This window comes from Lottia gigantea (assembly GCF_000327385.1).
Source record: "Lottia gigantea unplaced genomic scaffold LOTGIsca_16, whole genome shotgun sequence".
Taxonomy (NCBI): domain Eukaryota; kingdom Metazoa; phylum Mollusca; class Gastropoda; family Lottiidae; genus Lottia; species Lottia gigantea.
Window position 1 is genome coordinate 171,493 of NW_008707965.1, and position 116,336 is coordinate 287,828.

At 33.0% G+C, this 116,336-nt stretch overlaps 10 protein-coding genes across 10 annotated transcripts; 6 read left to right on the top strand and 4 right to left on the bottom strand.

Moving 5' to 3' along the window:
• Positions 1–4,293: 4,293 nt before the first annotated feature.
• LOTGIDRAFT_213061 (hypothetical protein) lies at positions 4,294–12,843 on the bottom strand. The gene is made up of 14 exons (XM_009051083.1): positions 12,664–12,843; positions 11,569–11,681; positions 11,270–11,379; positions 9,720–9,800; positions 9,224–9,344; positions 8,645–8,757; positions 8,213–8,287; positions 7,670–7,833; positions 7,249–7,368; positions 6,983–7,112; positions 6,433–6,528; positions 5,704–5,787; positions 5,216–5,273; positions 4,294–4,746 (listed from the first exon to the last, which is right to left on the bottom strand). Exons 1-14 carry the CDS (start codon positions 12,762–12,764, stop codon positions 4,709–4,711), a joined length of 1,404 nt encoding a protein of 467 aa, XP_009049331.1. The 5' UTR covers positions 12,765–12,843; the 3' UTR covers positions 4,294–4,708.
• Positions 12,844–15,686: 2,843 nt separating this feature from the next.
• LOTGIDRAFT_112714 (hypothetical protein) lies at positions 15,687–34,945 on the top strand (the record flags this gene model as incomplete). Its single annotated transcript, XM_009051084.1, has 3 exons — positions 15,687–15,798; positions 16,920–17,114; positions 34,833–34,945. 3 exons carry the CDS (start codon positions 15,687–15,689, stop codon positions 34,943–34,945), a joined length of 420 nt encoding a protein of 139 aa, XP_009049332.1.
• Positions 34,946–38,069: 3,124 nt separating this feature from the next.
• On the bottom strand, positions 38,070–40,481 carry LOTGIDRAFT_230848 (hypothetical protein). Its single transcript, XM_009051085.1, has 3 exons — positions 40,358–40,481; positions 38,975–39,144; positions 38,070–38,266 (listed from the first exon to the last, which is right to left on the bottom strand). Exons 1-3 carry the CDS (start codon positions 40,434–40,436, stop codon positions 38,120–38,122), a joined length of 396 nt encoding a protein of 131 aa, XP_009049333.1. The 5' UTR covers positions 40,437–40,481; the 3' UTR covers positions 38,070–38,119.
• A 1,121-nt stretch (positions 40,482–41,602) lies between these two features.
• Positions 41,603–43,427, top strand: LOTGIDRAFT_158051 (hypothetical protein; the record flags this gene model as incomplete). The annotated part of the gene is made up of 1 exon (XM_009051086.1): positions 41,603–43,427. A coding segment is annotated over one exon (1,825 nt), but the record flags the coding sequence as incomplete, so codon positions are not given.
• A 158-nt stretch (positions 43,428–43,585) lies between these two features.
• Positions 43,586–58,463, top strand: LOTGIDRAFT_158052 (hypothetical protein; the record flags this gene model as incomplete). The annotated part of the gene is made up of 6 exons (XM_009051087.1): positions 43,586–44,425; positions 51,827–52,215; positions 55,229–55,455; positions 55,621–55,730; positions 56,607–56,635; positions 58,313–58,463. The coding sequence occupies 6 exons, from the start codon at positions 43,586–43,588 to the stop codon at positions 58,461–58,463; spliced, it is 1,746 nt and encodes a 581-aa protein (XP_009049335.1).
• A 2,492-nt stretch (positions 58,464–60,955) lies between these two features.
• Positions 60,956–61,627, top strand: LOTGIDRAFT_113175 (hypothetical protein; the record flags this gene model as incomplete). The annotated part of the gene is made up of 1 exon (XM_009051088.1): positions 60,956–61,627. One exon carries the CDS (start codon positions 60,956–60,958, stop codon positions 61,625–61,627), a length of 672 nt encoding a protein of 223 aa, XP_009049336.1.
• Positions 61,628–63,306: 1,679 nt separating this feature from the next.
• LOTGIDRAFT_213065 (hypothetical protein) lies at positions 63,307–67,206 on the bottom strand. The gene is made up of 2 exons (XM_009051089.1): positions 66,431–67,206; positions 63,307–64,064 (listed from the first exon to the last, which is right to left on the bottom strand). The coding sequence occupies exons 1-2, from the start codon at positions 67,138–67,140 to the stop codon at positions 63,359–63,361; spliced, it is 1,416 nt and encodes a 471-aa protein (XP_009049337.1). The 5' UTR covers positions 67,141–67,206; the 3' UTR covers positions 63,307–63,358.
• A 2,396-nt stretch (positions 67,207–69,602) lies between these two features.
• Positions 69,603–70,655, bottom strand: LOTGIDRAFT_186438 (hypothetical protein). The gene has a single exon (XM_009051090.1). The coding sequence runs from the start codon at positions 70,641–70,643 to the stop codon at positions 70,098–70,100; it is 546 nt and encodes a 181-aa protein (XP_009049338.1). The 5' UTR covers positions 70,644–70,655; the 3' UTR covers positions 69,603–70,097.
• A 374-nt stretch (positions 70,656–71,029) lies between these two features.
• On the top strand, positions 71,030–71,233 carry LOTGIDRAFT_77452 (hypothetical protein; the record flags this gene model as incomplete). Its single annotated transcript, XM_009051067.1, has 1 exon — positions 71,030–71,233. A coding segment is annotated over one exon (204 nt), but the record flags the coding sequence as incomplete, so codon positions are not given.
• Positions 71,234–76,272: 5,039 nt separating this feature from the next.
• Positions 76,273–77,091, top strand: LOTGIDRAFT_113001 (hypothetical protein; the record flags this gene model as incomplete). Its single annotated transcript, XM_009051091.1, has 1 exon — positions 76,273–77,091. A coding segment is annotated over one exon (819 nt), but the record flags the coding sequence as incomplete, so codon positions are not given.
• Between the last annotated feature and the right edge of the window lie 39,245 nt (positions 77,092–116,336).

Genomic DNA, 116,336 nt, shown 5'->3' on the forward strand with positions numbered 1-116,336 from the left:
TACAAAGATCTCGTATCAACATTCAAATTAACAAATTAACCAAAAGAGCTATAATGTCTTCACAACAATACCAATATACAAAGGGTTTGACGGCATCTTAGTACATTATAAAGGAAAAGGGACGTCCTGGTTCTTTATTCATATTCAACCTACGTCATATATTTTATATTATAACGTTGATATTGGAGAGTAAAGGACAAGGAAGTTCAAACAAGAAAGGATAATTTTAGCAATGAGCAATATATTTCAATGTAGGCATTAATATTGTATATGGGTCATATTCATGACTCACATTGCACGTTAAAGGCTCGTGCTGCAATTGAATAGAATCGTTTCATATTCACAACATACAATAACATTTGAAATCTTGCCAAGATTTAATTTCCCGTCGCTATGCTCCAAATTTTGAAATTATTTATACATGTGATGACTTTCATTTCATGGAAATTATTGATTGTGTAATTCCTAGAAAGAAAGTCATTATTGAACTGGTTTAGTCAAATCGGCTTAATGTTACAATATAATTAATAATAAGAGACGGTGAATGTGATATGCCAAAATTCCAAATTCGTTTGAATTTTACAACCACGACACGAAAAACGCCCAAATATCAGAACCATGTGTCCACGAAATGTTTCCCTAGATTACATGTCATTTCATATGAACACAGAGGCGAAAATTCAGACATTTGCTAAATGGTTAAGGGGTAAATTTGACACGATATAAAAAAAAATAAGGTTCCCATTGCAGCATCAAGGTAAACAATTCTGAATACAACGGACTCGAACATGGAAAATTAAGTTACATCTAGAATCCAATAGTATCATGCCAGCTCAGTCGCCATTGTAATGGGCGTTTAAAAGCACTCAATTTCTCACAGTATCATTTACTTAAACATGGTCAATTAACAGACCCAATTTTTCAGGAACATACAAGTTACCATAAAGAGGAATTAAAGGAATTGTAGAAAGGTTTGTTTCACTTATCGCGAAGAGTCATATTTTGCAAACACTAATTTTTGTGGAATTGCAGGAACCACGTGACTTAATATTGGTGTGGTACAAATTGATGATCAGTGTACCCGATACACATAAAACATTTCGTAAAACCTTTTAACAATTCCTTTAATTTCCATCATACAAGGTAATATTATGATTTTATATCTTTTGAATCAATAGTATCTTCTTGCACTTCCTCATTGCTTTAATAATGCATAAAAAATAATACTCTCGGTGGAAATAATTATGTACGGGATGAATTGAAATTTCATTTAAATCTGACTTCAAAATATTAGGATTTCCTCAATGCATAATTGGAAGTCAACAGTATATTTGGTGAAAAAAAACTTGTGTGATTAGGAAGTTGTCAACCGGTTTTACCTATTATATACATATGCACATAGCGTATAGACCTGATAGATGAAATAAAAGAGGCCAGGACTAGAAAATAACAACTCGGTTGCTTATAGAAATATAAAAAATTTTCACATGATATAGATTAACAAAATAATTCAATTTCATAACAGGATAAGATTATAAGGATATTTAAGTTCAGAAACTGTGTTCATTGACATTCAAAATTATTCCCTCCATCTGGATCCGCCCACTCTCTATTAATATCTGGAAACACGTCAATGCGTTTGAATTATTCATACTTGTACAATTATCATGATAGTATAAATATAATACGTATAGTAATAAGTTCGAAAAAAGCTATCATATTATTTTTTAATCTGAAAATGAACGAAAAGATTTAAGGGGAAAGAAAGGTACTTTCCCTAAATTTTCCACTGTGAAAAGAGATAGAGGGTTAAGTGAAGTCGAAAAATATGCAATCAGGAGGTATTGAGTACAAAGATAAAAATTCTTTGAGATTACATATTGCAGGGTTTGTTTGGTTTTTTTTTTGGTTTTTTTTTTTTGAATAGATTGGGAAGAGGGAATACGCTTCTCAGCTTACAGAATCAAACGTCCTTTTACAAATACAAGAGACGATAAGCTTCAACATTTAGATTTGTGTCCTGTCTATTGTAAAGAAGCATGTTTGCTGGTGGTACAGAGGGTATAATTTCCTTGCCAAACGAGGACAGATGGCGTATCCATAAACTCTCTAGGAGTTGCTGCAAGTTATTATATGCAACAGTTTTTATTCAATTCAATAATCATATGCGCGTTGACTCAGTGATAAAGATCAATAATAAGCCTAGTCATCACCCAAAATTGTAAATTTTATTATGTTCGCAAAATGATGTGACCACTAATCTTACAAAGGCATACAATGATTGTATAATAAATAATAATGCCAAAAAAATAGACGTCTTGTCTTTCAGCCAGGTGCAATTTCGATGAATTTTCCTGGTCTATAGCCCACTGAAGAAAAATATGCAATCTCATTTAAATTCATATATTCAAACGGAAGAGATCCTGTATTTCAATTTACGGATTGAAAGAATGGTTGTCAAATATAACTTAAGACAAGAATCATGACCAAATGGAATTTCCTAGTGCAGTTCGATAATAAATAAATCATTTATGGTTTCTAGGCGTTCTCAGCTTACGTCATACTTAACAACCATTGCACATACATGAAAGTAAAGTTGTGTGTTGTATGACATTAATCCTTTTGTAAAAGCAGTCATGGGAAACCAAGCTGGTGGTAAACCTGCATATCATATTCAATTTAATACTATAGGGGCTATTTAAATAGTATTTAATACTATTCATTAAATCTGTTTTGCATACATGTACAATATAAAGTTTCTTAAGATAACAAAAGTGTAATCTGCCTATCAATTGTCTGAAGGTTATTTGACAAGGAAGGTCAAAGCTATATTATCTCCTATTAATGCTTGACATGCTTTTAGTTCTATGTATTCAATATTCAATTTATAGTGCACAAGATCAAGGTGACATGATAATCAATGTAGGCCATGCTAAACTGAATTAGGTCGTGGGACGTTACAGCTGAATGCGATAAGGACATCGTTTACATAATGAACACTTAGTTTGATGCAATTGTCATGCCAATTGACATTCTTTAATGAAAATTGGTCGCAGCTTCTTCGTTTATTCCATGTATGCCTATGCATCATGCAAAATAAAGATTCTTTCGGAAAATCAATTACGTGACAGTTGGTGGGTTATTAACTTCATAAACATTGCAGCTTGGTTACGTGGGTCAAATTACAAAATAACAAAATCAATTTCATGATATGGTGCAACAAAGAATTCTCACCCCACAATACTTCGAGAATTTTATAAGGTCATGTGTGCAAGTTTAAAAAAATGTTATTTTTTAAGGGGCTAATAATGGATTAAAATATGAATAGAAACTTGAATGTTTTTCTTAGTCAATAGAAATTACATAGCAAACATATTTGATAACACCCTTATCGCCTGGTTACATAAACACAAAACTTTTCATTGGAAACCGGTTTTCAATAAGGCCCACATGGCGGATAAGATTGCAGAGATATTGTATTTGAAAAAGGAAGTAGACAAGGGCCTACGATTGGCTTATAGACATCTAATTATGGATTGGCTAATATGATATTGCCTGATCTATGAATCTATTTATAAATTTTTCAAATTTCCTATTTTCGGGTTTACGTCATATGTGTGTTCGCGATGATGAGTTGTGGTGTTGGTTACGGGGCAAGCTTTTGTTCTCGTAACCACGCGACAGACTCATCCTGTGATCCTCGACAACTAAAAAAAAAATCTAATAATTCTACATAATAATACTATTTAAAAAGTCCAACTCGCTATTAAATGCTAACCATATTGAATGCAATGCCTTGAACATTGTTCTAAATGTTCTAAACTTTACTGTTTCTTAGTAGGCCTATATAATATTGGTCTAACCCTCAGAATAGGCACAATTAAGAAGCTTAAGATACCTATTAAAGAGGCGAGTTGAGTCTCAAATTTTAATGAGTAATTTTAAGTAATCTTCTCACCTTATAATTTCTGGAAATGTATATTGTATAATATATCCACATCATTTTATGTGTTGTTCTTCACCTCATGGAGCTATTGACCCCTGGGGCCAGGAGCAGTGTACATTTAATGAAACTCTTGGAAGAGAGCAGGGGACACTTTTAATATTCCAGGGATCTGTTTCATACAGGGTCTTAATCTTCTTTTCATGTCGGCACCTCTTTATTCTTCATTATTGGCAAGAAGAAATTAGGCTATAATCAAAGGAGCTTTCAGAAATGAACTAAAGGTTAGAAAGTAAATTTTTGCTCCAAATGAGCCATAATATATAGGAGGAAAAGAAAAAACTGTAAATGATTTTCTAATCTTCATTTATTTCAGTAACAACCATTCTGTTTTAAATCATATTTACAAAATCTTATTTCTGGTGAGATTATTGATTTACAGTGAAAACCAAAATAAATACGTAGCACTTTCTAGATTCAGACCCTTATTACTGTATCTAAAGTTCCTAAAATCATCTTTTAACAAGACATGTCATGTTCAAGATTAGAACTTAAGGTCATAACTAAAGGTGTTTGATCCCTTTTATATAAAGAGCAAAAAAAAGCTACTTATTTCAGCTCGAAAATTCTTTTGAAGAACTTTGGCTCTCAAGTTTTTTAACATTAGGATTTTCAAGCCAATGCAACTTCTTTTACATTCAAGAATAAATATATCAGTAACATAACAATTCAAGATGTTGATTCAATTTAAAATTCTGAGGGTATTTAACGGTCAACTTCTCCAAACACAATATCTAAGGTACCTAAAATAAATATGCAAATAAACAGTTAATTACGCAGTTAATATATTTTTGATATACGAGAATCAAGCTACAGTAGGTTTTGGTGATTAAGTACTAGTAGTTAGCTTCTACTGTCATGGCTGATATATTTCAATGTCCATAAACGCTAAAAGGATATAAGAGTTGACCAACCAAGAAATGAATGAAGTGTTCGAAAGCTTGCTCCAGATATTATTGGATCCAGATACAAAATAAGGTCTTTGACTAAGACAGATCAAACAACAAAATATTTTCAATTAGCGGAAAGTTCCAAATGATAACTATTATTGATATTTTTGACTAGAAATTGATATTAAGGAGATGCTATTTCCCCCCTACACAACAGAAAATATTAAAGTACCATTGTTTATCTCCACAAAAATATAAGAATGTCAGGCGATAAAATCAATAGCTCCACATAGCATATGAGGAGAAAGATGAAAGAACCTACCTATAATGGCTACTACATCAGCTAAAAAGTGTTGTTTAGCTATCTTGTCTAATGCAGCCTGAAAATACAATACATTTGAAAATATAAAAATCCATTGAAAAGATAACTTAAAAATTTACTTGGTGAAAAAATGAAATAGCTAAAAATGAAAATAGTTCAACTCTGTGCATCAAATGATACTACAAATACCAGGTGAAAGACTATTGTGATGATTTGTACCCATGTCAGATTGTCAGTTCAAGCATTCGTGTCATTTGCTTCGTTACATCAAAGAAATTACGTTGATCTTGAATAAATCATATTTCCTTATCATTTAATTAAAACAACATACAAACAGGTATGGAAGATGAATGCCAAGGGATTCGGTAAGGGACCAGGTGATAGACTGGATCCTACTAAGTTATTATCCTTGTAAAATATGGTTGTTTATTTCTTTCTTTTCTTTCTTATAACACAACCATCTATTAAAGGACATATCCGAAACTTACCAGATGAGCGAAACCAGGAGCCTTTATTTTACATCTGTAAGGTCTGTTGGTACCATCTGATACTAAATACACACCAAATTCACCCTGAAATATCAGACATCTGGCATTGAGTGCAATACAGTGTACAGGTAGTTTTTAGGATCTTTCATTTTAGGCCAACAACTCATAACTCAATTCAAGTGGTTGTCAACTGGGACATGAAACCCATGTAACAAAAAATCATAAGATAGCTTGCCAGGCTTGATTTTGAATAAAAATATTTGGCAGTACGATAACAATCACCACTATGAAATATTCAACTTTCAGTTATACACTTTTATCCAATTTTTTGGTGTGATACTGAACAATGTGACCAAAATTTGTCAGTCTGACAAGAATCAAGGCTTTTATTGTTTACAAACTATAGATTTAAAGCGTTTTCAAGAACAAGATCAATAACTCATATTAATTATTTTCAATAAGGTTCTTCCATGGGTGATAATTAACAATTTTACTAAGTTTCATCAAAGTCTGTCAATAATTGTGCCTTCTAGAGTGTTTACAAGTGAAAAATTGAACACGTTTTGTAAGAATAAGGGCAATAACTCATATGGTGATTGATGGCAGTCTTAATTTTCCACATTTTTTTATTCTATTATCAAATCACTTCATCATAGACATTCATGAACAAGAACCATTCACACATGTAAAACAATCATATATTTTCTCTCAGAGGGACAAAATTCTTACCTTTGGAGCTTCAACAGCTGCATATGTAGAACCAGGAGGAACATTGTAGCCTTCAGAGTAGAGTTTAAAATGGTGAATCAAAGCTTCCATAGATTCCTGGAAAAAGATCATATTAGTTAAGCTCTCAACTTCAAATCTTGAACTTTAGTCTGAGAACTACATTCATAAAGCGGGGTTATTTTGCTGCTACCTTTTCATTATGAAAGAACATTCATTTTATAAAAGTCCACAGACATCAAGTCATTCTATTATAATGATACAGGATTTGATGAAGTGTAATGGTATATAAGGTAGCTGCTTTGAGTTTTGTTAAAGAGGGAGATATGTGTCAAAACTCTGTATTCCATGTTAAATTCAATGACTTCAACAACAAAAGGCGAATTTACCTCATTTATGCATTCCTCCAACCTGCTCTTCAAAATATCTCATCAGTTCTACCGTAGCTGGTAAATGCCATAAACTGATTGAAAAGATTTTGAGTTGACGCTATCTCAAAATGAAAACTACAAATAATCATAATATATATAAATCTACACGAGTAGATAAATACCTTCATTTCAGCTCGTTTAGGAGGAACAACTTTATGATCATCAACTTTGATTTCTCCTTCTGGCATATCATTTAAACATTGATGAATAATTCTTAAACTCTGTCTCATTTCTTCCATTCGAATCAGATACCTAGATAAATAAACTTACAGCATTAGATTTATGTACATATTGAAGCCCAAAGAATAAGTTGGGTGGGATCTTTAATATACATTTATGGCATTCAAAGGTTGTACGATATTCAAACATGTAATTCCCCTATTCCTACCTGTCATAACAGTCTCCATTGGTACCAATTGGTATATCAAAATCTACACGATCATACGCATCATATGGTTGAGTTTTTCTTAAATCCCATTTTATACCAGAACCTCTCAACATAACACCACTAAAATCCCAAAATATGAATAGGGTAAAATAAAACTAATTTGAATTCAACAAAGAATATTTTTATCCAACCTTTATTTCCCATAAAACACTTGGCTATAAACTGATAATGCATTTGTTTTTATCTAAAACCTGTGGTAACAGCAAAATATGAGCTGAACCCAAATAGATACAGTAAAAAGATCCATATCTGAATCAAATTAATGATAATATGTATACCACATCTATTAGCCAAGAAAGTCAGATAGGTAGAGCATCTACTATGTCAGGGCTTTGAAATGATCAATTGCTAAATTCAATACCTGAAACCTAAATTCATAGCATCCTCTGCTGTGACGATTCCAACATCAATGGTTCTCATTCTCCAGATATCATTATTAGTCAATAGGGCATCAGTTTCATCAATTCTCTGACCAAACTTGGAGATAAATTCATAGATATCTTCCATTAATCCTAATGGTAAATCCTACAATTAAATATTATTCAAGTGCCAAACATTATTTAGTTAAATTTAAACATGGATGTTGAAATAACATATTGTATTACAATATGATAAATGACTTGGAGAGATGAGTTAAAAGAGGAAATGTGGTTAGGGCAAGTAAAGGATGGCAACTCTTTGAACAACTGATACTAGGGGCTGGTATGCACAGGCATTCCTATGAATCCTTTGGTGAAGGCTGAAGGGGTCATAGAATTTTCAAGGAGGGCTCACAGCACCAGAACTAAATTAAAACCAGAGGGCCACAGCCAGGCCAGCCTCAATTCTGGGGCTACTAAATTTAAACTATTGATATAGAATTTCTTGAAAACTGCCATTCAGTCATGAGAAATCAATTTCCTACCTGATAAACACCACCTGGTCTGACGTAAGCTGCATGCATACGAGCTCCAGATACTCTCTCATAGAATTCCATCATCTAAATACACAAAACAGAATATTAAACCTCTTTCAATCTTAATCATATGCTCTATAGATTGGACTTTGCAAGTGAAGCAAAAACACATCATTTCTTAACACAAATATTTTGTCAATTAATGCTCATATAAAAATTATTATACACAGAGGCATCTTTAAATATGATTCACTTCAGTTGCTGCTGCATTTGTTGTAAGTTTGTGGCTCACTAAGTACAGGAGCTGGATTTTGATTACAAGTCAAGTGTTAAATGTTGGTAGGAAAACAAATTCCTCAGAAATTAATTTTGGGTGTAGCTCAACATGCTATTCAATTACTATTTTCATGAAATAAGTTACAATAATTGTAAAGGACTGACCTTTTCTCTCTCCTCAAACAACCAGAAAAATGGAGTCAGAGCACCAACATCTAGAGCATGTGTACCAACAGACATAATATGATTTAAAATTCTAGTTATTTCGCCAAACATTGCTGAAAAAATACACACATCAATAATGGGTAATCATCAAATGATCAGTTTAAGGACGTCTCAATCTAATTTGGAAAAGGCAAATGACGGCCTCAAGCAATTTGGAGAATAAAATTCAAACCTTTTTATTTAAAGGGATTGTGCGTGAACAGGTTTTACTTAAAAATTGATTTGAAAAAGGGACACTGATAGCATCAATTTTTCACCATTCAAATCTTTAATCGCATGTCTGTGATTCTTGTAATTCCTATTAAAACCTATTTTGTGACATCAATATTGAAAAGGTTCTTCAATAGCAGCTTTTGCAATAGTGACTTCATAAAACCATTCCTTTTAGTGGAATTGCAAGAGCCAGAAACTTCGGTCTGAAACTTGGTGATATCAGTGTCTCCTATACACAAAAATATCAGAAAACCTCTTTACAATCCCTTTCAGAAACATGACTTTGGCAAAAATAACTCAACTTACTTCTAATATATTTAGCTCTAAGTGGTATTTCAATATTCAATAATTTTTCTACAGCCAGAGAATAGGCTTGTTCATTACACATCATAGACACATAATCTAATCTGTCAAAATAGGGTAATGCCTGAAAAGAAAAGGAAATACGAAAATATTACATAAGAAACATCTTAGAACCTAAAAGCTGAATGAAAAGAAATCTTCTATTTTACAAAGATACCAAAAAATTAAGATAAAAAGTTTTGTTTACACATTATCAATTATTTTCTCTGATATTCCAAAATTGTCACAAAAAGTAACCCATATACTTGTCCGTAAAATCATCTAACATGGATAAAAGGTCAATTTTATTTACATGTTTTTCTCCACGCATTCGTTCAGTTTTTGGATGCTTAATTTATAGTTTACATTGAGATTTTAATGCCAGAACTTAAAAAACAGCAGTATATGAACTGTTCTTCAAGGGAAATTGAAGCTTAAAAGAATAAACAGTTCAGAATACCTGTGTATATGTTTTATATTCTATGAGTTTCTCTGTGGCTCGATGTAATAATCCAATATGTGGATCACTTCTTACTACAACCTGAAAATTAAAGATAGCTTGCGTTGCAAGGTAGCATACGCCCACTGGCAGCTGTCAGAAATAATAAAACAGTCTTTATTGACTAAAGTACGAATTTTCTCATATTGAAGAAATTATTTATGCTGAATAATTCCACAAAACAAACAAACAATTAAATCACACAGCTCTAAACAAGGGCAAAAAACAACTTTTGACACGTGTTTACAAAGTCAAGGGCAATAACTAAAAAAATAACCATCAAAAATGCATCAATTTAGAACTTGTCCGAATGATCACATCAAGTTTCATCAGAATCGTTTGAAAACTGTAGCGTCAATCCTGCTCACAAACTATTTTAAACAAATTTCATCACGTTTTAACAAAGTCAAGGGCAATAACTCAAAAACCGTTCATCGAAAATGCGTCAAGTTAAAACTTGTCCGAGATCTTATCAATTTCAATGATCACACCAAGTTTCATCAGAATCGGTTGAAAACTGTAGCTTCAATCCTGCTCACGGACTATTTTTAAAAAATATTGACGCGTATTTACAAAGTCAAGGGCAATAACTCAAAAACCGTTCATCGAAAATGCATCAAATTAGAACTTGTCCGAGATCTTATCAATTCCAATGATCACACCAAGTTTCATCAGAATCGGTTGAAAACTGTAGCGTCAATCCTGCTCAAACTATTTTTAACAAATTTCAACACGTTTTAACAAAGTCAAGGGCAATAACTCAAAAACCGTTCATCAAAATTTAGAGTTAGAACTTATCAATCTAAAGCATCACACCAAGTTTTATCAAAATCAGATAAAAACTGTAGTCTCTATAGTGCTCACAAGAAATGTTGACCGACGGACCGGGGCGACGACAATATACGACCACATATTCATGTGGGCGTATAAAAAGCCAACATTATTTATTAATTAGCAGCCACAAGAACTTTGTTTACTCCGTATGCTAGCCGCCCTTTTAAAGTAAAAGTAATATTTAAAGTAATATTGTAGTGACCCTGTTCCCAACTTGGAGTGTTTTCACCCCCTGGGGGTGTGGGACTAGGGTGTCAGCAGTGTGGCCAACTGGTGTAGGAGAAAAATTCATTTTGAATTGAGAGAGCACCTCAAATCATCACATGCTGGAAATGTGGATGAAACAAATTTTTCGCGGGGTTAAAGGTCCAGGTGATTGCTCCAGTGGTGTGAAAGCTGAAAAAGGTTGGCAACCACTGTTGAAGTGGATGAGATCTTTCACTATTTCATAATACACCATACACAACAGCTGGTTTTTTTTAGGAACTACTAAACTGTTAACATGTAATGAAATGGGTTTTTGTAACGACCAGCTTTTCAGCAGAAGACTGGGGGTATAAAGATGTGAAAAAGAAGGATCTGTTATATAAATGCACAGCTTACATTTTTTTGACGTGACAAATATGGAAATATGTTTTTTTATGCTAGCCTATAAACCTTAATTCTAAAATACGAACCTCTCCATTAAGTGTGAGGACAAGACGTAATACTCCGTGAGCAGCTGGATGTTGAGGTCCGAAGTTCAAAACAACATTCTGAACCGTTTTCTCAGGTACAACTGAACCCACTGAAAGTAATTAATATAGAAATTATATCATCATTAAATAAAATCTTGTGAAGGGATTTTTAAAGTTGAATATGATATTTGAACTTACATATAACTTCACAAAACCTTTCTTTCACTGGATGGTAACTAATTTCAAAAATATATTTTTAAACATTAAAGCCTTAAATCCATAATTTGCAGGATACTTACAATTGACAGGAAAACCCACAAAATCATCCTCCAGAACTTCTTTGGAATACAGGACAGGCTGTTTATACTCCTTGATATAATCCTCATCTGGCAGCCACTGGGAAGCTTTGCGACTAAAATGTTATTTTAAAGTATAATAAACAAAATAATTTTTCATTTGGCATTAACCTCATTGAAAGATGTCAGGTTAAAGTCAACTTAGCACTTAAGTATAATAACCCAAAAATATTATTTTATGTTTAACAAAATGATTTTGAAGCAACAAAATGGTCAACTGTTGATATGTTACAAAGCAGATTAAACAGATTTTTCATAAGGATAGGCAACATGAATACAAGCCATATTTACAGTAAGCTATCTCTTATATTTATATGATAAATATGTCTAAATTAAGTTATGAACTTATTCGAAATATGGGTAGGCTACACACTTTCCCCCAAATTGTACATACTATTGAACTATATTTTTTGACAAAAATGTGCCTTGATCGAAAAATTCACGTTTTCGTTTAGATGGAACAAACACCAATGACTCTTGTGCTACAGCCATTTTGAATTTGTGGAACATGACGTGACAAAAGACAAGAGTCAACAATATCCATGACCATAATTAGGTCTCAGACCTAATAACGGCACTTAGCTGTAGTGAAAATAGCCTTGGGCTAAACTATTAAAAGGACAGTTTCACCATTTTTAGATGGGGTTGATTTGGGTCTATGAAAATATATATTTCAGAAATATTATTTCAAAACTCCCTAAAGTAGGTACTTTCTCTCTAGGGTACCATTGGTCAAGCAGATAGCGAATCTATCCATTTTGAAAAAAGATTTGTATTGTGTTGTATTGTAAAATGGTAGAGTACAAGTTTGTAGTAACTCTCGATTACTATTGCCTTTTAAATTATAGACCTGGCAATCTTTGATAAACACCACGAAAATAAAGGGGGAAAAAATCAGTTCAGAAAGTCAATGTCAAAGGCAAAGACAAAAACTGAAGTAAAAATTTAGTTACGTAAAGATTCAGACTTGCGTTGCTGGCACAAATAGATTAAATATGGACACGAAAAATGTGAAAAAAAGCGTTTCAGTAGGCCTACCTAGCAACGGTAATTGGACTGACATTGATTAGGGCTGCATTCTTCAAAATTGAAGCAGCAGGAGACCCTACTATCCTGAGTAACGTCCCCAGGCCGGCCATATTTGTTTTCTAATAAGAAACGGAAGTTGGATATTCCTTGCAGTTTTACAATCGATGGGGAATAACTTCATTTATCAACGTCAAAAGTATTAGTTACCTCCCATGATAATTCGAAACTTTAAGAGACTGGAAAACCGAGATTTTACTACAAACATAATTAGAGTTGTTGCCCTTTGATCGTATATTGATGGTTATTTGATGAAAACACAACATTAACGTATTTTGAAAGATTTTCACTGGAATTTCAAAGCTTTGACTGGTGAGTATTTAACGAGTTGACGGAACACCTTTATTATTTATTGATTAAGCATCATTAGAGTACAATATAACGATCTTTACAGTTTTGTACGGTTTTTAAGTGGAATGACTCTTGTTTTTTTTTTTTATTTAACCACTGCCACTCATGACTGAGCACTGCTCTCATTATTTTATGACTACTAGATATTACTATCCTCTACTGAGCTTATATGATTGTTCTGATCTAATAGTCTTATTCATTTGACATTTGTTCAACAACATTGTTATCAAGTTACCAATCATAATAAGTCATTACCATCAACTCCAAAATATTATTAATAGTATACTAGACTAGGCTACTCTAATGGGACCGAGAGTCTTGATTGAAGATAATGAATTTGATGATGAATTGCGACACAATGTAACGTAAAGTAAAGGAATCTTAAAGCCTCTATAGGCAAATATGTAGTAGTAGCAAACCTAAAATCTACTTTCAGAGGTATCTCTTTAACATCTACTCTCTGTAGTTCACGCATAGATTTAGAACAACTAATTCACACTAACACCATTAGTGTAACACCTAGTTATGTTTATTTATCACTTAAGATCGATCAACGAGTAGTCCTAGTAGTAGAAAATCGTTTTTCAAAAGCAATGATCGCTATCAGAGATTTGGTTGGTTGTCACAAGAGGTCATTGGCCATCAGCGATTTGATTGGCTGTCACAGGACTTATGAATTAAAAAAGGGCTGGACTAGTTATGCTCGCCCTTAATACTTCACTTGCATCAAAAAAACAGGTCATGCATTTAGGGACACAACTATTTGCGTTATTGGACTGCAATAGAAACTTGCTAGATTACAATGGAAAACAATTGAAATTATGATCAAGATTGCCATACTTTAAATAGAATTATCAATTTAGATTTCAGAAACAAACAGACAAAAAAGGTACCTGACCGGTCTTAAAAATGGCTGCTCTAAGTGAAGAAAGATTAAAGGAGATGGAGGAGGAGATGAACAGGTGAATATTTAAATGTTCATTTTGAATAAGACTCAAATCATTTCAGATAACATCTAGATTTTTCATATTATTCTCTATATTGTCCACATGGGTGGAATGTTAGACAGGACCACGTGACTTCGGTGTATTGGATTTAATTCTGACCCACGTAGAAGAGAGGTTATTATTTTTATTATTATTATTAGTTTTTTTAATTCTGTGAGGTAAGATAAATTGTGCATTCTGTCATGAAATTTGGTGATCAATTATGTATATTTTTTTAGGTCATTTTGTGTCTCTTCTAGTGGTGACTGTAGGTTTTGAACATATTCATGATAAAAGTTTTGAATACAAAATTGAATTTTCTTGTTGTTTAGATGTTGTGAAAATTAAAATGACTCTTCATAATTTTATCCTTGAATACGCTAATCAAACTTAAATCTTTCCCTTAATAGCTTTTACCTTCATTACAACTTTAATATATATTTCAAACTTTAATGTATATTTCAAACTTTAATATATATTTCAAAATATTACTCCTAAACTAGCATGTACTGCAACTTCAGAGAATTGTTTCTTTTTCTAATTGTAGATTTGAAGCGGAAATCGAAGGACCAGAGCCTGTAGATTCAAGGTTTATTTTGGGGTCTAGGACATTTCATGATGTTCAGGTACAGCTGAAAACAATACGAGCTGGAGTAGAGGCAGATGAAGCTGATCAACCTGCTACTTTATCACTATCTGGTAGGTATAGATAATAGTCTGTTGACATCTGAAAGGGTTATTCATTGGTCGTTTTCATATTCAGTAGATATGAATTTCAAATGACTGTCCTTGTTCACAGTTAAAATCCGATATGCATTTATCAAATACCGCATTATTAGGAGAAACAATAACTCGAAGAAAGAGAAAATAAAAATTTCCTTCTGGAAAACTGATTTCATTAGCTTATTTCGTTAACAAAGTTATAGCAGCTGTTTATCTTTAGCCTCTGAGAACCTGACAAGTTCACATTTGTATTTTTTCATTTTTTCAGCATTAATAGCGCCACCACCTCCTCCTCCTTTGCTTCAAGGAAATATGGCCCAATCTCCAAATGGTCACCCTCCCATGCATCCACCTCCTCCACCACCCAGACCCTCATTTGTTCCCCCTCAATTGGGTCGTCATAGACCACCACCCCCTAACAGACCCCCTATGCCTCTTCCTTCTCGTCCACCCATGCAACATCCAGGTTTCCAAGGTCCAGGTCCAGGTCATGGTCCTCAGGGTGGCCAAATGTCATTTCAGGGCCCTATGGGTCAAGGTCCTGGAGGTCCACATCATATGATGGGTGGTCCTAGAGGACCTATGCCTCCTATGGGAGGACCTGGAATGGGTCCACCAATGATGAGACAACCAGGTCCTTACATGAATCCAAACCAGCACGGTTGGTCTCCTATGCCACACGAAATGCCACCCCAGGAAATTGAAAAACCTAAGGTGGTGTATTCAGCAGAACCTGTTAGGTTGGTTCCAAAGAAAGAAAAGAAAAAGAAACAAAAAGCAGCAGAAACTACTGAAGCTCCAATAGGACCTGATATGCCTGCAATCCCCATGGCTGCAGAAACACAGTCAGATGTAAATCAACAAGATATAGATGGGGAGGCCATGCCAGGTTTTTCCATGGGAACAGATCAAGACATGGATTCAGAAACGTTAAGTCGGAAAGATAAAAAAGATAAAAAGAAAAAATTTGTGCGGACTGCAGCTGGAACGACATGGGAAGATCAGACATTATCAGAATGGGATAATGGTGAGTCTTTCTTATTTTCATTTTGCTTCTAACAATTTAGATAAATGATTCAAATACTAACGATCCAAACCACAAAACGAAACCTGAAATCCAAGACAACATTTTGGCAAAACATTGGTAGCTGCTGATGAACTTTTCACATGAAACCAACACTTGTTAGTGCTTTCACCTCTAAACCTTTTCAACAATAGTGGGTGCTTTCTACTGTAATCTAATGATATCCAATTACATGATATCCAAGCTTTTAGCTATGACCTCACTGCTCACTTAACATTAACGTCATATTTCTTGAGGTTCAGGGTATGTGATGCCTTATTTTTCACACTTATGGTGTTGCAATTGTTTTTATATATGCTTTATCAGATATATAAGCTCCATATTGCTGGTGATGTCTTGAAGTAGATTTCTACTCAGTCTAAGTGTTTTGGACAACTTAAAACAAGCTTGAAATTTAGATTTATTTATTCATCGTGACTCTGCCCTTGATAGTGATACTATTGTGGGCTCATAGCTTAGTTTAAAGAAACAGGTTATTTCCCTTTAATCAGTCACTGATATTTAGATACACCCAGGATATTCAAAAGAATAGTTTAATATATTTGTGGATGTAGTGTGCTTCCATATGTTTATGAATATCTTTTCTGGGGTGACATGCAAGCTGCCCATACTACAAGATAAATCTATCTGATCATTTACTACCATAGTTGAATTTGATCACAGTTGAACCTGATTCATGCTATTCTTACAATGTCAAGCTATTACAAACTGCATCTAATACCTTGTCTTTACTAGGCTCTTTTCTGGTATAATGGAATTTTGTCAATGCAGTGATTTGATTTGATTGAACACTACAGAATTGTTAGAATTTGCTACTGTACAATCCAATCAAATCACTTCATTCTATAACACAAGGAAATTGCCTATTGCAAAGGACAGTCAAAGTATTAGACAGTTCATAAAGCTTGACATTATGAAAATGAATTCATGCCATGGAAGGGATTTCAGTTCATGTGCCCCCAAATTTCCATTAATTCATTCTCCCATACTTTTGTCTGGACAATCCCTGGATGTGCCTGAGCTATTTTAAAAGAAAAGTAAAAACTTATAATTTTGTATTTCAGATGATTTTAGAATGTTTTGTGGTGACCTGGGAAATGAAGTTAGTGATGAACACTTAGCCCGGGCTTTCTCTAAATATCCTTCATTTTTAAAAGCTAAAATTGTGAGAGACAGGCGTTCTAATAAATCTAAAGGATATGGTTTTGTGAGTTTTAAGGATCCAGGAGATTTCACAAGAGCTATGAGAGATATGAATGGTAAGTTTTGCTTAGGAATTATGACTACTAATTATTCTGTTTCTAGGTTAATTTTCCAAATATGAAACTTTGAAATTATTTACTCTGTACTTTTATTTTTATTTATTCACAGATATTCAGCATATTTGTGAGGAATTAATTTTCACATTTTTTTTATTTTAAGTGTCGTCCTTGTATGGGACGTAATTTTAGGCTCTAAGGATTTATATTGATTTTATTTGTTATGTGAGGTTTTCCATAGGGAACTGAATCCATTCTGTTTCAAGATTTGTAGCTTCAGCAACACATGTGTAATGTGCAGTTAATATACCACAAATGATATTGCTTAATATAATTGTGATGCACAGAACCAGGTTATTTTTCTGCCCTTAGTTGCCTTTTTTTATTTATTATTAGACCCATGCTGACCACCAATTTCATCTCAATAATTAGGTAGTAAACCTAAATTCTAGATTCCATTAAGATGGAAAACAATCTTGCTGAAAGGTTTCTTGATAGAATTTTCAAGCTACCTTGTTTGCCTTCACAACACATAGTTGATAATTTAGACAGAGCCTGAAATCACATTTTGTATGCAACTTTTAGATATATTACTACAATACCAGTAAGAGTAGATAGAAGTGACAAATAGTTACATTTGATCTTCGTCTTTGAGATAGATATGCTTCCAGAAAGTCTTTTTTTATAGAAGAGTCCAAAGAAGAATCACATCAGAGCAAAATCAATAGTATTCAAGTCTTTAAAAGAGTGTGTGTTTGTCAAGCAGCTATCTTTCTCTGCAGTCATATTTTTGTTGTTTTTTTTTTTAAATCCCCTATCTAAACATTCATGGGCCAATGTTAGTTATTTTATTTATGACAGTATTTTCACACCCCCACAAACAAGGATGTACCAATTTGAAAGGCTAATTAATTTGTGAATTTTATTTAAATCTGAGACATTTACAAGATATACTAGTATCTTAACAGATTTATTATCCATTGTAGAAAACATATTGATTTTAAGAGATCATTACAAATTTGAAACATTAAACTATTTATGTAGTTAAAACTGGCTGTATTGATCATATTTATGGTATTTAAACTTGAAAGCCTATAGAAGATATTTGACTGATAATATCTTATCTTTGCTTTAAACAAAAATAAAGAAATTCAGACTAAGACCAAAGACTTGATTTTTGTGGGTTTTTGGGGAAAAATAATTTTGAGCTCCAAAATAGATAGATTTTGAAAAAATCTCACTTAGTCTTGATGTAAAAGAAAATCACTAACAGGATATTGAAAGAAAAAAATTAAAAGAAAAGTGACATCAAGGTAATATTATCAGTCAGTGAAAAGTTATCACAATATAATACTGAAAAAATAAGGTTAATATCAAAGAAAATTTGTGGTGTTGAAACCACATCCCAGGTTGTCTATGGATTGTAAATTGATTCAGATGTAGAAATTCCACTTTAACTTTAAAGTCCACCTTCTTTCCGTTTGGTTTAGCCCTTGATCATTAATTTTCTTAGTAGTTTTTCTGAAAATGGAAAAAACAATGTATTTCAAGCCACTATTAAATAGAATCCTTTAGATTTTTCAATCATTATGTTTCTATGCATCATTATTCCTTTCAATTAAAATTTTCTGTTTACCAGTCAATTTCACTAAGAAGATTAGGGACGCTAAGTCTGCTTTTAGATCAGATCCTTTGTTCATTTTATAAAAGTTTTTGAAAGCCATATGATGTTTTTGCTTTTAAAGCAAGGTTTTGTTTTGTGACAATAGCCCAATTGCATGATGTAAGAGATTAGGCTCTAAAAGAAGAGAAATTGAATTAAATCAGACATTGTAAAGTGTAAAAATGGAAAGGAAAGATTGGGTAGAAGCTTTCTTGTCAAGGATATTAGTTAAGCCCTATCAAGTTTTTGGCATGCATATTAAGAATGTTTTTGATATTAATTCAGTACAGGCCAGTATTATTGCCAACATCTTCAGCATTATTTGCTATTACACGAAGTACATAGTGTCCTTATATCTTTCAATGTAAAGATGAATTAAGGCATTCAGACCTTGAGCTGTATAATATAAAAAAAATTGAGATCCATTCCCTTGATTTCAGTGCACTGAGACTGTAGCTGTTGTCCGGTGATAGTAAGAAATTTGAAAAAATATTCAGATAATTACCATAAAAGTTGGCTGAAAATCTTGGAACAGGTGACATAATCTCCCTGGTTACAGGCCAACCAAATCTTTTCCCTATAACACTCCATGATCCACCTGGAAAATAAAACAGGGAGTCCATTTACCATAATTTCTTTCCAGTATATTATGATCATATGACTTCTTTTAAATTTACATGCCTTTAAAAGTCAATATAGCTGATGAAGTACCAAAATAAGGTTTGCATCTTAAATAACTCTCCAAAATTGATGACAAATTGACAAACCAGTCACAATGTGGCATCCTGGGAGATGAGAAAATTTGATGTTCAAAAATTTGAATCCTTGGGACCAAGCCTAATCAGCATCATTTCTGGGTCTCCAGGTAGTATATTTCTAAGCATTTAATATTGTGAAATTTTTACACATACAACCCACCTAGTTCAATCAAATTTGAATAAAGGCAGGGACCTGAAGCAATGTTAAGAATCACAATATACTTTCCTATAATTAGGAGGGTTTCAGGTGATTAGTTCAACTTGATTTAATTTTCTGATTAAGAGAGCTCCAACGAACTAATTACTTTGGTATGTCATTACTTATTTTGGTACATAGTGGAATAATCTGTTGGAAAGCCTAGACATTAAATCAAACACAAGAAAAGAACAAAAGATATTTCTTAATAACTATCATTTTCTGTGGGAAAACCATTCGGTTTTTTCAAGACTGAGGAAGTTAAAAGAGGGAAATTGAAGAAGTAAATCTGATCTAGATAATCTGTCCCATAGATCAGTTCAAGTTCTTATATTTATTTTATAAAGGTTAGCAACATCGGCCTTGTCACTTAGCTGAGGATGAACTAATTCACTACCTTGACTTTGTCTTTGGTTTTATTAGACAGTCTTATTGAAATAAAAATAGTCTGTGTGACCCAAAATGTGCATCACTTTGAGAAGACTGGTAATTTGGTTTATTTTTTAGTAAAAGGCATTTGATGTGATAGAGTTTTATTGCTTTGATTTAAACCTAAAGTTATAATTCTTTCAATCAAGGCCATTACTAAGATTTAATAAAATCAGACATGTTACGGCACATTTAGAAGTCTTCTTCCTCTGAATATCCTGTTTACACTCTAGCTGACCCTTGTGATAGATTGAAGTGAAGGATGCTATATCTGATGAAATGGAGTGGTTATTATGTACCCTCCAGTACTTGTATGATTCATCTAATTAGAGCTGAAGATGGCCTGATTGAGATATCAGCTGGTCAATTCAATGATGATATTATTCATGATGCGAAGTATATATTGCTCAGTATTCTTCTAAAGCTACTCGTGAAATTTTATTGTCATTTAACAATAGCACCAATTTGCACCATTCCCATTTTTGATGAGACATCTGTGGTTCCTGTGATTCCACAAAAATTAAGTCACTAATCACAAAATTTGCTTTATCACATTTGGCTCTTCGCGATTAGTGACATCATCAAACAAATAGTTTTAGTAGAATTGCAAAAACCAAAGACATCTTGATTGAAAATTTGAATGGTGCAAATTGATGCTGTCAGTGTCCTGATACACTTAAAAATTATAGAAAACCTCTTTACAATCCCTTTAAGACAACTGTCATCTTATTGAACACAGTGTCTCATAATCTTTATCTATTTTCTCTATCCAATAAATTTAAATTTTGTTTGAGTGGAATTCAAATTAGCCTGAAGTAAATGTCTCTTCAAAACATATGAAGGGACATTGGTTTATTACTCATACATGTATATAGGACGGCTCATCTGATTTGCTTGGAATGTGTTATTTTGTCTAACAATAAACATTCGCTTTCTCAGCAAGTTTAACAGTACAGCCTGGCATGTTACCTTAGAGAACTGTCTTTCTATAAGTGGGTAGAGTTATCTAAACATGTCAGCTCATTACTCCTGGTAAAATTGTGCCAAAGGCTGAAATAATTCTAAACTCCGGAAGGTTCCTAGTCTTTCATTCAAATCCTATCATAAGTTTTCATATTAATTAAGGTCTTTAACAATAATAGTATTGTGACTAGACTAATATCTTGCTTCTGGCAGTGTAAACGAATCATTGTTTAAAGAGTGAAGGTGTTCTGAAAGACGTTTTGATGAGATATTGACTCCTATTGTTGATTAGTGTAATAGAGCTAATGATCTGAAGAGATCTTTCTTTCATGTTTGGAGTTTAAAAGGACAAAATGTAATTGACCAAGTTCTTGCAAAATATTAGATCTAACTTTAGTGGCACTGACTTAGTGCTTTGGTAATTCGTTAGGTGATTTTGAAATAACAGTTTTGAGTAAGCTTACATATTTTGTAAGATGACAATGCAAGTTGTATAAAGTATGTAAGAGTAGTATGCTATTTGAAGTCACTGTAATTTGTGAAACTTTGTAACTCTTTTGAGTAGTACCATAAAATTGTTTAACACTGATAGCATTGAAAATGGCAGATTGTTTGCTTAGAGTGAAATTCTGTTCAGGAGTTCTATGCATATATATTTATATTCTGTATAGTAAATTGTGATAGGATATTTAATGACTAGTTAATGCTGATTTGTTGATTTTGTTCAGCTATTCTTATGTAATTATCATCTTGGTTGAAGTCAGCAGATTGTAAATTTTAGAATCAGATTTCAAACTTAATCAATTCGTGTAATGTACTGAATATCACAAGTCATAAAACAGACAGAGCATTTGTTATCCAGACATAGTAAATCTTTAAATAGAAAATCCAAAGACTTTCATCAAGATTTATAGAAGCTAGTCTTAATCGTGTGTTATATGTAATGATAGGCTTTGAATTGACTGTTTAGACAGCAGACACAAAATTTATCTGTCATCTTGTCCAGATACTTAAAACGAAATTCAGATTTAATTCTGTCATATTTATTACCTTAAGTGGTTATGTGGAAGAAATGAAATTGAATTAGTACTGCAAAACTAATGTTATCTACATTTAAGCTTATACGCTGCTGACTATATATCTAATTCTATAGACCTATTGCTTTGAAACGCCCTATGATTTATGAGATATGAGAAAGTTAAAATCAAGCTTAAGTAGATATTTGGAATCCCACATATACAGCCTCTGTAGATGTCAGTTTGACAAGGTTGATATCCTCTTAACATTTTGGAGCTTAGATAATCCCTACAACTCAAACAGCACGGAAGTTAAAGAATCCAACCAAATACCATCATTAAAATGGCTCAGTCTAACCTTTTGTTTAATGTGGGTGTACTTCATTTGGACATGATTAATACCTTGGGCTGTATTTGATTGCCAAATCTGTCATTTGTTTTGTAATATAATTCTCACCCAAATTGTTGAAATTCAAACATCAGTTGAGTTATATCAATTTATCTTTCATTATCGGAAATCGTTTAGCAGGATTCAATTTTGATTGATTTCTCTGATTAAAATGGTTTCTGATATTTTTAGAAAAAAGTCAAATGGGATAATAGCTTGGCAATTGATTTGTTGAAAATGATTGGAAGAAAGGTGATTTTAACCCAGATCAAATACTATAATTCTAAGTATTATAATCGAATCAAATTGGTTTTTCAGTGACAAAATGAAATTTTTGAGTGTACACTCAGCTTGAAGATACGTACTTTCGCGAAATTGAAGGAGCAAGATAAAGGGATTGGATTTTACAGTATTTTTTCATGTTCTTAAGTTAGCAACAACAACATGTTCATGATGGTTAAAGATAAAATGCTAAGACAAAAACCCTTATCCAATTTAAATTAAAATCCAGAAAAATTACCTGATGTGAGAAAATATTTTGATTTTCGTCTGGCTGTCCAAGCATTGGAAGCAGAGGTTGGATCTCTATAGCCACCATTTGTTCGTATTGGTTTCTGAGAGGCATAAGAATTCATACAGCCAGCTGCCCAGCCATTACATTCTATGAAACTCAGCCGGCGCTGTCGGGGTGTAAAGGCATGAATTGTGACTAGATTAATTACCACTAAAATTACTGTACTTTTTAAGGTAATTTCACTTATTGACTTCGGCATTCTGAAAAGATAAAAATTAAGAGTTTATTACTGTAGCAAATAATGATGCCACAAGTGTATACATAATTCTATATCCGTGTAATGTACAAAAACGAAAAAAATGCATATATAGATACAAATTCAAATTAGCTGATAACTTTGATCTTGTAATTCTTTTCTGATCTTTGATCTTGTACAACTTTTCTGATAAATGCTCAGGATATGATTTATCGCAAGCCTTAAGGCATAGTTTTTATTTGAATTTGTTGTATGATTACAAAACTGTAAAAAAAAAATTGTTAACATTTAGTTTATTAAGCCAAACGGTTGAAATATTTTGATTTTAAAATAATTACAGCTCTAGTTATCTGATATTTGTGGTTTATATGGAGATTTTAGAAGCAAATGTTTTTCATAAAAATTTTAATAACCAGTGCTCTATAAAGTAAAAGAAATAAAGAAATATTTGATATTGTAATCAAAGCTTATAGTATCTAATAAGAAGCGTGACATAACAAGATATTATTAAGTAGGAAATCAGTTCCATATACATTTGATTATTATCTCTAATCTTTATTTTATTAGCACTTGTTATAAAGAGAGGGTAAAACGAAAGTAGGATGTTTTTTCAGAAGACCAGTTTAAATCAAGATACTGAGAAGTTGTCATAGGTTTCCAATGAATCCCTCTTAAATCAAAAACTGTTCTTTAGGTGTTTTCCACTTTTTAAGTAGTAAAGCAAATTTGTTTGTGAATTGCAAGATAAACTTTACAGATTCCAGAAAGGGATGGTCAGGCTGATAAAAAGCACTTAACCTTTGTTAAACAATTACATTGAAGAAAGTGGCATTTAAGACATTTTCTAGAATAATTAGGTGGAGCTAAGTACCATTTCAATATTTCACCACCAGAATTCTTTTAACAAACAGAAACATTTTATCATTTTATCACCAATTCCTATTGGTCCATTCTAAGCAAGACGAAAACTTCCGCTCACTTTAATGAATTTAGGGAATTTGATGGCAATGTCTGCCCTTGTTAATCCATTAGAACCAAAGCAATTATTACAAAATTCCATTGTGTATTGAATAGATTGCTTGCATGAATTGATTCTGATTTTTCTGACGGTGTTCATGTATTCCCCATGGGAAATGTTGAGTGTTAAATGAAAATCAGAAGAGATTATTCAGATATGGACTATGTCTAAATAAGACAATGCAGGTGACATTAATGTCAGTAGGGTGCTGGCTCATTAATCCCATGGTCCTGGGTTGATCGTGGCTCTCAATAGTATCTTGAGATAAATTGAATATTTTTAATAGAGAGCCTCTTGCCATATTGATAATGAAGAATAATTGAAGCCCAGTGATCTGACTCTGTATCAAAAAAATAGTGTCAAGGTAATGGGGAGATTATATTAAATATTAAGGTTAAATTAAGTAAAGTTTAAGCCAGTATTACATCGATGAGTCTTACTGAGATTTTTACAAAGGACAAGATCAAAGGATCTTGCAGTCCATGGACTGTGACAGATAAGTGTAAAAAAGTGGTATATTCTGATCCACAGTATTATGAATACACAAGCTAACCAACTAGAAAGGAACTGAAATCATACATGAAATTTGATTCCGTTATTTTTTTCTTACATCCAATCAGCAATCATCCTAAGTAATTTTATTTATATTATCATTTCATGTATGCCTTTAGCAAAATAAAATAGATTGCAAGAACACATTAAATAGAATTTTTATATTCTTTTCACTTCCTTTGATCTAATTTATACCACTGCCTGCTGAAAAGTGACCCAATTTTGTTATTTGTTAATTGTGTTATTAAGGATGTTTCATGTAGAGTGTGTGTTCCGGTTGTCTGCTGTTTCAATACTGCAAAATTATGAAATAACTAAGTTATTGTGACTTAAGACTTGTAAGAAATCATTAAATGTGAAGCACTCAGGGTTGATTCTATAGAAAGAAATATAAATTCAAAACTTGCAAAGGTTGAATGTTGAAGGTCCTTCAAATATGAATACTGGTACAGGCAAATAAAAAAACTACAAAGGTATCATAACCATTCTAAATTGTTTATTTAAAATGGACTATGTGTATGATGTATTTCCAAAAAATGGTTCAAGGTAAAAGAAATTTTTCTTTATCAAGTGAAAATGCTCAAGTTAAGCTCAACTAGGTACCATTGATGTCAAAATATTGTAGGGTAATAATTGTATGTGGGAAATAAATACGATTCTGAAAGCGACAGTCAACTGTTATAAGCTCATGCCTCCATTGTATGGTTTTGTTTTAATGTAAGATAAGCAGACTTTGTAATTCATCATTACAAATTGCTGAGAGCTGGTAAGGCCCCTTTAAGACTAAGACCAGTATTGAGTAATTAACTTTCAACTGAAGAACTAAATTTTTACTTTTACAACAGCTCTTGAGATTACCTTGCTTTTTTTGTGACAACTACACAAACTAGGCGAGAAAGAAATCGTAGGAATTGCAACATTTAAATGTGATTTGTTTTATGGAATTTTATTTTAGATGTAATCATCTTGAATTTCGTGTTCAGACATTTTTATGAGGAAATTTCTTCTATATCTGTAGGGGTTTTCCTTGTTAAAGAATATAATTCTAAATTGATTGCCTGGAACTCTTTGATGTAACAATTTTTAAGGTTACACATTCAGGTTAACTTTTTGTTTCTTTCAATCTTTAAGCAAGCAAGAAAAGATGTGATGCTATGAGCATAAGAAAATACCTTTTGGCATAATTTAAATTGTTGACTGATTTCATTATGATTTTTTCTGATTTCCTGGTTGCATACATAAGCACCAAGATATTTCAGGATGGTTGTATTTGTGTTGATTATGTTGACGACGGTTTGGTATCAGTTGTTACAAAAGAGGGATCTTTCCCTTCTTGGCAATGATACCAGTAATAAAAATATAATGTTTTTGGACTTAAGTTTAATAAATGAAAGCTAATTGATTGAAAAATGAATTAATATCAAGTGTTTAATACCAGAGCCGTCAGGGCTCCCCAGAAAGAGAAAGTAGACATTATGTCTGATAGATTCAGTCTGTGTGATATCTATTAATAACAAATGTTCTATTACTAAATTACTAATGACTAGTCAACGCCCCATGGGGTCTAATCAGTACTGCTCTCTTTCCTAATAAAGTGTAGGTATAGTCTATTTGAGTGTTAATTGTCTTTTTTTCATTATCTAATTAGTCTAAAGTGTTTTATCATCCCATAACTATTCACAATCTATTCTACTGATCACACTAATCAGTTTCATCAAATCAGGAATGCTAAAAGTTCAAAATTGCATTTAAAATCATAGGGAAGACTGATCATGACATGGCAATCTGATTGTTGATAGGGAACTTTTGATTCTTCATGATCAATTTTAGGTCAGATTGGTTTGAAACTATGCTAATTATTAAAAAATTCAGATTATGAACTTTTGATTTGAAACTTTCATGAGTATGGCGGTTTTGTTTTCCAAAGCTATAACAAAGATACAAAAAAGCTTTGAGTCTTTTGTCAAATTGTGCATTTGATGAGCTACACATGTGTTCATATTTGATGGGTGTGTCCTTTTTCTTCTGTTTTCCTCATAAGCCTATGATGTCACTGAATTGTTAATTACTTTTGTTGATTACGTTTATGAGTTTGATATTAATATTAGTAAATCCTGTGTCATTGTCTTGAAATTATTAATACTGGTAAAAATATTATTATAATTATCATGATTAGTTTTTAAGATGAACATTTATTCTTGACAAACAAATCATACTCATCATATAAAATGAGTCTGTCCGTTCATCCACAATTGCTCGTAAAAACTCAAGAAGGCACAATTCTTGTCTGATTTTGACGAAACTTGATGTGATTGTTTGTAATCACCCAAGAATGAACCGTATAGAAAATCAGAAAAATTGAAAAATATTTAGTATGAATTATTGCCCTTGTTCTTAAGATGCTCGTAAACACTCTGGAAGGTGCACTTTTTGACAGATTTTTATAAAACTTGGTGTGAGTGTTTGTTATCAACCAAGGATGAACCCTATTGAAAATCAGAAAATTCATGAAATATTTAGTATGAATTAGTATTGCAGTCGTTCAAACACTCTAGAAGGCGCAATTCTTGACAGATATTGACCAAACTTTGTAATATTACACAGTATTCTCTTAAAAAGTTCATAAGAACTGTAAGACTAAAGGTTGAATATTTCATACTGTTGTTACTGTACTGCCAGATATTTTTATTCAAAGTCAAAGCTGCTAGTGGGCATATATTACCTTGCCTGGCAAGCTATCTTATATATCATTTATTGAAAGTATCTAAATACTTAAATTGTCATCAGCTAAAGTATATGTTAAAGGTTTTTAAAATTTTTTATGTGCATCTAGAACACTGATAGCATCAATTTGCACCATTGACGTCATCAAACACTTATTTTTTGTGGAATAGACCAACTGGTAGGAGTGATCTTGATTGTTTTCCCTATAAAAAAAATTGGTTGTATCTTTCTTTCATTACAACTGTCTGAAAACATTGATGATTGGGTACAAGAGCAAAGAAATTTCAACTAGGAATTCAGTCAAGCTCTAAGTCCTAAACATATAATTATTTAAGAAAGTTGTGACAAGTTGAAATCACTGTTAAACCTTTTATTACCACCAGTAAGCCTTTGATTGTTCTACCAGGCCAATGGAATGAAATAATGAATCTCTTAATCATAGTGTAGCCTCCTAGAGCTGTCAAAAACCCAGTCAGCTTCTTTCTACTGTAAATCTAGTTTCTTGTAGCTGATAGAAAGATCAGAAACAATTATAGAGTCAATTCCAATGTGCAGTGTTCAGGGTATTATCTCTTTAACCATGCTTGTTATCAATTACTAGATAGAACCATGGTTCACTTAATGCAAATAGCTTTGTTAAGGCAATGAATTAAACCCATCAATTTACCACAAGAGGCGTTGCCTGTATTTATTATTTATGAATTGCATGTTCAGATTTACAAAACAAAAGCTTATTGATTGGTCCATTTGAAAACCATGTCACATCATGATAATGTCTTACCGAGGTCCCTATAATGAAGTTTACTTACTAAAGTGAAACGCACCAAAAAATTAAATTTCTGTTGCAAGGATATAAATATACTCATAGAATCAATGGAGTTCTGTTAGCTGATTGAAAGAACTATATCTCTAACAGTTTAAGCCTATCTGATATGTTTTCATTTGTGCTGTGATGCATGCCTAAATTGTTTTTCTGATTTTCACAGTCCTTGGGCTGTTAATGCATTGAAATGTAATAACAGGAATTGAAATAACTGGAATTCAAAGAAAAAGTAAGGAATTAAGGTAAGAGAATTGTATTGGCAGGAAATTGTTCATGGCCCTGGGAATTGGTAGATACTTAATAACTGTTATCATGTTGTTTTTCTGCTGATTTAACTCAAAGAATTAAAAGTTATTACGTTTGTTTCAAGGTGAATTTTTATAATGTTCGACACAGTTTTATTGAGAAAAGCTTGTTCCATAAAAGCGAAATGTCATTGTAACATTTGAAGGTAGAAAACTACTAACAATTAGCTTGGATTATTCTTCTTGTCATGAAAGGTAATGGATCTCAATTCCAAAGCAAAATTATTTAAATTCAACCTGTTTCTATGCAGAAAATTCCTTATTTGAATGGAAATGTATTGGCTCTTATTGGAAATGATTTGAATTTTGTCTTTTAGAAAAAAGGTTTGATTGATACAATTGATAAATAGAATTATTTTTTTTGGATCACCTCCCAAAATACCAGTTGCAAACTCATTTTGACTATGGTAGGTCATTTTTGGCCAGCTAAGATCTGGAAAAATCTGTTTTTCATAAAGAAAGTTTTATAGAAAAAAAGATTATTGGTAAAAATTTCATATTACTCTAAATTCAGTTAGTTATATTTGATCTTTCAAAGTTTATTAGAAAATAAAATAAAATGGAAAGATAAGAAATAACAATATTGAAATTGATGAAAATTAAATTTAAATGTTCAAGGATGAAGGAGTTAAAATTTTGTGCATTCCAATTACATCCAGTTTCACAGACCTTACCTTACATAGTGGATCTTTTAGAATATGCTGTGATCAAACTTTTTCTTTCGCAGAGCTAAATCATTTGAAATATTTGTGAATGATTCTTTTTGGAATTCCGTCATTACTGATCAAAATGAATTTTAAAAAAAAAAGACATTTGATTTTTTATTTCATAAGAATTTTTTCTTTAGCAAAAAAAGTGCAGCTTAGAAAATAAGAATTGAAGTTAAACTTAAGTTTAATTTATCTTGAAGATATAAAATAGTGATGGACTAAGCTTAACAAAATTAAATATTTTATGCTTACCTTTATTTTACAGCAATAAATTTGGTATAAAAACTATCCTAATTATTTTGATGATATACCCAGTTTGTGACAGTTGAAAGATTAATAGTTTCGTATCATCAAGATTTTTATTTATCTCAAGTAAAATGTAATGATCACAACAATCGGAAAACTTTCTAATAAATAAATGAGATAAAGCTTGTATTGTGGTTGGTCTGGCTTTATAGTCACTGATTTGTGTAGGTGGTAACACTTACTTTAGAGTTATAATTCATTGATCAGGACAACCAATTTATGGCTTGAGTTCTAATTATTATTAGTTAATACCATCAATCCTTTTGTTGACTCTTTAACTCATTATTATTTAGTCATTTTGTGTAGGTGATTCGGGGGCACTATGATTTTTTGTACATCAAAATTTACAGAAATGTGTCCCTTTAATTTTACTTATTTGAAATTTTTAAATTAAAAATTCTTGTGGTTAATTTTTTTTAACTCAAAACAATTTAAAAGATTGAAGAAAACTTTCTAAGTTTGTTATGTTTTTTGGTACGTATTAGAAAAGAAATAGAATTAAATAATATATTTTAGATGTATTTTCAGTTATAATTTAAGATGTTTTTGATACTGAAATTTTTGCATACTGCTCCTTAAAGTAAATATTCATTTTGCGAGTCAATTTTTAAGAAAACTGAATAATTAGCATTTAGTCATAAATATTAGTTGCTGTGTACATTTTTAAATACTAATCATTCATTTTCACTCCCTATCTTGAGACTGTTGCGAAAATTAAGATATTTTGCCAGGCAAGGTAACATATGCCCAGTGGCAGCTTTGTTTGAATGAAACATTTGGTAAAACATCAACAATCATCAGCATGGACAAATTTAGCTTTATTGTAAAAAACCATTAATAATGATAGTTTGAAATTAAAACAGGTTACTAGTAATGTAATAATTATATACATATATATTGTTGAAACATTAAAAATATACACATAAAAATACACATATACATAGACAGGTAAGTTTTGTTCACATGATATATTTTACTAGTGTTTTTGGAGTTCAGTGGTATTAACAAGAAAGGGAAAATATAGATTTTGTAATCTCGGTTAAGGGTTTATAATGATAAACAATATCACCAAATTTGTTTAAAATTCATCAAGAATTGTGCTCTTCGACAAATTTGGATGGACAGACAGATGGACGGACACAGGTGACAACAATAAACACTTCACATTTCATGTGGACACATAAACTTTATTTTCAAAAAGAGAAAGGGAAAAAGGATTTGATCAATTCCTGTTTTTATGTTCAATCTCACACAATCTCCAGCTTATGTATAAAATGACAGAACTTGGTGTCAGGTTTTAACATGACATGAACCAACAATCCAAGACAGTTTTTATGTATTCTCGATTTTTATATATAAATAAGTAATATGTAATTACTGTAGATATCTATTTCTAAAGGTGAAAAATATATTTTTGTCTTTTCACATATTATTTAATTATACATAGAAAGAATTTGTTCATGTTATGTTAAAATATGACCCTAATTTTCTCACTTTTTAAAATCTTTTTTCGGTATGTGTAATGTTGCTAAATTTGATATGTGTATACATTAACTTAAAAAAGATCAAATTATAAACCATGATATAAAACCCTATTTTCTGTCTGAACTCTATCTGATTAGATTAAGTATACAGGTATGTTATTTTTTACACTTATGTTTTCTCTTGTGATCTCAAATGATAAAAATGCTTATAGCTCCATTATCGCAAGATATAGTATTCTTATCTCACAAATTGCTATTCAAAGTGGACAAATTTGGAGGGGATGAACTATGTTTTTTGTGTGAATTAGATCATCAAACAATGTCCTTGATTGCTTAGTTAGGTGATGTACAGTAGGAGAAAATAGTTAGATCAATTGTTGTAGTTTTAAAGGGATTGTAAAAAGGTTTTCTAAATTTTGTATGTGTATAGGGGACACTGATGGCGTGAATTTGCATCATTCCAATTTTCAATCAGATGTCTATGGTTTCTGCAATCCCATTAAAACTAAGTGTTTGATATTGACATCATTAATCACTAATAAATTTATGCAAATTTTGCACTTACTGACGTCATCAAACACTCATTTTTTCTGGAATTGCAGGAACCACAGATGTCGTACTGTAATGGTGAATATGATGCTATCAGTGTCATGTATACACAAAAGATTTAAGAAGACCTCTTTACAATCCTTTTAGCAATTTTTTTATCTGACTATGATGCATTGATTTATCTCTTCCCATACCGTTATGCTGGATTTACTGCTTGGTTCAGTTGATAGATAGAGGCACAGTATGATTTTAATGTAACCATACTAGTTAGTGATATCCAACAGGATTTCCTGCTAGTGGTCAACGCTATCAAGTAGTCTGCTTTCCTCATCCAAGCAATTTCTGGCTTATTTACTACGGAAATTAAATAAATTACCAAATGTAAGTAGCATCAAGAGTCCCTTCAAGAAAGACTGTCTTCCTTTCATGATTACTAGCAGAATGTAATGTAATATCTCAATACATAATATTTCTTCATCATAAAAAGGTGCATACCTTTTGCCAGGATTTAGCACTATTAAGCAAGTTTTGTAGTAATAACTGATGCCTAAATGTAGGACTGTATTGAATACGTCATTATAATCTATCAAAACTGGCTTTGACTAGTTTATTCAAATTATTCAGCAGTATATACCATTCTATTAATTTGGATGAAAATCTGAAATAAAGGATCCCACTAAATTATGAAATATTTTTTTTACACACACAGATCCTGGATCATCTACTGCATTCTTTTACTAGTGTTTATTATATCTCATAGTTCTTTTGAATTTTATATTTCTTTCTTCTATTTTCCAGACCTAATTTTGATTTTCCCCAAAATATTAGAAAATCAAGTTTCTTGTAATTAAAGCCCAGGGCATTTAAAAATAAATTTCAGGCCCTTCAATAGACTGAGTTTTGATATGGGATTGGTGAGGTCTCAATATCAATATGTTTAAGGGATGCTTGAGGTTCCAATATAAGTTGAATAAATTTGATTCTTTTGCTACAGAAAACTGTACCAGCTTAAAACCTTAGCATTCCATTTAACACTCAGAATCAATCTTTAAATTTGATGCTGTTCTTGGATATTTCCTGTTCAATGAAGTGATAATTGACTAAGTTTTCCTGTGATAATGTAGATCTGCCACTTTATTTTTGAATTACAAGCTGTAAAGGAGAATGTTTAGTCTTATTCTATATTTAAACTGCAGGTTGTTTTTGGTTCAGAATTTAACATTTAATTTTTTCTCTGACTAGAAACATATTATATAGTAGAATTGTCTACAATCATATTACCCACCCACTTACTTTCTTTCTATCAAGTCAACTAATTTAATCTAAACAAATAGACCCATCACATCTAGATACCAACTTAAAATATGTCTGACTTGATTGCTATCATAATTTGGAGAAATATGACTAAATTGGTGCAAAAACTTGGTATTAAAGATTCAAATTTGGTCATAATTAAGCTGCAGTGTATAAATGAATTCAATAAGCTACTGTCTTGTTACTTTTATTGGTAAAATGTAAAGTGCAAAATTATCCTCAGTATAGTAATGATAATCTAAATTGTCTTTGTGTTGATAAAATGCCAACTTAGACTCATATTATTACATTGAAATTTGTCTAAGTTAAGGCTGGTAGTGTTTTTTGATGTTGAAATTCAAAATCACTTAAATATATTGGTAAAAATATATTTTCAGGTTAAAGTAAAAAGATAATAATTTTTATTCTATATGTCTGATCTCTTTAAAAAAGAAATAAAAATCAAAGTAAAATCCAGAAACTAATAAATTAGACATTTCCGATTGGATAAAAAACTTTACTTGAAATTATTTTTTTGTGTTTTTGTTTTGTAGCAGTCAGTAAGAGCATTAAAATACTGACATCATTTGCATAACTACAATTTAAAATTGTGGGCTGTAATCTTGGTCAGTGTATGAATCTGCATTATTTCAGTGTTATACCTTAAGAGAAACAGTTAATTGTAGAAAGATCAATGCCAAGAGGTTTGGCTAAAGACCAGCTGGTAGACATGATTCTCAAGAACACAAGTAGCATTCCTTAAAAAAATGGTTACTTCCTTCATTTTGTACTAAATAAATTGGAACATTCTTTTGTGGAATTTTGGGTGGAAGAAAATGTGTTCAAATCAAACTTGAATGAATTCCTGAAACTAGTTCAGAGTTTTTTGATTCCATTAATCTCTGTAATTACATGACGATTCTTAGAGCATTAATGGCCTCTCCTTGGTGATGATAGAAGATGTTGTCATTTTTGTAAGACATTACAGTAAATCAACTGACTTTCTTTATATTTCTAGCTTTTTTCCTCAAATACTGATATGTTTCTATAACAATGGGATGAAAAGATATTGATATTAAGACAGTGTCATTTAGATTTTGTATGAATGACTCATATTTTTAATTTTTCCAAACTGACCCAAATTTTATATTTGAATAAAAATAATAATAATTCCTAAATCTCTCGAAAGGGATGAAGAATAATTGCTTACAATAATAGTGGCATGAGATATTCTAGAAGGGAGCATGTGATGCTGCCTTAGCAGCATAAAATGCAGTAATTGGCTCATGGAATTGCGGATGTAATACTTTACAGTTCTTTTTATGGACCCTTGGCACAAAACAGCAATATGAAACAGATACAAATTTATATTGTTATAATGTTCCATATCACCAAGATTAAAATCTGCAGTAACATGATAGTGGCTTCAGTAAATGACATCATATTTTGTTCTGAAAGTTGAGGTATCAAAATTTATAGGACCTTTTTAAATCAGATGGTTTGATCAATAAATCAAATGGTAACTGGAATGAATGTTGAAATTAGGAAAGGACCAGTATGTTGTATGTGAGCACCATTTTGATTTGAGAGGGGGGAGAACTCATTGAACATAATAGACATATTTGTTGGTAAATTCACATTTGTTATGAGTTTGAGTTGACAATCAAATATGTTTTGATAGAGGTTTTGCAGTTTTATAAATGTCATTTATTTAGTGCTGATTAGGCCATGTTATTTTATTTCTCATTTACTCATAATTTCTCTTTTTCAGGAAAATATGTAGGTAATCGACCAATCAAATTAAGGAAGAGCACATGGCGAGACAGAAATATTGATATTGTTCGCAAGAAAGAAAAAGAGAAGAAGCGGCTTGGATTAAGATGAAGGAATAAACACCATGGTTTTTTTTGGTTTGAGGTTCAAGTTCTCTGATGGATGCAGGATTTTTAACAAAAGTATAAGGTTACCAAAGTCAGACAATATTTTTGTTCAGTGGCTTTGATAATAGTGAAAAATTCAAAGTATGGTTAAACATGAAATTTCTTGTGTTGTTTACAGCAGATATAATCAGTGCATTTAGGATGATGTTTCTGGTGTTTATTAGCGTGAAAAGTAAATTGATTCCTAAACTTTTTAACTCTTGGCATGTGATAACTATAATTGAAACTTCAAATTGATAAGTGTTAGTTTTGACTTCTGCATTTTTCAACAACTGTGTTGTTAATTATCTATAACAGGCTAGGTATTGGTCAGCCTTTTGTTTCTCAAAATATATTAAAAATGTGATAATGAAACATCAGATCAAAAAAAAAAATACTGTTAAAATTTTTTTTTGTATCATTTCAATTTTAGCACATCTGCCCTGTTTTTAGTTTAAATCTGGCTGTGTTGCTAAAAGACTGAACCAAAGTCAACAATTTTAAGTCTCAATATATAACATAGGATCAATTTTCTTAAAAAATTCAACAAGATGTCTGATTGAGTGCTGATATCCTTGTGATTGACAGGAAAGAATTCCTTGGAAATTTTGGTATATTAAATGAAATCAGGTGCTGACTCAAAAAAATTATCAAAAATAAAGCAAAAATTACAATACTCAAAGGCTTGTGGAAGTTGAATATGTTTTCTAAGTATTGAAATACATGGGAAACAAACATCATTATTATGACTGAATTTTGTCACCATTGTGATGCCATTAGGTCTATTGTTCAAGGATGTTTCCATTAAGACAAGTCTCATTATAACTTTCATATCAGGACTTGTTAATAAAAAATCTTCAAGATCAGAAATAGATGTAAACAATTACCTTCATTTGATGTTAAAAGAACAACAACTGTGGTTTGTATATATTTTAAAAAAAGAAAAAAAGGTTTCTGTTCATTAACCTTTCAAAAAGCCACAAAAGGAAATCCTCTGTTATTCTTTGGTTTGCGTCTGTAGGGTAGGGGAATTGTATCAACATCTGTCAGATATAAAGCCCTTTTTAATCACAAACATTTTACAATCAGAACTGTAAAAATTAAGATTTCAACCCAAAATTGAACATGTTTAGAAGAGTTAGTTTTGAAGAAGAAGTGCTTGAACCCCTATAATATTTTTCAATTATTTTCAATAGAGTAATAATAAACACATTTCAAAGAACAAGGGCAATAACTCATGTAAAATATTTTTTTGTCTTACCATTTTTGATAGGATGATGATGAAATATCTCACCAAGATTCATCTAAATGCATCAAAAATTGTCACTTCTGGAGGTTTATGAGCAATTTCTTTAACTAGAATGGAATCATGATGAATAAAACTCTATTCATCTTGTTTGTACTTAAATTATATTAAAGGGATTGTAAAGTGTTTTTTTTTAATTGTTGTCTATTGGTACATGTATAGTTCCTGCAATTCCACAAAAAATAAGTGTTTGATTATATAACTATTAGCTAGTTATATGCTTTATCACTTAAGGCCCTTCATGATTAGTGATGTCATCAAACACTTAGTTTTAGTGGAATTGCAGGAACATCTTTACAACCTCTTTAAATATCTTGGTTCTGTACCGTGGAAGGAATTCTGCCCTACCCTTAACTCTAAATAGAAAATCATTAATTGATAAATGATTGGCAATTAGAGAAAGAAACCAAGCATGAAGTCTGGTTTTTTGTGTTCAATATCTTAAATAGTTATAGAAACATGGAAAGGAGGGGGAAGATCAAACAAACTGTAATATATAGTCAATAAACCAAATAATTGCAGAAATGTAAAACATAAATTAGAAAAGTAAATGTTTCAGACATGGCAGTTGGTTAAGAAATTGAGTTATTCATTGATTTCTAATAAAAACAAACACATAAAGTCCCAAAAATGTAATTCTGAAAAGATAATGGAATAAATGAATGACAAAATACAGTATTCACTGTCCCTTACAGCTATCACAAATAAAAACAATATCATGTTTTTGAGTTGTTTCTGTATGTGTACAATTTTTTTTGCTTGACTATATTGTTCTATACGTTTCAGGCAAAGTAACAAACACACAATGGAATGTCATATCTAGGGGGGGTTATTCACTTAAGCCACGCTAATTATAGCATTTGGTATGATTTGACACTGAATAGCAACCACCCATATACCGGTAATACTGAAAATTTATCAGACATGGGCTTATTTTGCAAGGCAACCACTAAATCTGTGTCAACATATACATCTAAGGGGTTTATTCTGTCCCAGCATATTCTATATTGGCCAACATCTTCCTCAGCAGCAAGCACCAAGGTCATTTTTATTTAGTTATTAGTGTGCGCCTGGCCTTTGTGGGAGCTATTTGAAACAAGCTAAATATATCGATTGGTGTGCTTAATTGTGCACTCTTGACAGTGGCCTTTGTGAAAGCGGTCTGAACAGCCTGCGTTGGCTCGCAGTTTTAGCGATTAACCCCCCAGGTGAAACTCATTGTTTAATCTTGCTTACAAGCTGAAATTGACAAAGGCTGCAGACGCATTATGTTTTTGTTGCCAAAGTGAAAAAAGTTACCCAAAACTGTTGGTGTTCCCGCTTCCTAAAACACTAGTGATAAGTTGTAAATTTAGATCTCAATTGACATCAAATCAAGTATGAATTCATGTATATCAAATTCGAGGAAACTATCCTGCTTACAAGAAATTATAAAGCAAGGACGATGGAGGATCAGTCTGACTATTGGACATGGATGTCTGAAATATATGCAAGGCAAAATAAGTACATGGAAGGTGTCCTCACATCATAGCAATTACCAGTTGAGTGTGGTTGCAAATAATGCAAGTGGCCATGCCATAAATTCAAAATGTAAATCTCAACTTAATTGCACAAGAGTTGCGTTTGAAACTTGTAACAACTATTTTTATACGTTAACTTGTAATTGCAAATGTGTAATTATCACAATATTAAAATCAAATCCACTATTGGCAACTATAGGGCCTACTGTCTTTAGTTATAATTGGAAATGGATTTGATTGAATAATAAAATATAACACAAATGTAAGAATTTAGTCACATTTTAATCTATATAAATACAATGAAAGAAATTAACTATCCAGAAATGAGTTCTTTTGTACCAACAGCTCTGGTGTACCTTGGTGGAAGCTTGTATCCAACCAAACTTCGTTTACCAATAATTTCTCCCAAGAAGAAACAGAGAATTAAATCAATAACTATAATTAGGTTAATGGTCATTTCCTGAAAAAATAAATAAAAGATTTTGATATTAATGACAGTGAGCACAATTTGCAGGATTTAATTGTAAATATTTATCTCAGTTATATTGAATATTATACACTGTAAGGGACATAACTACAAAATTGGTAATGTCACAAAATGATCTGAGTAGGGCTTTTTATTTGGATCATTAAACAATCCAAATGAAGTCATAACAAAGTTAAACTGTGATTAGATATATTTCTTACAATCCTTTTTTTGTGAAAACAAAAAAATAATCAATAACTTAACACAATTATAATCATGGTTATTTGGTTGATAAAGATACATAAAGTCTATTTAGGAATTAGATACCAATTCACTTATTTAAAGTATGTCCATGCAGTCCCTGATTCAGCAATGAAGATTAAAACAGATACAAATCATTGGCAACTTAAGATGTATATAATGACTAATCTTAAAATCTTTATTGATTTCAGTTACCTATTCACGCAAAGAGATAGGTCCTTTCGGCCATATTTTGTACAATATTATGCTGGTAATAAAGCATTACTTTGTGTGTCTGGGCAAGTTTCTTGATGTCAATTTGTAAAGTTTAGGTAAAATTATTTCGATTCACATTAAATGAATAAGTTTAACAATATGACACCTCTTGTTAAAACTAATTGGATAAAAAATATTGTAAAAAATACATCAGGGAGAACAGTTCAAGAATAACATAATACTTACTCTGAAAGTTAAGTTTATGAATTTATAAGTGAATGCAGATTTCAGTAATTTTTGGGCTGTTGCTGCCATTTCTGGCATGTCAGCTAGAGTTGGTGGTGCCATTTCTACTTTTAACACGTTCCATGATCGACGAATTCTAATATATGTATATTTGCCAAATTTTTCACTCCCTGAAATATATCGTTAAAAAAAAAGTTACTGTCTGGTCACAGTAATTTCACAAAAAATCATTAGTTAAGAAATGATTTAAGCCCATATTTTACATTTGAAATAAACACACATTGCTCTCAGAAATTACACATGAGAATGATATATATTTCAGATGGAGAAAATGTCCAAATAACACGTAAATAGAAAAAAAAACACAATTTACTGTAATAAGATTATAATCTAGTAATTAATGTGAACAATGCCCAAGTTGACATTCATTTTAAAAGGTGTCAACTTCATATAGGTTGTAATTGATAATTATTCAAAATAACCAAAATCCTGGATAACTATAATGTAACGTAGCCCTTTGTTCACCGAATAATGGTGAAAGATTTGACAGTAGTATTGTCCCAGTGTAAGGCTTGCACAACACCTCTACCGTCGACTGCGGAGAGTAAATGGCACTTTTCAGAGTCACCAAACTCTCCTATAAGAGTGATTAAGTCTTTCAACTACAGTATTTATTTTCAAATAAAGTGCAACATATTTATCAAATGCTTTTTATTTGTAATTTGTTTACAAAATATGAGTCTTAAAAAATGTAGTCCGAGATGGCTCAGTCATCGGTCAAAGTCTCAAAAAAGTGATTCTCATCCTAATCTCAAAAATATGGTCCAAGTCAGTCTACTACTAAAAAAGACAGTATGAAATTGGGATTACTAAATCATATTGACCGAGTTTTGGGCCATTAATATCCTAGTTTAGGTACAAAGTTGATTAGTTTATAACCCCTAATTTGGCCTCTTACTCTCGTACCACAATGATTTCTGAATTGAATTTTGCCAATTCCGTATGAATGAAAGTATAAACTACAAAATACTTCTGAGAGTCTTACATTGTCTTTGGGTTGATGAAAATGTCGACCACTGGCACTGGAAAAATTTGTAAACATGAATTTACAGAGGGGAATTTTCAGTCCGAAAAATAGGTCATTTTCAACTTATTTCATGTTAATTTTCTGGGAGGGAAGTGTGTTTATTTAATATATAAATTCACAAAACCTAATATTTCTATGGATCCGACGATATTCCCAGACAAATGGCACACAGTTGAAAATTCAGAGCTCAATGTAGTAACATTACAACGAAACGGTGCAGTGAGCTAAAATAAACATAGCAACCGAACGATGGCATACACCAATTATCTATTAGCAAGAATGAATTGATTACGTACATCGTACTATGAAGCTTCCATATTTAATTGCACGGGGTCTTAACGCGCTTACAATACGATTTGGAACAGCCGCACTCATATTTTCAACGCCGAAATCCTTGCATGAAGGTGAAATGGAAGTTAGCTGACACGTTGTTGCCAGATTTGACAATAATGTGTCACTTCCGGGATGGTATGTATGGTTTTCACAATTTCGGGGTTCAAAACAGTTTATTCGTTTCCTAGCTGCATGTTTCTAGTTTTGGATTAAGCATAAGATTTATTGGGATCCAAATCGTTAAACTTCAGTTACGAAATAATCTATATTCTGAAGTTTCGAATCGATTCACTAAGAAAGAAATTGAAGTTTAATCTGGCATTACAGCTTCACTTCCGTTTTGAAAACAACAGTTTTCCCCCCTTGACCGTAATATTTTGCCGGAAGTTTATGCCATGGTCTAGTTGTTTTCAGTCTGCTGATAATCAGATCCACAAAAATTACTTTTTAAGCAATTAATCCTACAGATAATATAAATTGAAGGTACGCTTATAGCACATTTAAGATAATTGCTTTGTAAAATCCTTTTGTTTAGAAAGGCAGGGTTAAATTGCATGCCTGACTCGCCTTTTGCTGGACCCATGATAATGATTGGCATGATAACTGAGTAAATATCCCTGGCTACTAGTCTACTACTAATATTTCTTAGTAAGATACAGCTCTTACTACTTACTCTACTGTACTCCAGTTCAGCACAGACCGACTGTAAAACCTAATGTATTGCATCCATTGGTTATATAATAGATATTACCCAACAGGCCGGGGTCTGAAGCATTGCCATTGAAGTGGAATTAGATAGAGTTTCCAATCAAATAAATTTTGATAATAGGGCAGTGGCTTGTGTTGTTTCAAATATTATAATATATTAACTTGAATTCCAATGACTTTTGAATTTGATATCACAACATTTCTTTGTATTACCGGTACGTTTGTTCATTTGGAATTGAAATGGGAAACGAATGAGTTAGATCTAAATATTTAAAAAAGTCTTTTGGGTGATAAATGATTATGGAACTCTTTACCTTGCTCCTTAAAGAAAATCAATGCTTTGACAAAATTTAAAAAAGATAATTGTATACAGGCTAATTTACATCATAATAAAGACTTTATTATTATTATATTTATTTAGATTGGATTTATATCTTTCAGTGCTATCAAGTTATAAATATGGCATTGGATATTTTTTAGTCTGGAGATAGAATTTGAAAATGGATAAAAGTAACCCCAACCTTTTTCCTGATCCTAACCAGATTATACAAACACAACTTGCTGCTTATGGATTTCATGATTCAGGCGGAACAAACCTGTCCACTCAATACCCTCAATCCCTGCCACCTATACCTCCATCCATTAATCATCCACAGTCAGTTTATCATTTAAACCAGTCAGCTCATTCCTACCACAATCCATCCCTGCATCCAATAGCAATACCTCCCTTGTACAACCCTAACCTTTACAGATCGAGACATGGTGGTCCAGACCCACTTTCTCCAGAAACGCATTCTACTGATTATAACAAGGTCAATAACTCTAACAGTATCGATGATTATAAAGGAGAGGACTTGAGTAAGGGAAGTATTAGCAATCAAAGCAAGAGAAAAACGGAAGTGTGTAAGGAGACAACCGTAGATCCTCAAGTAAAAAATCCAAATCAAAATACTTCAAAAGGAGAACATGATCTGAAACCAGTTCGGGAACAAAAGGATTTAAAACTGGACCCTAATAAGAAACTGTACTTGGATGAAGCTACTGGTCAATACTGTGAAATGGCTGAAACTCAAACTGACAACACTGCAACAGAAGAAGAGCTATCAGAAAAAGTTGTAATGAATTTTTCTGATTTGGATGATGAATCTGATAAAGAAGAAAAAAACTCCAGACAAACTAGCAAAGCTTCTAAGGAAGTGAAGGGAAAAGCTTATACCGGAGAAGATGACCCTGTTGTTGCCACCATTATAGAAAATTTAGTCTCCCAGTCAAAACAGCAGCTGGTACCAGTGGTGGAAGATATCTTGGAAAAGTCAGACAAAAGAAAATCCAAACCACAGAAGATAATTAAAGAAGAACCAGGAACCAAACCTTTTGGCTATAACCAAATTCTTGAAATGTGTGATATGAATTTTCCCAGCAATATTCAACTGATTCAAGATATTATCAATTTGAGTCATGACCTTACAACTGAAAATGGTGAAAGTATTGAGAATATTTGTAACAAACTGATGAGTGAGCTTCTTCACTTAAATCATTCAATTTCACAAGTTTGTAAAACTTCACTTGACTCAGATAAACTCAAATCAGATTCTAATTTCTCAACTCCCTTTGGAACTTTGTTAAATGCTTGGAAATCAAATATGTTAAAAAAGAAAAAGGCAGGAACTCTGAGCAAAGAAGATGAGGAAATGCTTGAAATGGAATCACTGAATTCTAACTCTGATTGGAATGACTCCTTGCCCACCTCAGGTGTTGACTTCAATTTTACTCCTAATGCAGCTTTTGGGACAAGTGTCAAATCTCTTAAAAAAAGACCTAAAACAAAGCCAAAAATAGTCAATGAACCAAAAGATGATGACTATATGCCATCAGCTGAGAAGAGAAACAAAAGCCGCAAAAATTCTTTGACTACTGAAGATAAAAGTGACACCAAAAGATCCTTACGAAACCGATCATCATCATTCACTAAAGTATATCAAGATGAACCAGACTCTGATGACCAACTGAACTCTGTTCATGAGGAATCTGACTTTGAGGATGGCAAACCCGAGATCATTCAGATTGCTGTTAACACACAGGAACAGTCAACAGATTCAGCAGCAAAGCAGCACGAGTGTCCTATTTGTAATCTGCCATTTAAAAGTGTGAGATCTGTTGCTCTCCATAAACGTCAAAAACATGTGACTCTCACTATTGTCAAAAATCCATGTAATCTTTGTAATCAGTCATTTGACACTCTTGCTGAATTGGAAAAACATGTTTCAAACCATGATACAAAAGAAAAAGTTCATTCAACGATTACTTCTCTAACCACCTATGAATGTAAATTGTGTGGCGCTACTTTTCATGGACAACTGAAATATGATCTCCATATGCGTTATCATGCCAACAGAAGATCCCACAAATGCTCTGCTTGTTCAAAAATGTTTGCAACCAAATTCTTATTGATACGACACAAGAATATTGCTCACAAGGAATCCATGGCTTTCCAATGTTCAGAGTGTGACAAATGCTTTAAGACAGAAACACCTTTAAAATATCACTTGATGAGACATAAGGGACAGTTACCTTTTCCATGTCGTTATTGTGAAAATCAGTATCCTAATGTTTCTTCCAGGAACAATCATGAACTGACTCACTCAGAAGAAAGACGGTTTTCTTGTGACATGTGTGAAAAGAAATTTAAAACTCAACATAGTCTAAAGAAACATAAACTTCTACATAGTGGAGAGAAATCATTTCAATGTGATTTTTGTGGTCAGCAATTTCGCCAAAAGAGCACTCTCACCAGTCATCGTAGAACGCACACTGGAGAAAAACCATATATTTGTGATGTCTGTGGAAAGGCGTTTACCCAATCAAGCATACTCAATATGCATAAGCGTGTACATACTGGTTATAAGCCTCATCAATGTACATATTGTGAGAGTGCATTTTCTTGTGGAGCATCTTTACGTAAACATTTGACAATTCATACTGGAGAGAAAAACTTTATGTGTAAAGTTTGTGGCCGAAGATTTGCACGTGCTCAAGGTTTGAAACATCATGAGCGTTCACATACAGGTGTTAAACCATATGAATGTAAAGAATGCGGGAAGCGTTTTACTTGTCCTAAACATGTCAAACGCCATAAATTAATGCATACGGGAGAATTTCCCTTCACCTGCAATGTGTGTGGGAAATTGTTCCGTCAAGAATACAACATGAAGGTTCACATGAGGGTGCACACTGGAGACAAACCATTTCAATGTTTGAACTGCGGCAGATGTTTCGCATATAACCAAAGTCTGCAGATGCATTCATCTCATTGTGTCAAGCAAGTTGGTTTCTTGGGTTATGATATTCAACTTCATCCAGTTCAGGAAATCCAGTAGGCCATTTCAAATAATCAAAACAATACCTAATGCCAAATTGATTTGATATCATAAAAGATTATTGCATTTTATAACAACTACAGGAATACCATTCTCTATATAAAATTTATAGCTTTAACAAAACTTAATTAGCTACCTTTAGCATTTTTCAGAATAGGAATACTGCATCAGGTACTTCACAATTAAACTAAGATGTCGAATTATATATCCCATTACTGTTCAGACTTTCCTGAAATACAAAGTTGGCATTATACACAGTATTTTGAAAGACGACCAAAGTATTCATGCTGGAAATATGTTGATGAATTTGAATATCATCATCTTTATGTAAGTAATTTCCGTAAATGCATGTTAAAATTATTTATCATATATTTATTGTTTTTAACTTAAATGTTGTAGTTAGGTTAGTATTATTAAGCAGAGATAAAAATTATATTGTGTCCCTTACTATTTAAAAAAAAAAGGAAAAAGCTTGTGTTTATATATAAAGTCGTCTTTGAATGTGCGCAAGTTTCTGCTTGACTATAACTGTGTTTTAAGTCTAATATAAAATGTGCTCTTTTAGCAACCACCTTGAAAGTCTTATGATATTTGCTTTGTTTGACTTCAGAATGTTCAGAATAACACAAATATTGATAATGAGAAGTTTTAATTCATAATTTGTGAACAAAAATCTTATCAAATGTCGCTAAAGTCGGGCTGGTTTGATTTCTTGATGCTTTAAACCCAGTGATAATGGTATGGTTTACTAACTTAAATTAGTCATAACAGTCATTAATCATGCGTGTAAATTATTTTTGTTTGATCATATAATGATATTATTTTATATTATTCAACCAGATGCTGATATTTTTTTTGTCAGAATTGTTGTTTTATGATTGTTGTTAATATATTGATTTTAGTGCTAGTTTTGATTAATAGATAAATTTATCGGTAATTTAAGAAGGTTGAGCTTATTTTCAGCTTTCCAGTTCAATCAGAAGAGAATGATATTTAAGTTACATTATTTTGGGGCTTTTTGGAATTAATTTCATATTTATTTTGCACAAAAATAACTTTTGCAATCTATGAGAAGCTGTAAACTGTCAAGGACCTTAATATTGTTAGTAGCCATAGAAACCTTGTTTCATTACTATATAAGTGAAGCCCTCTATAGTCAAATATAACCTAAAAAACTTAATTTGATTCTGTAATGGGATACTGTTGTTTAGTAACGACATTAGGCAAGTCCACTGATGAAAATGTATACTCTTTGATGAATATATACTGTTATGGGCCAGTGATGATTATTATTTATTTTAAGAGGTATTAATTCTTTACAGGAATATTTTTATCTTCTTTACCTGTTGATAGGGCTCAATTTCAAAACTTATCAGAATATAAAATCTTGTATAAAAAACCTGCCTCTGAGGCATAGTTGTCTGTCACAATTAATTAACATCTTCAAGTTCAGATATCAAATTTTCTCAAAATTTCATTCAATGTCTTAACTTTTGTCATAGTGAATGAAATGTCATATAGTGTAAAAATGATGATAAAGTTTTCCTATTCAGTTTGCGCTGATAGAACTTAATATAACATATTTCAGTAATTCGATATGGTCGTTAAGACAAAAAGGTAGCAAATGAGCTCTGAAAGGGTAGAAGGCCTTTTCTTTTACATTTTATGAAGGGATGATTATTAATATGCTTTTGTTGTTTGTTATAGATAAATGTATGCAATTGATTCTCTTTTCCTTTCTGCCATCCAGGGTATCTATAGGCACTGCATTAGTCTGCCTCATTCACACCCCACAAAAAGATATTTTAAAAATGGAAAGATTGTTAAAGGAATCTTTTGTGTTCGCATGTATTAATCAAAACCAGTTCAAGTGAAAAGAATTTCTCTTTTTTGGGTGGGGGGGGGGTTAAAGTGAAATGACAAATCATATCACTATGTCTGGCATTGAAAGCATGGTGTCTTGCTATATTGCCATTTCACCCCTAAATTATTCCTGTTCTGTCCCTTCTGTTTATTGCTTCTTGCTATTTTGAACCTTGCTCCCCTCCCCGATGTGCCCTTCCCATTTCTTCTGTTGCGTTGCTTTTTGTAGAGAGGCAGTTTGAATTTGATAAAAGAGAAATCCAAAATGTTCCTTCAACAAAATACTCATAAAACAGAAAATTAAGACTTGTACCGGGTATTCAATTAGCTGAAATTATATGTAAATGTTCAGCAGTGATGTCAATTGCATTTCTTTTCCTGTATTCAACTTTCTTTAATACTGACCATTCCTTTGACAATGCAATGAAACAAGAAAGGAGCAAACTGGGAAAGAGGCGAAGTGGGAAAGAGGGACGAAATGGGAATAGATTGGAGGAGAGTTGGGAAGGGACAACCTGGGAATAGTCCTGAAAGCAGAGGTGTGGATATCAGAAATAAAATGACCTCAGGTATCTTGGTTATTGTGTGAAGCTTACAGTAAACAATAATTTGTACAGCACATGTTCTTTACAATGAGTTTCTTGAATCCCTCAAATCAGGCTTTGCAAACCCAAACTCCCCATGTCATGTCAAAAGAGCTGAAGTAGAAGGAATGAAATATTTGCCTGGTGGGTGAATATGCACCATAGACGAAAATCCAGATAAATAGCAGGTGATTTATCCTTGCTGCCTGTGCAATGTTTGAATGTCAAGTATAAGAAATCTGCTGCTGCTCCACAGACATCAACTATCAGCTACGCTGCAATCAGATGCTGCACAACACACGTCAAATATATTAAAGTTAACTAGTTTTTTGTTGATCTTCAAATAACGTGACAACATACTTAGAGATTTCAGCTAAACCACTAAAAGTAGAATTTTTTCTGAATTTTACTTGAGTAAAATACATATTACAACAATAACAAATCATTTCACTAACAGTTCCAATACACGATGGTTGCCATTAATAATAATAATAATAATATTTATTTGTACATTGAAATATAGCTTGCCAGGCAAGGTAATATATGACCACTGGCAGCTTTGATTTTGAATAAAAATATTTGGCAGTACAGTAACAATCATCCGTATGAAATATTCAAACTTGGGGCAATACTGAATAATATTATATATTGTCATAATCCGACAAAAATCGTTGAGCTCAAAATTGAAAGCTTTTTCAAGAACAAGATCAATTATTCGTACAAAATATTTTTCGATTTTTCTGATTTTCAAGAGAGTTCATCCTTAGGTGATAACAAACACTGACACCAAGATTCATCAAAAATCTGTCAAGAATTGTGCCCTCTAGAGTGTTTACGAGTAATTGTGGACAGACAGACATGGTTGACGCTAATATACCGCCCCCATTTCATGTGGGCATATATAAAAAAAGTACAATTCACACAAAACAAATGATGTTTACATTTAAACAAGACTTTTGACAGTGTGCTTAATATATGTCTATGAGGAATTTGTCATAGAATTAATTTAATCTACGCATTAAGAATGTAAAATTGACTAGTCAGCTTTAACTTTGGTACATTGGCTTACATTGCTTATACTCTTTAAATTTTTAAAAATAAACCCCCATATCCAAATACCTCCATTCAACTTGATAAAAGACCCATGCAATTGCTAATAGTAATGAACAATTCTAGAAAAGGAATCTTTTCCCACCAGCATTGTTATAATAACAAATTTTATGTTTTTTTTAGCATTATTTGAGGATACTCAATTCTTATTTATGCGGTTTTATTCTTTCCAAAGGTAATTGTTGGTTTGGTAACACAAAAGGTTTCACACACCTTTACCATTTCTTAAAATAGTTATATATACACATAAGACTGGCTACAATATATACGGCAAAATCAGCCCTTTATAGTTTTGTTCCTGGGTTATACGTTATAGGAATTTCAGGAATTTCAAAAGTGGCCTCAGTTTTCATGCAAACAAGTTTATGATCTCTCAGAGGTTGATTGTGAGAGAAACTTTCTCCACATTTGTCACAGATGTATGGTTTCATGTTGTGATGAGTTCTCATGTGGACAATTATATTATACCTCTGCTTCGATTGCTTTCCACAAATATTGCATGAAAACTTCATTTCACTGTTATGGATTGCCTTATGACGAATTAAACCATTGGGATATTTAAATTTTTGAGGACAGTGTGGACATTGGAAAGGCTGCTCATCGGTGTGCATACGGCGATGGGTTCGTAGATAACTTCCATGACGAAACCTTTTTCCACAAAAATCACACTGATATTTCTTTTCATCTGAATGAATTTTCATGTGCAATGCCAAGGATTTTCTCGTTCGACACTTATGACCACAATGCTCGCAAGTCTCTTTTTTATAGTCTAAGTGCAATGTTTGATGACCTCTAAGGGTACCTAAAACAGCATACGAATTACCACATATCTCGCATACATAGGGACGTTCTCCACTGTGTGTACGTAAATGGTTACGAAATTCACTTGCATACATTTGTATATAGCCGCATGTATCACATTTAAAGCCTTCCTTATCTCCAACTTTACACCCATATTGATGTTTGAGTTCATGACCTTCCAAGGCTATTTTACTGTAGGTGGTTTTTGGGCACTGGGAACATTTGTACAGCACTAGTGGTTTTTTGGGTTTTCCAGAATGTGTTTTATTACTTTCTTTCCTGGCAGACTTTGACTTTGGAGTCCTGGATTTTGGTGAAGACTTTGTATTTTTTGAAGTAATTTTAGTCTTTCCGGAGCTACCAGGTGTCCAACATTTATCTGTAGTATCATTTTCCCCATCAGAAATGCTCTCATCTTCATCATCATCTATTTCTGGAGTAACACTCATGACTGAGGATGGGTTCATTTCAGGTAATTCATCAAACGGTGCAACTTCTGTTTCTTCTACTTTCACTGTGGGTTTTTTTAATTCCATTTTTGGGGTTGTTATTGCAGTATTATGACTAACAGTTTGAGTTCCAATGTCTAGCTTTTCAGGCCCAACTTTACCATCAAAATCCATACTAGACAACCCCTTACACAAAGTGATGATTGAGTTACCCATCTGAAAAGTTTCGGACAGAATTTGATTGGAAAGGTTTATAACTTGATTGCTAGAGTTATCAATGAGTGATTGAGAAGTTATATGAATTATATTATGAATCATTGAGGATTGTTGGTAAATATGCTTTTCACAAATATCAATTATTTTGCTCATGCCCGTCTCCAATGGATTCATTGAGCTTACAAGTGAATATGATTGGGGAGAACTTTCCTGATCCATATTGAACCTGACTGTATTTTCCTAAGATCTCTGCTAAATGTATAGGCTTGCAGTTCATACACTGACTATTCTATTACAAAAGTCTTTCCTTGAGCCATCACATCAAGACCTGTTGAAATAAAATGAAGATTTAGAATATATATCACACTTGTCTTTTAAATGCAGTATTGTGCAGCTAATTTTACATTTAATTCATTTAAGATTCATTTAATGGATATTATTCCTGATTATTGAAATATTGTTGGGGCAATTCCTTGACAAAAAGACATGGATAAGTTTGGAAAACATTTGAACTATCAATAATCAGACTGACCAATATCACCTAGTTTAGTCGGATAATGCAACTGCCTGCGCTTCTAAATTTTACAATCTATTTGTGGTCTTAGTCCAATTGCTGTGTAACTATCTGTGCAGAATTGTATATTCGTTTTCCACAATTATGACTTCATATAACAAATATCATGTCTTGATATGACTTTTGTCACCAGACAAAAGACCATATTATTCACACAATTATAAAAAGAAAACATAAATACCTCTACTAAAGCTAAGAAAAATGATGATGCGGTTCACAAATAGCAATTGCCTTTGTTACTCTTGTTGAATTATTTCCCCTTTATGTAGATTTGCACTACCAGCTTCGAGTGTTTTAATTTTCTCAGTCTAGATCGATTGTCTGCGAGTCTGTGGCACCTTCCGACATGGTATTCACTTTTTTTTACGGAGAAGAGGTCGTCAGATGTAACCATGGTCAAAAATACATATCTTGGACATACAAATATGTGTGTCCGATTTGACGTATGTGTATCCCAAATGTTTGTCTTGGTAATCGAGACTATGGTGCAAAGCGACTAGCTCTGAAATCGTCTATTTTTTCGTTGATTTCACTAGTGTATTTTTAATAATCTGACTTAATAATGGTTTCCGATCTGTGTACAGAATATAAAGCTTATGGTTGATTGGACATTTGTTGACAGAAAAATGCAAAGTGTGAATTTCAGCTTCTAAAGATTAAAGTGACTATGTATGTTAATTATGGTCAAGTTGGCCTTAAGTCAAATCGAGCACGTTCCTTCGGCTAATTATGACCTAAGCGGTGTGCGTGGCGATTGGGTGCCGTGGGTTCGAATCCTTCTCAAATTAAGAAAAGGATTGATGCCAGAATGGGACTTGAGAGTGGTTGTAACAACATGTAGGGTTTAAGGGTAGAGCTTTTACCACATGGTAGCAATTTATTTCAAGTTCAAATAAAAATACTATTTTTATTTCTTGACAGCCAATACTTGAATTAATCGAAATGATATTACTGGCAAAAGTAAATTCCACTAATATCTAATTCATAGCCGGCTGTTTCAATTTGTTTTAAAGCTGCAATTATTCATGCATACCTGATTGTCATAAATAATAGTCTAATTATCTATCTTTTGCAGAGCATCATGGATGTGATCGACAGTGTACCATTACCACCACTACCCAGGTGGAAAAATAACTGGAAGGGAACGGCTGTTACTCCAAACCAGTCACTACACAAGCTTGAAGACTTCAATACCCTGATAACTAATATCATTCATCTGTGTGAAAAACATGTATTTGGACAAACTGCATCTGTACAGGGAATTTTAAATGTATGCTCTCAGATTTCCGGTTGTGCAGGTTACGATCAATTTTGCAGACAAATCATCGGTCATTGTAATGAAATTTTATCACAAACATACGAAAATAGTCACAGCGTAATCAATCTGTGTACAAAAATTTCAGCCTTTGATGTTAATTCGGATTTGATTTGTCCTGAACAGGAGGTTAATCAGCAGCAAGACTCACCAGCGAAAGAACCAGAAGTCACACCTACACCCAATGTTAAGATGGAACCTGATGATGATGTTTTGACCGAACCAGATATAAGTTGGCAGGATGAGGACTTACTGGATCAAACAGACTCTGACTCTGAAGAGCATGTGAATGAAGACGATGACCCAGACTGGTCAATCACACGGACAAGCGCTGAAAAATCTACAGGGAACGGTAAATTTAATTCCAAAATGGACAGTGGACATCCAAAACCTTCAACCAAAAAGTATACAAAAAATATTCCTAAATCCTCCAAGATCTCCCCCAAACAAGATGGAAAGATTTACAAGTGCTCAGTTTGTTCTAAAAAGTTTTCAACATCCGCTGGACTAAAGCAACACGAAGAATCTCATAAGAGTAATGGATCATTGCAATGTGATATCTGTAATCGCACATTTGGAACAATTGATAGTTTAAAGCGGCATGGTCGTGTCCATACTGGAGAAAGACCCTATATCTGTGAGATATGTGGGAATTCTTACCCATTGCTCAGTACCCTTAACGGACACATGCTTGTTCATACTGATGATACACCCTTTCATTGTCAGTTGTGTGAAAGTAAATTTAAGAGTGCTAAAAGATTGAGAAAACATCAACAGGTTCACACGGGAGAGAAGAAGTACCAATGTGATACCTGTGGTGATCGGTTCGCATGGAGCTGCTCTTTGAAAAAGCATGTCATGACTGTTCATTCCAATGAAAGTCCATTTCAGTGTGACGTTTGCCATAAAAAATTTAAAATTCTAAGATATCTCAAAAAACACGAATTGGTGCACAAGGATGAATACAAGTATCAATGTAAAGTGTGTGGAAAACAAACACGCCAGAAAAGCAATTTAGACACGCACATGCGAACACATAATGGAGAAAAACCTTACGTATGTGATAAATGCGGGAAAAGATTCGCCCATAATGTTACCAGAAAACAGCACATGGAGTCATGTTTTACACAGAGGAACGACTTTCAGTTTAAGGTCTCAAATCCTCTTGCTACGAATTATTTGGGTGGCTTAGCAGCAGCTGGCGCAATGGATTCAAGATTTTAGAATTTGTTTAATATCTTTAAAATTATAAAATCTATAATCAGGATATAAATTGTTTTCTACCATTAGATCTGATTTATACACTTCGTTTACTTGGAAAAGTCAGAGTATTCCAAGTGTGGTTAAAATTTAATCAAACTTATTTTAACAACAGAAAACAGGCTTTATTTACCAGTTTTGTGGTTATGTAGTAAAGTACACCCGAATTCAGAATTCTGCAGAAGTGAGGTTCCCCTTTTCAGAGATCCCAAACTTTCTGGAGGGATATTTTTTAAATATGACTTTGGGCTATATTGGGCCAGGTTGGAAATTAGGATAAGAGTTTTCTGTTGGCCTACTATCAATTAAGGTTTAAGAGATAATGTTGGTTGAAAGGCAACAAGTTATTATTCAACAGAAGGCACAGGCACTGTGTTAATTATAACTATTTTTAATTTAATTTAATTTTTGATTTAACTATCAAACCGATATCCTTTGGTATATAATGGAACATGCTGCCGTCCAATTTAGTTAATTCAAAAACGATAAATTAGTTTAAATCTGGCCTAAACTCAATTTATTGAAATAAATTCGCCCCATTGTTAATAATGCATACAAGTACTAGATTCTACTTTGAGAGGAGTATAGAAACTAAGCTTTGAAACCCAATGTTCCGGGTAAATTCTAGGTCCAGGTACGGAAAATAACCAATTAAAATTTGCTGAAACTGACGATATTTTTTATGATTTCCTCAGCTCTAATAAGTTGAAGAAGGTGAGTGAAAAAGAATTTCATCCTTTTGAAAAACATTGGCTAGTCAACACACTGTTTGATGACGTCACTAATCGATAAGGCCTGTGAAAAAGCATATTTTCGATTAGTGACGTCATCAATTAGTTGGTTTTAGTGGAATTGAAGGAAACACAAACGTCTGATTAAAAGTTGGAATGGTGCAAATTGATGATATCAGTATTCCCGATACACATAAAAAAAATTTAAAAACCCTTTTACAATCCCTTTTAGAATTTTAAAATCGTCAGGTTCGCAAAAGGTTGCCCAAATTGTCTTCAGTTTGCATTTGTTACTGTTGATGAATAATTTGCCTTAAGGCTAGATTTGCTCTACATATATGGCTGTCAGTTTTATAGAGAAGAGGTTGTCAAACTTAACCATGGTCAAAAATACATATTATATCTTGGATAATATACAAAATAGTGTGTGTCCTTTCGACGTATTTGTGTACACAAGTTTTTGTCTTGGTAATCGAGACTATCGAGCTAAGCGATTAGCCCAATAGAGTTATAGCCCGGAAATCGTCCTTTTTTTTCGCTGATTTCAGTAGTGTATTTTTAATAACCTGACTTTATTATGGTTTCCGATCTGTGTATAGAATATCAAGCTAATGGTGGATTAGACATTTGTTGACAGGAAATTGCTTTGTGGGAATTACAGCTTCTTAAGTATTAATGTGGCTAGGTATGTTACTTATAGTCAAGTTGGCCTAAGTCAAATCGGGCACGTACCGTAAGCTTTTATGACAGAAATGGTCGGTGCCGATTTATAACCTGTTTTTGAATAATTAGGATTAAATGGGACTTCATGACATTTTGTTTTCACACAATAACAATTTTCTTCATTTTTTGAACCAAACTACAATTGATACGAGCTGATGTATCTTGCGAAATTAAATTCTCCTACTACATAATTCTTAGCCGACTTTAAATTTTATTTCAAAGCTGCAAAGTTGATTGTCATTATCTTCTTTGTTAAATCAATTGTCTATCTTTTGCAGAGCATCATGGACGTGATTGACAGTGTACCATTACCACCACTACCAAAGTTGGAAAATAACTGTAAGGAACCGGCTGTTACTCCAAACCAGTCACTACACAAGCTTGAAGACTTCAATACCCTGATAACTAATATCATTAATCTGTGTGAAAAACATGTATTTGGACAAACTGCATCTGTACAGGGAATTTTAAATGTATGCTCTCGAATTTCCGGATGTGCAGGTTATGATCAATTTTGCAGACAAATCATCGGTCATTGTAATGAAATTTTATCACAAACATACGAAAATAGTCACAACGTAATCAATCTTTGTACAAAAATTTCAGCCTTTGATGTTAATTTTGATTTAATTAGCCCTGAACAGGAGGTTAATCAGCAGCAAGACTCACCAGCCAAAGAACCAGAGGTCACACCTACACCCAATGTTAAGATTGAACCTGATGATGATGATGTTTTGACCGAACCAGATATAAGTTGGCAGGATCAGGAATTGATTGGTCAAACAGACTCTGACTCTGAAGAGCATGTGAATGAAGACGATGACCCAGACTGGTCAATCACAAGGAAAAAATCAAGGAAAAGCGCTGAAAAGTCTGCTGGGAGCGATAAATCGAATTCCAAAATAGACAGTGGTCTTCCAAAACCTTCAACTAAAGAATATACAGTAAATATTCCCAAATCCACAAAGATCTCCCTTAAACAAGATCAAAAAATATACTCGTGCTCAGTTTGTTCAAAAAAGTTTTCAACATCTGCTGGACATAAGCAACACGAAGATGCTCATAAGAGTAATGGATCATTGCAATGTGATATCTGTAATCGCACATTTGGATCGTTTAACAGTTTGAAGCGTCATGGTCGTGTCCACACTGGAGAAAGACCCTATATCTGTGAGATATGTGGAAACTCTTACCCAGTGCTCAGTACCCTTAGGAGGCATATGCTTGTTCATACTGATGATACACCCTTTCATTGTCAGTTGTGTGAAATTAAATTTAAGAGTGCTAAAAGATTGAGAAAACATCAACAGGTTCACACGGGAGAGAAGAAGTACCAATGTGATACCTGTGGTGATCGGTTCGCATGGAGCTGCTCTTTGAAAAAGCATGTCATGACTGCTCATTCCAATGAAAGTCCATTTCAGTGTGACATTTGCCATAAGAAATTTAAAATGTTACGATATCTCAAAAAGCACGCATTGGTGCACAAGGATGAATATAAGTTTCAATGTAAAGTGTGTGGAAAGCAAACGCATCAGAAAAGCAATTTAGACACGCACATGCGAACACATAATGGAGAAAAACCTTACGTATGTGATAAATGTGGGAAAAGATTCACCCATAATGTTACCAGAAAACAGCACATGGAGTCATGTTTTACACAGAGAAATGACTTTGAAGCCTCAGTATCATCTCTTACATCAAATTCTCTTGCTATGAATGCCAATTTTTTGAGTGGCTTACCAACATCTGGCACAATGACAAAGAATTTGCTCCATTAATATCATAATTATAAAATCTGTTATCAACATGTAAAACTGTTTCCACCTATAGGACTGATTTATACACTTTGAAATCTTCATTAGCAATTTTAATTGATTTGTATTAAATTACAAGAATACAAGACAACATTCTCTTTCATCAAGGAACACAAATTAGTCATCACAGAGTACTCCCAGGGCAGTTGCGGCACCATAAGTATGGGGGGAGCGGGCTAGAACAATACGGTCATTAGTCTTAGGTTGTTGTCTGCTTTGGAAGGGGTCAGGAAGAAAAGGACCCCTTACCTTGAAAACAAATTTTTTTTTCAGGGATTTCAACCCTTTGCTGAATGGAAATGTTAAAGTTAATGACCAGGTTACAGTGGCCAAAAATCACCAATTCAGGCACATTCCATGTTTGATTTTCTTAAGCCTATCAGACAGAATGGGTATCGGGGATGGAGAGTCCAAAAAGATTTCACCCTTTAAGAAAAAAAATTGGCTGACCAAAACAAACCATAGACAGTTTGGCACAATATTTACAAAAAACAATAAATTTGTATGAATTAAAATTAACTTTCAAGTAGTACTGGCACTGAGATTGGCTTTGGGCTGATGAAAGTGCCAATTATGATTTTACAGTCACAAATGTTCAGTAGGAATTGCTCTGTTTCACAGGAAATTTTCAGGAGGGAAGTATAATTATTTTAAATGTAAAATGTCCAAACCTCATATTTCTAGAGACCCGAAGACAAATGGTCCGATTTGACGTGTGTCCAAAATCGTTCGACAACCGGAAATTCGTACGGCAATCTGAAGTTACTGAAAATAAAAATACTTTGTAAATAAGTTGCTTGAAAAGTGTTGCAAACAAAATGCCAACAATAATGAAAGAATGTTATAGTTTTACATATTTTCAGTGATTGGTCTTGAGTTGATAGACTTGGGCTTAATTCTTTTATTTGTTATGTTTCAGTTTTTTGTAGTCTGAAACTGGTACCAGTTTGTTACTGCCATAATAGGCCTACTGGATGGCTCCTCGTCTTATCAAAGATGGAAATGGTTGAAGAAGCTTCCATTTCATCACAACATAAAGTATCAGTATCGTATTCTGACAGTGACAGTGATCTTGGCACCTTTACTTTACAAGACGAGTCAATATCACAGGTTGAAACTGAAAGAATAGCCGCTTCATATAGATTACCTCCCTTGCTTTGGAAAACTTCAGAAAGGAATGCCAGTGACAAATATCATGACATAATCCAAATTTGTGATAAACATATTTACGAACAATCAAAAACTGTTCAAAATATTTTGAAAATTTGTTCCAAATTGACAGAGTGGCCAGGATGTGATAATTACTGTAGCAGAATCGTAACTTTGTGTGAGCAACTTTTGTCAGAAACATACACCAGTTCGAATTTGATTATAACCATTTGTTATGGGATAACAAATTTGAATGTTACACCATCAAAAATTCGGAAGAACACACAGACTCAGTCTGAATCCTTACGCACAAGTACTGAAATTCCATTTTCAACTGGCCCAGCTGTTTCTATCAAGGTAGAATCAGATGATATTGAAAATGAAATAGCTGAAGATAATGATTTTAATTCTGGAAATTCAGTTGATGTTACTCATACTGATTCTGACTCAGATATGGACGTCATGGGAACAGAATTTGAATCTAAACCAATCAATGTGAAAAATGGCCTATACATAAATAGTACAACATGTACTGGTAATCAGAATAACAGGAGCTTGAAAACAAGTGATTTTGTCAGCTTTGATGATTTGAATGTTGATGGTCTAAGTGATGAAGTAAAAGAACCAAAATGCCAGTCAGATTCTGATTGTGATTGGGAACCAGGATCAGAGACAACTAAAAAGCCAATAAAGAGCACAGTAATAGCCCCAAATAATTCTAAAAAAATTAAGAAAGAGAAAAAGAATGCAGAGGACGATGAACAAGTAGAATTTGCCTGCAAATTGTGTCACAGAAAATGTAAATCTGAGAAAAGTATCAAAAAACATTATGAAACTATCCATACGCCAAGTTACAAAGAAAGAAAGAAAATTTCATGTGATATTTGTAATTTAAGTTATGCAAGTAAGACAGGACTTTCAGCACACAAGGCCAGTGTCCACTCGACCATGCGTCCACATAAATGTAATGTATGTTCTTACACTGCTGTAAGTTTGTACAGGTTGAGAAAACACCAAGTGATTCATTCATCAATTCGTAAATTTCAATGTGAGATATGTGGTGCATCTTTTAAACTCCATGATGCATTATTTCGTCATAGAGGCACACATAAAGAAGTCTGTGACTATTTCTGTCAGTTTTGTCCGAAAGGATTTAATGCCAAACACAAGCTGCAAAAACATGAAAAAACTCATTCTGAAGTATATGAATATCAATGTAAAATTTGTGGGAAGGAAATGAGGCAGTTAGGAAATTTAAAAACTCACATGAGAACTCATACAGGAGATAAACCATATACATGTGAACGCTGTGGACAATGCTTTGCACACAATGTGACAAAGAAAAAACATATGATAACTTGTTTTGTGACAAAACCGGAGACTAATACATGATTCTTTTATTTACACAATTTTTAATTTTACTAGGGTACTGATATAGTGATAGTTGATGAGCAAATTGACCAAAAGAAAAGACACTATCTTTTTCCCACTGGAGATTGAAAAATTGTGTGTGATATATGTGGCTCCAAATTTACAACCAAATACCAATTAAAATATCATAAAATCAATGTACATCAGGTGAAAAAAACCATCTCCTTGTGGTAATTGCACTTATAGGCTAATGCTAAAAGGACAGAATTATTGAGAAAGCATGAAAATCTCATGTCAAAAATTATCTGTGCACTGATCAGGCCCGTAACCGGCCCAATGTGTCAAGGGGGTGGTGGCATTTGGATGGGGTGCAATTGCTGATAGAGGCTGATTTCAGCTGCAGTTAAGAATTTGTTTGAATTTTACAGGGGGGGTGCGAGGAAGAATAAGCACACCCTGCCTAACCCCACAATACTTTTTGTAGCTGGTATTTTATATTACATCCATATAGAATTGACTAGTAAGATAAGGTATACTGACGAAATTGCAGTACATGTAGCAATAATATTTTTCTTGTTTATTATTTATATTTTATTAGTTAGGCAATATATCTGCAGGCATCAGATAAAATTCCCCCCTCACATTCTTTCATATCACTTGTGCTTTAAGAGATACAACAGGTCGAAAGAAAGTCAAAACTTACTAATATTTTACAACTATTACCAATGGCAATGGTCGATCTTGTATGAATGATAGCTTTTATGTTTGGACCGTCTGACATGCGGTCGATTTGACGCATAACATTCTTACCGGAAGAGATTAAACTCACAAAATGCAACAAAACCAAAACTAAAGGCAGGAGAGGTAAGATTTCTTAAATACTAATTCTAACCAAAAGCATACTTTCGAGATACTCTGAAGTCGGTAGCTAAGACAATGATGTGGCTTTTTGCAGGAAATTTAGCAGATGTAAACATATGACGTAGCAATTATCGTTTGTACCGATCGATGCTTGCTATATTAACTATGTACAAATACAAATGAGGCAGTAATGCCAGTGTAAAATCGGCTAAACAGTCTAAGGCTAATGTTCGAGAAAGTCAACTGGTAGGATACACAATGAAGAGAAACAGTCAATTTGGCCCAAACATTAGGCCTAATGGCCCCAAATTTAGTCGAAAGTCTCCAAAACGACCCCAGAAATGTCTAAATGGCACCATTATTGGTGATTTTCCAGCTGATAGATTTCAATTTCTCATTAATGCAATTAATTAGAGAGGCATGTACCCTGGAAATGGGTAAACTCTTACACATATGATTGATTCCATCACAAAGAGAAAATTGTGTTGAACTAGAAAATGTCTTAATTGATATAAAAAAAAAAAACCCACTTCACTGCTGTTTGGTATTAAAATCACAGAGAGAAACTTTTTAAAATCATATATTTAACAAACTTTTTTTTTACCCTTGAATTGTTTTGGGAAATGTGTAATAATTGCTTATTGTACCTTTTCAGGCGAGTTCCTTATTCTACATTGTTATTAATATCAAGCTATGAATTGAATTTGGTAACAGAAGATATGGAAGAAAGTATACCAACTGCATCATTTAGAACCGTCATACAAACTTCCACAGATCTGACCATAGATTCACCTGCAAAGACATCAGGTTTCTATACAACTAGTGTTAATTTAAACTCTGAATCATCATTTGCTGAATTACCTCCCTTACTACCCGTTAAGGAACATGTACCAACATCTAGAAATCTTTCAGATATCATTAAGATTTGTGAGAAAAATGTTTTTGATCAACAAAATACTGTACAGAGTATATTGAATGTTTGCTCTGAAATTACTGGTTTTGCTGGCTGTGCCAAATATTGTAATCAGATTATTACATTTTGTAATAGAATCATATCAGAGACGTGCAAAAATAGTCACTCAATTATTGATATTTGTCATGGTTTGTCTGAAGTGAAACTGACAACCTCAAAATCTCATTTTGAGGAAAATTCAGGGTCAGATCCGAATGTTGCAAAAATTGGAGGTCAAGATTCCTCCCGTTTATCAGATGTACTGAAAGAAGGGAAGTGTGTTAATGAAGATACTGTTGATTGTTTGGATTCCATTGATTCTGATGGTAAATTAAACCAAGAGGAGGATCCAGACTGGACAGCCCACTGGGCAAAGAAAGTCAAAATAACTTTGAAGAGAAAGGGGACAAAAGTTTCAAAGGTATCAGATGAATTTGAAGATGATGAAGCTAGTTTTGATGAACCTCAGTTTTCAGATTGGGAACCATGTTATGACTCTGAGCCTGAGGTGAAGAAAAAGTCAAAGAAAAAGAAAACAAAAGGAAAGTCCTCAAGACGGAAGAAGGAATCCAAATCAAAAGTGAAAGACGATTCTGAACAAGGAGAGTTTCCCTGCACTCTTTGCAAAAAAATATGCAAAACTAAAGATGCGCATTCAAAACATGAAGCTTTACATAAATGTGATGTCTGTGGACTGATAATGTTGTCACCTGGAACAATCTATGATCACAAACGTAGCTATCACAGTGGAGAAAAACCATTTGTATGTGACATTTGTGGATCTTCTTTTTCCACAAACCCAATTCTTAAAAAACATAAAATTAACATTCACACAGAAGGGCGTCCTTTTCCCTGTGATCAATGTCAATATGGTGCAAAAAGTTTGGAGTTGCTGAGACGACATAAGCTTGTTCACTCAGGAGAAAAGAAATTCCAGTGTGATGACTGTGGTGCCTGTTTTCCAAGAGCAGCTACTTTAAAGGAGCATGTCCTCATTCATAAAGATATCTGGCCTCACCATTGTCAGTTCTGTCCAAAAAGATTCAAGAACATCAGACAATTGCGACGGCATGAAGAGGTTCATTTGGATCAATACAAATATCAGTGTAAGGTTTGTGGGAAGCGAATGCGTCAAGTTGGGAATCTAAACACACACATGCGGACACATAATGGAGAGAAACCTTATGCCTGTGATAAATGTGGTAAAAGATTTGCCCATAATGTGACAAGAAAACAGCACATGGAGTCATGTTTTGGAAATATGGATATGTTACCTTCAACTCAGAACTTGTTACCTCTGCCTTTACCAATTGGACTCCAATTTCCTAGTAGTGCAATAGATTGCACTGGTCCTCCTCAGCACAGATTTTGAAGTTGATTTAGAAATTTTTTCGGGCAAAAGAGGTACTAATGATATATAAATTTTCATCGCCAGATGATAGTATTTTTATTCATATTTTAAATATCTGGCTATAAACTGAAAATAATCACTGCAATAAGATTAGCGTTACAGAGATTTTATATTAATGATAATCTCAAAAGTGACATGTTTCTGAAGATGATGCAGCTTATGAAAGCATTGCTACTTAGTACTTAGGGCAGACAATAATTAGAAAGTTGCAGTTATTATCTCAATATCTGGGTTGTTTTCAATGCAAATAAGATCTGTTATGTCACTTAATAATGGTACTATATGTTTCTGTAATCAAATCATTGGGAGCAAGGTTTGGACACGATGTAATCAAATTTGTGTTGATTTCGATATTAGATGGATTTTTTTGTTTATGTTAGTTGGTGATATTATTTATTGTTACATAGTTTTATATTTATTTCCACATGTTTTATATTATTTTCTATAAAGGTGGGTGAAGTGGAGGGAAATTATTTTGAAGGAAAAAATCAAATCAAATCATCATGCAGCTTGCTAAATATTCATTCAACTAGGTGATAGTAATTATAAAAGCCTGTTGTTCAGACAAAAAAAAAGAGATTTGTGTGTTATTCAATTTAGCTTCATTTTCTATGTAATAGTTAATCCATGTATTTGATATTAAGCAAAATTTCCATGGCCTTGACGACGTGGGCAGAAGGGGCAAAGCTCTTACTTACTGAGAGTCAAACGCTAGCTGTCAGTCAAATATCACGTGATTGAGAAATTGTTAATGAAATAAATTTAGCCAATGCTTTATGTTCTAAATGAATTTAATTGGATTTTATTTAATTTTTAAAGATTTTGTTAGTTTAATATCTGTTAATACACATTTCGAAATTCCATAGTGCTATCTTGTTCAGAATACAGTACAAATATAGTATTAACCTGTGTTGAAATCCCAATGTTGCTGACTTTGTTCCTCCTCATAATGTTCATTTAAATCAAGACAGATCACTGTTATTTGGTCTGTTCTTTTAAAAGCATTTTGTTTGTTAGTTGTAATAAATATTTATCTGTAACTTATTAAATAAGGTGTATCCTTTATCGCTATTCTAAATAACCCAGTAAATAATGCTTTGGATGATCCAGGCCAGGATTACTTACCACTCCAAAGTTCTACTGAAGCCCCAGTGGTATGAATAAAGGGAAGTATTAAAGAAAGAAAATATCCAATAGTCTCATTGTCTAAAGCTGTTATAATTATTGCTCCTTTGATGATTTGAATGCAACAAAGAACTAGGTGTCATAATAAACTGGAATTGGTCTTGCTATGGATACAATGGGATACAATTTAGTAAGTAAGAGAACAGATTTGAAAACTGGCAAATACTAAACATCATTTGATTACAAACTGTTAATTTTTATATATTTTAACAAAATATGCATTTCTTTTACTTCCAGTCCTGGTGGCTATGGACATTCCTTTAAGAGGTGTTGACCAATAACTCGTACCAATAATATCTGCAGATGAAAATGGTACTAGCAGCCAAAAAGACATGACATCAGTATCAGTAAACAAAATCAACTTTGGACTTGCAGGCTGTAATTGACATAGTTATTTATGTGTATAAAACACATTTGTATTTCTGTAGATACAAAGATAAAAACAAGGTTTGAATAAGTTGATATTTAATTTTAAATCTGTCACTTATTTTACATCAAAGATTCCTGTTAATGCACCATGACATTGATTCGTCCATTGCAATGACTTTGGTGTTGCTTACGAGTAACATTATGGGCAAATGCCATACCACATATTTCACATATGTAAGGCTTTTCCCCATTGTGAGTTCGCATATGAGTTCTGAGATTTCCTGATTGTCTCATGCGTTTGCCACAAACAGGACACTGAAATTTGTATTCATCAGTATGAGTTTCTTCGTGTCTCTTCAAATGCACCTTGTTCTTGAATTTTTTGGGACAAAGGTCACATGGAAAGGGCCATTCATCAGTATGAATTATAAGATGCTTTTTCAAACATCCACTTCTTGAAAATCGTGCTCCACAATTGTCACACTGGTATTTCTTTTCATTGGTATGGCAGATCATGTGTCTCTTTAGAATCTTCACAGTTCTACATTTATATTCACAAAATTCACAGTGTATAGGGCGCTCATCAGAGTGTGATAGCAAGTGACTGTTCAACGAACTGATCTGAGCATATGCATTACCACACACATCGCATACAAAAGGTTTTTCTCCAGTGTGAGTTCGCATATGATTTTTAAAATGACTTGGGGTGGGACACAAAACACCACAAATCTCACAAGTCGTTTTAAAACCATTTTTATGATGTTCCTGATGTTTTTGAAATCCTTTATAATTTACAAATATCCTTGGACATTCTGGACATTGGTATTCACCCTTTCCTATTTTACTGATTGATTTTCTGTTGCATTTTACTCTTATCTTTAGAGTAGGGACATCCTTTTTTGAACTCTTAACAGATTTCTTTCCGTTATCAGATGTTTTTACATCCAGTTCCCTCAAATCACCACTCTCATCTATTGACCAATCTGGGTCACTGTCCTTCTTAAAGCCTTCTTCACAATCTGAATGCTCAAGATATTCAGAATCAGATTTCTCAAAATCTTCGAAATCATCTTCATGATCCTCTGTTATATCTTCAACCTTCTCTGTTTCTTTTTCTGAATTTTTCTGATTATTTCGAGGATTTAGATCAAGATTGGAGATATTTTTACAAATATCAATAATCTCATGGCTATTTTGGTAAGTATCTGACAGAATTTGTTGACATACGCTTATTATTTGTTTGCAAAAGGGTTCGAAACCTGGAAAGCTTGTTATTTGTGAACAAATATTCAAAATAATTTGTATATAAGAACTTTGATCAAAAACCTGCTTTTCACAAATGTTGATTATGCTTTTGACTTTACTATCAGATGGTGTGTCTTTTGGCTCTTCTTTAATGAATGGTAACAACTGTCTCCGTTGCATCGGGTATGGAGTTGAAACTTTACCGATGGGAAGAGGAGGAAGATCTCTTGGACTCATTTGGGTTACAGAAGAAGAAATATCCATCTGACTCACAGTGGATTTCTGAAAACTGCCAGCAGTTGAGCTTACTGATGATGAAGAGGGTGATTTATCATTGAAATTGCTTTGATTTTGTACTTCATTTGACATGCCAACTTCACATTTCAGCACAGAGTTGCTCTTCGGACTAAGTGGTTGCAATCTGAGGGGTGATTGAAAGTCATTTTGACTGCATGATGACTGAATTGATGAAGATGGATTAACTGATGTTGGTAGATAAGGATAATCCATTCTGATATGTAAATATTGCTGTTTTAGGTTGTTAACCAATATTTACCTCCATCAATGGTTGAACCTGAAATAGTATAAACAAAATTCTGATAACATGATTAAGCATGAAAAATACCCCATTAAAAAAAGATGGGTCTGCCTATTATTAGTCTATGAAATGGTCTCATAATTGAAATAATAAATATGTAGATCATAACATACCATACACAATTAATATTGTATTCTATTCTAGTGTATAAATTACAGTACACATGGATGTCAATGTTATTTAAGATTATAAACATATAGTAGGACAATTATGGATTAAAAGACACACCCTGATCAGATATTCGGACTAATAACACCCAACGCGAATTTACACTTTCGAATGCAATGCTAAACAGTGTAGATTTATCAGTGTGAAATCCAATACTAACCTTTCTACATGAATTGCAGTTTAACTGATTATTTAAGTAAACAACAAATAGTAACATAGAAATGTCTTAAAAGAAGACATTCCTTAATACAGTTTACTAGTATTGAATTTTTCAGCCAGACGAGGTCAATATAGAAGGACTAATCCGTAACCAGTTGAAATGTATCATGTTAGTCCGAATTATTCTGATCTTGCATCATCTGTACATTTTTATTCAAATGTCTGTTAGAGAAGTTAGTTATTTGCAAATAGCCTGGAATATTGAATAACAACAGTCTAGAATGGGTAGCATGCATAAGGTACCTTAGTAGGTCATACAAGTCTCGACTGAATAATGTAGGCCTTCATTCATTTAGACAGTAGCTTGAAATAAAGGGAAATAATTTTTACTTTCTTTACATTTATTACATGTACATAGATAACAAACACATCAAGATATAAAGGTACAAAGAAAGATATTGCCAATAAGTTTGAATACATTGATATCATGAGTTGCAGTGAGAGTAATCCTTGCTGCCCAGTATAGAGAGCCCTCAATAATATTCAAAAAAAACCTAGCAAAACCAATTTTTCTGGCAAATTTTTTCCCATTGTGCAATAATCAGAAAATGTTTTAAATTCTCTTTTTGCAATTCACAATGTGATATTTGAAAACAAGAGCAATTTTTCTAAAACATCTTCTACATATTATACCTTTATATTATCTTCCCTTCACATTCCCATCATTCACATGGTAATGGAGTGGCTCAGAAGCTAGTGAAATGGAATGTTCTGCTTAACAAAACCAAGCCATGGGTTCAAGGCAAAAAACAAAACAAAAAAACAAATTTCTGCTGACATGGCCAGTACTTTTTCTCCTTATTCCCTTACCATATTGATATGTTATAAGTAATAAATATTCGTACAAGCCAGACAATTCCATTAATAAAAATCTCGTTCAAAGTATGGCAGAATTTAGAATGATAGTTTTACATCAACTAATATGTTACAAGATCACACCCTATGGTATAAGTACTTCCACACCATGTACCCTACGACACTGCTCTTGATGCTGTTTTTTAGTAACATTGTGTGCAAAACCTTGACCACATTTTTCACACTTATAGGGTTTTTCTCCATTGTGGGTTCTCATATGAGTCTTTAGATTTCCAGACTGTCTCATACGTTTGCCACAAAATGGACACTGAAATTTGTATTGATCTGTATGAGTCTCTTCATGTCGTTTCAAATGCATTTTGTCTTTGAATCTTTTAGGGCAATTTCCACAAGCAAATGGATATGTGTCCTTATGAACTATTAGATGTTTCTTTAAATCACTATTGCGTAAAAATCGAGCTCCACAATTATCACATTGAAACCTACGCTCTGTGGTATGTCTTACCATATGCATGCGTAACCTTTTAACTGTTTTACAGCGATAGTCACAAAGCTCACACTGAATCTTCTTGACATCAGTATGTACATGCTGGTGATCCTTCATAGAACTAACATCAGCAAATCCACTTCCACAGACATCACAAATAAAAGGTTTTTCTCCTGTATGTACCATCATGTGTCTCTTCAGATGAGGTTTAGTGCAAACCAAATTACATAATTCACAAGTTACCTTCTTATGGCATTCAAGGTGATTCTGAAATCCTTTCAGAGTTGGGAAAATTCGTGGACATTGATAACATTTAAATTCTCCTCTAATTGGCGGTGGCCTTTTCCTAACAGGTTTTTCATCCTTTTTACTAGATTTTGATTGCATCTCTTGATCAAGTTCTGTAAGCCAGTCTGTATCATCTTCAGATATCTTCCTTTTCTTTCGCAGTCCTCGGTCACCTTCAGATAAGCTTACATCAGCATTAACCTGTGATATAGCAGAACTGTTCTTCTTTTCCCAATAAGCTGTCCACTCTGGATCATCAACTTGATTCAATTCAACCTCTGAATCAGATAAAAGAGGAGATTCAACCAAATGCACATCTTCTACTTCTTTCTTTATTTTTACTTGAACTAAAGGTTTACTTTTACCCATGATTTTCTTTTTCTTTCGTGTTTTCTTTTTTGGTACTTTCACTTTACTTGTTGTTTCTTGGTTCATCTCAATTTTTGCTTGCCATTTAGAGAGTCTTTTACAAAGTTCAATAATATTTTGACTATTTCTATATGCATCTGACAATATTTGACTACAAACATCCATGATGTCATTTCCATGCTTTTCACACCCCTCTATAGGCATTATTTGAGAGCAAATATTCAAAATAATCTGTATGGATGATGTTTGTCCAGAAACATGTCTGTCACAAGAAGCAATAATTTCTGAAATTATTTTTTCAGAGTTTAAAATTGGTTTAGGTATCTTCACTTCAGAGGAAATTTTATTTTTCTGTGTCCTAGAAATCTTTTTTGATTTATAAGTTGCTTTTGAGTTAGTGGGTTTAGTCGTCATCTCTTCCTCAGACATCAAATCAGTATCAATGCAGTACTCATTAGTAGCTGGTTTGACATTTTTATTGGCAGTTAATGCTTCTACTAAAGAACTATAAAAGACTTTGTGAGGACCATTGGAAATGTCTTTTGTTCTACAACCATTGAGAGAAATGTTGGTTTCAGCTAATGGTAGACTGCTAGAAACTATTGATGGACTGCTAGAAACTAATGGTGTACAGTCAGAAACTGATGGTGTGCTGTCAGAAACTAATGGTGGATTGCTAGAAACTGATGGTGGACTTCTAGAAACTAATGGATTACTTTCAGAAACTAAACATGTTCTGCTAGAAACTAATGATGGACTGTCAAAAACAAATGATGTGCTGTCAGAAACTATTAGTGGACTGCTAGAAACTAATGGTTGACTTTCAGGAACTAATGGTTGACTTTCAGAAACTAATGGTGGACTTATAGAAACTGATGGTGGATTGTCAGAAACTGACCATGTTCTGCTTAAAACTAATGGTGGACTGCTAGAAACTGATTGTGTGCTGTCTTGAGGTGGATTGGTTGAAACTAAAGGTGGTTGACTGCAACTGTTTTTTTCCAGGCTGACCATTGAGGTCTGGCTTGTTAGGTTTTTTCCAATCAAATCATCAGACATTTTGGCAGGTTGTTCCTTTGGTTGAAGTCCAACAATTTGTTGAATGTCGCTTTCAGAGCCATTCATTTCCAGGCTGACTTTTTAATCTACAAAATACAACAATTATATTAGATTGCATGTGATTTGAGTTTTAATCATACAGTAAGTTTAATCGTGGACATACCCAGTAGAATTAATAGTATTGATAAGTATTAGTTGTTGAAAGCCAACTCTTGGCCGATTCTCATAATCAACGGTAGGCCTACTGGCATCGGAATTTTTATCACCTAGTGGTTTTGAACCTACTGCACCTAATCACCTTCGGCTTCGCAGACAACTACAATGGCAATCAACCTCACTACCATAGCCGCTTGTATTGATAGAATTGCCCATTAGTATTCACTTTCATTTCAAATGTAAAATCCTCTTTTCTATGGTCGCAAAATAGGCAAATAAAGATAATAATCACTTCATATGGTCAACAAAAAGAAATTGGGTAATACAGTTGAAATGAAATGAATAGAATATTCGGATTACGGGATTTTGACTCCAATGCTGTCAACAGCAAACAGGACCGTTACATCGAACAAAATATATCATAAACATATTATTCAGTCAGATTTCATGGTCAGATCACCATTATTCTGACCAAAATACTACAAAGTGGAAAAAATTGATATTTATTTGTGTGCAAAAGTACCTTTCAAGACATTTTGTCAGACGGAATTTATATCTCTAATCTACATGTCCAGTACGTAACCAATGAAAGTGGTTAGACTTATACGCGCAAGTTATCCCATAATTACGAAATAAATATGTATATGGTCAGATCATATTTATAAATAAGCTAAATAGCACCTATTTAAGAAAAAGGTGAATAAATTGATTATGTACAGGATATGTTGCAACATTTCATCCCTTTTATTTTGATGGTTGATAACCTACCATAATTCATTGAAATTATATGATAAAAAACATTCATGATGGAATTTGCTCAAGGCATACTAGAGCTTGTCGCAATATTAAGCATTAATATATCAGGATATTAAGCATTAATATATCACAATAAGGGAATGGGAATATATCTCAATATGGGTATATATCACGATAGTATTTTTTTTTTAATTGTGTTCGAAACAAACAGTTTTTTTTTTCAATCTAAAATTTTTAATGTAAAAAACAATATCAAAAAGGGAATTTTCAAATATTAAGTAAAATCAATTACTGGTATATTAAATAATGTAGATTCTCCTATCTAAATAAAAATTGATTGTAATACCAGTATATCACCCAGCCACAATTCAATTCTAAAATCAATTCCCCGAAAATAGTTCCTAATGGTACTTAAGGGAATCATGATGCATAGTTAGGCGAAGTATCCCACTTCTCCAGAATACCTGGTGATTATCTCCAAGTGGTTTTGTCAACTTGATATTGTTTATAAATTTATTATCAGCAAAGGCACTATTCAATAAACATAATACTTATAAGAGTAATAATAGTAATTTGTAAACTAAAAAAGTTCAAATACAAAGATATCATAACTTAGGACAGAAATCTTGGACAGGTAAGTAACATGTCCCAGACGTATCCTAGTTTCAAACAAAATGGACACTTATCTAATGATAAATGGATAAATGATTAAGGTTTCATTTTTCTGTAACATTTTGGACAAAGCAAGTTTTTCGGTGAAGTTTTTTTGTGACATTATGTGCAAATCCTTTGTAACACCTGTCACATTTATAAGGTTTTTCACCAGTATGAGTTCTCATGTGAGTTTTCAAATTAATGGCCTGAATGAATTTTTTTTTACAAACATTACAAGTGTATGCATATTCTTCTTTATGGATTTTTTCATGTCTGGCTAATGTAACTTTCCTTTTATATTTGTTGGGACAATATTGACACGAATAAAGTAACTGTTTTGAATGAACTATTAAATGCTTTTTAACAGCTTCCAGTCGACAAAACTGTTCCCCACACATTTCACACTGAAAATTTCTTTCTGAACTGTGGATATTCATATGATTTCTTAAACTTTTTGTACATTTTGCCCGAAAATCACAATGCGGACACTTTTCGGGACGGTCAATCTTATGGGTTAGCATATGATCCTTCAAACATTTCATGTTTTTTCCACAAATTTGGCATAATCCACCTCTCTTCTTTGGCTTCTTACATTCCTTTGCCTCCATTGGCCTCTTAGCAGTTCCGCTGGATTCAAAGTGTTCATCAGGCTCCCAATCAGGATCTTTAGTAGACAAGTTTTCATCGATAGCTTCAGATTCACTTTCCTCTAATTCTGATGTATCATTTTCATTATCTGATAACCTTTGTAAATTATCAAAATATCCCCCTGTATCTTTCTGTAGTTCATCATCAACATACCTTTTTATATAGTTTTCTACAGCAAAATATTCATTGAAATTTAATGCATTTATCTGTTTAGTACCATTATCTATAAGCACACTTTCAATTTGATTTTCCTCTTCCATTTCATTCCCCATTTGGTCAGCATCTCTATAAATATTTTCTCTCTCTATTTGGCCAGCATCTTCATTTTCACTCTTAAATTGCCAAGCATCATCATTTCCACTCTCTATTTGGTCAGCATCTTCATTTTCCCACTTTATTTGGTCAGCTTCATCTTTTACACTCTTTATTTGACCCACATCATCATCTACTCCCTCCATTTGGCCAGCATCTTCATTTTCACTCTCTATTTGGTCAGCATATTCATCTTTATTTTTTATTTGGCCATCACCTTCATTTACACTCCCTATTTCCTCCTCTTCATTTGCACTCCCTATTTCCTCCTCTTCTTCTTCAATTACACTCCCTATTTCCTCCTCTTCCTCTTCATTTACACTCCCTATTTCCTCCTCTTCCTCTTCATTTACACTCCCTATTTCCTCCTCTTCCTCTTCATTTACACTCCCTATTTCCTCCTCTTCTTCTTCATTTACACTCCCTATTTCCTCCTCTTCCTCTTCATTTACACTCCCTATTTCCTCCTCTTCCTCTTCATTTACACTCCCTATTCCCTCCTCTTCATTGTCCTCTTTTATTTTTTTATCAAAGATAGAAAGTTCTACCTGGTTCTTCTCCTTCACATTTTCATCAGCCATTGGAATATCTACTTCATTTTCTAAATCTTCAGGTTCTATCTTTATATTTCCAGACTTTGAAATGCTGTTTTCAGTGTCACTATTTGTCTGTACAGTTTGTAATTTTGCACATTGATCAACTATTGCATTCATGTCATTGAAACTTTGAGACAAAACATGTTTACATTTTGATCTTATTTTGCTAGCAAATTTTTCACATTCAGGTATTTCAGTAATTTCACAAACAATGTTCATTAGGATTTGCACGTGTACACTTTGATCAAAAACATGTTTTTCACAAATATTCACAAGGTTGAACAAAATTGTAACCATTGAAGTTTTTGCAAAATTTGCCTTTTTAGTAGATGCAAGCAAGTTGTTCCGAAAAGTTTCATTTTCTGGTGACAATGTATAGTGTTTCTTGAACTCAGCAAACTCATTAGGATCATCAGGATTCATTACAAGCATTTTCCTATGTAGGCCTTTTAAATTTGACTCTGGTAATCCATGTCCTTTCAATAAACTTATGCTGTAATCTGAAGGTTTGATGTTACCCTGAATAGGTCTATCATTCATAATTGGATAACCAACAGGATAAGGTTTAGTGATGTTATATGTGTTTGATAGATTGACCCAGCTGTCATTCTCATTTAAGCTGCTTTGATTATTCACAGGATTAAAATTTGGTGCTGTAGATATGCTTTTCAAATGATTGTTAGCAACAGATTTAGAACTGGATAATATCATAATTTCCTGATTTTCAATTGAGCTGGTAGCTGTCATTTTGTTGGTATCATTTACAGAAGAGTAAGCTTTCATCATCATTGAAGCTTTTTCTATGGTCATGTCTACATTTGTCTGGTTGCTTGAAGGGTTCAAAAATATATATTTTACAGGTTTTGGTAAAACAGGTTTGCTTTCAGCAGGATTCATATTATATACAGCTTCTGTTCTGGAATTCATTGCAAAGTCAACTGGAGGACTGTTAACTTCTGGAAGCTGATCACTGTGTATCTTTGCACTTATCATTTACTAGTTGGATTATTGTCTGTTGGTGAATCTGTGAATCTTTTACAGAATGGGTGATGTAAGAAGACCATGACTTGACTCTTCATACCACTTTGAGTAAGTCATAAGCAATGCTGGTATACCTCATTTATCTAAATATGGTGTCTTTTCCAGGTGTAAACATTTACTGTAAACATAACCTGAGTGTGTAACCTGAAAAATTAATACATATATTACAAAATATATGTACATAGTGGAAGATTGTAAACCTATATCATTATAGTGTAATAATGTTTTATATTTTTTAATGTTATGTTTGGGATTAAGTGTAAAAAAAGGCCAAATTGTAAGCCTTATGAAGAATTCATTATTATTCCAAACACATATACAATATATATGAGCAATGAAAATAAATGAAATTGAGTTTCTTGGTGGATTCGGAGGCAGTGACTGTCACCTGAATTTCATGTGGTATTGAAGTTGTAAAACTAATGAACTCTTGAATCAAGTTTAACACATAGGCTACATGAGGAGGATATCAAATGGGGCAAATAGGCCTATTTTAAGTGCCATTCGAATAAAAAGGAACACGAAATTACTTTAGATAAATTCAACGATATAGTGTCCTACTAGTACAACAATTGAAATTTATGACATAAAAAAGATTTATTTCAGTGCAGGTAATAATTTTATGTAACGGTGAAACAAGACAGTTTGGACCAAAGATAATTCGGGCTAAGGCCACTCTGACCATATTTGAAACAATTCGGACCAATATTGAAAGTCAAGTAGGACTCGGATATACCGGTGGATTTTTTTAAAAAGCTCCGCATCAGCTATCCACGAAACACCTAAACTTTCCAAATCTGGATACAGTCTACAGTTTTACGAAAACGTACAGGCGCATATTTGGTACAAATATTAGTTTCCTCAACCTCATCGATAATACCAGCTTGTGATAACATTAAAAGTTTAAAAAGAACTTACTCATTGTGTTCTCTATTAAATATGCATTCTCCGTTTGGCACCGTTTTATCAAGAAGGGACTTGACTAAAGGGAAGAAAATAGGAGGTGTTTCTATAACATAGGTTGGGTGGTTACGCTTTATCGTTGAATACATTTCAAACTCAATAATCCCGTCTACTTAAATGGGTCATTCGTTATTTTGTACATTATATCTTTCGAACACGCGCTTTTCATAAATTTTGACACGCTTCGAATTCTTGAGTTTACATTTATAAAATTTCACACTGAAGTGCAAGATTGATCTCAATATCTTTTGCAAATGGACCCTCTATTCCTTAAATTGCATATACTGGACATACGAGACTATTGGCCATAGCTCCGATAATTTTACTAAATTATAATGAAAATTACTGCAAGTCTTGCTAATTCACCAAAATAACTGCGTACCCTGCTTTAATTGATGATATTTCATAATGTTTTTAAAAAGGTAGGCTAATTGTCTTTGTGGTTAAAGCTTGCATCAGGACTGATCGGGTATATTTACAATATTAAAGGCTGTGTCCCAGTTTTTAATCCTACGGAGCTGGGGAAAGAAATATGGCGACTGAACAACAATGGCTACCACGGAAGCTAATTATTGGATCTCCTTGGCCTATATCAGTTCGAATAAAATTAGGTTCTTCATAAGTATCAAAACTGGTTTTGTAGATCGACCTTGGAAATCGATAAGAGTATGACGCTCTCCCGGCATTTTCTTCATTTAGTTATGGCGTTACCATGCCTCATTAACTTATTTATGTATAGAAAATATATCGTAAATTAATTTATAATTTCAGCTAATGGTACATTATTAAGAGCTCACAACGATTATTTAAAGAATAAGTACGTATGGAATATTCAGAGTTACCTGCACTTCCTTCAGCCCAAAGCAGCCAAGAGACGACTCCACAATGGCATGTTCCTTCATCTGAGTGTATGCAGCAGCAACACCCAATTCCTGATTATGGAATGCCGCCCTCTAGACCAACATTTCCACCCATTGACCTTCAAAGTTTTAGTCACCAGTCCGGATTTGTGGTTCCGACATTTTCTCGGGATCCAATCAGCCACTCACCATTGTTGTCTCTTCAGATTCCCACTCAATCGTCTGCAAGTGAACTTATTTCTCATGACGATGCTGCCAATCCCAAAGTACGCCAGTCAGATAATAGACATTTATCACTTTTAAAAAATGACCCACAATCCAAACCATTTTCAGACGACCAATCTGCGTCTTTAAATAGAGATGTGAAGGTTACTGTTACTTGCAGTAAGGAGCATGAACATCCAGAGGTATCTATATTAAGTAATTCATCTCCTAGCGCACTAACGGAATCTGATATTCGTCAAAACCCACGAAAAGCCACAACATCCAAGAAAATATTAGTTGGTTTTAACATTAATGACGGAAATCGATCACTTTCACCAAATAGCGTCTGTGGATCAAAGAGTAACCCATCTGACAAACCCGCAACAACCACAAAAGAAATATGTAATTATGATAAGTTGAACTGTAGCAGTAAGTCAATTGTAGGAGAGAATGCACACAAGATGAAGGAAACAACCGTAACTGAGACCAACCCAGATAACAAAGCAATAATAGGCTACTGGTGCCCAAGGAGCCCCTCTACCGAGAAGCCAAACAGAAGCAAACACGAATCGAGCAAGATACAAGACGATACTAGTAATTTTATTATTAAAAGAAGACAAAGCACCAGCGAAACAACCATTGATGATGAACAAAATCTGAAAGATGGAAGGAAGTCCTCACCTCGCCTTTCTCCTTTGAACGACAATAATCAGTTTGAGATACCGCCATTACCAGCACTGAAGATACGACCTTTCAAGAGAGGACCGTTCAAATCTGTCCTAACCACAGAGGAACCTGGTCAAACCTCAAAGCAGCCTTCTGAAATTACAAAAGAATCCCTTTCGACAGATTTTCTTCCTTTTGTCAAACAGGAACCAAAGGAAAGTCCAACGTCTGGAAGTAAAATTACAGAAATAATAAACATCTGTGAAAAGCACGTTTTTGGGCAGACATCGTCTATTCAAACTATATTAAATATCTGTTCTCAAGCGACTGGGTTTCCAGGATGCGATCGGTTCTGTAGTCAGATTATCACTATTTGCAACCAATTATTGTCAGAGACATACCAAAATAGCCACTCCATCATTGATCTGTGCAAAAACTTGACTCATTTGGATTTGACTGGCGGAAAAAATAAAAAAGATAGAGTACGTCAAGCTAAAGAGCCGACGAATACCTCTAAACAGACGACATACACTGAACCTGATTTTGAAGACGATGCATCAGACTTCGAAGAAAGGGAGGACACAAAAGATGAGGATTTTGACTGGAAAGATATACTCCAGAATTCCGATTCCGAAGATGGTTTGAACCAGGAGGATGATCCAGACTGGTCAGCTTATTGGGAGAAAAAGCAGGAAACTCGAAGCCGAAGATCAGATGCCAAAACAAAGGAAACGAAACCAATAGAAACCAAAGTCAAGGAGACCAAACCAAAGCGTATTAAAATTAAAGCTCCAAAGTTAGAAGAAAAAATCAATGACCAAGAAGAAAATGTCGACGTAATCAAAGACGAAGACGAGGAGAAAGAAGAATCTGCTTTTGAAGAGTTTCTGTCAGAAAACGAAGAACTTGCTGAGCCAAAGAAAAAGAAAAAAAGGTCGAGAGGAAAGAGTAGCAAAGCTGAACCAAAGACGAAAACCAAGATCCCAAATGTTAAAGGAGAGTTCAAATGTTCAGAATGTTCTAAAACTTTTCTTACTCAACGTGGATACGCAAAGCATGAAAATCATCATCGAAATGGGTTTAGGATTACTTGTGAGGTTTGTGGAGTGGCTTGTCCTTCGCCAAGTCATTTCAAAAGTCACATGAGGACACATACTGGAGAGAAGCCTTATGTTTGTGAAGTGTGTGGCAACTCTTATGCTCAAATGAGCACGCTGAAGGGTCACATGCTTCTACACTCTGACGAGCGGCCGGCGCAATGTGAATACTGTGAGTATAACTGTAAAAGCGAGAAAAGACTGAGGAGACATATGATCGTTCACACTTCAGAAAAAAAATTTCAATGCGAAGATTGCGGAGCGCGATTCTTGCGAAGTGCTTCTCTAAAGAAACATCTTCAAATTCACAAAGATGTTTGGCCTTTTTTGTGCGAGCTTTGTCCTAAAAAATTCAAAAGTAAAGTTCATCTTCGGCGACATGAAGAAGTTCATAGGGACGAATATAAATATCAGTGCCCTGTTTGTGGAAAACGAATTCGACAAGCAGGGAATTTGAAAACTCACATGCGAACACATAACGGAGAAAAACCATATAAATGTGAATCGTGCGGTAAGGGTTTTGCTCACAATGTTACCAGAAAACAGCACCAAGAGCAATGTCGAGGAAACGTTGAGGTCCTTATTCAACCTCCAACTGAAAATGATTATACAAAATATAACTCTGCACTTTGCATGGTGGGTCTAAAATCACTTGCACATCTGTCCTAAAAAGACATTTCTTCCACTAATGCAATATTCGGCAACTATTTCAAGGAGAAATCCACATCGATTGAAGCACGCACATTCTTAATGAGACTTAGTGTTCTGCTATACAAACTTTTAGATTGGTAAATGTTTTTCATTTATTTATATCATCTCAGAAATATGAATAGCTGAAAAAGGGCTGGTTAACTGAGAAATAAGACGACTCCTTAAATATTGCTAACAGGTACTGTCTGAAACAAAAACAGAACTAAGGACAAAATCTTGATTATGGTGTAGGTATATTGTCAAGTGACGTACTTTTGTACATTGTGTTGAAACTTGCTTGAATTGGTTGCTATATAATGCTTTCTATGTGCATTTATTATAGTTGTTTATGATTATAATATATATATATACTTTTAGTTTTATTTATATGTTATTCAGCAATATGAGAACTATTTGTAAATTTTTGTTATTTGTAACAGTATTTATATAAAGTTTAAGAATCTATTACGCCTCATGATATTTATTTTTAAACGATCGGATTTCGAAACGTCAACTTCGTTACTGTTGCTGTGCAGAGGTTTGTAGGGTTAAATGCAATTGTCCATCATTTTAGAGAAGTAATTGTGGGCTCTGTCGAAATAATGTCAAATAATGCCATATTAAACAGTGGCAATGTCACAATGTTCACATCATACCCCGAGGAAGTTGGAGCTATGTTCACTTGACTGTACAATACTGGCGTGCTGCTTTAGCGTGCTTTTTCAGTTGTTATCAGAGTTTGCTCCCTTTAATGGTTTATTCATTAGACGTGTGACTTGATAACTATAATTTTTGGGTAACTGGGTGTGAGATTGTCGTATTTTTGGTCAAATTAGGGTTAGGGAAAAGTATAACCGACATCTTGATCTTGACCTCTTTAAGCTGGTAAACAAATAATGGACGACTATATCCCTTTTATTCTTCTACATCATGCATACTTTGCAATTTTCCAATAAATGTCTACCTTTGCGGAAAGGACAACATGTTCTTTAAGTTGATTAAATGTGTATTTTACATCTATTTTAAGCTTCTCATTCTCAATCTCATTACGATAACGGCCATTTTCTGTTATTTATGGCTGATGATTGAGTTCGTGTTCGTGTCACAGTGACACCTTTGATCAAGATTGGAAAAGCTCCGAAACTGTAGCCTACTGGTAATTATTATGCCCACATTCATGAAGATCTATACCGACAGACAACTCTGCCAAATCAAGAGGCGTGCAAAAGATCGGACAATGCCCTCCCTTCTCCCTCCCCTGAAAAAACGGATTGACCCCTTGAAAAATTCTAACAACCGAGTGAACCGACCAATTCCATCACTGCAACTAAACATGTACACCATTGCCCCTCAGGACATATTATTAGCCCCACCGAACAATCAAGTCTGGCCTGAAATATCGTAATTACCTTTAAGCTTAGGCCTACACTTCGTTGAGACAAAGGTAGTTTTTCTACGGTCATAATCGGAGGCAGGTAAAAGTCGAAAATTATCGGACTTAAGTTTTAATGATGACCTAATCAGAAACCCTTACCAAGCCTGCAACAATAGACCATTGACTGTTGTCAAAAATAATTAAAATTTAAGCGTTGTAATATATAATATGGATTTTTATATTAGCCCTATACAAGGATTCTACAAAGTTGCATAATCATGACACCAGGTAAGTTCACTTATGAATATTAATATACATTATAAATTTATATGCTGAACTATATAGGCCTATTGATTTTTAGTGATGGAAGGCACATCCCTAACCTTGCACTAAACTCTCTTTGTTACAGAAGAAAATTACGATAGATATTTTAACCTTATTGCATTATTCTTAGCTATTTATAGGCCTATTTGCAATAGCTAAAGCCTTGACATTTTTTTTTGTCATAGACATGGACCTTTAATTCTAGAAATATCTTTACAATGTGCATTACTATCAGCTTATACGTGAAATCAGATTCATTAAAGTCGCATGATAAATGATTTCTGTCACTTTGAACCTTTCCCGCCTTTTTTATCTCAAGGTCACGATGACCTTTGTATTAGTTTTCTCTTCCTTTTTATCTCCGCTGCTCGTTATTTTTTCTGTCAAAATTGGGTGTTGCCTTATACAATTCTTTACAAAAATAAAAGAGACGAAATATTCGAGAACATCATTGCTATAATCAATCATTTCAAATATTCAATTCGGAGACTCAACGAACCTTTCCATTTGGCGCGTTGACTCTGATTTGAATGTTATTTCCAATATCGGATACATGGCGTTATTTCTCATGAGGTATTGAGAAATGATGCAAAACTGTGGGGTGGGTGATCTTCTTATATACAGTTATTGTGATGTATTACTGTTATCATTCAGGCTTGGCAGTTACGCCTTCTAACACTAATAAACTCACGCAGCATAATAGATCCACTGATAGGCCTACTTGTGGAATCCACGAATACCTCTTCAAATGGCACCAGTTCAACAGTGTTGTATACTTTGTTCAAAAACGAATAATGCTAATGTAGCATATCATATATACCCATTCAACTCTAAGAAGTAACGTCCATTCCATAAAAGTTTAAAAAGCTTTCAATTAGTTTGTTTAAAATGGCAGCCATGCATAGCACAGATTAAATCTGTAAACATGGAATAACAAGTCTTATATCGATTATATATTGATAGGTTTCCCAGTTCATACATTTTCTGAAAACAAAGAGAGTCGAAATTCAATAAACTTGATGGTGCTTTCGCATGCTATGCTACTTTATTTTCTATTGTTGAGATTAAATCATCGTTTCGTTTTGTGAATAACGTTCCTACATTTTTATTGATCCATCCATAAACCGAAACGATGAATAATGAAGATAGAAGCTTGGTGGTTATTTATTTAAAATCAATGAAAATAACAATTTATTTGTCCTTTATTGAAATGGTTAAGAGAATGACACGGTGCTGACTGGGAACACAAATGTAGCAATAATTCTAGAATAAACAGAATCGGTGCGTCTTGGTTGAAAGTAGCCTACTTTAAAGGCGAACCTTCACTATTCGTTCGACCAATCATACCTTAGTTTCAGAAACAGGAATTGTTTTAGCCTACATAATCAGTAATAGTGTTCAGAGCTCATCATCGAAATTTGAGCTTTCAAATCCATGTGTATCCATAACTATTCACGTTTGTTAGTTAAAAATTGGACTCGAATTTTAGTGAGACTATATGCCATATATAGAAAACACATATATAGGAATAGACAGTGAAATTTCTACCTTGAGGTGCATTTGAAGGGATTATGCGATTTTCGTGCGTTTTAGTACTTCTTAAGAATATTAAAGCACATTCAAGACCCAAATCAATCCTCGAAAATGCCAACTTTTGCCCTTTAAATGCCCCTTTGTTATCATAATTGCCACTGGCACAAACATTCTAAATTCAGTTAGAAAGATTTTACTTTAATACACTTTATAATCTACAGACTATATACAATGTAGTAAAAGTACAAGCAGTGCTTCGTCAGTCTAATTCACTGATGGTCTTCGGAAACATTGAAGATTTTATTACACCGGGATCGTATCGAGAAGAAGCATAAGATGAATATATACATAATTAGGAACAAGCCTTATACTCCAATTCTTCCAAATGCCTTAAAATCCCTCCCATTCTCCAGTACTAAAGAATTTACAACCCATGTCTATCGAAAAAGTTATATTGCATTACAAAGTGTAAAATGACAAACCACAATCTATTTGTAGCTCGTCTAAAGGGTTAGAATTGACCTAAAATTGGGGATAATTTGATGGCCAATTTTCGTCAGTACATTAATCATCTCATTACTTTATCACAGCCAGAGACAAATTCTGACAGAAACAGGTCAATTTACAATTCTATGTACACCATGTTATCATCTTCATAATCTGAACTCTTATAGGTCCATCCCTTATTCTAGTTTCCTATGGAATGGTCCTGGTAAGCTCAATATCAAAGTAATACGAGAGTCGTAGCGAAAAAGTTTGGTAAACATGTGAAATATTGTTGAACCAAACTTTTCGGCAAGACCATTTTATTTTCAGAACTCTTTAGGGATTTCAGTGCGTATTTCTCATATTTCAAGACAACAATAAAATCCTGCTTCATAGGAGGCTCCTAAATCTTTTTAATTACATGTACAACAAAATTTCTCTCGGGATATACTGTGATACCTATTATGCTATTGAAGAAGATAATATCAATATCGGAAATAATTATATATTTTCTATTGTCCAGGCATACAATATGATCTATAACATAATAAGTGACTGGTCAAACGTGATAGACTTTCTCGTGAGAAAATTATAAAGGGGAAGCGGGAAATTTTATGCATGTCTGCTCAGTGGCGGAGCCAGGTTTACGTCAAAAGAGGGCGAAATATCTGAGATTGCCCGAATTTCTAATCTAATTTTAAGGGTTTTTCCCCAAAAAATTGCTTTCGGTGCCCCACTGTGTCTGCTTCGATATATATATTTCTGACATTCTGACAAGTTTGCAATATTACTTAGGTCAAAATAGGTCAAATCCTGTTGTTGCTTTATGAATTTCAATAATAACACAGACCCAAATATCTCTCTGAAACCACTTTTTTGTTCTTTGGATATTAGCCTATATGTGTATGTTAATTACTGTTTCAGGAACGATTGATTTATCTATTGCTATATTGACAACGAATTCTATTATACAACTGTAGCAGGACTTGTATATAGAAAATAAAAACCATCACCGAAATAAGTGTCTAAACACCTAAAAAAACAGAAAGCTTTCACATAGGTTGGAAGTTGACAAATATAACACACCAGCAAGTGACCATTTTAAAACATTGTAGAATCGATGAAGACTTGATAATAGTCATTATTCCCACTTTCTTATAGATTGACCATCTAAAAATATCTTTCTCCAATTACCCGAGTTTTATTCTATTTAAGAAAGACAAATGTTGTAAAATGTGGCTTCTGAAGTCAAACTGTAGTCGTTTGGTAAAAATCATCATGATAAGTAATATCCAATGTCATGCATCATGGCCCGGTTGTTTGGTTTCTATTTGTTATATTTCCGCCTGCTATACAATTGGTTTGTAGATGACAAGTTACCGTTCGGTTCCAATGGATGCTGATATCGCAAAGTAGGTAGATGTTGGTAGTCGTAGTAGTTTGTAGGAGCTCTTAAATACACACAAGGCCCCCGGGGTTCCTGATAGCTATCGGTCTTAAGAAATGAAATATTTTTTTCTCCGCATTCCAAATGGAACTGAAACATGCCAAAATACTGTGAACATGTCAACCCATCTTCAAACCACATGTACATTCAGTCGAGTTGATTTTCCCAATAGATTTAATCCAGTGTAAACTAAACCATCATTAACTAATCATTGACCATAGCTCACAAATTGGTCGTTTAGCCCCGGAGACACCCCGACCCCTACCGCTGTGAATGGTTAACTGTCGCCAATTATTTGCTACATTTCATATAGAATTTCAAAGTATCTATTGAGTGAAATAACCGTTCTATACGGAACATCAAACAGACCTGAAAGAGCCCAAAACATTGGGGTAGGCCATCATTCAAAAGAGGGACGGGGGGGAGGGGGGGGGGATGAAGTGTATGTCTGTAGTCCTGATCAATATATTTTCGGTAAACAAGTGGCAAACTAACATTGGTAACATAAATTGCCACCCCCCCCCCCCCTCCCAATCTCCTCGCTTCAAGAGAAGCACGCTCCTTCTTCTGTGGTGAATGTTATCTGGAATGATATCACGTTTGCACCTTTAAATGATCTCATTCAATTACACATGTTTCTATTGTCACTTTCCTACAATATGACCATAAATATTGCGTTTCAAGTCAAGAGTCTTGTCAGTTATAGGTGGACATCTTTTAGGCTGACAGATATATAGGTTTATAGCAATACTGAACTGGCTTTATAATCAATATTCAGCTTATTTATATATGCAATAAATAAGACAATAGAAGTCCCATAAAGTCATGTTCCCGACTCTTAACATATTATTATGGTAACTTAAAGATTCATTTTTATCCAAATCTGCGAATTTGTGTAGCAGTTTACTTTATAAATTTTATAATACATAAATAATACATGTACAATTTAAAGGGATACAGTCGATAACATATTTTCTTTACCAGCTGATGGTGATATATTTAAGCATTCAATTGTAATTTCTTAAAAGTAAAAAATCATACGCCTGGATCTCCTACAATTCACTCTCGTCTTTTGATTGACCTATAACTAATTAGATACTGTGACGCCAAAATATTTGGAATGAGAGAGAGAGTGAACGTCGGTTTTTTATTCTGAAAAGTGATAAAGATAAATGAAATGTTCAACGAAAGTAAAGGTTTAATTCTTACTAAGTGACATTACATCGCCATTCCTTTAATATAAATATTATATTAAATTATACATGAAAATGTATTATGAAAATGGTCCATGTCCTTCATGTCATACAATTTATGTTTCCGTGTTGCTCAGTACCACTTGCTTTTGTTTCGTCTTGATTTTCCATTTGATTTTAACAAAGTCTAGAAGAAATGAAGACGATAATCAATTCCAGAGTGAAAGAACTGTTTCTGACTATATTGACAGAAACTAGTTGATCAATCTACAAGTAGAAATGTAAACTAACAATATTCTTAACATCAACCTTACTTAATGGTCATTTTCCAACATCTATTTTATCGACTTGTTTAGACTGTTAGACGAGTATGGCGTGTGGCTGAATCGCTTATCTTCTCTGACCATCTACTAACTAGTCTAGAAAATAAAACAAACAAAACAATAACAAATTCTTGCTTGTTCCTCGACTAATTTTCTCATCTCGTTAAATAATGAAAACTGCTCTGGGATGAGATATGGATGTAGAAGGAATGAAACAAATGGCGGTCATGGATGAATCATAAGAATTCCGGATCAGGCCAGTGGTTGGTTGGGATTGCAGTGTCCAGAAATAGGCTGGCCGGCTTTGCCCCTTCCCTCTCCTCCTCCATTTTTAAATTTCTTATACATAGCAAAGAATTGCCTGTGACCACTTGACAGCTCAGTGGCCCCTAACCATCACCTAATTATTTTTAAAAAAACAGCGTCGGGGGTTGACTGGGACGTATGAATATAAACATGTAGGCCTATATAGTGCTCAGTAGGAACCAGGGATAAGCATGAATTATTGCCAATTAACAAATTCATCAAATTTTGACAATTGGCAAAGCTTTGGCGTGTTTCCAAATATGCAAAGAAAAAACAATCCATAGTAAATAGAAATTGAGAATCGCAGGAGGTTTGTTCTTATCACACAATGAACCTGTTGTGAAAATGCAATTTATTGCTCTCTTGATGGTCGCTGCATTAGCAACTATAGGCAAGCTTTTATTATCACAAAAAGAAAGTCGACACGTATCTTTCAAAGTCATCAATCAAAAACACAATCAATAATATAACAAAAAATACAACAGCCGAGCATCTCTGTGGTTAATGAGATGGTATTGATGGAAAGTATAAGATTATGAATGTTGATAAACCAATGTCCACTGACCAGCTGTTTTGACCTGTGGAATATCTACTGTTTTATCGTAATTATCTTCAAGTACCATTTACTAAAGTCAATACTGACCAGTCGGGCCTTGATAACCTGCTGTTTCTGCTAATACTTCAATGAGGAGAGTTATTTTTCATTGTTAATTACTTAGTAATTTTTCAGTATCCCCTCATTCATCTGATAATTTAACTAGCAAATAATAAGTAAGACAAAATTGACTGGAGAAATTCATACGGATATATTGAAAGAGTCCTGGTTCGAGATATACGAGTTAAAGAGTGGTACATGAAGTGACAGCATAATATTAGGCCATTCTCGGGTACATTCGACAGAGGCTATTAATACACGCAGAAAACAATTTTTTTAAACATGTTTTAAACATTTGAATTGGTATCCTGATATTCTGGCACTAGACACTGGAAAATATAGGTCTGATATATATCACAGAACAACAAAAGACAGATGTCCTTTTCATGATAAAAATAATTAACTCTGATTGTGGCTAATTGTTAAAACCACGTTATTCTCGGTTTCAAACATGTTATTTCCGGCAGATTACTACAGTCGACCGTGACATATCACGATTGCTCAAAGAAAAGTAGTCCGGTGTCCTAGATTTCCAGCGTCCTTGTCTTTGTGTTAGGATGGTTGACTTTCCTTTATCTCAAGTCCGTAAATCAATAGAGAGGACTAATTGTTTAAAGGTCATGGTCAATTTGTCTAATTATACTGCCAGATGTCTTGTTACGATACTTCAATTACGTCGTTACTATCTTAGCCTAGTAAAACCGGAAGTGCTGATATAAATTAAATCATGTAATTCGATTGGTTAAGATTTTTAATTACTGATAAGCGCGTGACAATATTTTTTTTAGACAAAAGATAGAAATATTGCGAGTTAGTTGACTAACTCAATAATGCGTTCTGTTTACTCTTCAAAGGAAACATATCGATTTTCTCCATCCTTTTATTTTATTTAAATGCGTTCATCTCCGTTCGACAAGTCATTGGATTCTCGTCGTTTCGTGGCAATATGGTAATTAGATTCTCGGAAGAAATTTTTAAATGGACGTAATTTGTGGTTTGCGATCAATTATCGTTGTCTTTCTCACTTTTTCCTATCTTACACCATCAGTGGACGTTGTAGATTCTTAAATAAATCGTATTGGTTGGCTTAGGCAAGGTTTCTTAAGTTCTTCCTATTCTTTTGTAGGCCTATTTCTTTAGTGAACGTTTTGATTTTGGGAGTTGATTAATACCACCTCTCATACTTTAATTTCCAGCATTGTCTCTCGTGATCCTGTTCTGTCTTTCGTCTCAACTACAAAACAATTCTAAAAGATGACGATTTTTATGTCTATATTTCGGATATTGCAAGTACAAGCCCGAGTTAATGTTCTGGTTAATTGGAATTATTATTCTTGTATGTATGTATATACTAGACATATTGGTTAAATCGAAAGACAACGGAACCGGCTCATCATCTCTTGACACTGACAGATCCAGATCTCGACTGTATTATTTAGTAATTATGATGGCTGTTGTCGTGACAGTGGTACTTTAACAGATTAACCTAGTTAAGTCTCTTGACCAGAATGAGTCGATGGAAGAGATATTAGATTAGCCTACTTTCTATACAGATGTTTCTGATTTCTATGGAGGCTGGATTTGATTTAAGATGACCGTTTCTATACTCTTGAGATAGGGCAGGAAAGGTTATAATAAGCTGAAATAGTGTCTGTGGGAAATGCAGTGGGAGTATTTTAGATAAAATCCTAAATTAAAAATTTAATGAGTTATTAAAAAATATTCACTTGATACTTGTTGGTATATTGTTTCCAATTTTAAATGTAGCTTACATCACTACATCGAAATGAGACATTTGCCTATATAGTGCTTAACAAATACGTTAGATCTATTGTCACAAGCAAAAAAAGTGACCGCATGCATGGATTTTATGTTGAACATTTTAGCAACATAACGAATATCCTTTTTACGCTTTTAATTTCTTAACATGAATGCAAGAACTTAATTTAAAGTACACATGTATACGATACTGAGAATGCGACTGTCGTAGACTGTATAGAGAAAGCTTCGATCCAAATTATGTACATGGTCGTCGAAAGGCTATAACTTCACTCCTTCTAACCCCGGGGGAGTGGATATATTACATTAGAAACTATCATTTGTTTATTCCATTGATTTTGGACGATGTGTGTCTGAGAGAAGTTTAAACCGGGATAAAAATATCTATGGGGTTATACATGCTTTGTCTATTGAATACAACAGACTAATCACGGTTTTAGACAGATTGTATCATGACTCGAGGCATCCTCTGGTTAAACAACTGAAATTCTTGAAAGTATGAGCCTATTGGCCTACCTTCATTATTTTATCATGAAAACCCTGTCTATATTTCATAAAAGACTATTACATCTTTTGTCAAATGCAAACGAACCTAGTATAGCCTCTTCTTTTTGAAAAGTGACACAGATAAGTTAAATTGAATCTATTAGCTGTCAAAAGATATATACATGTATAGTCGACAGGATCCCTTTGATTGTCGCCGATAAGATTGATATGGTAAATATTAAAGCCTCTTATAATGCATCATTCTGATTGCGTTCAGAATTCTCCGAGCCTTCAGTTTCGGTTCAGTTTGTACACAATAAAAGGAATCCCAAAGGATAAAATGAAAATGTTGACAGCGAAAAAAAGAAGCAGTAAGCGGTAACTATTTTTTAGCATATGAAATCACAGCAAAACATCCTTTTAAAACCTTGTGGTTAGGAATGGGGCATTATAGATAACAACAAAAAAAGGGTTGCTGAATAAAGTCACTTGAATCGGAAGATGCGACTCTTAAACGCGATCAGGTGTTCAACTCAAGTGGAGATAATTCAATCAATATAAATACAAACAAATCGACTTAATTTATAATCAGAATATGACATAAGAGTAATTAGAGCTGGGTAATCAGGACTATAATCTTTATTTATACAGTAAAATTATCCTGGTTTATCGGATGATATTAATAAAGATGAACTATGATTATGTAGATATAATAAATTAAATGGTTAATGTCCATATGTCACTGTTACCACATTTAATTTATTTGTTCGATGTATTGGATCTAGATTGAGAATCCTATTCTCATTGAGATGTCATCCGAAAGGATTCAATAGACTGAGCCTCAGCCCCATATATAAACCTACGTATCTGCATGTCTATTGGCTTTTAGTTTCTGAATATATTACTTAAGCAAGCAGGATTGGTTTGGAAGATTGAGAATGCAGAACAAAACCAAGAAAAGTGGCCCGTCCCAAAGAAAAGTGGCCCGACCCCAAAAATGCGACAGATACACAAATCGGTTGAGATAAAGACAGGCCTACAGCCTATTTCAGTTATTGAGCTCTCCTGCTTCATTAATCTACTAGGTAGACAGTCATATTCTCAGGAATAAAACAAGTTGAACTAGGCCTATACTGTAACAATGGATTGTTCAATGTATTGTAAAAAATAAAAGTTCAATATTCATTATTTATTCATAGACCATACATCAGTAGCCTATAGTGATTGATTTTAGTCTTAAAACTAGGTTATCGATATTTAGTCATCGTATAATTTGAAACATTAGTCAACAATTTTAACATTTAATCTATTATAGATAAAAAAAAACACGGTGTATTGATTTATCATAAGCATGAAATGCTGTAGGTCTATGGTTATGACAAAGGCTACTTTCGTTAAAATCATGAACAAAATAATATCTGAAGGCTCCATAACCATAAATTGTTGGACCTTCATACAAAGCTGACAATATCTTAAACCATTTTCGTCTTTTGTTCTTTGTCCATGCAAAGATGTTCTTTTTTTTAATACTTTTTATAACCAATATAAAGTTATCTGAATAATTTTCTTTGTTACAACTTATTCTAAAATAATAAGCTTTTTGAAGCCCCCAAGCATTGTATTACGGACGAATCTGTGTTTGACTTAGTTAATTAGTCGTAAAAAGAATTATGAAAGAAATGATAAATGAATCAACATTTCACTTGATGTTTATAGCAAAATTTAAAGTCCTCGATTAAATTTGTTTTTTTGCCGATGACCTGAAAAGACGCGCCTTTCCTGATTCCAAGAAGTAGTTGGTGTGTAAACACTTTCCCGCCAAAGCCGAAAATTTGTCGTGAAATTTGTAAATTGATTACAACGTATTTGAATATTTACTAAGTCATTCTTCGATATATCTGAAAGCTTGGAGGAGAAAAAAAAACCACACACACACGGATCCAGATACACAGAAAATCGTTTCCCTGTGACAAAATACAAAGAACAGAGATGCTAGCATATATATCCAATATATCACTCCGCTAGTATAAATTTTAAATATACAATTCTAAATTGAAAGTATCTATATTAGGTATCATTATTAAAGGTTATAGTTCAAAGTAGAAGCAATTTGACCTCAATTTTTCATCAAAGCTGGCATTTACAAAATTTGAACTTTAACAAGTGGGACTATTTGCTGAGAATAAGGCGGAGTAATCGCGCACTTGCTTGGTAGTGAATAAGTCTTATGTTTGAAAATTGAAGACTAAAGAAACGAAGGAGTGGATGTGTGGATATTATTTCTCTACTATTTTAGCTGTTTCCTAGGTGTGATAGCACCAAATACTGGATTAGAATCATGAAGGAGAAGTTACATTTATGTGTTCTACCATTTTTATTGTTAGGATTAGCGAGTAAGTAGGATTTATTTTGTAAAATTCTCTCGTGGTAACGAGTTTCGTTCAATTGTCATAAAATTGCATCTCATCACACACAGCTAATCTCATGTATAAGATAACTCGTGGTCATGCAGACGATTTTGTTACATCGAAACACACGTACATTGCACGATTATACAAAACACACGCATGTACATACATGAAATTGACATATCAGTTACTTTTTACATGGACATGTCTATTCAGAACGTAGTGTAGACTACAGGAGTGGAGGATTCTCATTATGTTTATTAGCCCGTCTCTGACAGTGTGATGTACGCCATTACAATGATGGGCTGTGAAGTCATTGGTAGGCCTATTATCAATTCATAGTGAGTCACTGCTCTCTCCCCATACCGCTCTGGGACAGTTCTATTGTTCCTTTTACATGGGCTTCATGCCTTCATCCACATGCAAAGAATTGGAATTCATAATTTATCCTGTGAAAAAACCATATGACTTCAGATTAGACTTAAAACTGAGGTGTCTGAGAAAATGGTCTCTATTCTCTATGTCATAACAATACATTATTTGAGATTTGTTTTTTGTTTCACCATTTTCATCATGGGTTTTAGGGGTAGCCATTACTTTTAGGTGACTTATGTTCTGAACTGAAAGAAGGTGTGTCCTAAAACCCCCCCCCGGAAATATTTGATTTAATAAAAAAAAAACCCAAATTGGACAAATACTAACAATCTGATATTGGATGGTATTTTGCAGAAATAATGATAATTATTAGGAGCTGGTGAGGCCATATTAGAATATTCCAAGTTATTAACAAGTTACAGGATATTCTCTCAGAGCAAAATTAACAATACAATGTAGAGGGAAATTAAAAAGTCAATATTCGCCTGTTTCTGCTATCAACACCTTGTCAAATTTATTATTCATAATGGCCATTACCTTGTCAGTGTTATTTTTTTTATCAAATTGAAACAATTTGATTTAGTTTAGATAAATATTATTTTTGGGTAGAAAAACAAAAATTGGAACATGACAAATTATCTAAATAACAAATTCTAACAAGAGGTCGGTCACTGTTTTTGGATGTCACATTGTTAGGTTAGGGTACTTTGACTCCCTTTTCACGGGAACATCAAGGATATGGGTGGGGGGAGGGGGGGGAACACAAGAGCTTGAGTAGTTGGGTTAATCTGTTTGTGAGGAAAAAGCAACTCTGAATCATTAAAGGAAATTTGTCATAAGCCTGCAAACAAGGAATTGAAGTGAACATTTTTATATGACTAGTTACTTAGTATTGAAATATTTAACCTACAACCCCAGTGCTAATAAAACTGAATAGGGTTCAGGGGTTAAGGTTACAATAAGGGTCAGATGAGATTTTACTATCCTACTGACAGACCTCAAACTGTTTCAGGTAATAAATCAATTGATTATTACATTCTTGATTGACAATCTTCATTAATACTGAGTGTGTCACATAGGCATATAAGTTTCCTGCTTTGACAACTTGTCCGGTGGTTTGGTTTTGGGATTACACCAACCTTTAAAGTATACAGGACTTGGCAAAAGTAGGGAATTAAAATGGCCCCAATACATAACTGATTTTGTTATGTTTATTTCCATCCTTTGCTGCCACTGAGAAATAGATTAAAATGAAATTCCTTTCAGGTTGTCAAAGCTGTGTTAAGTATTCTTCTGAATTAACATTTCTCTAGAATAGCTATGTGTGAAACAGGAACTTGTGTAAAACCAGGGAAACATTAAAATGAGTAATATTTGGAAAACCAAAAATTATGAATAATAGCAAGAAATTAATTCAACGTCTTTAAAGTTTAAGAAGTGATTTCCGTATTGTGTTAAAAATTTAATAATCATGGACTTCATGTCAAGTGTATATTGTTTTAAATTTATTTCTCCACTTAACTCTACGGAAATAAAGTGTGAAAGTTTACACTTGAAATTTCTAAATAACTTCCCTATGTCATGGGGTTGACAAATTATAGACACATGGCATGGGTTAACTTCTCTTTGAAATTTGTTATACTTGCTATGTTTTTACTCAGAATTCTAATTGCCGGCCTGAGGACATTAATTTGATAACTCAAGAACCAAAAATTTTTCGTATCTTTGCTGTAAAATTACTTGTAGAAAACTAAATTATAAGAGTTCAAAATGAGTTTTGAGAATTCAAATCATAATTTTCTACTCAAGGATGAAAAATCTAATATCCAAATCTATTAACAGACAATAGTGCAACACATAATCAGTGAACTAATATCTGGTCAACAGTAGGTCCTATTCAATACCAGAAGGCTTTTGGTTATCATAAGAGCACTTAGGTTTTAACTTTATTTATCATTTAGCAGCATATATATTCCCCTAGATGTTGTAGAGAAATAAATTAGAATATTATGACAGATTTATTGAACATTTTTAGCTAACCAACCACAGAGGGATTTTAATCAAACAAAGAGTTACATGAATAGAAATGAACTAATGAAATATGAATTTTGATTTTGAAACAGTTATAGCAAGAATGATGTTCTTAATGTATTGTATTCAATTCAATTCTATATTTATAATCGAGAGTTTCATATATAATTTCTCAATTTGAATAAAAGAAATGAAAATGAATTTATAAACAAATATAGATAACAAAATGATACCAGATAAAGAAAAAAGCATAGAATTCAATATTGTATGTAGAAAAAATTAATTATATGGAGTAAATTAATAAAAATGATTGCCAGTACCGGTATTATGATTGTTCTGCTCTGTTAACCAAGCCCAACCTATCTTCACTGGTATCACATGACTAACGCTCGGGATGTTGACAGTTGTGGTACATCTGTCACTGTTCAGAATCTTTCTTTCTTTACTTCTGCATCAAACAGACCCTTATCTTTAACCCTGTCCCTTGCACTATAATTATATTGTCTTAATCACAGTTTCTGAAAGTAGTCAATGTCAAAAGGGGTTAGGTGTACTATAAGATGTTGATAAAGCACTGTTCTTTAAAAATGACAGCTTCTCAAAACCAAATGGTATGTTGAGCCAAAGAACACCAAATGTGCAACAAGGAGTTCAAAATACAGTTGCCAGATTTAGCAATGGATGCAAACAGTTGACATAATGCTCAATAATACTTGTTGGTATTTTTCTTTTCTGGTTCTCACAAATTTTATCTACATTAAAGAATTATTTTATTGAACTGTTTGACCTGGTCAAAGGCATAGTATGAAAATAAAACCTTCAAAGAATAAGAGGTCAAAACACTGAAATGTATTTTTAAAGTAGTGTCATCAATATAGTCAGAAAGAACAATAGATGATAAATGCACAAGACCTTAGGTTGAAAAGGGACGGGTGTGTTGTAAAAGGGATCTGACTCTAACAAAGGGAAGAGAAAAGGGGACAGTTAACTAACAAAAGAACCCCAGTGATAATTAAACAAACTCCATTATTGCTATTATCAATGAGATAATGGAAGATTTCTTCAGCTGAAATCTTGTTTGAAGTAGAGTCAATTACACCAATCAAATCAGTTAAAACGTGTAGTAGCTGACAATGATGAAGAATACTTTCAAACCAAATGTTGCTGAACAAAATCATCTTTTGTTTGAAAAAGTGTCGTACTTTAAGAGATATAAAAGGGTATAGAAGATACTCTCTTATAGAAGCTCTGACCAAGGCTACAAAAAGAGAACTTGTCGTAAAATTTCTATGCAGATGATTTTTTGGCAAGAGACAAATGGAATCAACATTTCTGCTTCAAACTTAAGTTTTTTAGCAATTTATTGCTGAACAGGTAGTTTCTTAAGGCAGAGTTAAGATACTTTGTTCTGGAGTTTTCTGTTTTATGTGATGCATGACTTAATTTCCCATACTTCAAAAGGTATTTTGTATGGTTCAGTAGACAAGTCCATTTCAGTTATTGACTTTTTTTCACATGACAATTATTAGAGCAATTGATACTGGACGATCATATATATTATTCATATTGTGAACAATAGGACTTGATAATTGTGATTATTAAATAAACTATGAAGTAGACTTCTTGTCCAAGACTATTGATTAGAAAGTTATAGCCTTATTGATGAGTAGTATTTTATATGACAAGAATGACAAAAGCTTATAAATAAAGCGTTTATTAATGTTAAATAGTAATTGATGTCGGAACTTGAAAAAAAATTAGATACATCCGAAGTCTATAATATTCACTGGAACATACATCTGTGTTGCCAACAGGTCTTAAAAATTGCTAATGAATCTTGAAAAGTTTGATTGGTAACCATCTTTTGTGCCTTTTTCAAGCAACAAATTCCACATCTTGTCCAACAACAGAACGATTTTGGCTAAGCAATTTTACATTAATATGGTAACAGTTTTGTCCAGTTTAAAACAAACTAATTTCATTCAGCTCTAAGGAGATCTTGTTCTCTTAGAATTTACTGCAGATAATTCAAAATACTTTTCCTTGGGCTACAAAATCTCCAGTGAAAGATTAGAACACTTGTTACATGGGTCAGTTTGGTTAAACTCAGACAGCACTGATTAACTAATCTAACCAATTGTAGAGTAATCAAGTATAGCCATAGTAATTATCAGTAATTGTAAACATTGAGCCTGTATCAACAGTTGTTCATTTCATTATCTCAAGCAGTTAACTACTATCTACTTTTAACCTACTATTTAAATACTTGTTCAATAATTGGTCATTCTGTAATTCATCAACTGATGAAGGTGGTTTTGAATGATTGTTTAGTTGATATGAAAATGAAACTCCAAGAGGACTGGCCTGACTGGACAAAATGGACAGATATCAGATGTTTGAGCATTATGTCCAGATCACTTCCAGAACTTGTACCCCTACTGACTTTGCCTAAAGCTTAAAATAAATAGCTCATATTGCAAAGTGTATCTGAAACTTAATGACAAACTCTTTCAAATAAACCATTCAGAACCCTGAAATCTGATTTGAACAATATTTATAATCTAATCCAGTCATGAACACTATTTACTTGCCGATCTGGTGTCTTCATTATATCTGATATTTGAGATTATACTAACTGTAAACTTTGACCTGGTAATATTTACAAATATTGACATGTTTTACAGTGTGTAAGTATTTAAAGTACCAGGTTTCTGACTAATCATAATACCAGATCTGACACACGACCTGATTCAGTATTTTATGGCATTTGTTGGCATTAAACAATTTCCATAAATAGTCCATAAAAATTGCTTTCAAACAGTTCTCAATGGTTGAAAACTGTTGGTTGTAAGGAAGATAGCAAATTAATTTTCTCTTGCCTCTAAATGTTGTAGAATTATTTTTGGTAAAAGAATATGGAATGGTTTGAAAAGATGTTCTGATTATGCAACAAATTTTTCATTCAATTCTTTAATGTTTGAAGTGTTGTCTGTCTGTTGGTGTCAGATATCAATCTCTAGCAATGCAATTGGTACAGCTTGATCAGATATTTGAATATTATGATGAATAATGTGTTCAAAGTGACCTCAAACATTTTTGAACTGTGTTTATTAAAGTTTGCCAAGAGGGAGATTTTGATTGATAGCATGTAATATGTAATAATTAAAGTGTGCCAGAAATAATATAACTTGTAATATTATCTCTCTGTATTTAAAACATATTTGCTTCATGAGAGTATGACTTGCATGATGTTGTTTTCGACATCTGATTTGAGAGTAGAATAGGGGCATCTGTGACATGTCAATAAATTTCTGAATTTTACTTTGTTTTTTATCGGTATAAAGCATGACTTTCCTTGTACCATGCATGATTTGAGATGCTGAATGAATTTTAGCAATCAGAAACCTAGTATTCAAGTATGATATTTTTTTTGCTAATGGTACATAAAAGTTGATCTAAATGTACGCAGAAAGATAGGCCATTGCAGAGTGGGAGGACAGCTTTATGGAAAGACTTTTCCATTTAATTTAGACAGAATTTGGAAGTGATTTGTCTGGAGGGCAAGGTGGTAAACTGTTGATACAATATTTATGAGGAAGTTGTGATGAATTTTTCTTTATTCCTGTTGTTGTTATTTTACTGAAATCTCTAAGAGATTTACAGGAATTGTTTCCACATGGTGTTTCTAATCTGCCTCATCACCGCTTATCATCTTTGGATGGTGACCAAATTATTTCTTACCTATACCTAATTCATCGAGGATTTTATGGCTTAACATGATTTCACCATGTTTGTTGTTTCAACTGACTGAAATCTTTTGTAGAATATTACTAACATTGTAATTAAAGTCAGGATTAGATTTAGAATGTTTATTTTATTCTGGAACATTCATCCCACTGCAGAAAATTGCTAGAAGGACAACAATGTTTGGCAATTTAGTAACAAATAAGTCTTTGAAATGACTGCTCAAATTTACAGTGACATCAGATCAGGGGGGGGTCGGACAAAATTTTCTTAGCTACGGGCCTGCCTCAGTTGGGCTTTAGAATAAAATTTCAACATACATTATGTCATATAGTATGGGTATTGTTCTTTTACTGGTAAAAATATATGACTTGCAATGACTTATTTACTTGAACAAACAAGAACCCAATCTGGCAGACAGACATGTAGCATAGAGAGGTAAATAGGCACAACTCAGTCATCCCAAATGATTGTGATATAGATAGAAAACTTTACTATAAAAACAAGCTTGTATAAGTAATATCTATTTGTAAAGGATGTGAATTGAGCAACCTTGCTGGAGATTTTCCGCTAAAGCTTAATGAAGAACCAGTACTAATTGAATGACTTAATAATTTAGTGAATCAGTCCTATAAAGTAATATGAACAGATGTTAGAGATGTAATATGTTGTAATACGTGTTTTCTGGTAGAATATTACTGTCTGCTGTATTGATCTGGGTACCATGATGAATCACTGGCTATACACTATCTTTTTTTTTCTAGCTTGACCTACAAGTTTACTTTCATTTCAAATACCACATGATCAAAAATCAAAAACCAGTATTAAATTTTATCTTAAATAATATGAGTGAATATCAGTAAAGTATTGGTAGATGTTACTGGCAAGACAGGGCATGCTCATTCTCTTAAAACACTTGTCCGACTTGTCAATCATTATCCCTTTACAGAATTCACATATTCAATGTTGTATTTGGTATATTTATTGACTGCAGGTAATTATGAATATATCACTTTATAAAATCATTCAAGTGAATCATACAACAATTTGTCAAACTAAATCTGTATTATGTATATGTGGCGTATTTTATACCTATATTTTTTAGAATGAATATATATTGGATCTAGGTTAATGATAAAATGAATATTTAATTGTGAGTGAGGTTAGCAATATGAAGTATTCTGATGTATATTTTGAATGATTATATCTATTAGAGTTAGGAATGTTATCTTTTTGTATGCTGCTCATATGATTACAATAGATATAATTTAAATACTGTACATTTCCTGCAATTTGTTTTCAATTGAGACCATTGAAAATGATTGTCATATTCAACATAGACCTGTAGTATTCTGTCATTATTATTGTACAATATAAAGAGTAAAACCATTACACAGTCATCAGTATATATTATGTTTATGTTTCAATAAACAAGTTTCAACATATTGCACATAAGAAATATCTTGTCTTGTAGTTTTTTTTAGTCAAAATGCAAATTAAATTGTCATCAGAATGATCAATTTACTCTACAATATAATAAAGTTGTGTTCCATACAGTGTCTTTTTCAACAGTATTATTTTAAAGTAAAAAGACAACAGATGTAAAATGTATTACAAGTCAGTAGCTAATTTAAAACATACCAGACATTGCCTGTGGTTGAAAAACATGTTTTCTTAATGCCAAGAATAAAATGTTTGTTAACCATATAAAAAGTTTTGTAATGCTTTAAGTTATTTTGTAAGGGATTCTGTGAAATAAGGAAAAAATTGGATGAATTGGTATGAATTTTGATAGCAGATCAACTGGATTATTGTCACCTTGGCAAAAGCATTAGTATCAGTACCTTATAAAATGTTTTACGATGCATTTATCTCTCATAAATGTAACAATCTTTTGAGTGAAATGTTTGCCATGTCAGAATATGAAATATAATATTTATAAATGGTCTTTGATTTCAGTGGAAATCTTATAAAATCTCCATTGTTGTAGAACTACTAATAGAGAATATAAAATGGATGGGAAGTAAAAAATGGAGAGAATGAATCATCAGATCAAGTTGTAATTCTAGTGTCTATATTCAATACACTGTTAGTCTAGAAATATTCCATCTCTTGTTCTACTTCATCAGGCTCCCATTGGACACATTATTGATTTCTTCCTACCATTTCTAGCCTCCATATATTCACATAGCCTGCAGGCTGATAGTTAGTTCTAACATTCACACTACGCTCTATATTGGGTTATTATCACTTATAGAAAAATCGTGTAGTAGGCGTTCTCAGATTCTTAAAACCCAGCATGTATTAAAGTCAGCTATTAATTCTGACCTATCATATTGTACTGCTTATTGGAGACAACAATGGCTTTTGTGTCATTTTTAGTACCAGATTAGCGTTGTTATATTAAAATAATCTACTCATGATTTCATGTTGAAAATATATTTGTTGCAATTGGCAATCCCAAAAAAGAAAAAAAAATCAGAAAATATTCATCTCCAGCATTATGTTTGCAAAACATATTGCGATTGCCAATTCCAACAAATATGATATTGAAGTTGATTATGAAGAGTGCCAAATATATTTCAGTACAGAAAATCAAAGAACCATATTCTCGTAGCAATAAACAAGAAAGTAAAGGAATTGCACCTTAACAATGGAGGTTGTTAATAAATATGTAAACTGACATTAAAAAATGTATGAGCAACTCGTATACAACGAGTTAGTTAGTAGAAGCACTGCTGTATTAAACTAACGCAATATTTTGAAGCCAAAAGATAACAAAATTTATGTCATATTAATCACCAACATGAAACAGGTTATTGTTGTTGCTGTTTAGATCTTTATCTGATTGTTGAAACTTGATCGCTAAAACATTTACTACAAACAATATAACCATTCTATTACCATATAACAGCAGGACCATGAATTGATTGCAGTATAAAGAGGCTTTCTGAAGTGCTGAAATTAATATGTTCTTGTCTCTGCACCTCAGATATTATGATGTTACCTTATTTACAGTCATTCAAATATTCTTGTGTTAACACATAAGCTGCTAGTTGCCCTAAAACCACTTATATTTCCTCTATTGAATTTATCGTTTAAAAAGCAAATGACTGATTGACCTGACAGATTGGTTTTCAGATTGTCTTCAGCTGTTTTACAGGGAACTGCTTATATTTGTTAAAATGCTGTGATTGAAACATAATATCTGAGGGCAAAAATTGTGTGTGGAATTCCAAAGAGCTGTCTGGAATTGCCTAATCATATCCCCTGATACCACAATGAGTTGGAATGATTAGGTCTGGTCATCCTAATAGTCAATTACCAGGAATTACACGAATTTCAGAATGTTCTGTGATTTATTACTGCTAAATTGAATCTGATGCTTTTCTGCCATTTATGTTACATTCTGTTGTGGTTTATATTGTAAGTTCCGAAAATAAAATGGCTGTAACGAATAACTACAAAGTTCCATTCTTCGCTAAAAAGGTCCCTAAACTTCTATGGCTTTTATGTCAGACCTGTTTAATAAAATCTCATTCCAATTTGGAAAGTGTTAGAATTCAATCAGTATTCTGGTCATATCTAGCAACTATTTAGAATTTCTGACACCCTAGTTTAGTCTGGGGCCTGGCCACCATCAGGCTATTAACAAATAAAACACATTAAGTGTCGAATGTTAACAAGAAAGTGGTGTAGACCAGAGGAACAGGTGTCTTTATTTATCTGATACTGTTGTATATCAGCACAATATTGAGGTTAAATTAACCTCTGTCCAGATACCCACTTAATTTACTAGAGTGGTCAAACTTATCTTACTGATATATACTGACCAATACTTATAGGGCCTATTGACCAATGAATACATTAAAATGAATTATTATATGATTATCCCTTATGACATAATTCAAAGGTTTTGTTAGTCGAAAACATATTTGGATTAAAGTCTGAAAGTTGAAGAAGTATTTAGTTACAAAGTTATTGATGATTGACATTGCAGTGGAAATTATTCTAAGTTTCTTCTAGATCATAAATTGCATACCTGGTAATGTGTAAATTGATAGTTCTGGCACATTCCATTCCACTCAGATTGCAGTGTGGTATGTACATGTGATATTTTGGTGAATAATCAGTAAATCAATGTTAATCAAGCATGCAAGAAATGTGGATATTGTAGAAAGATCTTATCATAATGTATTTCCTATGGCAGGTGAACATCAATCATGTTGAACTGCCTTTGTCTATCAGATGCTGGCCACATCATTAGGACATTAAGGAAATCCAGGTAATCAGTTGTTTGTTGTATTGTGATTGATGCCTTTTAATATATCACAGTAATTGATGTCTTGTTTTGTTTTAAAATGTAATTTCTATTTGACAGGCTCATCTTCAGCTTATTACACATAAACATGAAATCAGTCCATGGGACAACTGACTTTTTATTTTTTATTAAGAGCTAGAACACAGCAAGTAACACGGAAGAAGTGTACAGTTTTCCTAAATTTACCTTGAAACCGCAGTAATTCAATTATATAGTTCTAATATCACAGTTTATATCACAATGATTATTGGTTGAATTTGAATTTGGGATATATAGAAAGGTTTTATACGTCCTGTAACTGTATTATTTATGTGGATGGTCAGCATGATACAAATGGACAATCAAACTAGTTGAGCTCTGAAGCAACTGGCTGTGAAATCAAGACTGCACACTTATCTAAATGCTTGTCTGTGGAATCCATGGAATGGTAATGATACTTTGGTTTAAACTAAGCACTGCATCTTGTGTGAATTATTACAAATGTCCCTCCAGGCTGTTTGGAATTCTACCAGCTTGACTTATCTTCCATGGTGAAGAGCTTTGGCTAGCCAACTGGGGATAAAGTCTGGCAGATTTTCTCTGCTTGGGGTTGGTAAATTCCAGGTTTTATCTCTCAGAGAGTCAATTGTTTTATGTTAGGTTAGAGAATTTCTTTCATGAAATAATATTTTTTGTTGTGTATCATTGTGTTGATTTAATGTTCTCCTGTTATTATGACCTGAACACCAGTGTGGTTTGTCTAGGATTTTTTTTGTGCTTGAATTAGCATTCTTCAAATATTTTTTATCATATACTGATAGTTTAGATTTTGTATAAAAGTGGTGCCATTAGCACTATCAGTATGTCCACTGTAGCATGATTAGCTATTTTTCATGTGAGTTGGGTCTCATAGTTTTATTCCAGATGCTAACTACTCCTGGGAAAAATACTCTGACTATCTCATTAGGCAGCCATATTGACATGAACAGAAACATTTGATAAAAAACAGGCCCAAATTTATTTTGTAATGTGTCTGTCTTGGTGGTGATCAGTGAATCTGTGATAGATGGTATGTACAAGAAAATAGCTGGTTGGTTTATTGACATTTTGACCTTGAGATGTGAACAAGCTTGGTTGATATTGTTATATTACAACTTTGTTGGTATGAAAAACAACAGTTTGCTGAAAGAAAATTTCAATTTGGTTGAAAAGACTACAATATGCAATAGAAGTTACATTACTTTTTCTTAACATTTAAATCCTATTTGCTGAACTTTGTTTTGGTCACTATCATATTTGATCTCTTAACCCCAAAAGTCAATTGAACCTATCAATATTTCAAAACAATGTTATCATTATAATGGATGGAAATTGGCTTCATTAAAGGTTAATTTGTTGATATTAGGACAATTAAGCATCTTAATGAGACAAGTTAATTAGCTGTGTTTGTTGTGAAATAGAAAATCTAATCATTAAGATACAGCAACTTTATCAATCAGATTTAGATATTAATATCAAAGATCTATTACTTAATGACATACAATTATAAACTCAATTAAAGCTCCTCTTATATTATAAATTATGACGGGTAATACATAAAAGGCAGGGTATACTTCAAGTTTTATATTTTTAATTAAGGATGACAGATACCTGAAATGGATATAGAACCAGTAAATAGAGAAATAAGTTAATATTCAGAATTTTAAACTCATACTTCTTAATCTTTGCAATGTTGTGAATTGTTTTGTAAAAAAGATGTATTTAGTCTAGACCTTCACTGACATGTAGATTGCAGTGGAAAGGTTTATAAATGATTATAGGGATTATGCATTTAGTGATATAAGCTTACTGTCCCATATAATAGATGACATTAGTTCAGATTGACCAGACTGACAGAATGATTGTAGTGGAAATGAGATGATCAATGTGTGCAGACAATACAGGGAGCATCAATGGTGTGAGAAATGTTACAATAGTTGGTATATTCAGTGATAGCGAATTATTTTTTACAGCAGTAAGGGTGGAGTCTGTGTAATGCATCTGGTTACATTTGTATACATTTACATCATGAACTACATGTCAGATAGAAAAACAACACCACCACATGGTTTACATGGCTAAATTTACACTGGAAATTTAATTTTATTTAGAAGCTAATTGAATTTTCTTTAAATATGGAGTGATATGATCCTTTATCGTAAGGATGTTCAAAAGTTAATGAATGGGACAAAGCAAGGGGAATAAGCATGTACAATAATCCCTTGCTACAAGAAAACTGCAAAATCTTAAGATTCTTTTCAACAATTAGTGCCATAGTTCAAGGCCTTAAAGTAATCACCCTAAGGAGTATTCGTCTGTAGTTTTCATCAGTCTGGATGAAATACTCAGCTATATTCCATTTCACCCTAAAGAAGTGTAAACTTATTCCATTTGTTCTTTGGTAACATTGTTTTCAATGCAATCTAGCAACCTTTAATTCCCTTTGTACATCTTTCAAGTAATGTAAAGTGATTTCCAATGCAGTTTTACAGACATTAGATTATAAATTTATTTCAATGGAGCCAAGATGGAAGTTGACTCTTATATTAGAAATGAAGTTGCCTTCAGGGCATATCACGTAGGTTTGTTCAACCAATATATAAATAATTAAAAAAGTAATTGAGGATAATAAATACTGTTATTTATAGATACTAATATCAGACTAATTGTCTCGGTGCCTATTGATTGGTACCGGAATATTCTCAGAGATCTCATGATTAATTCACTCTCGACTCAGGCTAGTCTATTTCAGTTCAATTGATATTATAAATACTGACCAATTGGAGTTTTTATCAGAGTTTCCGCTCCAAAACATATTTCAATCCAAATATAGCAAAGTCAAAATAGGCATAATACAGACATATGGTATACTACATACTAAATTAACTGTTCTGTAAGATATTGTCTTGGTAAATTCATGAAAACTTTGAATTAAAAGGTTTTTGCACCTGGGTATATTCTGAACTATCTGATAGAGCTCTATTTAACTTTTTTAATAACTTTTTAAACTCTTTTAAAATGTATTAGCTACATCTACAATGATATTAAAATGACAATGGTTTGAATTTCCAGACTAATATAGACATTTTCCTGTGCAAATATCATGACATGACCTGGCCAGTATCATCTACTTCAGAAAACTGATAAACTACCAGTCAAGTGATATTTTATGTTTTGTTCATATCATTGCTAAAATACAGAAGAATAAACTACAATTAGCTCTATGAATAATTGAAAATGATCCTTAAAGGAAAGAAGACTGGGACTTATTTGCTATATTCAATAGGAATCAATAATAATAGGAAGGTTCTAAATGTTAATGAATAGGCTAACTATGAAACATTTATTTTGAGACCAGTTGTCCTTACTACTCAAATTTCCTGAAATTTAGTCTGAGTGCTTCCGATAAATAGCAATATTTATTAGCATTTGAATGTCTCAAATTGAAAGTGTCTATTTTAGTGAAAGTAGAATGTTCATTGTCAGAGATCTGGAAGGTCATGAGCTTAATGTTTGACAGTTTAAGTTGATGGATAATTATTAGAAATATAAAACTTACAGCTTATAGAAGGGATATTAGTGCCATTAAAAGTCCACATTGAAAAGGGTCAAGGACTACTAATTACATTGCTTTAAAGCCAGTGAATAGAGACAAGAGTCCACATGGTTCCATAAACAACAACATTATACAAGCTTTTGCCACTTGCTTGAATTTAATGAGATATTTTCAATCTAAACTAGAGCAACAAATATGTCCAAATGTGAATAATGAACTAATAATTTGCAACGATCAGATTCATATTATGATATAGTGATATGGTAGAAAAAGACCTGACACAAAGAGTAGAAATGTTAAAACTTTCATCTTTTAATTGTCAATTTTCCAGAAGGGATATTTCTGAAAACACCTAGTCAGAAGATGGAAACAATAGAACATCTGCATGTGACAAGGACACTAAAGTCAAGGCCTATTTTATTCAGGACAGATTTGATTGTGTCAAACTATTATTGGCACACTGTAAAAGATTGATTGGAACTCCAGGCTATTGGTGTTTATTTGCAGGACTTTGTTTATGAGGCAAGAAAATGAATTTTATTTGAATTAATGAATTCTACTATTGATATTATTGATTTGTCTGTATGCAGACAGACATTAGTCTTATTTACTAGAAAATTAGTCTCACATACCAGATACATTTTGGTTACACATACCACTGCCAGATATTATGAACATCTGGTTAAGTAAAGCAAATACAGAGTTGTCTGTATTCATGTGAAATTCCACATGGACAAGACTTGGCTTTGATTTTAATTTGCTTTGATGGTTATTCTAGAATTTCAAAAAAAAGATTAAATTCTTGTTGGTATTGTGGATGATTTTTGTCGAATATCTGACAAAACAATTTGAATGTTCAAATATATAATTATGCACTTCCATGCCTCATTGACTACAGATCATCTCCTGCTGCTGACAAATTATACATCGAGAAATATTCTTCACAGGAAATTGTAAAATATAAGAGCTAATTTCTTTGGGCATATGGAGCAATAGTCTTTAGATAAAAATAAAGAAATCTATCTTAAAGGTCTGTTACTAATATATTGTATGTATTCAAGATAGTGTTGTCTGTAGACAACAATCAAACCGATTCTGTCACTTCCAGAGTCTAAGACGCCTGATTATTATTAATTCTATTTTGATTGATTTATCGGTCTGTCTGGACATTTCTTTAGTCTAAAAATATCTCAGATATTTTCTTTGAAGATTGAAAGTACTTCAGATTTCAATCAATTACTCCAGTGATACAGATCAATTATGGCAAGGACTACAGTAGGGGCGGAAATCTTTGAATCTTTGAATCAGAATTATAAGGAAGAGCTCAATAGGATTTGTTTTTAAGAGGTTTATAGTTAGAACAATAGAATCATACAGAATAAGTAGTTATTTGAAGATTAATTTTTATTGAGTCCAGAAATCTGAAAATGAAATAAACCATGTAGAAACTTACTGCCTCCAATAGTTTCTTTTGCCATATGCAAAGTGGTCTTAAGAAGACATCCAGAGCATTTTTGTCTGCTTTTGAATAAGTAGAGCAGAAAAGAAGAAAATTGAGTTTTATGTCATCTTGACTCTTAAGTCGTTGATACCCATCAAATAATAAAAAATTCATGTTTCATAACATAACAATTGTTACCTAAGTTACCTAAGTAGCTTGCAGAACAAATAATGAATTAATGTATTTGAAGTCGATAAAACAATGCTACATTGTAACTTTTACAGAACAATTCTCTAACGAAAACATGATAAATTAAATTAGTGTGTGTATTCTGAGGAGACCATGTGATGTATAATTACTATTTTATATACAGTTCATAGGATAGTACAACTTAATATATGACGATGTTTTGACATTGTGGTTCTTAACCTTTTAGTCCGTCTTTCCACCTACCGTAAGCAAATTGAATGTCATTAATTTTTACACTCAGGTGTCTGAGGGTAATGTTATGTTAAGAACAGAGGTTGAGCGTGTTACACATTAAAAGCACCTGCATGTATTGTACATGTATTTGAAAGCATGACTATAATTTTAAAGCTAGTCATGTGACATCTAATGCAAAAACACAGACGGAATTATTTCCTATATATCCTCTAGAGACTGATTAATCTCTTCTACGTAGAACAGCATGACGCCAGGACGTTTGATTGTCATGACATTTTACATATATCTATTCTACTTGAAAGCATGAAAGCCTCGATGGAATTAACGATATATTATTAATGAAGAATGTACCGTCAAGAAAAGGTCAAAATAACGTAATTCCGCTGTAATTTAGTGCGAAGCTGTCGTTATCTAATGATGTATTAATTAAATCAATAGAGATACATTGTTCAGGCTGGAATGTGAAGTTACGTATCAAAACTTACATGTTATTGTCAGCAAGATTTATCAGTTATTTTAAGAATGTTTCTTATTGATTGACATGAATTCAATAAATGTATACTTTATTAACTTGGTTATGTTTTGATATAGACTAGTTTTAATACTACATAGGATTGATATTGAAAAAGCATTCATCAGTGTGGCTGCTAGTTGGAAATGGAAAAAGAATATGAGTGAAATGGCTCATTATCGTGACATATTTCTGTATCACATTGCCTATCTTCTGAATTTCAAACAAGAACAGTATGATACCAATATTATACTCCAATTGATTTCCCCCCTATGAATACCTGATATCATTACCTTTCATTTAAACATGAGCCTGGGTTGGGTTGTTATTGTTTTTCTTTGTTAAAATAAAGGCTTCTTGTCTAAAATGTATCAGTGCTTGTTTGTAACATTACATAGATATACTGTAAAAACCTGATATGGTTAACTGCTAAGATAACCTCTAGTTTAGATTTTTACCTGATGGTTTTGCTTCATTTTCTTTTCTCCTGGTGAGCCATTACCCTTCACATAGAGACTTGATCATTTCCACATGTTGTACACCTGCATTATATGATTGTATCTTTAATCATTACTGTCTGAACAATGCACACAATACTACAGATTCTTAAAGAAAAACAATGACATGACATAGTATTATTGAGGTAAGAGATGAAGCACATTATGAAGTGAGGATTATGTTACTTGCTTAAGTTAATTAATATTGTGTTTATTTCTCATATTGTCTTGTTTGTAATAAGTTTTATTGAGAAATCTATATATGTTTTCTATAGCACAACAGTGGTCTTTTCTTAGTATGCAACTCAATGTTAGGTCATAGTTGATGTTCCATAAATAGTAAACAGAGTTGTGCTTGGTAAATGTGACAGAGGACATGCCTAAATACAGAAAATTTTCGGCACTTTTCCTTCCAAGTATGTTGCTTTATGAGCTTTCTTAAAATTTAAAAGTGTAGAACACTTAAAATTGGTCTCTCTGCATGAGATTTACCCTTTTCTTGGCAGAGATCAAGATTATTAGATCAATAAATAGTTCTGAAAACAGCACCTGCATGGAAATATTCCACATGATATAAGATATGAGGGCACCACACATGTTATAGGTATTTTGTCTAGTCGAATGTTCAGATCATATACAGTTTTTAGCTCTTCAGACTTAATGTTATATAATAGCATTGAAATGATATGAGGTTTTGTCTGCAGGGATAAATTTAAACATACACAATTCTTACAACAGATGTTAAAAGCTTTCAGAAGTTCTTTAAGGTCATGTCTTGAGAAAAAAATTGGAATTTGTACAGCTCTTGATAGATGTTAAATATTCGGGAAAGTTTTAACCATCAGAAAATGTTTAAAAATTCAAGACAGAACAGGTTATTTTTGAAGGATTTTATGCTTGTTGATGAATATCTCTGTCCACATGTTGGACTTCATTATGAGAAAAAAAAGGATGAATAAACAAATGTGTATGTTTCAAACTGTGTACCTCACAGTGAGTAATGGTAACATGTAACAAGTTAAGATAAAGACATGCAGACATGCACTTTTCGCTCTGTGATGCAAAATTATCATTTAAAGACTGGAAAAAAAAATCACAGGCTTGATGAAAAAATCATGCTTGAAATCACCAGGTGCCTGAATGCAACATATTACCGAAATGCAGAGTTGTTGGTAGATAAAATTTGATAATCAGAGCCAGACTTCAGTCATCAATATTGCTGTAACTTGTGGTACATTATGAAGAATAAAGATTGATAATAATATTCTTACCACCCACATGCCAGATTATAAACAGATTAGTATAGTTGTATGGTATTATGTATACTGGATTATGGCTCACTCTAAATCAATTTTAGAAAACACTGGTTAATGTAGAAGAGGATTATAAGAGTCTATAATTTAATTACATTTATAAAAATAAAACATGAGGCATTTAGCTTTAGTAATATGGTGCTTCTCTTACTTGTGAAACTTTTAAATCAACTCTCAGGGTCTCCTAGCAGTGACTAGGAATGGCTATAGTCAACCAAAAGAATTTGATCCCAATGCTCTTCACCTCTAACTAGTGGTATACTGCATGATATAAGCTAGTATGCCAGATTTTCGTATTGGCATGACTGGTAATATATTTTCCCTGACATGAAATCAGTGCTTCTCAACTTAAATATTCATGTGTTGTTTCTACGTCGACTTTGAACAAGATCATGACATTGGTGAGAAATTATCAAAGAACTTTCCGTGTTCTACCAGCTCTTTAGAAACATGATTCCTCTATGGAACCATTGATTATTTTAGCTAACTAAATTATCTTTCCCTTGGAACTGTCACAAGATCCTATTCCTAATTATATTTTCTTCTCTTTTATCTAAGTATGTAACTAACAATGTTTCATACTATTTGATTAACTGAAGTTATTTTCAAGTTGCCATCCAAGATATTGATCCAGACTGGAAAAGCTTGCGATGTGTATTTCTGTGTCAACATGGTGTCTTTTATTCTTACAAATTAACAGGAACTTTTCTTTTATAACTTCAAAAATAAGACATACCATTAAAAAATTTATTCTTAAACAACTCGAATCTTGCATGGAATGTAAAAACACCTGTTATAATTACTAGGTTAGTTTACTGTTTAAATTTTAAAGACAATGCTATTGGTAGTCAAACTTTATTTATAGTACCAACTCAGTATACCATGATCAAATAAAAAACTACTGATAATACCCAGTTGTTGCCTATGACCTTATTTAGCCTGATTTGTTCGAATTATTGTTGTCCATTAACCATGATCAGACTCTTGCAAATAAAACTGAATTGTCTGTTTTTTTTATTTGGGTACAAATTCAGATCATTAGAGTAAAAGAATTGACTTTCTATAAACATTTCCAATATGTCATGTATGCTTTAGTAAATAGCAATTTGCTATAAATATATAGACATAAAGTCAGCCAATTATATATAGCTAGAGAATCTACCTATTAAAATTTTATTTGGTTGAATAGAAAGACATGTTATTCAGTAAAACTCTGATGTTAATTCTCATATTGATTTTATTCTCTTCACCGTTATGAGTACATTCAACTGTGAATGGAGGGGAATTGAATGACAATTTGAGCTGCTGTGTAAATGGCTAAAGTAATTGATCTGCTTCAATTCTATGGTTTAAAGTATTCAGTGTTTTATTCCTATTTTAATCTCTGCACTTAGTTTCACCAATTCTATCAATGTGAGTTAGGTCAATAAACATCATTTGTAATGATCCTGAGTATCAAAGTTTTCAAACAAGACCAAGAGTTTTGCTATACTTTGCATTGGTATGTCAGAAAACAGGTTGATGCTTCTTTGATAATTGGGAATAGAAGAAATTGTTGTCAGCATTGCTCTGAGTTTGTGTTGCATTTATCAGCTTAATAACAAGAATAAAACTGGATACCAGTCCATTTTATATTGTCTATATACAGCACTTGTGATGCAGACTAAAATTGATTGCATGTATCATTGATTTGGAACCCAACCAAAGCTAATGGTTAACAGCTTTCTTTTCAGACATTTACAAACGTCCATAAACATAAATCATTGTTTGAAACCAAGCTAAGATTTTCAATTCCATAAAATCGTTATAATCTTTTAGTGTGGCTGAAAACTTGCTCGTTTTAACTTTAATGGCCATAGATAGCGAGAATAGTTTGGCACAATGACGACATCAGAATATAATGATTTGACCTAGTTTAAGAACCAATCATGTTGATCAATTGTAGAACGAACTTAGAAACAAGTGTTACTAACTAACTCCTGACCTTAATCCTCTAGTTAAATATCCATCGCTAGCCACGACGTATTACTACACGGACACTATTTGTCGTCATTGATTGAACATAAATACAGAACTACTTTAATGATGGCACCAAGTTTCTATTTACACCGTTAAAAGAAAATCAATACGCCTAAAGCTATCTAGATCATAAGTAAATAGGAGACTATTTTTAGTCAAGTTGTTTTTCCCTCCAAATTCAAGTTGATATTTGTATATGGGAGTCCAGGATGATAGTTAACTGTTGGTCTCATTGTTCCTGCCCAGTGTATTACTGTCAATTTAACATGCTTGGAGTTTAAACAGTCACAGTTCTGTCAATATGTAGACGTTTGTACACTGCCATTTATTTGCTACAAGCTATCCCTTCTCAAGATTCACATCAAATTCTCAAACAACGACCCAAATGTGTCGAATAGCTGGCAGGTTGGTTTTTACCTGAGTTAATTTCCCATGCATAGAGAAGATAAATGTTAATTTATCAAAGTGCAACTTTCATTGATCCAAATGAACTAAAAAAAATTAAACCATGGATTGAATTTTATCAATGCATTATCCTTCCTCAAGATGATGAGCCTATTTCAATAATTCTATTTCAACTTCCTTATAACTTTATAGATAATTTGAATCTGAAGTCAATGATATCTTAATATAAAGAAGAATGAGTTTTCTACCAGTTCAATGTTGAACTCTGGATTCCCTTTCACCTACAGTGAACATTTCTTACACATATATTTGTAGTGCCAACTTAAACACTATTTTTGCCAGGTTATGCTTTTCAAAATGCATTTATCTGAGATTATTACCAGAAAAATGTTACAATTACCTGAAATATTTTAATTAGAATACTTGAGATTTAAAAACTTGGTAGATTTCAAGTGGGGGATCAAGTGGTTGCTATGGTAATACCTAAAGCTAGATAAGAACAGAAAAAGTTACTTGTGGAAATTATAAAATTCCAATCAGTGATTTCAGAAACTGTTGTTAAGCTTTGTTATACTTTTAGCTTTCAAAAGACAAGAAAATACACAATTACAACAATCATATTAACTAATTACTGAATCTCAAAATAACCACATCAAATATCAATCAAAGTAGGTCAAAAATCCCCTGTTAATTATTAGTGATTATATCAGTTTCTGTTCTGTATGTACTGAAGTCTCTTTGACCTGTTACCTGTTACAGAATATTACAGGTAAAACTAGGTGAACTCAGTGGAAATAGTGAAGGCATTTTAACATTGTCGACAGACTGGCAGAAATATGTTGATTGGTTTAACAGTAGAATTTGTTGTTAACTTCATTTAACCCTTTGAATACCAATTTCATTTAAAACAGTTTAAACCTTTGTCTCCAGAGGTTAATTCAGATGGATTCAACACCTTTCAGATTTGATGATATGCTGAGCTATATGTAACCAATCTTTAATGCAGATTTATGCTCTTATACTTGCTGATTTGCTGGTGGGGCGGCCAGAGTGTCAGCCACTAAATATCCTGGACTAGTGGATTTGTAACAACCAATAAAATAGTCTTCATTAGTGCATTTCATTTTGTAATGGATAACACAAGTTATAAGTATATGCAGAGAAATTTTAAAACTTCTTCAGAAAGTTAAGAAAAAGGAAAGTTAGTGGAGGAGAAAGCGTTAACCAGAGTAAGAAGTGTTAAAGTAATTAGAGTTAACTCCCCCTCCTTGGTATGTTCTGCTCTAATTCTACCATGTTCTCCAGACTGAACATAAATAAACATTTTTTAGCTGAAAATTGTTAAAAAATAACCACCAAAACTGTTTGTAGGTTATTAACAAGACTTACAATAATAAAACTTGGTTTTTCTTCAAATTGATAAGTGTTAAATAGAAAATGTGAATTTAAGTGGAAAAAAGTCTAAAGTTTAACACTCTTTAATGTGTGCTGTTATAACTAGATTACTAATCTTTTCTTCTACATACACTTCGCTTGTATAATTTGGTAGCCAAAAGCAAAAGATCAAATCTTTTGCTGCCAAGAGGGAAATAGTAATTTAGTCGCTCAAATGGGACTGTAACAAAGGTTGTTTTAGCTGTTCTACATGCACAAGATGCTTAAGGTCCTTCAAAATGAAAAAAAGGAGAAAATATATCATTGCACACTGCATGATGTTGTCTGTATTCATTATTATTAGTCATGTGATTTATTTTTTCTGTCATTACCATTGCAAACAAATTTATTGTTAATGACCTATTTTAGATATTTTTTGAATAATAAACTATCTAGAGTCATGCTGTTGAATATAAATATTATTATAACTGGTTGAACTGTAGATAAAGGGATTGTTGATAAAATAATAATATTATTATATTACACCTGTCACCATTGTTATTATATCTATAGGACATTAACTTGAATTTCAAATTAATTAGGTCACATGAATATCATAATTATTATATATGTGGTTTTCTAATTAAGGCAGTTTAGTACCAGACATACCAGTATGGCTTGTGCAATCCTAAATGATAATGAGGAAATTATCAACTTGCTACTATTGGTCAAAAAGTCCAATTTATGTAGTTGTCAGAAATATATTATTTGATATATCATTAGATAGTTACACAAAGCCTCATCTTTCTTAGTTATTAAGAATGAAGAGAAAAACACATTAAAAACTAACCAGATCAGATCAAATATGAAACCATCAATAGTATTATTTGTATTTAAGTCAATTTATTTCAAAATTTATTAAGAATTCAGTCAACTAAAAGATAATCAATAGAAGAGCTCTAAGTGAAAATGAAAGACAGAGATAAATTATAGGTAGGTTATATAGTGTCACAATTATACCAGCTTCTCTCTGTAATTATTATACATTCCTAGAATACACTCCATTATTACCATTGAATACATCATATGGCCATTAACAAATCATCTCTTATTCTGACTCCCAACAGATGGAGCTTGCTTAGTGGCAGAATGGTCATTGGACTGATAGGTGAGGTTAAAACATGACTGGATGATTTGAACTACTCTATGGGGGAAGACAATATTACTAATGTGAGGCTGGATGTTAGTGGTCTTGATTTTGTCTCCTTCTTGGAATTTAATATGATTCTAAGGGTGTTCAAACTAATGCAAGATATCTTGCTCAGCATGAACATTGAACATTATAATAAGTTAACTGTTAGAATTAAAAGAAGTAAAAGGCTGGTGATTTTAATAAGTCATTTTCACTCCTAATTCCAGTCGACCCAGCTGTAAAATGGGTATAGATAATCTGTGAAAGATCAATGCCAAGAGGTTTGGCCAAGGACCCGTTGGTAGAAAGGATCCTTAACTGTGAAACCTAAGTTGTTGTCCTTGCAGAATAAAATTATTCTTGTGTAAAACTTAACCATTATAGTTGATAATGAAAAGTAAAATATCATGATATTCTGAACGAATGCCATTAGACTGTGATGTTATCTCTTGTATATGATTACTTCCAGTGTTACTATGTTAATTTATAAATATCATCATTATCATCTATTACATATCTCAGCATCATATTGATTACATTTCATTGATTAGTGATGATGATTATCTTCAATTTGAATGAAGTTTATCATTCAGTTTCACTTTCACAAATTGATAAAGATGATGGAGTATAATTTTTGAAGTACGTACTAAAGTGCTGATCTAATTGAACATTGTTAATTTAGAAATTCAGGAGATACATGATCACAAGAAAAGGGACATATTCTATCAAAAGAAGATATACCGAGAGCTATGCCACCCATATATAATCCAGTGTTGGTTCATGCCTGTGTCCTTGACAAGCTGTCTTTGTCAAGCCCCCTGCTAAACCGTTAGTATTATTAAGGGCTAAATATTCTGTTCAGATTGAAACTCCATGCCATTTGTCTCTGAATGACCAGCTGGGTCCTAACTAGTTGTAGTCTCCAGTCTTGATGTAATTAAAGTACCAGTAGGTGGAAGCACTAGTTATTAATTGACCAATCAATTCAAGTGTTATTTATCTAACCTTTAACCTTAGCTCATACAATTGTGTAATTATCAGTGAGAAATTTGAATTTATTACCATAATGACATTCCCACGATCTAATTGGTTGGTTTGATTAATGACACAATCTGATGATTGGCAGAGAATCAAAGAATTGTATAACATATACATTACTGATTGTAATACATGCAATAAATTATCTTGCAATTGATTGCATATAAATTCAGTTAAAGTTAAGCAACACATACTACGAGCTGAAACTTTTTCCTGATGTCACTAAAGAACGTTTCTGAAAAGACATTTAACTTGAAGCACCAAGATCACACAACAGAGGTCATGGACAACATTAATATAGACCTTTGTCTTTTCTAAAAAGCACTACTATTCTGATTATATTCTGAAAATATTTGTCACAATTCTTTTTGAAAAACTAGAACTTGGTACTTTGATAACAAAGGGTTAGAGGTTAAATAGAGTGAATGATAACCTTGGTAACACTACACACCTGGGGTTATTATTTTACATTGTTTATTTCATGTTTAAGTTATTTTAACATACATCAATGACAGTAAGGGTGTCAACTGATATTCCAGGGTCATTTTACTTCCACTGTGTACTCAAATTCCTAGCATTTGGTTCATTGTGACATTTTTAGCAATGTTGGGATACAGCTAACTCTGTGGCAAGGGGAAATAATGGAGTTATGCGTCCTTTTTTTCTCCATCTGATTGACTAATGAAGACTGGCAACACAATGCGGTATGACATGAGGGAATTTTGTCTAGGACAGAGCATTGTCTCACTGTATTCAATTATCACTGTCAAAGGATACATAGCCCCTGTACTACACAGGGCCTCGGTTAATTGTCTTTCACTTCAGTGACCAGCATCACTTACAAGTAGCAATATGGTATACATTCATATTTTGTATTCAGACGGTAGTTGTTGCATAAAGGCAATTTTTGATTGTGATTCATTCTATTGCTACCAGATTTGCACAGGCAATCCAGAAGGGTATATTTCCAAATGTGTTGTTATTAGTTGATTGATAGGTGGGAAATGCTTCAGTTTGACATCATAGAATCAAGCTATGAAATATATATTATATATCTATGATAGATCCCAGGAAATCTGAATACCAATCAATTAAACTGTCTTGCAATTAGTTGGTATCATATAAAAACTAATTGACAATATATTTAGTATCAAATTGCATTGTGACCTTCACATATTGCATTCGTTGACCTTCTCATTATAAACTTGATTAATTGAGAAAAATAGCATTAGTCAGCATAAAAGCTGATGTCATAATATCAGGCAGTATTGATTGCAAGTTCCGGGGATTTGCATGTAGTTCCGCTTCAAGACAGTCGATTATTGACGTCAATACATGAACAATATATAGGATATCATGTTGCAAATTGAGTTTACAATATGCTGATACTTGATGCATATATATTACTTTGTGTTGTACTGATTGTTTAATTAATTGAATTCAATACATCCTGATCAATGCAAGGATTTGATATATTCAAATGCTGTATTTGTCATAATGCTCTGAGATAAACACAAGAAATCTTGCCATGCTTGCTGCCTCATATTTACTAGTCATCAGTAGCATAGTAGAATTGTAGTTCTAAAATATGAATTATCAGAAATGCAAAAAAAAGTGAAAGGAGTAATGAATACGCTTGAAAAGCCCTGATAATCTCCCCACCTCTACAATCTTGATATAACAGGACTCATAGGAGACAGTAAACCAACAGTGCTTGTCTAATTATTTATGCAGATAAAACAATGGTTGTTATACCGATGTATAACCCTGTCATTATGTTGCTATTGTTACGCAATTATTGATTTGCTGCTGGATGAAAACATGGAGATTCATTTATTTATGATGTAATAATCATCACGACCATGTCTTGTTAACTGCGTGACTTCTGAAACCAGGAAATTTTTGCCAGATATATTGCGTTTTTAACTTCTGACTCATTGAGTTATTATAGGTATCTGTTGTCATTGCAATGTATTTCCTTGTTGTCCACACAACTGTGCTTTGTATGAAGGGAAACTGAAACTGAAACAAGGAAGAACAAAGTAGCCTGGTCTACAGAGGAATTAGTCACCATTTTTTATATCTAACTATTGGGTATATTTGTATTTGGAAGGATGTTGAATTGAAGAAGAAGATTAGTTGGGTCTGTTACATTGGAATTAGTCACTATATAAATGTGTATGAATAATGAAATATGAGTAAACAAAGCCATGATATAAAGACATGTGCCTATTGTGGAAGAAACAAGGGAGACAATACAGAGTGTGGCATGTGCTGTCAGGCATGTCCATGAATCAACATGCATGATCAATACCCACATGTTGTTGTAATACAACCAATTTTGTTCTCCAATATTATTGAGCTGCACAGTGGTGTACTTGCACAACAGTTGCACTTGAGTACTAAACCAATTTATCACTTGTGGGTTAAGTTCCTTTCATGGGAAGAATTAAGTCCCTTATTTTGAAATAATGAAAATTGTAGAGTATTTTTATATTGATAAAGATTACTTCATTAAAAATTACTTTTTCCAAATAAAAAGTAGTAGACAATACAAAAAAAAAGAAAATATTTTACATTATAATGAAATATAAACAATGTTTTCAATTGATTTTTGAAAAAAATTTCTT

Bases quoted from the DNA above. Each gene is read 5' to 3' on its own strand.
- LOTGIDRAFT_213065 (XM_009051089.1), bottom strand. From the start codon at position 67,140: ATGCAATCAAAATCTAGTAAAAAGGATGAAAAACCTGTTAGGAAAAGG. The intron at 64,065-66,430 runs GTGTCGTAGGGT...AAAATCAATCAG, and splicing joins AAAAAACAGCATCAAGAGCA to TAAAATAGGAAAGGGTGAAT.
- LOTGIDRAFT_230848 (XM_009051085.1), bottom strand. From the start codon at position 40,436: ATGAGTGCGGCTGTTCCAAATCGTATTGTAAGCGCGTTAAGACCCCGT. The intron at 39,145-40,357 runs GTACGTAATCAA...GATATATTTCAG, and splicing joins TGGAAGCTTCATAGTACGAT to GGAGTGAAAAATTTGGCAAA. The intron at 38,267-38,974 runs GTAAGTATTATG...TTATTTTTTCAG, and splicing joins TCATAAACTTAACTTTCAGA to GAAATGACCATTAACCTAAT.
- LOTGIDRAFT_213061 (XM_009051083.1), bottom strand. From the start codon at position 12,764: ATGGCCGGCCTGGGGACGTTACTCAGGATAGTAGGGTCTCCTGCTGCT. The intron at 9,345-9,719 runs GTATTCTGAACT...TTTTCTTTTCAG, and splicing joins AATATAAAACATATACACAG to GCATTACCCTATTTTGACAG. The intron at 8,758-9,223 runs GTAAGTTGAGTT...GTATTTTTTCAG, and splicing joins TAGAGCTAAATATATTAGAA to CAATGTTTGGCGAAATAACT.
- LOTGIDRAFT_186438 (XM_009051090.1), bottom strand. From the start codon at position 70,643: ATGGAGGCAAAGGAATGTAAGAAGCCAAAGAAGAGAGGTGGATTATGC.